At 41.3% G+C, this 121,477-nt stretch overlaps 2 protein-coding genes across 6 annotated transcripts; both read right to left on the reverse strand.

The window, feature by feature from the left end:
• Positions 1–6,078: 6,078 nt before the first annotated feature.
• LOC125899014 (dapper homolog 3-like) lies at positions 6,079–40,604 on the reverse strand. The gene is made up of 3 exons (XM_049593154.1): positions 40,008–40,604; positions 12,809–12,938; positions 6,079–9,948 (listed from the first exon to the last, which is right to left on the reverse strand). Exons 1-3 carry the CDS (start codon positions 40,296–40,298, stop codon positions 8,300–8,302), a joined length of 2,070 nt encoding a protein of 689 aa, XP_049449111.1. The 5' UTR covers positions 40,299–40,604; the 3' UTR covers positions 6,079–8,299.
• Positions 40,605–44,048: 3,444 nt separating this feature from the next.
• gramd1ba (GRAM domain containing 1Ba) lies at positions 44,049–95,039 on the reverse strand. 5 transcript variants are annotated; one of them, XM_049593144.1, is made up of 19 exons: positions 94,908–95,039; positions 78,620–78,869; positions 74,637–74,657; positions 63,791–63,875; positions 63,404–63,507; positions 63,146–63,241; positions 62,207–62,287; positions 61,805–61,920; positions 59,801–59,969; positions 59,384–59,579; positions 59,073–59,216; positions 57,451–57,569; positions 57,122–57,264; positions 56,529–56,632; positions 54,578–54,784; positions 54,277–54,364; positions 52,933–53,040; positions 50,927–51,044; positions 44,049–50,262 (listed from the first exon to the last, which is right to left on the reverse strand). In XM_049593144.1, the coding sequence occupies exons 1-19, from the start codon at positions 94,928–94,930 to the stop codon at positions 50,173–50,175; spliced, it is 2,262 nt and encodes a 753-aa protein (XP_049449101.1). In that variant the 5' UTR covers positions 94,931–95,039; the 3' UTR covers positions 44,049–50,172. The 5 variants fall into 5 exon arrangements, with proteins under 5 accessions (XP_049449101.1, XP_049449100.1, XP_049449102.1 ...); XM_049593143.1 differs by having other exon boundaries at positions 59,384–59,582; XM_049593145.1 differs by lacking the exon at positions 94,908–95,039 and adding an exon at positions 81,980–82,082 and having other exon boundaries at positions 59,384–59,582.
• Between the last annotated feature and the right edge of the window lie 26,438 nt (positions 95,040–121,477).

The following is a 121,477-nucleotide window of genomic DNA, read 5'->3' on the forward strand; positions in this document are numbered from 1 at the left end:
GGGCCCCTGGGGAGAAGCTATCAGAGGTTGCCTGACATTTCCCAGGCATTGGAGAAACAACGCTGATACTGAGCCACACTGAGCAGTCTCTTTTTTCGATCTTTGCTTGCCTGCTCTGATGGTTCCGTTGCTGTCTCCGCAAGACTTGTTTTTATATTAATTCTAGACTAAACATTAGACTCTGCTGTGGTCTATACAATGCAAGGCAATTGGAAGACTACTACTCAAACCCATGTGGGAAAGCCAGTATTTCAACAACAGATGTACTGGTAATTGATCTTGACTTTCAGGATACATGCCCACAAGCACTGAGATTAGATCTTTTTTCAGACTTTGGCCCTCAGATGTACTCAGTTGTAATGAATAGTTTCTGTTGGTCCAGAAAAGGCAGCACTGGCTGAAACATCTCCATGATGTACAAACTCTACCACAGTTACACATCTTTTACTAAAGAGAAAAAGTGTCATTCAAGAACATTTTTAAGTTTGTGACTTGATCTCTTAAATTTGAAGACATTAAAGGGACAGTACATCGACAAGACAAAAATATATATTGATCCTCATCCTTGTAGTAATAGTTTAGCAAACTAGGTCAAAACATTCTCACTCCAACCTCGTCACATATTGATGTTTGGTCATGGACTTTCCACGTCCAGATAAAACGTGCAAGGTACCCTGGGTGGGTTGGTTGCTGACGTTTTGAAACATTGTGTCAATTTCTGCCTGTTACATGCATTGTCTTCTTTCAAAATACACTTCTGCTTTCACAGGAAATTTATTGTTACATACAGTCTCTTTCAAAATAAACGCACTACATCGGTATAACGCAGTCCAAATTGGCATTTTTTTTCCTTCAACAACAAACACACGTGGTTAGGTTTAGGAAGTCAGTGTTTGTTGGACCCACCCACCCCATCTGGACTTTCGCCGACTTAACTTTCATTCTTGTCCCACCACGTTTCCCACTGACGCCGTCGGGCAAATGTTTAACCATAATGGTGGCCGTCAGCGTATCATGCCGACGTTAAAGGTCGCCTATTTTCATCAGTCTGACACCACCAGTCACTGCCCAAGCACTGGATTTCGATGACTTTGGAGTGAGACCAGGTTGTCTAGATTGGTCTGATGTGAGCTGCAGAGTGTTGGAGATATTGGCTGTAGAGATGTCTGCCTTTTCTCAAATATATTGGAACTAGACGGTACGCAGCTTGTGGTGCTTAAAGCATTGAAAAAATTAATTTGAAAAACTCAACAGCAATGTCTCTCTCCAGAAATCATGACCCGGTTACTCAAGACAATCCACAGACCTTGTTTTGAGCAGTGTTATGTGGGAAGTATTTTCTTTCTACTGAACAACACCCACCTGTAAGCTCACCTAGCACCACTGAGCTGGCAAACGTAAAGCCCAGTTCAGACCAAAGATTTATGACGAGACAAAACCATTTTAGAACATTGCAGAGAAAGGTTGCAGCGGCGTGAAGTGGCCATCTGAGCCCGACTCAAGCCGGGTGATGGTGTCACCTGCAACTCCGCTGGTCAAATCGCCAGCGGCTGGTTTTAGAATATAAAGCAAGTCACCTGTTTCAACAGCCGGTCAGGTTGTGGTGAAATCAAATCAAGATGATGTGTTCGCTTGCTGTGGCATTTACTCATACCCTTCCAAGCACTCTGTGTCTGTCCTCATGGTGTGCTGGTGTTGGGCGGTGTGTCCCTGCTGCTTGTGTTTCTTTTTCGCCATTTCATCACTACTAAAAGTGCAACTGTAGCCAGTATCTCACTATCACTATCCTCATTCATATTTTAAGAAGCTACAAATTATATTCAGCCACAAAATAAGCCTGAAAAACTGGAAATCAGAATGGAAGTACAGATAGTTGTTGCATAGAGGTGATACACTCTCATCTAGTTGCATTGGTGTGAACCGACATTGGTGTTTTTTTAGAACGTTGCAGAACAGTGCATTGCAAGTAGTTGCCTGTTTCACCTCGTCTCATCACACATATTTGGTCTGAACTGGGATTACAACTCAGCCGAGGTGGACACCGTTAATGTTTACATCTTGTGCTGTCATTGGCATGAGCCTCTTGTAGATGCACACATCCTTCTTTGTTGGGTGTAGTTCAGTAGAGGGAAAATATTTCCTACATCAGAGTTCTGTGGATTATGTTGAACAACCAGATCATAATTTCTGGAGAGGGACATTGCTGTTGAGTTTATCAAATGTATTGTTTTGGCGCTTTGAGCACCACAAGCTGAGTGCCATATAGTCCCATTATATTGGAGAGACGGCAGACATCTCTACAGCTGATATCTCCAACACTCTGCAGCACACACCAAAACAATCTAGACTGATAAATAGCACTATAGATAAGAGGGAAGTTTTGATTTTGGGGTGAGCTGTCCCTTTAAGAAAAATATCAAGTTTAGTAGCTGCGGTTCCTCTTCACTATCACTAATGTATCCCAGCAGACACGCTGAGACATTCACACATCAAGTGAATCCAGTTTGATGATCACTGTGTGGAAACTGTCATGCATTCTCCATTTAATTGGGTGATGACAGTTATATCGTTCCTAAACCAAATCAGTTTATTCCCCTTTGTTGCTAGGTAACAAATGGGACGTTGGCTAGCTTGTTGCTGTAGCAGTTTCATTGCACTAGCATAAACAAAACAGTGATTTGAGATCTCTGGAAAACAGTGTAAGAGGAAACCTGATTTTAATAGCCCACTTGTTTTGATAAACTCTTGTCCTTACTTATTGTACGGGCTAAAAATAAGGCAAAGACATGGTGTAATGAAGTTCTGATTTCAGGCTGATAATGTTTGAGGTTTGATAATCAACCCTGGGTAAAAATATGGCATCAGTAAAGGGACATATGGCACCGACAGACTGTGTGTGCAAACAGAGGTGAGTGGAGCAGAATTAAATAGGCTGCACCTTAAACTATCTTTGTGCTTCTTTTCCTTCAGAGATGGCAAACTTAAAAAAAAGTTGGTTCCAGATATCTGAAATGTGAATGAAGTGGGCAGAAGTAAGGAAAAATCAAAGAGGATGGAGGAGAAAAAATAGGTCAATCACTTTGTATCCCCAAAAGTGCCAAAAATAAAAGCCCCTCTGTCTCCTCTCTCTCACCATCACCCTCTCTGTCTGGCTAATCGAAGCCAGATGTATGCGCACGAGGCCTTCATTCAACCTCCTCCCCTTTCCCCCCCTTTCCTCCCTCTCTCACCGTCTCTCTGTTTCTTTTTCTCTGTGTGGGTTTCCTCCTCAGGCTCAGTGCCTCTCTGTTCTTCCCTCCTCCTCCTCTCTTGCTTCTCTCCCCCTCGGTCTCTGGCAAAGCAGGAAATACTACAGGTTCCTGGCCCTGAAGGGAGCATGTTTCTTCTAACCACTAACAGATGGAGGGATGAAGAGGGAAGGGATGGATATGAGAGTGAAAGGACTTCGGCTGGGAAAATGTCGGTAATGCTGTGATAGATTGTGAGAAGATAAAGAGCTTTAAATGTTGCAGAAGTGAGAGGTTTTGGTCTTTCCCTTCTGACCAGAGCTTACATGAGCTGCTTCACCTCTTTTTTCCTTTCCTCTATTTCTCTCCTTTCTCTCTAGCCCTCTTTTTTCCACTTTAATGAACTGAGGCAGCTGGAACTGAATCCTAATGTCATAAAACAGCCCAGCCCATTGAAATCCCCTTGCTCTCCTTCTCTCTGGAGCACACACACACACACACACACACACACACACACTATACGTGCTCAATTACTTTTACAGACAGAAAAAGGTTTATATAGTTTATTGGTAGTAGTACTAAACTGGTAGCCTTCTAATTAACTAGAAGAAGTAATCAGGTGGTTATACTTGTAAAAGTTGTTCACTGGTAATAGTGGCAGGATTACTAGTGCTGCTAGTGCTAGTAGTAGTGCGATAATAGAGGAAGTAGCAGTAGTAGTTCTAGTAGTAGTACTAATAGTTATAGTAGCATTAGCAGTTAAACTATACATGGTACGTAGTGCAAATATTATCAGTAGTACCATTATCAGTATATAGTAGTGATGGAGTTGCAGTAGTTGTAAAAACATCCTTGAAGTAGTTGTAGTAGCAAAAGAAGCACTACCAAATGTATAGAAATAGTATTAGAAATGGCAGTTTTCTCAGTGGTAGTAACAAAAAACAATCTAGTAATAACTGCAGTTGAAGTAGCAGAAGTAGCAGCAATAGTGGTTCTACCAAATGTATAGAAATAGTGGTAGAAATGATAGTTTTTGAAACAATCTAGTAGTCGTTGCAGTAATAGTAGTGGTTGTAGTAGTAGTAACAGTAGTAGTAGTTGGAATAGTAGCACTGAATGTATAGAAATAGTGGTAGAAAAGACAGTTTTATCTGTAGTAGTAGTAATAATAAAACATAGCAGTAGCAAAATAATAGAAGTAGCAGCAATAGTCGTACTACCAAATGAGTAGAAATAGTGATAGAAAGTAAAGTTCTAACAGGAGTAGTAATACTAAAACGTAGTAGCAGTCGTAAAACAATGTAGTAGTAGTAGTAGTTGCTGCTGTAGTAGTAAAAGTAGTAGTAGCATACTAAATGTATAAAAATAGTGTCAGAAACAACAATTTTATCAGTAGCTGTAATTACAAAAGCAACCTGTAAGTAGTTGCAGTTGTAGGAGTTGTTGTAGTCGTAGCAATAGTGGTGCTACCAAATGTGTAGAAACAGTGTTAGGAATGGTGGTTTTATCAATAGTAATAACAAGAAAGTTAGAAGCAGTAGTAAAACAATCTACTAGTAGCTGCAATTGTAGTAGTAATAGTAGAAGTAGCAGCAATAGTAGTACTACCAAGTGTATAGACATAGTGGTAGAGAGTAAAGTTTTGTCAGGAGTAGTAATACTAATAGGTAGTAGCAGTAGTAAAAAAGTTAGTAGTAGCAACAGTAGCAGCAATAGTAGCACTGCCAAATGTGGCAATGAAATAGTGGCAGAAACAACAATTTTATCAGTTGTTTTAATTACAGTACTAAAGGTAGTAGCAGAAGTAAAACAATCTAGTAGTAGCTGTAGTTGTAGAGGAAGTAATAATAGCTTCAGTAGTCACAACAATAGTAGCACTACCAAATGTATAGAAATAGTGATATAAGTGATAGTTTTATCAGCAGTAGTAATAATAAAAACTAGTAGATAGTAGTAAAGCATTTTGTAGTTGTAGTAATAGAGTTTTAGCACTACCAAATGTTTAGTAATAGTGTGCCATGATGCAAATCCAGGTGTGCCGTGAGATTTTGTGATAACCACACATTAATATTGCGATATTCAACCTACACAAAAAGTTATGAATGAATTTTTTATTGACTGTATCAGTATGTTGTGCACACTCATTTCCTAATGAAGGGGAAACACTACTTTAAATAATGTTATGTAGTTTAATTAAAAAAACAAAAAACAAAAAACAAAAAAAAACAAAAACACATTGAATCTACTTTTCATTGTTTGCACAACGGAATTGTGTGTGTAACATATCACATTATCTTACATTATTTCCCATTTAAATGGATGTGTCATTGGTGCTTTGATGTAATTTTAAAAAGTTTTAAATGAATTCTTGAATCATTTTGTCAATAAATATTTCATGAGTAACAATTGGTTGTCAATTGTTATTTGGTATTAGTAAATAAGAACAAGCATTTATGTTGTGATAAGTGTGCAGTATAAGGTTAGGGTTAGGGTTAGGGTAGGGCAGTAGCAGTAGTAGAACAGTAGTAGTAGTAGTAGTGGTGGCAGCAATAGTAGTGCTAAAATGGTAGAATGGTAAAATGGTAGAAGCAGTACAGAAACAATCCAGTAGAAGTTGCATCAGTATTTTTGCAAAAACAGCATGAACCCTGCAAAAGCAGTAAATCACAATGAAGTCTTTCACTACAGCTCCATCCAGTCTTCTTCTACTGTTAATAGTTAAGAGAGGAATATTGGCAGCATTACTCTTAAACAATCCAATCCTCCCGTTGAGCTCTTAACTTTCCACTTTAATCCCTCCCCTCTGTCACTTCCCCCACTCCCTCACTCCCATACATTTCAATCACTCAACATGCCACTAAACAAGATCACTAACACCAGGGCTGCTGACTGGTATGTGTGTGTGTGGGTACATGAGTGGTATTTCTTTTGGCCTTCATAATATGTTTATGGGCTTACCATTGGTAACACCTTGCTTGATGCACTGAACAAAAACCTCTGTTAATGAAACTACTGGTTGATGTAGCAATGTTTTCCTAGAACTAAAACAGTAAAAATCCACACACAAATGTATTGTTTTGGTAATTTTTAAACACTTTAATCTATATAGTACAGTTTTCAAACAAATTTCATACAAAAAGAAGCTAATAGTTAGTCCGCTAGTGCACTTTACATGGTAATACTGTCAAATGCTCAAAGTGACATTGTAACGTTACATTCTTTGGGCAGGCACATTTTTATTAGTCTGCAGGTAGCCTACTATTAACATTAAAACAGTACAAACTGACATTTGCTACTTTACATTTTAAACAAGGTCTTTCGAGAATACTTTGTAAGTGAGACACTTGATGTTTCCAAAACTTTTCAAACACAATTTAAATCTTGCTACTGCGGTATCTTGCTGGTTTGTGTCTGCTGCTACAGTAAAAGATTCACAGACTTCTTTTCAGCCAAAAGTTAGTTCTTTCTACAATGAAATTTACTATCTCAACCACAAATTCCAGACAAAATGTCTCACAAGCTCTTTGTAATGTACTAACAACCCACTCCTTCACAACTACTTTTTTATATTCTGTGGCCACATTTCCCCATGTCTGACATATAAATTTACTTCCACCCACGATATATTTAAAAGCTGTGCATTTATGAAGAAAAACATGCAGGAAGCCATTACTTTAAGTTGTTTGTCTTGAGTTATCCTCCTGTTTAATTACAGTATGACTTAACAATTGAATAATAACAGATATGCATCATTTCAGCAACATAAGAGGATTTCGCTGTCCAAATATGAGGAAACTGTGGCCTATCTTGTAGGCCACTATATTTTATTTTCAACAGTAAGTTTCCAGTGTGCACATGCGTAGCAGTTCAGGCTGTTCTCATGCACTGTTCATTCGTTTTCCTACCATAAGTAATGCACCAAAATTTGTACACATCCTATGTAATCATTAGCTAGCCATTTGTGTATAACCCATGGATATGGGAAGGCTGTGATCACATGACAAATGCGCTTAAGGAAGTAATGTGCAGATTGGGGTGGTAGATTGGTCACAAAACACAGGACTTTCCCACAGGAATTTCCCCAGAAGACTGGTTTTCAGAACTGTGTGAACTCTGAGTGAACTCTGAGTCATTTTAAAGTAAGTTGTCCCCATGTTTCTTTTCCTAAACCTAACCTCACCAACTTTATATTAAGTACATAACTTTGTGTTAAGTATTTAATGTCATTCTTGGGGCACTAATTCTAAGGATATCATACAAACTCTTTCTGTTGTATAGGGAAGTGTTAGAAGTGTTTGTTGAGGAATTTGCTTCGGAAAACAACATAGAAAACTTGGAGACAAACGCTCCTTCTTTTAAATGGAGGCTGACAACTTTGCAACGAAAACACATTTTTTGAAGAACAGGTATCTGTACATAGCAAAGTGTTGGTTGCTAAAATCTCACAAATACGCAGCTTCTCGTGAATTTGTCATGGTGAAACAAATTTTGTGTGGTTAGGACAGTTTGGTGAATCTGACTTGTAACACTGGTATCAACAAGCCACACACAAGTATGAGGAGTTAGGATAAGAATATGAAAATATTCTAACATGAGGTCCAATGTCCTTCATGATGGTGGATATACTGGGGATTAATCTGTGCCTGATCGGAAATTAAAATCTTGAAATATGGTTCATTGTGACCTCAAAGACAATGCCAGTATGGGCTATGATATACTTTATCGGTGGGTGTGTGCATGTTGATGGGTGGGGATATTTAAGAGCCAATGTGGCCAAATATGGTACCTTTTGACAAAACATCCACATCCACATGAGCACTTTTAGTAAAATGTAACACTTAATATATAATTATACATCCTATTTTTGAAACAAAAAGGCTGATATGGTGATGACTATTTCCTTCATTGCTTGTTAAGGCTGATCTAAAACCACTTGATTAATTCAGTCAGTCAAGTTCATAGAACTTCCATGTACACATTGAATTTTATATCCACTGTAGTTTGTGGTCCGTCGTTCTAGTTAGTCCAAAGCTCTGCAGCTCATGTTCTTTCAATTTGGCCGGTATTCCACCTCATACGGTGGTCATGACTTTCAGCGAACCAGTGCGGAAGCGCAAGATCTTCTTCTTAAGGGCATGTGAGGCCTTTATCTTGACAAAAGCCTTAGGCTGCAGAGGTGCCCCAGGTGGGGCAGGAGGCGATGGGAGGGAAAGTTGAGGGGGTAGTTGTTGGGGCCAAACCAGACCACCACTCTCATCTGAATCACTGGACAAGGAGCTGGAATCTGGAGAATCGGCCTCACTCATGCTGGACTCAGACTCACCCTGACGTGGGTGAGGGTAGTCCTCACTTGGTTGACACATTGGCACTTGGTCCCTCTCTAAATGGTACTCCATGTGCTGATGATGGTGGGAGTGGTGATGGTGTGGGTAGGCATATGATGCATGTGTAGGGCGAGATTTGCGTGTGCGCCTTGCACAATGGTCCCTTTGGTTTGAGGCTGAAGAGCCTTGCATGGGTGCCTGCACGGTTGGCTGGTCAGCTTCATCTTGGCTGAGCTCCAGGGTGGACTGCCAGCGGCGACAGCTACTACCTCCTTGCTGTTGTTTCTTGCTCTTGGATTGACTACTGCGGCTTCCCCTTCCACCGCTTCCACTTCCTCCACCATCCCTCTCTACTGTATTGTACTTGCGTTCTGGAGCCCTTTGAAGACTGTTCTCTGACTGAGACCTGCATGCCTTCTTCCCTGGCTTTCTGCTGGCACCATTTCGGTCTTCGTTCGAGCGACATTTCTTTGGGCCTCCTCGGGATCTGGAGGGTTGGATCTGAGATGCTGCGGGCTGCTGCTCCTGATGATGATGGCCTCTTTCTGGAGAATATGTGCTTCGGTTGAGTTTGGGCACCCCAGAGCCCTTGTTGGGGTTGGAGTGGTGATGGGCATAAGCTCTGGTGGAGGCTCGGCAAGGCTGAGCTGGAATATACTCTGCGTTGACCAGCTGCTCATCAGGTGGCAACTGTTGGTGAGGCTTTGACAGAGCTGGAGGGGATGGATAGTTGTGAAAATGTTGGGGTGAGTCAGGCTCACTATTGCTGGAGTCTGGGTGGGCTTGCAGCACTCTGCAAGATGGATAGTCCATCATGGCTGATCGGGGGTTGTTAATCATGGGGGCCTGCCTGGGTCTGTGATAAAGCCCTGATTGATGCTGGGTACTTTGCTGGAGATTGTGGTGGTAGGGCGGTGGGACATCTTCAGTAAACCCTGTCCCTAGGTAAGGCTCCTGATCAAGGTTATGGCAAGCTTGTGGAACAGTTCCCTCTGAACACTGGGGCGACATTGAGATCTCTTGAACAGACACTTGCTTTGGTGAATGTTGCTCCTCCTTGCGGCATAAACTACTCTGCCTCATCACGCTGACAGCTCGAGCATCATGTGCCAGGCTGGTGCGGGGCTTTGAGGGACGTGTGGGTAGAGCTCGACGTTGGATCAATCCAAATATATAAGTCTCTGCTTTTTGGGCTTGCTGATGATCCTCCTGGCTGGGGTCAACATCCCTCATCTCTCCCAAAACATCAGTAACTATGGTCCATCTTGTTGGGTCTGACAGCCATGTTTCTCCTGTCTCTGTCTCCACTGTTCCCTCAGGTGCTGAGAGGGAACGAGGGACCAAAGGGTGGTAACTTGCTTCAGGAGATCCAGTTTTCTTGGCTGCAAGGACCTCTCCTGACAAACAAAGCAAAGACAAAGAGAATGATCATAATCATTCTTACTGTTACCACTTGCTGTTACCATAATTGTTCTCCTTTTGATGTACAAAACACATCCTGAGCCTACAAATCTTCACCATACCAAATAGAAGACAAAGACTGTACATTAATGTGACACTGCTCATTGCACTGTATATTATCCAGCATGGTGTGGGTGCATGAACAGGGAAGTCATGTATCTGTAGATTAATGAGAAAGGTGTTTGTGCTGACAAATACTGAATCCCATTAACAAGCAAAGAAGTATGTGCTCTGCACAGCTAAAAGACCAACATCCTTGAAAAACACACTAACGCTGATTCTAATAATGTGAAAATCTGAGTCAGGGGAGTGTTTTCCATCTTCCAAAAGAGCTATGTCATTGCTCAGACTGTTTTCACTCAATGTTTGTGCCTACACCTATGAAAACGAATGCATTGAAATTCATATAACCCATTTAATCGTGAGCCATGAGGCATAGATCTCATGACTAATACGCGGTAGACTGTTTGCCATCAAAGTAGCGAAGGGGAAGTCAGGTCACAAGGTATAAAGAGCGACAAAGTCCACTCAGAGAGCAAGATTGGGGTGGTGGACAGGTCAAACAAACACAGCACTTTGAAATAGGAGACTGGGGTTCATGTCCCATGTGAAACCAAAAGTCTGTGTTGAGTTATTCAAAGTGGCATACCTACACTAGATGTTCTCATGCAGCGTTAGTATGCATACCTCCAAAAAGTAATGCATCACAATTCGTACATGACCCTCTTAATCATGGATGCTGCGATCAAGTGACCTTTCTTCTTTACCACTTATGGGAGTAAAGAAGAGAGTGAAGAGTGAAAGTCCACGTGGTTGGTTGGAGTAATGAATCGCTCCAAAAAACATAGAACTTTTCCCTTTGTGTCCCCAGTCACATGAACTTTGAGTTATTTTAAAGTACATTGTCATGTTACCTTAAGTTGAATACTTTACATTCAGTAAGTAACGAGTCGACGCCAAAGCATAATTCTTTTCTTAAACTCAACCTAACTAGTAGGGGCGCTAATTTGTAAGTTATCTTACAAACCCTGTGCATAACTTTTCAAAAGATATCAAACGAACCACTGTATGGGGATATGTTGAAATGCTATATAAGTCCCGAATTTCCAAAATGTAAACAGTTAGGTGACTACATACCAAGAATTTGTGGTAAATGTGATCGTAAGTAGGGTAGACCTCCATGAAGGATTGCAAAAGTAAAATCATGCTGTCAGTAAAAAATATAAAATAGAAATACATAAAAACACAATCTCAAAGTTATTTTAAAATGAAGCTGCTATTTTAAAATAAAATTATGGAGGGAGAAGCAAGTCACCTTTGAAATTTCACAACCCAATCTTGGAATCGAGAAGCTTCTGGGGGCAAATGCTAATATTTCAGGAGATCCAGTGTAGCCAGCGAATATCTGGGTCAGGACTTTCTCTTCTGTGCTCTGGTCATTTTGGCTAACATATATAAACAGATATCCACATATGAATGCAGGTTAAAAAAAAAAAAAAAAAGCTAACAAAAAGCTAATTTGTCATCAGATGATAGCCATTGGGTGCCAAGATTGCATTTCAGCCACGCAGACTGTTTACCTGCTGCTCAAACATGATTGGTCAATACTACTCAGACTCGGATGGACTATAAATGGAAACCAGAATGCTTCCTATACCAACTGTTGTCACACTGTTGTCAACTCTGCATACATAGGCAGATATAACAACACACCAGGGACAAATATGATAGAAGTGTATTTTTAATTTCTTGTATTACACTTACAGTAAAATGGAACCTTAACGTATTGTGTTTATTGACATGATTAAGTTCAATTTAATTTTATTTTTATAGCCCAACATCACAAACCTCAATTTGCCTCACATGGATATGACAGCCTCTGTTCTTACTCACATTTTAATTATGCTGTGTATATTACTATGCATAATTGCTCACACATAAAAATGGTCTTGGAGTCAGCGTTTAGATACAGTATATCTGTGATTAACATAGAAAAACATGCAACTCCAGTCTCTACAGGATTCTACACAAAAGTTGAAAAAAATCTCCAGTTTCATGAATGTTATGTCCCTGACATAATTCCCCCACACTACTCGCTACACAGAAGCCATTTATTTTCTTTCACCAAATTCAAACACACATTTCAAGCCATTTGTGGGCTTACCAGACACAAGTATAGTTTAATTATGGTCGTGTATAACCAACACCATGAGATTACGGCCTCTGTGGTGCAACAGACAGCACTGTTTGTCATTTGAAATCCCAACGTGCTCAGATTTGTGTCTCAGCTGCTTTATAAACATGAAGTACGGGGCTTAGATGTGGTGAGACTCCAGTGATGGAGGATGCTTAGTGACCGAAGACTTGTAATAGACTTGTCTGCTTGATGTGTGTTTGCCAGACACAAAACTGCGTCCTTAATGACCTCAGTGTCTACAGCGGGGAGAAAGAATCATTGCTCTTGATAATGACTGTGTGTCACAGGGTGCATGTTTGGGTGCAAATAAAGCACACAATAGCTATTGCAGCATGGAGCTCATCCAGACTTTTAAATTGAGTCAGTGTTCGACAAAATAATAATGAGTGTTTAATCCATCGAGGCGCTGGAGGAGATTTGTTCAGAATCTGTACTCTGCACCCAGAGAAAAAAGACTAAGCTAGGCACACAATCGAGATATAAAACATTTACAAAGTACTGAAACCTTTATGTTCTAAAAGAAGCTGGCATAGCGTCCATGTAAAAATTGCATGTGCTTTGCAGTGCCTGTTTGGGAGAAGCAGAGTTGATTATTTTACCTGCAGTAAGTTGCCTGTCCTCTAGATCAGTAGGGGGATCTGTTGATTGGACCTCAGTGTTCACCTTCAGCTCTGCCACCTGCTGTTCTAAAGATGCCTTTATACCCCAGGGCGTACACTGGAGACTGCTCTGAAATACACACAGAGAGACACAGTGAGAGTCAAGACATTGTACTTAAATGAGAATACTCTGAAAAGCATGATTAAGACACCCTACTGTGCATGCACATGAAAGAGAAACACATGACCTCTAATTTTCTGCATCCATTCCATTGCTCCATGCTTCAACGCTTCACCACGCACTCTGTGCAGTGGTATCACACCATTACTGTTATCCAAAGTGTGAAGAGCAACATTTCAACTTCCAGGGGAATAGTCATTTGTTCATCTGCTATGTAGTTGTGGCTGCACAAAGTCCACTCTCATCTATCATCTTCTCCTCCATGAAAGCAGGGAAAGCTGGTCCTTGTTCAGTTTAATTTTGGTATAACATTTTATGCAAATTTTACTTCCTGCACTCTTAGAAATAAGGGTTACAAAGGGGTTCTTCCTGGAGAGCTAAGGTTCTACCCAGAACCATTTGCTTCTGAGGAACCCTTTTTTGAAGAAATGGTTCAGCAAGTGTTCTTTATAAGACTAAAGCTGAAAACACACCGACACGGCGTGTCATGTGATGCGCATGAAGAGCCACCCCTAGCACACACTGGACGCATTGCGCTGCAGCTTGTCAACAGACCAACGTGCACACTTTTCCTGAGAGATCTGTATTTACTCCACCTCTGCATTAGCTTAAAATCATGTGTGGAGAGCCCCTAATTAAGGTTTCTCAGCTGAAGAGCCGATCTCCAGAGCTATGACTCACCAGGCAATATCTTTTTTGGCCATCATCTTTTAAACAACAAATCGTGGGTTGTTTAGCCTGGGATATTGCTTGACCTCAACACGGTGTCTCTGTTCATCCATTCTTTGTCACATACAAGACACAGCAACAGCATCAGAGTTCTCTTTGCGCCAGTGGTAAGGAAAGGAGTTGAACTGCCATAGGAGCAGGGAAAAAGAGCTGCTACAGGAGCTGGTATGAAAAAGCAGAGAGTGAGTAGGGGAGAAAATGCATTTAATTTTGGGGACGGCAAGGTTGAAAATAGGACAGTGGCGTTAAGTGCCACGGAGTGGTGTGTCCAAGAGCGCTGACATGCGTCTAGCCACCACTGGTGTGGGGTTGTACATTGAAAATAAAAGGGGAATTGTTTTTTGATGCACGGCGTTTACCATTGATATGTTTTGGCCTTAAGGGTCCATTAAGAACCCTTTTCAACCACAGAACCCTTGTTAGAGAAAGAGTTCTTTAAGGATTGTTGATAGCATCATCCGCCTCAAATATTCAAATGTTTAGCCATGTTTCAAATGGTATTTTAATTTCATTTTACTTGTGTTCTGCCACAGTTGATATCTTTACCATCATACATATGCCATTCATGCTATACAATACTTTCTCAGTATTGGTACTTGGTATTTTGCATTTGGCTCTAATTTGGAACCATGTTTCGTTTCCCATCATTAATAAAGTAAAGGCTGAAATCTTGGATTGTGAACGATGAGTGTTGCGCTGGAACACATCGGCGCTTTAGGAGACTTAGAGGAGAAGTATACTTACTGCAGACAACGCGTGCGTGTATGTACATCATGGCTGCCATGTGTATTTTGCGGTTGTTTAGCGCGTAGGCCACTCACTTTGATGCGAGGTAACGTGATGCGTGCGTGAGATGCAATATTGACATGAACACTAGAGGCGCTCGTGCAAAGTAGGCGGCGGAGACAACATCTTTTCCTCTGCCAAGATCTTAAAAGACATAAAATTATAATCTCCTCTTCATCGAGAGTATCCATGTTTGTGTATAGCCTACTACATCTGGAAATACAGTGTCACCGCCTTCTTCGCTTTTCACGACCTCTGTGTCTGAGTGCTGTGGTCTGCCCCTAGGGGAGACCACCAGTATCAGGCGTTTTGGCTGTGCTGACCGTGCTGCAGCAAGTATACACACAGGCGCAGCACAACTATGTACGCGTACATTTGGTCACGCAGCCAGTATACTTGTGCTCTTATGAAGCTAAAGGCAGCTGGATGTGGTTCCCCTGACCCCAGGCTAAACTGAAACCATGATTACTGGGAAAGAGATCTATGGGTAATGTATTCAATTACTATTTTAGAGCCCCCCTGGGTGGGTTTTAGTGGGTTTCATTAGGAATGTCAAGGAATTCTTGGTAGAACCTCCTGGGTGGGATTTTGTTGGCACCCTTAGACGGTGGAAAGGTTCTGGATTTAACCCCTAGAGAGAGTTCTGGGTGGAACCATTACACCGCTGAAAGGTTCAGTAGAACCTCTCATGGGGGGTTCTTGGTAAAACCTTTCACAGATGGTTGTAGGTATAACCCTTTGTGTTGAGTTCTTGGTCAAACCCTCTGAAAGGGATCCAGGTGAAACCTTTATAAAAGGTTTCACAAGAAACCAAAAAGGGTTAGCCTACTGGGACAAGCCGAAGTACCCTATGTAGTAAACACTATATAGTATGAATGTGATGGTGATTTTGCCACATTATCATGATTCATTTACAAGTAACTTCTAAGATCTTTGGATGCTGGATATTTCCAAAGATCAGCGCATTATTTCAACTCTTACACAAACCCTAACGCCAAACTCACCCAGTGACCCTATGAATCAAATGAGGGAACAATTTCTTTCACTTTTTGTCCTTATTCGTACATTTGGGTAAAGTTACACCCACACTCCAAACTGCAACATGACAAATATGTGAATAAACTTCAAACACACACTCATTTGGAATGTGCACATCACCTCCCTGCTCCTCTCCCAGGATGAGAGTTAGAGACATAGAGCAACAGCCTTCACATTCACAGACAGCTATGGCCACAAGCACTTATTATCAAAACACTGGAACAATAACATGCCGTCCACCCCACCCCAGACACACACGCACACACACTGAGTCTGAACCACCCAAATATAAGCCAAAGGATGGGAACAAAATCTGTTACGTAGGAGTTGAAGCTGTCTAAACAACAGCACAGAGAGACACAAGAGAAATCAACATCACTTAAGAGAAATAGTGGTACTGAGAGACTACTTATTATGCCTCTCACTGCATCAATCAAATGAAAATTTACCGTCCATTAAATAAAAACAAGTTGTGTCAACGTTGGAGAAAAAAAAGACGCCAGATAACTCCTGAGACACAGCAGTTGGTCAGCTGATTCACGTGTTTAACCAAACCCACATGTTTCAGATTTGAGATGCTTCTACAGATTCAAAAACCTGCTTACTGCAGAGACTCAATCAAAAGCTGCCCCCTGGATAATCATTACAGTCTTCTATTTAGCACTCAAAGTACCATTGTAAACCAATAATGATCAACAGAATACCACAGTGCAACTAGTGCAGTTAAACTTTTTTTATAGTGCAGATACTATTTGTCAAAAATGACAGACCTCGAGAATCCCTGTAGTGATACTGCGGGAAATACAAAGATCATAAACTGAAGGTTATATACTCAGAGGGGGAACTTCTGTAGCACTTCTGTTTTCCATAGAGAGGTCATCTATAAAACTCTGTCATGCAAACCAGAGCTATGAAGATGCCAGAACATGGAGACAATGAGAAGAAGTGTTCTTTCTTCTTCGTCTTTCCCCCACAGACCCACTTATAAGACAACAGCTGTATGTCAAGATATGAGAGGGAAACCAGCTGCAGTTAGTTATGACATTTTCATCATCTCTTCACCGCAATTTTAGTCAAAACAGAATATGAGCTTGTGCAGTTTGTTTTACCTCCTTTATTCGAAACAAGGGACCAGTATGCTAGACTTTCTTAAAAATATCCTACCAGCATGTGCCACACAGTCCATGTCCTCTGAGCTCACACAACTGACCTTTGGGCAGTGATGGGTATGTTTCAAATATCTTATTGAGGAAGATTGGCTAATGACATTTTTGGGTGAAGTGCTCTTTTTGACAGAACTATTAGATTCAGCATTTTACAAAACACATGAATCCAAGTATGTATACCTATTTTCTCATGTGCAACATCTTTGTATCAGTGAGGTAATTTTCCCTTGAATGATTTTGGTTATTTTTTAAATTTGCTTTATACTTTCTCTCCAACTTTCAATATAGCTTTACATATCAACAACAACAACGTATTATTCATGTTCCTGCTGTAAAGCAACTTAGCTAAAGGTGAAACTTATCTATGCTCTCTTCAAAGCCAGACCCCATTGACAAAAACACTACTGCTTCCTTGATTGCTCGTTTGTTTGTGTTATTGTGTGGTGAATCTGAACAAACCCTCAAAACACACAGGTCACTTCAATCAGGAGAGACAGAAGAATGAAGTAAAGTTAATATTTAATACAGAATATGAGTGTACAGATGAACAGATGGTTTGTACTGATTAAGATTTGACAGAAGTCTTTGGCGCTTGGACACCAGAGGGAGATATTCTGTGATCGAGGGACATCTGAGCGGCAGCAGGATAAATCTCCCCCAGAGTCCAGACACTGGTGGTGGTGGTGATGGTGGCTGATGACTCTGAGGCTGCTGACTCCTGAGGCGTATGTGGCTGATGAATCCGTAAAGATTAGGTCGTGATGGGAAGGTGGAGGGTGCACATGACTGCAGCAAGAAAGAACTACAGCAGAAAAAGAACCATATTTAAAATGAGTAATATGATGCTGGCAGAGAAGGTGTGTCGATGTGCTATTGGTTGATTGTGCATCAGCTGAAACGCAGCTGACGATATGCACGTAGTCAAGCTAAGCTCATAGCTAATCAGTCAAGTCGGACTTCTCGTCTTGTCTGAGCATACATGCAAAAGAGAAAATCAAATTTCTGACCAAGTACATCTGACTGCGCCTCCATAGGTGGTGCTGTGCCCCTTTTGATACAGTGCGTATTGAATTAGTTCCAGTTGACCTGAGGAGGAAGCGAATGACAAATGAAGATGACGGAGCATGAATGTAGTTTCCTCGTCCGTCCAGAAATGCGTCTTCTGCTTCTCGGTCACCACGGTGTTTGTTTGTTTTTCCAGGAGTTACTGCACTGCTATATACTGAACTGCTGCTACGTCATCTCCTTCTACATACACGCAGCAATAGTTCGATTTTCAATCAAATTATCCAGGTGTGTTCGTCGAGCTACGGAGAGTCCAATTTCAGTTGAACTAAGCTCTCTACATGCATTGAAAAGTCCGGTTTCAGTCAGACTAAGCCAATAATTTGATTTTCTCAAGCTACATGTAAACGCACTGCATGACGCCTAGAGATGGTCAGTGAGCATGTGTGCTATGAGTGAATGGCAGAGCAAGAACAAAAACTTACAGCCTGAGCATGAAAAGTTTTGTCTTCCTGAATGAACTTTTGCTAGAGCTTCATAAAATAATGCAAACTGATCGAGGCAGCGGTAGACCAGCAGCTCCCATATTCAGTAAGGTAAAATTACTGTTTTTGTCAATAGAGTCTGGCTTTGAAGAGAGCATAGGTAGGTTTCACTTTTATTTCAGTTCCCCGTTGGAAAGGGCTGTTTATGATGTACTGATCATATGACAGGATAAAAGAGACTTGGATTATACTGCAAGAGTTGTGTGAGAGTTTGTTAACATGTTTTGATACAGTTTTGCTAAATGTGGTCACCCATGGGTGAACAACCCCAGGACAAATTTCCCACTTGTGGAACAATAAAGTTCATCTTATCTTATCTTAGTTAAATATATCAGGAGTTTTCTTTGTTTTTGGATTCTTCGCTCATCGGAGGCATGTGAAAAAAATTCCCCTGAAAGAAATTCTTCATGAATTAATTGTACCACAGGGTGAATAATTGATATAAAGATGGTCATTTGGGGGGTGAAGTATTCCTCAAATATTTATGATTAATATTAAAGGTCTTCCCACTGTGTGTCTGATTTAACTAACCTGTTGCATCATCATCTTCAGCGTGTGAGAAAGAGGCAGAAAGAGACGACTAGCGCTTACTCACTGTGAAGTTATTGGAAAGTTTTGCACCACTCTTGAGATTGCAGGGCTAGTTTTTGGTGTTGTAATATAAGACATAATAATATCCTCTGGGAGGAAAATGTACCAGCTGAACTAAAAGAACCAAACACCACATATTAGCTGCCTTACACAAACAGAGTTTGGACTGTGCCTGCACATACTGTCCAGTTTCTCTCTCATAATGAATTTTGTGATGATTTCAGGCAGCTTCTCCAAACAGAGCAGGCAGGTATCACAAAATAACAGCCTCCATGATTTATCCACTGGGTTCCTTGCAGAAATAAATCTTATAAATGCGTATAGAGGTCTTGGCATTACGTCTGTCTTTCCGAACATACTGTAACTACATCTGGCAATTCACTTCAAATGGACAACTGTTGCTGAGGGAAAGTTTTAGTAAATAGTGTAGGCTGAGAAGCCACCCCAAATTTTAGATCTAATCCAATTTTCCAAACACCTTCGAGACCAGAAGAGAAATTGTTTGGCAGAAGCAAGTTGGAAGACTACGTAATAAGAATATACACACTGAGAGTCATACTTGTGCTCCTCTGATTCAAGGGCTCTTTCCACACACTTTTGCAAATACGCTTACAGTGTTGACTTATTGTTATAATAAGCCAACAGCATTTATCTTAAGAGTGAGAAAATAAGCTAAGTGGTAGGATCTTTAGCTTGGCCTAGTGGGACGTTCATAAAGGTTAACATTGGGTATTAGGTAAAATGATGTTTTTACTGACTGTAGCAAGGACAGATTTTACTGTTTTAGTGGAGATGAAGGTGATGGATGATCACTGCACAGCAGAGTCTGTCAGAACCAGTCTCAAATCAAGCCACAAGTCTTCATTAGTAAATGTCAAGTTAAGATGCAAGTCACTGACTGCTGATCATTAAAATTACATTGCATGAATGTTTTTCTTTCAAACATGCGCTTAGTCAAACCAGCTGGGGAATCTGGAGGGTTTAACTCTCTGGATTAAATCTGAAGTTACAAGTCTTGGTGTGATCCTAGATTCAGATCTAAGCTTCAAGGCCCCATTAACAAGGTGACGAAAACATCGTTTTTTCCACCTCAGAAACACAGTGAAGGTACGACCATTTCTAAATGAAAAAAATGCTGAGAAATTAATTCATGCCTTTATTTCAAGCTGACTTGACTACTGTAACACACTTTTACTGGCCTCTCAAAAAACACCACTGAGAGACTTCAGCTCATCCAAAACTCTGCAGCTCAGCTATTAACCAGAACCAAGACATTGCAAACTCCCATGTTAACTATTTGCCTCCAACAACACTGCGATCATCTGCTGCTGGTTTATTGGAGGTTCCCAGCAACAGCCGGAAGAAGATCGGGGTTACAGCTTTTGTTAATTACGCCCCAAAGCTATGGAACACACTACCTTTAGTTATCAGGACCAGCCAAATATTAAAAGAAAGCTAAAAATGTGTTCACTTGTTCACTTCACTTCAGCCTTTAACTAGCTCTGACTTTCTGGGCTTCACGCTGCTGCAGCTCTTAAAATCTTACTTGATTTCATGATTAATAGTTTTACAATGCCATAAATTTATGATGTGTGTTTTATGTCCATTATGTCTATTTTCATGTGAAGCACTCAGTGTTTGTACTGCCCTGATTGTAAAGCATTTTGTGCTGCATTTCTTGTATGAAAGGTGCTATATAAATAAAGTTAATTATTATTATTATTAGTAACTGAAGTCAAGCACATATAATAACAACCAATGTTGACCAAAGTGCTTTACAGATGACTTTTAAATATAATTAAATTTTTTAAATGAAAATAAATAGGTAAATAACAAAGGCAATCAAAGCAATCACGTTGTCAGATTAGTAACTATGGAAACACAAATGTTATAAAATGAAGACAGAATCTGAAGTAAAGAGAAACAGGGCAGAGCTGACAGTGAGAGTAAAGTGTTCCCAGTCTGGAAGCAGCAATGGAAAACACTCATTCACCATTTGACTTTGACTGGTCAGAAGACCTTGGGGAAATTTAAAGCAGAATCAAAGCTGACACCCAGATTACTGTCTGCAGTGGTCCAAGAAAATTGGCCACACCACTGGTGTAATTTGCGAGACCACTGATGAGGACCTCTGTCCTGCTCACATTAAGCTAGAGAAAATGTTTGGACATTCAGCATTTGACACTCTTGATGCAATTTAAAAATAAATTGAAGATCATGACCTCACTCCCTTTTTAAGGGGAAATATAGAGCTTTGTGTCATCAGCATAGTAATGATAAGGGATGTTGAATTTTCTATGGCTGTAATGCTTCATGTGTTCACACCAAACTGTCACAGCACAGTAGGGGTGTATTGGTACAGAACAGTCACAGTTTGGTGTGAGTTCAGTACAGTAGAAAATAATGTATAGATACATTTATTTTCATTTATTTTAAACTGACAGTAGTGCAAGTGTCAAAGACAGACATAATCCTTTTGCTGGGGACTAAGGTAACATTTTGGCCATTGGCAATTTTTTTTTTCACATTTCAAACATTCCTTTATAAGACTCTATGTACGCTGAATAAACACTTTCCCAAAAGGCAACAGATCACAACAAGCTATAAAACTTATGATTGAAACAGATCTAACTTACAAATAAACTCTTTCCAGGATTTCACCAGCTCAAATCTTGATCCTTGAATATATGTGCCTCCCATTCCATCCTTTCTTTAGGAAGCTCAGACTTGAGTCATGTCTTACGGCAGCCAAGGCTCAAGTCCTCATTTCTGAGCCGATGAGTCTGACTTGAGTCTATGCCTCAAGTTTCAAGCTCTGCTGCATATAATTCTTCACAGTTATAAAAGATAACACCATCTACTTTTAGTTTTATAAGGATCTACACAGCATTAAAATCTTCCTGGAGATCCCCCTACTGTATGGTTCCTTGTTGCCGACAGTCTACTAGAGTCACTCATGGGTAATTTTGGTGTTTATGTTCTGTCATTTTTATGGGTGAGTTCATCAATGGGCCAGTCTCCACATTCAGCCCACACACAATAAACTGAGTTGGAGAGATTACATCTGTGGTTTATCTAACAGTTACATTATCAAACATCAGAGCTGAAAAAAACAGTGATTGGATTAGAAATCAGAGCGCATCAAAACTATAAGCTAAGAGTGAAACAACATAGCCTTTTATCCAGGTGTGTGCTCATCATACTACCTGGATGAAGAGATGTTGTATCTCAGTGGGACCGTCCTTCCTAAATAAAGGATAGATAAAACAAATAAACTAAATCTTATGAATCTGAGAATAATTTGCCCCTTTTCTCAACATAATCAACTTTAAGATATAGAAATCTAATAAAAAATTCACTTACAGGGACAGTGTGTAAGATTTAGGGAGATTTCGTGGCATCTAGCAGGTGAAGATTGCAGATTGCAACCTGCTGACATTTCTACTGACATTTCTTCTGAATTATCCGCAAGGGTCTATTCCTCTCCAAAACAATCGCCCTCAGTAATTTTAATCTGCTAAAAACTCAGAATAAAGTAGTTTATGGTGCTTTCAGACCTAGAGTTGGCTTGCTTTGGTTCGAATTAAGGACTGATTTTGTTAAAAAGCTGGTTTGCGTTCTCACGGCAGCATTTACAAGCGGACCAGATAAAATGCTTATGTGAGAAAGCTGCTCTTGATTGGTCAAAAAATCCAGGAAGTAAAACAAAATGTTGAAGAAGAGTACAATGTAACACTGTTTAATGTCACAATGGAGGGACAACTACGCAGGTTGATTTTAGTGCTGCTCATCGTGGACTATATTGCTGTCATTGTTCATTTTAGTCGAACCATACAGTTTGAAAACGAGGCGCGGCTCCAACTAGAAAACAATGTTTTGATGCATTGGATGTGCTGAATGTGCATATTAAGGAAGTACAGAAGGAGGTGCACATTAATAATCCTCCAGGACTGTAACATTGTTGAGCTGAGCTGCAGGCCGCGCCCCTCTCTGCCTGAGTGCATCAGGTTTGGGTGTGTCTCCCAGCCTGAAGGCAGCAGACTGAGTGCACCAGGTGGAGATGATTTGGTGATCAGGGGGGTTGGAAGGCACTCACTCACAGGATAGTGAGAGGAATCAGTGTGAAAGAAATGTTTGGAGAGACTGGACTTGGAAAAGGAGACTGCAGGAGAAAGCTTGTTTCAAACAAAGAAGTAGGAGCCGGTGAGCTTGAATTTATGTCATGTGTTTGTAACTTTCATTGTGAACTGTGGACGGATGTAGACTTGAGCATTTGGAAAATCCGATGTGATTAAATTTAGGTTAAAATGTGAATTAAAAGATCATGTGATTAAAATGATTAAACTGTATTATGTTTAAAATCATGTGGGTTAAAAGTACAGTTAAGAAATGGTGTGTATTTTAAAAAAGTGTTCAAGCTAAAAGTAATTTAATAAATGTGATTTATGTGTATTTAAAGGAGTTAAAAAACTGCTAAAGATTGGTTAAATCATTATTGAACAGTGCTTTAGATTGTACTTAATTTATTTTGGGTGCTTAAATGTTATTTTCTACTTATTTTCAAAATTAATCTCTAGTAGGTTAAAATTTAAGTATTTAAGTTTAGGTTATGTTGGTTGGTTATGGTTTCTTGGGTTACATTTTCTTAAAGCTCTTTTTGTCTTTGTATTTAAGGTTTTTCACCTGTTATTGGCCTCGTCAACTTTCAAAAATAAAAGAAAGAAAAGAAAGCTGAATCTTGGTCATTGAGTGAATCCCTGTCCAAACTTCTGAAGCAAGTTGCCTTTTCAAGTGGGGGAATCTGCAGTTCAAACCTCACAAGAGTGAGGGTCACTTGACAAACATGCTCATGTTTAACCCAAACAATGTGTCATGTGACTGCAGCTGGTTCAGATCCAGGTTGGAACACGTTCTCACTACAAACGCACCAGAGTTTGTAACCGGACCGTGACCACAAAGAGGTTACGGTCCGGTTATTTTGGTGCGCACCCAAGTGCGATTGCTGTGTTCACACCTGCCCAAACGAAACGCACTTAGGGAGCAAACGAACAGAACCAAACAGGGCAGATGTGAAAGCACCCTATGAATCACCCTATGAATCATCATTTTTTATGATGCAGCTCATCACGGAGGTGCTTCCAATTACAGTGGCCAACGCAAAAACTTGACTGGCCCAGTCCAAAGCAAGTGCTTGGTTTGTCCAATCTGGGCTACTGTAGAAACATGGTGGTGCAACATGGCAATCTGACAAGCATGACGAGTACCCACTTCTTATGTTGATATAAACCACTCATTCTTAGGTAACAGAAAGATAATAATTTTCATTTTCAGGTGATTAAACACTATTATATTCCATTTCTGCCAATATCCCCTAAATCCTACAGACTGGACCTTTGAAGAAAATTAACTGCAACAGAACAAATTCCACAACATGCCGCCCTCTCTCCTTGAAGATTCAAATCATTAACTAACTTAGTCTGAGTGTCACAAGACTCTTCAACACATGCACTCTTAGGATTCTGTGTGTGTGTGTGTACATGCCTGTGCATGCAAAATTAAGCTGGACTTATGTCAGGCATGCACTGTATAAAAGGGGTTGTGTGTGGGTTTAAGCAGCTACTTATGTGAGACCACTGGCTCAATGGCAGCTTGTTTCCCTCATGTGAGTGCACGCTTACACACACTTTGCATAGACAGACACGCAGTCATGCATGAGTGCACGCACTCCTGCATACACACACGTACACACCTTCAGGGCGATATTGACGCCTTGAGCTGTAAAGTTGACAGTCGCACAATTAGTGGTTCTACAGGGGTCAAACTCTAAAGCACTGGTATGACTGCATCCCACACAATTAACACTGTCGTTTCGTTGACTTCAGTTACTTGCCTGCTTTAACAAAATCATACTTTTCAAGGTCCCAAATTTGTGTTTGCAATATTTTCTATTGCTCCTTCAATAAGCTTTTTTTTTCCTAAATATTTTCTCCAGGGTTAGTCTGATAAGTTGACAAGAGTAATATTTACTCTGGCTTGATGCTCCTGCAATAATATGCAGCCATGGCCTGAAATGAACAACACTTTATGCATTCATTACTTTGACACTGCTGACAAATAACACCTGAAACTACGACCGTCAGCTTCACACAGACACTGAACATTATGTGCATTCCACAAACACAAGCTCTCTTTTCACAGGAATGCATTTGTCAACAATGTACTCACACTGGCAACAAATTTGATTTGTTGTTTACTCTGCACAGTAACATGTGATTATGCACAGCTGCATGACGATGTTCAAAAAGCCTAACAAAGATAGAAGCACTTCAGGAATGAGTTCAGCCATGAAATTTAGATTCAACACGGGCCACTTTTAATTAGGAACTTAAGGGCGTGACAATTTTGCTGTAGTGGGTTTATTATTTTGCATGAAACCTGACTTTTCATTTACATAGACCAAAATTAAGGTGTGGCACAGAGATGTGCTCCACTGAACTCTCCTCAGACTTAAATTTGAAATGTAAATCGAGACATACGCCCGTCTGAAACATGAGCACAGTTGAATAGATAAACCGTGCGTGCGAGTGTGTGTGTGTGTGTGTGTGTGTGTGTTGGTGGGTGGCTGGGTGTGGGGGTAGGAATGCTTTTCGAGAAGGCTGTCTAAATGAAAGGTCATTTCACAGTGGCAGACTTGGAGTTATGTAGCATGTATTTGTGTTTGCGCTGATAAGCAGGCACCTTGAACATTAGACTTCAAATCTGAAAATATTTAAGAAATGTTTTAAAGCAACCGCTGTCACCATGACAACAAAGAGGCAAAGGATGGAGAGGCATGAAAAAGGAGACAGGCTCTCCTTTTTAAAGGTAAAGGGATTAGAGAAAGAGAGGAGGAGAAGGAGGAAAACATATGAGGTGGACAGAGACAGGAAACATGGATTAAGAGGAGTAATGTTTCCAAAGAGTAAAAACAAACAGACACAGACGGAAAATAAAGAGTCCCCTCACAGTCCCCTGAAACCTAAGATGTAGACGGCCTCTCCTTTAACCAAACCCGACCCTGCTACACTGTAAAAACACAAGATCTTCACATGTTGTCTGTCTGTCTACTAATCACACACACAGTGCACACGATTACTTTGAATGTCAAGATTAAGGTAATAAATTAGGTCTGTTTGTTTTTTTTAAGCCAACCACATAAACCATAGTTTGATGGTTGGCTGCGGCACCAAGGACTCGTCAGCAGGGTCCAGGCAGGAAGGGCAGGACTAGGGTGGGAAGAAGCGACGTTTATGGTCAAAGGCCAACCGAAAAAGAGAAAGGCGATGGTGATATCAAATGGAGACAAAGATGGAGAAGAGCGCCACAAGATCAAGGCCGTGTCGCAGGGCTGGCAAGGAAGCTGGATAACCTGGAATGGATTGTTGACTGGACAATCCATTTGTCAGACTTGTGGGAGATTTGCACTGGTCACGGTGTACCTGACTGGGTTCGGGGCGTGCCGCTGAATTCACGAAAATAGAGCCCACAGTATTTACACCCCATTGACTTTTGGAGGTAAAGAGATGAAAAACAAATGTTTTGTGCAGAGAAAGTGCTGACAGCTGCTGATTCTGAGGAAAAACAGGACAGACATCTGAAACATGAGACATCATAAACATGTGAATAAAACTCCACACAGTAAGTAGTGCTGATTTATGGGGCGGGTCCTGCCTTGCTGCAGTCTAGACCAAAAAAAAAAAAAAAACTATTAAAGAAACATTGTAATTCTGCAGTTCTGCAGGTCCAAAATAATGTAGCGAAATCAACCACATTGCACCATGCAGCTTAGTTACACAATGAAAGATAAATTTCCGTAATTAAAGTAAATCAAAATGTAATGAGTGAAGTCATGAAGGTCGCGTTTCCTTCACTCCCTCATCATCAACTAAATGAACACTGTGTGCTGGTCCTTGGATTTACTTTAAAGACCTGGGACTTTCAGATTTTTTGTAAAAATCTTTACATGTTCTATGACTTATTCTGCATTCTAGCAAGTAGATGCCTTTAACCTTGATATGAAGCAGGCCTGTGGATAACTAATTACCCATGTGTGTCACATTTACACAGTTCAAAAGAGGTTTCAAATGCAACACACCAAGCAAGCAGGATGGGAGAACAGAAAGCAAGCTTTAATAAAATACAGCTGATAACTAAAGCAGGCAACAAAACTGAGGGAGCAGGTAGAAAAGAACCAACATACTCATGGAAAAACTCAAATGATGTACTAGCAACAAGAAGCACAGAAACCACCCAAGGGCCAACACAGACAGACTGACAAAAGACAAAGTGGCGCACAGAGACTAAATACCCAAGGAGAGCAGGGAAATAACAAGGGACAGGTAACAGCAGGGCTGATGAGGAACAGGTGAAACAAATCAGGTCAAGGCAGGTAATCACTAAGGAGGGAAAACACACAAGAGCAGCAAGTGAAATCAGACATGACATATGTGGAATAAACCTAAAATAAAACAGGAGAGAAACTAAACATGAAACAAAGAAAAACACAAACAGAAATTAAGTCCTCAAGATAACAGACTACAAACACAAACCCAGGATCATGGCAATGTGGACCTGATCGGACAGTAAAACCTTTATCTTTCTGACCTGTGTACACCAAGATACACTTTATATGAACCAGCAAAGGTTAGCATCTTGGTTGCAACTTCCTATTCAACTTCAGTAAATACATGCTATGAGAATATTCAGTCTGTCTACTAATGTCTACTAAATTTTATTTTAGACACTTGTTGAAATTAAATCAAATATTAATGCTATACAATGTCATTCAACAGATCATTCTTTATTAAATCAGTGCTCAAAGTTCATGTTCAGACTCAACTTGTAATGTCTGCCATGGACTGCTGGCCAGTAAAGCTTTGTTTATACCAGATGTGAAGGAACCCTAACACTGGGCCAAATATGGTTCGCAGTTCCCTGTATTATATCATCAGACGACAAACAACCGTGAAAATTAAACATCCATGGGGCCAGCTCAGGTTTCACACCAAAGCTAAGGAGGCAGTTGGCAGCTGTTATTGTGCTCTATACAGTCAAAGGCACTTGAACTGGAAGTACTGCAGCACAGTCAGAGGACCTTTAGTTTAGTTTAGCTGCACATACATGTATAGAAAATACAGGAAAAAGAAAAACATTGTGCAGGAAGATACCTCCCATATGAAATAACGATGACTATACATTAAAAAAAATATATAAAAATGAAGACTGCATAACTGAATCCAAGTTCCAGACTAAGAAGTAAAATTACAGTCCTTTGAATAACGATAATGTAGATGATGATAGTAGAGATGGAAGTAGGTTGTTCCAAAGAGATGGTCCTCTGTATTTCAGTGAATATTTATTATGAGAAGTCCAGCAATATGGAAGATAAAGGTCCTTAGAGTGTCTTTTGGAACATGAGTGAATGTCTGAGGGAGACTTAAAAAAGTTCTGGAAAAAACTTGGCAATTTTTACAAAAAAAGTTCAATATGGTATTTCAGTTAGTTTTTCATCTACTATGACCTCTAGAAATTCAGACGGTGGCTTTATCTGTGTTATATTTTTTTATTTTTGTTACAAAATATCGTGAAGTTCCATTTTTCTATATTGAGAGAGAGAGTGTGTATTCATCTGAAACCATTTAGAAATAGATGATAGCTCTTCATTTGCTTCTCAAATAAGTGTGCTAAAATTTCCATGTGAAGATACCAGACATGTGTCATCAGCAAATAAAAAGGCAGAACATTTTTGCAGTTCTTAGATAGGGCATTTTTGTAAATCAAGAACAAAAGAGGTCCAAGAATGAAGCCCTGAGGTACTCCACAAAGTAGCTTAGCTCTGTCTGAATCAAACCCTATTAACAGAGGGTTCGCTGTCCTTTAAATAATCAAGCAGCCATTTTTGGAGGAAGTTGATCAACTGCGGTAAGCAGGCATTAGGCTGTGAACATGGCCACTGAAATCCAGACCCCTATATTTTTTCCAAGGTATATATAATAAAAATGTGAAATAGTTGCCTAAAAATTACTTTACTTTAGTGCGGTAAAAATATTGTTTAATGCTACCAACTTGTCATTACTTGTGTGTGGCAGGGTGTGTGGTGAAGCTGACCTTGTCATTACTACAGAAACTTTATGCAGGACTGTGGTTCTTTGATTATGTCAACAACTTAAAGGGACAGTGCACCCAAAAATGAAAATTCAGCCATTATCTACTCACCCATATGCCGAGAGAGACTCAGGTGAAGTTTTAGAGTCCTCACATCCCTTGTGGAGATCCAAGGGGAGAGTGGGTAGCAACACAACTCCACCTAATGGAGGCTGACGGCGCCCCACATTCAAATGTCAAAAAACACATAATTGAAACCACAAAATATCTCCATACTGCTCGTCCGTAGTGATCCAAGTGTCCTCAAGCCCCAACATAAAAAGGTGCTTGGAAAAACGTCATTTGAACTCTGTTTTTAGCCTCATTGTAGCCTGTAGTTCTGACTGCCACTCTGTGCACCATGCTCACGTGTGCACGCTTGCACGCGAGACCAAGCCTCCATTAGGTGGAGTTGTGTTGCTACCCCCTCTCTCTCTCTCCCCTGGGATCTCCGCAAGTGATGTGAGGGCTCTAAAACTTCACCTGAGTCTCCCTCAGCATATGGGTGAGTAGATAATGGCTGAATTTTCATTTTTGGGTGCACTATCCCTTTAAGGAAGAAGGACAGGCAGCTCAATCCATGCAAAGCACAATGCAGGTATTTATAGAATATTACTATTGGACTGCTTGGAGTTCAGTGCCATTCATCCCCAGACATCATCTAACCAATAGCTCCTCAATCATGATAGCTAGACTGATAAACTTTCAATGAAAGCTGAAATGCTTTTCTTCTAATTCAGTTTGTGTAAAGGCTTTGAATTCATTATTCTGGTGAAGGCCAGTAACATTTACATGTCAGACCAAAATATAAAGACTCCATTAATAAAAGCTCAGCTTTAAAAGGGGAAAAGAGACAAGATGAAAAGACTGAGAGAAAAATAAAGAGAGAAGGTCATGGAGATGTGAAAGGAAGTGCAGGTACTGCGCACTGTGCACAGACTAAGGTTAATATAATGTACCCGTGCTGTGCAACACAAACAAAAACTGACCTGATTCAATTCAAACAATATAATTATTAGTTACATATGTTCTTTGGTAACTACAGTGGAATGCATAGACTCAATCGAACAACAACACAAACACTGAGCATAGTCATAGTGTAATAATATAGTATTGTTGTATGAATATATCAATATATAACACACATTTTTCTTACATTCATGTTCTGTTTAAGACACATTTCTCTAATTCAAATGCTAAAATAAAGACGGTATATATAATTTTACATTATTTTTAATACACTTTGGCAGGAGAGACAAGTGAGAAGTCACAGAGAAAGGGACAGGCAGTGAATACAGTGGGTGAGGGAGAACAAAGAGCTGAGGATGGAAAGAGAAATGAACAGAAGGTATGTAATGCTGAATGCAGAGACACAGGAGTATATGAGAGATCGTTCATTCATTGCAACTTTTAACCTCATTATATGCCAGATGATTTTAAAGCAATGGTTATCCAATTTTTGTCCTCCAAATGTCCCCTTTAAAATGCACATACTGTAAAACTTCAATTAGTAGCCCGGGATATTATTTTCTTAAATCACTGAACTCAACAGGTCTATATTTGGGACGGGCATCCATATGGGACCTTTAACTGTCAAAGTATGTAGCTACACCAGGCTAGTGAAAGAGACTGTGAGTTTAACTGGGACTTTTAATTGAAGTTTTAGGGTATTTAGATCAGTGAAAAAAAAAATCCAGGGGAGTTTTGCCTTCAACCCCCTACCAAGCTCAGTTTTTGGACCTTGGTATTTCTAAAACCCTGTGTACGTCCCTGGCTGTGAAGGCAGGGTATCTGCTGCCAGCTGCAAAGCTCAGAACCAACCCTACCCAGGATGCAGTCAGTGACTGCTGTGAGTTTATTAGAGTCAGATGGAGCTGCTTAGGGAGATGGTTCCTTCCTCTGTCCTCTGAAATGAGTTGATCCCTTCTTGGAAGAAAATATTGATTACAACAGGAAATCTCCCTCAGTGTCCTGGAGAGATAATGGTCATTTGCTTTCACTTGATTAAAGCCAGACAGTGATTACACACTGGGGCTTACTGTCATATGTATTGATCCTGTGAGCATTTTCCTTGAGTTACACATGGATTGAATTATACTGTGGCAGATATTCTGCATTCTAGTAGATGCTCTATTATATGTGTTACTTTCTTACTGTTACTGGATGTTGTTGCTTACATTGTCCTCAGCATGTTTACATAGTTATCACACTCAGGGTAAACTGTACTCAGTGAAGAATGCGTCTGAGCAATAACATTGAGAGCTCTGCTTTACTCCTGGCAATGCAACTCAGTCTGACTCCCAACTCCTCAAATATCGGTGCTTGGTCAGCGGCCTGTCGCTGTCAGACACTGATGCACAAAGGCATCCTTTACTGACTGTATGAAATGCCCCGGGCAGCTTTATTTGTTGATGCTCCGGGCAACTGCCATAGTATAAATAGCAAGAGAGTCTGTATAGGGTGAGTGGGATGGGTCAAACAAACTCCAGACTTTCACCCAGGAGTCCGCTGTTTGTGTCCTGTGTAAAACCAAAAGTCATTCGAGTTATCTTAATAATAACATAGTGTGCTTGTATGTGTAGCATACTATGCTAAGGACATATGTAATGTGATGTTATATTACCTTAGTAACAAATATACTTATTTTAAGTCAAACATGTTGCTTTTTCTAAACATAACTTGCTTTTTAATTTGCCCCGCCCAAAATATAGAATTCAATGATTAAATTAATATCAAAAAGATTTGGATGACTAGTCAACTAATGGCCATGTACTGTATTTTTGATTTAGAGGTGAAGTGTCCTCTTAAACAGCAGAGCGGCTGACACTCTACCTTCCTGCTCCCTTCCTCAACAGCTGCTGTTGAATTGCCCTTGAGCAAGGCATCAATCTAACTGCCCCAGAAGCCAGCAGTTGAACACTGTGGTTTCCCTGGGCTGAGTGCATTTGGTATGGTGCAGTATGTGTTTACAGTGTGTGTGTTTGCACTGTCCTCCAACATACAGTAAGTCTCCAGTGGAGACCTTTGCAGCTGTGTGTGACCAACTTGACACCGAAGCCAACACAAACATTCTCAACTGTAATGGATGTGTTTTGCTTACGTTTCGCACCTTGCTGTGTTGTGCAAACACAGTAGTATGTCTGTAGCTGTTTAAGCTCCCGGTGGGGTAGAGAGATGGGGCCGGGGGGTTGTCACTGAGCTGGCTGCTCACTTGTGAGGTCTCCAAAACAAAAACTACCACTTGGTTACGTTCAGTCACAGCTGTGCAGCTCCAGGGGTGTCGAAGGAAAAAATGCATCACAGGCCAGGGCACAGTAACTAAGAGACTATCGTATGTCTATTCATTACCACCAAAATGTTTCTTTTGGAAAATAGGAAGTTTTCATGACAAACCATTCTTATACTGCTGTTAGAGGTAAAGATGGTAAAGGTAAAAGAAAGTCAGAAATTATGCAGCCCCAATATACAAATCAAACTGTTCAAGATAAAAACACAATAAAACTAAAAGCTGATTTTCTACAATGGTTCTAATCGTAAATGACAAATTCCCAAGTCGAGCTAGACGGATGAAATAGTCTGGGGAATAATTTACTCTTTTTCTCAAAGCTACAACAGCTTGCTATGGCTGGTCAATGGGGCTAAAATGAATGTAAAGAGAACTTAGGAAACTGAAACAGAGCAAACAGACTGCTTGCAAAAGGGTCAGCACACACCATCGTAGGGCCCCAGACTAAGAATTTTTCTAGTCAACCAATAGTCGTCATTTAGGGCCATCAGTCAACTAATCGCCTGCATTTTCTGACACTGATTTAATTATTAAATGATATATTTTGGGCGGGGCAACACAATGGTTTGAGTTGAAGGTGTGAGAAAGAATAGTATCAGTAACATTGTTATCCTGTATCTGTCCTTACAAATTAAATTCCCACGTGGTCCAGTCATATAGGTTTTTGACAAGATGCAGCTCCTAATAGAGTTTCATAGGGTTTTTTGTTGTTGTTTTTTCCCTGCAACTAAGCGACCAATGAAATCTTGCCAACTAATTGACCTTTCTGGTTGACTAATGTTTGGTCGACTATTAAGGGGCAGCCCTATTTCTTAATCAACCCACACCCACCAACTATATCAAGTCCAGTGCCATCTAGTTCCATTATACTGGAGAGAAGGCAGACATCTCTACGGCCGATATCTCCAACACTTGGCATCTCACACCAAAGCAATCTAGTTTGATAAACAGCACTACAGGTAAGAGGAAGAATGTGTATTTTTGAATTGGGGGGTGAACTGTCCCTTTAAAGAAGCAACTCTACACTCCTAATCCTGTTCCACTAATCCTGCCTCCATTATCACATCACTATTAACCAACACATCATTCTTGAATTCCTTTAGGATGTCAGGGTTTTCCTGATGCTGTAATTCAGATCACATTACTGTAGTATGATGATAAACTTCTCAATCAACATAACTTGGGGCTTTGATATGATTATCATTGTTTATATCTGACTATGCAGAGCACACAGACACACACACACACACACACATACACCACTCGTTTCGAGTTCACACTGAAGGTCGTGCTGCTTCCCCAGCTGCTGTCAGCTGTCACATGGCTGTCAGCAGCTCCTGCTGAGGAAAACATACACATACTCTCTCTCATACACACACAAACACGCATTCTTTCTCTGCTGCATCACAGACAGCAGGTTTTCCTCTTTGTCTCTTCACCTCTTTTTCCATTCACGCACACATGAATGCACATATACAGATCAACTAGTGCTGAATGAAGATTATCAAAGTTAACATATATGGACCTTTAGATAGAAGTTACCCGTCAACTGGTCTAATAGATGTTGAGTTATGTGTCACTTGAAACCTCGCGACAAGCAGTTGGAAGAACACGCCGACAAGGGGACAATAGCAACACGTCAGTACAGCTTGTATTCTGTATATACACAGTAATGTACAATGCCCACATACATGCCAAAAATGTGCTCCAAAAGAATCTCATTATTTACACTTGATGTCACACGCCCTCAGAACAACACTGATGAATACTAATTGTGGTCATTAGAATTCTTTCTTTAACGCCGGCATATTTTAGAGCAGATTTTGTTGGGACTGAAATGAGGAGACTAAAATAAACTCTGACACAAGGGCAGCACAGTGGTGAAGTGGTTAGCATTTTTGCCTCGCAGCAAGAGGGTTCCCAGTTTGAACCTCGGGGTGGGGGAGCCCTTCTGTAGGGAGTTTGCATGTTCTCCCTGTGTCAGCGTGGGTTTCCTCTGGGTACTCCGGCTTCCTCCCACAGTCCAAAGACATGCAGGTTAATTGGTGACTCTAAATTGTCCGTAGGTGTGAATGTGAGTGTGAAAGGTTGTCTGTCTCTATGTGTCAGCCCTGCGATAGTCTGGTGACCTGTCCAGGGTGTACCCTGCCTCTCGCCCAATGTCACCTGTGATAGGCTCCAGCCCCCCCGCGACCCTCAAGAGGATAAACAGTTACAGAAAATAAATGAATGAATGAGAATGTTTGGTATGTGCTTTTGGGAATAAAACAAAACGGGATTGATAAGTCTTCGTAATGAAGCTTCCTTTCTCAGAAACAAATGATGGAACAAGAGGAGATGAAGAGATTCACTTCTGGAAACACAACAGGTCCACTCATAACTTGCAAGGCTGTTGGAGGGACAGCAAGACCTTAAAGTAGGATGTAAGAAACACCAAGCATCCTGGTAAAAACATCCATCAACAGGCCTAAAGCAGAAGCCAGCCCTACAAATGAAATGATGAAGGATCTGCAGTCATGGCTGAGGATTTGAAGCTGGTCTCGGAGTGCCTTGGAAACCACCGAGGGTCTCAGAGGGATCATAACACCCTGATGACCGGACTCTGTTCCAGACTATCTGACTGTGGCTACTTATAGCGTTTATGATTTAAGTAGATGACTTTTGGCAGCTTTATGTTTTTTAAAAAGTCTGAATGATTTTTATCAGGGTGCAGTGAATTCCTTTAGTCTCCACTGGTTGCCTGGCAACCTCACGCTGACAACACAATGCTAGTCTTGTCATTGTGCCCAGCTGCTGGTCCCCAAAAAATAATTTCAGCAGATACTTTCTGTTTGTGTGATGATCACACAAACAAGATACAACATGTTTATCAGTGGGATTTAGAGGTGATGGGAGCTGAATTTTTCTCTTTGCACAAAGCCAGGCCAGCTGTTTTCCCTGCTTCCAGTCTTTATGCTAAACTAAGTACCTCCTGGCACTAGTTCCACAACTGTCAAACTATTTCTTTAAATCAGTATCTCATATAGATTTATAAATGACTTGCGTGAGTCTGTAAGCCTGTATACTATTTATGCAGTAGATGTATACACAAAGATTTTATTTGTAATTGGTGAAATTTGCCAGTTCTGTTTATTAAGTAGCTTGGCAACAACTGTTCACCATCTGAAAATGTTTACTGTAGCCTGGAGCAGTTCTAATCTTCAACAGATGATCAAAATAAATAAATAAATACCGTAAAAGAAAATAGATTTTCTATAGCTATTTGTCAGTGGTGTCCGTAGAGCTTTATATAAAACTGAACAAGTTGATGAGCACCACCTACTTGATCAAACCTGTATTAGGTAAGATATTAATGTCATGAATACACCCATGTGGGCTACAACAGGTGATAACCTTACATTTATTTGATTTCCAAACATAAAATGAGTGACCAATCCAACCCTAAATCATGGCAAAAAAAGCAAACAAGTGAAATTTCCAAATGTTAAACTTTTCTTCTATCTGGCTTACTGTTTACTTCTCAGTGACCCTGCCTGATTGAACAAGAGCTCCGTGTTCACCAAACTCTTTCAGTATGGTACCTTTGAAACCAAAAATAATCCCTCAGACATGGTACTTAGACCCTCAATCCGCTTAACGTTTCTCCCGCAAACAGTACTCTTTCATGTGGGCGTGGTTGTTGTCACTCACTGCTCCGTCCAGCATTCACTGTATGTCGTCCTTTACCTGTCTGCACCTTGTTTATCGTCCACAGAACAGGGTTGCACACCGACATTTTCACAACATAATAGAACAGGCTGGAGTGAGAGTCTCTCTCGGTGGGACTGTGCATTTAGTCCTTCTAGGGCAAAAGCTCTGGGGTTTAGTGTTGCCGAAGTTCACAGGAAAGACGCTCCGCAACACTTTTTTTTTTCTTTAAGTAAGGATTAGAGTATTAATAGTTTAGTTTAAATAATCTGGTCGAAATTAATCCACTCATTACTAAAAGTGTATGTCATCCAAGTGAGAAAATAAACGTCATCAACTCATGCACTGAGTAACATTACAAGTTAACATTCCACCTTAAAAGTTGCCGGCAGTCGGCCCAGTGAATTAAATTATCTTCTCCTCAGTCTACAGCTGCTGCAAAAAACATCAAAACATCCTTTCAAAACATCCTTTCATTTTATGGTTACAGTTGACTAAAATATGTAAAACATCTCCACAGTATGAACAATGGTTACATGAGCCTCAAAACCAGCCACAACTCAGCCCTGAGCAGAGTGACCATCTGCTATTGACCAATCAACAGACTGCAGTGTTCACAGCTCCACCTTTTAGTACCAGATCTGTGTGCTAGGTATCCCAACAGAGGGGGGACCAAAAGTGGGGACAGTACAGAACGGTTCCATTGGTACCATCCACAACTTTTCACAGTGGAAACAGAAAAAAGCGTACCAAACTGAACTGTACCGTATTATACTGCTTGGTGGATATGGCGCTAGAATGCAGGATGAGATCAAAGGCTCTATTAGTAAAAAGCACAGAGCTAAGAATCTAAATTTAAAGTCTGATCTAAGTGTTATTGTTAGAAATTATCCTCCCTAAACAAATAAGATGTCAATCCTGCGCTGATGCCTCTTAAATATGTTTGCTTTTCAGAATGTATGTCCATGAAATATGCTGCGTTTGACTGGTGGTGTCCTCACATGTGGAATTCCTGCCATTTAACCCTGCAGCCGCACAGATGATCTTAATGTCATGTCTTGTGTCATGGTTCAGGAATTACACAATGGTCTAGACATAAAAGGGTGGGGGATGATAAATGTGAGTGGGTAAATTACTCACAAGCACCCCTTTCCCGGAACAATATGGCAGTAATTGAATGACAGTATGAAAACTCCTCCTCTAGCTTACAGGACTTTCATATTGTAATACTCTGCACTCTGTTACACTCCACTGGGCATAAACTTTATGGTTGGGATGTTTTTTTCTTTGCACAGATGAAAAGTCCTGAAATAGATCCAGCTCCTTGTTTTTCCTCTACAGTAGGCCTCTGTATTGTTTCTATAGTTTCTATGTTTTGGAAGTCTTTGGCGTCTACGGGCCAATCCGAGAGCAGGGCTATGTCAAAATCTCAGTGAAAACAACCAGAGCGCCTGAAAAAATGTTGGCATTGTACATTTCTGCAGACCACGGCTACGTTACATTTGCATGTTATTATGTAGCAGATACATTGAATTGTATTGGCTTAAAATACCTGCATTTCATAGCACTATCCCCGTCGTAAACAAGCCATAGGTTGATGAAAACCACCCACTTTTGGTGTCCAAAAAGCCACTGGAAACACAAATTGCCTTGCTGAAAACCAACCAGTTTTGTTGTTTGATGGTCTCCAACAGTGGTCTGCACCTTAGCAGGCGTCTTACCTAGGTGATACACTATCCACTATCCCGAAATGTACAATGCCAATATTTTCTAAGGCGACTGACATGGTTAAAAATATCCACTTATGCTACACTTGTGACACTTGAAATTTCTCTTTCCAAGAGTCAGACAAAATCAGTCTGCTTTTAATGTGGACAGTCTTACATTCCTCACTGTCACAGGCAGGGTTCAGTTCATCTGCCTGGCCACTACATTACTTTTCAGGGACACATTTGTTTCACTTTACTGCACAAAGCTGATACTCTGCTTGAAGGTTTCTCACGGCCCTGACACACCAAGCTGACAGTCAGCTGTCTGTCAGTGTTGGATCGTCAGTGAGTGTTTGTCGCCCTTGTCTTTGCGATGTGTCCTGCACCGTTGACCCTTGTCATCCCTTGTCTGCCCTTGTTGGCTTTTTTCCCCACCGATGCAGCAAGTCAAATGACATCACTGGCAGTTCAGCTCAGTGCATGAGAAGAGAAATGAAAGTGAGGAACGTAAACAAACAGCTACAGTCAAGCAGAGTGAGACCGAAACAAACTTGTTATATAAGGTAAGATTGTTTTTCTTTAGCCATTGAGCTCTTCAGCAGAGACCCTTTGCGATGGTTTATGTTATTGTTCATTGGTGCACGGTAAATATGCTCTGTCCTTTCAGCATTGGATTATGCTAACTGGTAAGTAACATCATGACAATCTTCCAGTTTCCCTTTCTGAAAGACGATTACAGACTACCACCGCCTGCTTGTGTGGAGAGTTATTTCCTCTCACACATGCTGTTTGGCTGTTGGCTGTAGTCTTTGTGGTGTGTTCATGTGCAACTTGAGGCGATGCAACAATTGGCTTTGGTTAATGCTAGCTCTTTAATGTCAGTTTGGTGTGTCTGGGCCTTGAGATATTGGCAGCTTTTTGTCTTTCACACAGTTCATTTCAGAAAAAGCTGAAAACTGGGATCAAAATGGCAAGGACAGATCCCAAGAGGAAATATCATGGCTCTTTAAAATGTGAAATAAATGCCAGCACTGTGACACTGTCACAGAAGTCCCCTGTCCATTTGAAACACAAGCCTGTAGTGAACTTCCCTTTTTCTGTGCATGTATTTATCAAGGCTGCAACACAGTTTCATTAGCTGGTTATGACGTACATTGAGGCTGTAGCAGCAGACACAGAGTGATTAATACAAACTTTTGCTACATTTTCACTTTTGTAATTGAAAATCAAGCCAGAGGGCACCCACGCTTTTATGTCTCAAATTTGTTTTGTTGTCACAGACTACTAGTGTCAATTTTATTGATATTATCTTGCAATTTTGGCAACAATGTGACATAAAATGCTGTGTATTTGTCTGAAAATCCCGACTGTTGTTTCCTGAGGCCTGCCTTTTATATTCTGAAGCATCATCTGCTGAGGACATTAAGCAGATGCAGGTAATGTAGCTGCCATAAAAATAGTTTACTTTTTTGCTTTTTTCCTACCAAACATAAAAAAACAGTCTATCTGAAAACACTGATGTTGGTTTTGGAATCAGCTTCAAAGAGTTCCTGATAGTTTGACGCAATCTAGACCAAAGCTGGAGGAGTGAGGCAGTGAAAAGTAATGACCTCAGCTTTTATTTCGAGTGATAATTTATCCAAGAGATTGAAATGTCTGGATATTCCATTGTCTTCAGTGTGGAATGGGTAAAGTAATAAGGCTCCCCCCAAATTTGCCCTTAAATGGTAACGTGTGACTTGAGGGGCCCTCCTGACATTGCGTTTTCATATCTGCACACTGAGGTCAATGACAGGCTTAGAGGATTTTCTTTTCTTTTAATATTCACATATACTCAGTGCTTGGTAATCTAATCCATGGGTTACCACAGGAAGGTCCAGAGACCTCCAGGGTTCCAAGAAGAGACGCAAAAGAGGAAAATATTTCAAAGCCATGACACAGTTAATCCTTTAAAGTCAGCATATAAAGTAAATGTATATGATCCATGATTGCCAGTACTTCCCCCCACTGCACACACCTCTCTGACTACAGCAGACCTATGGGCCAGGTCTGACAACAAAAACCCCTCTGATAAGCCCGAACCTTATCAAGTTGTGTGTCTGTAATCATTGAAGGACCCCACTGCGGAGCCCTTTAGATGCAGAATGTTCCAACAGATCCCACGGCGCACACCACGCAACACTTGAGTCAACATAAAAGCTGCACTACAAAGTGTCCTTTACATCAGCAAACTATCATGATGTCGATTGTACAGCACTCAATCCAAAACAATCATCACCAGACAAACAACTTACAGTCTGGGGTCCGAGGCTGTAGTCATCCGACGCGTTGCCGTTTGGTGCGTCCAGGGCGCAACGTGCAGACCGCAGGGCTCCCCAAGGCGGACGGCCGGGAGCCGGAGAGTCCCCGAGGCAAAGAGCGCTCAGCACCCGGCATTCTTGCCTCTGTTTGAGCAGCTCCAGCTCACACAAGCCGGCCAGGCTGGCCTCCAGCCGCTCCTTATTCCGACTGCGCTCCGCTTTCATGGGCAGAGAGAACGCTGGGAACATGACTCCAAAAGAACCTGGGAGCTTTTGTACAGACATCCTCGCCTCCCGTTTTCCTCTGCACTGTTTCCCCCAACAAAGGGAGGTTAAATTAATCCACTGAAGTCTTGATTCACTCCTCCTCTTCTTCTCTGGATAGTCACAGAGGAGCGGCAGCGGCTGTAGGTTTCAGCTGATGAACTCGCCGCTGTCGGACTCGGACCCATTCCCCTCCTCTCTATCCGGAGCTCCGCTGTGTCGTCTCACTTGGACAGCTGTTGGTGGAGCCTATGAAGGCACGCAGCCTTTTGTTGGCTCTGCCAGACACCCACAACCGACTGAGGCCACTTCAGTCTACTCAAATGAATACTAAATTCAGTTTTAATAAAAATCAAGACATTTAAAATGAATAAAGAACACAACCTAACCTCCCATCACGTTAAAAAACGCATACACAGTGGCGTGTTTGTGAAAGTCACTGTGATTCATTCTGAGTATTTAAGTGTCAAAAATATCTATATTTTTGGATATAATGTTGTCAGTTTTGGCCACTGCCTCCACAGACCTAAGTGGAAACATTAGAGGCACAGGCCAATGGGATATACATAGCCCACTGTGCATACATAACATAGGCCTAAGATATTCTATACTTGCACTGTACATTCATATACAGCACAACCACAGTCCACTACCTGTGGCAAATGATTCCTTTACCACATGTGTACAGCGTCCAGGAAATCTACAGCAGGCTGTGCAGATTTAAAGCTAAGCATGCCACCCATTGGTTATGAGAGTGAACAGCTCTTATATACCATGTTTACTTGGACGAGCTGTTACATGTAGAAAGAATCGATAAAAATGGCTCATTTATAAATGCATTCTTGCTGAAAGCACAGTATATAACACACTAGTAGTCTGACCACTGTCTGGGTCTGACTGTTTCCCTCGATCTATCTACGTTGTTGCTACAGGGTAGAAAGTAATTTAGTGTATTTACTCAAGTACTGTTCTAAAGTATAAAGTTGAGGTTCTTGTACTTGACTTGAGTGTATCCACTTTATGCTGCTTGACACTTTGTACACCACTACTTTAATAACTTTAGGTACTTTGAAGATTCAAATTATTCTCATTCAATATTATTATTATTATTATTATTATTATTATTATCATTATTAGTGTCCCATAGTAAGTCTACATTTCAAAAATTCAAAAAGCAGCAACTGTTAACAGAAACAGAAAAATGCATATGTACATCATTTTTCCTGAAATTTATGAGTTTATACAGCAAGTATTAAGATGTCCACATGAGCCTACGTAGACACATTGACACACACTTTCACTCACAGGAAGCAATATTATAATACATATCTTATACTCGTAACAGTCACACTTCTTCTAGATTAATCTTGCATGTTGTCCAATGGAAACCACCCATTTCCAAACATGGGGGTCCTGAACCCCTTAATATGACTGAATGTGTGAGAAAATGAGTGTTTTGCCATAAGCTGAGACACATTTAACACTTCCCAAGCTGTACAACTAACAACAAAGCTACTAAACCATGTGAAAAAATACATTCCCACAAGGCTGCTAAAATGGGTGTAAAATGGAGGTGCATGGTTCTCATGGGACAAAGATGACATATCAACATACAACGAGCAGCCAAAACATTAAAACCACTGACAGGTGAAATGATAACATTGATTATCTTGTTACAATGCATTGTTCTGTTGGGAGACCTTGGGTGCCGGCATATATGTAGATGCTACTCACCCAAACACAGACCAAGCAAACCCACTCCCAGATGGCAGTGACCCCCCCCAGCAGGACAATGCACCACGCCACACCACAAAAACTGCCTTAAGAATGGCCCAAGGAACGTGACAAAGAGCTCAAGGTGTTTACCTGGCCTCCAAATTTCCCAATTACCAATCCAACTGAGCATCTTTGGGACATGCCAATACCCCAGATGTACTGCCCATCCACGGTGGGGCCGCCATGGATTGGACATAGCTCTGACATGTCAAGGTGTGGACACAGGAAGTCTGGGGATGCCCCATAGTGTCTGGTAACACGGTCTTCACGATTTGGATCTGGGGACTTTGGAGGCCAGGTCAAGGCCTTAAGCTCTTAGTCACGTCGTCATTCCATTCCTGAGCAGTTTTGGCAGTGTGGCATGGCACATTGTCCTGCTGGGGGGCTACTGCCACTGGGGAGTGATGTTGCCATGAGGGCATTTGCTTGGTCTGGGTGGTGCGTGTCAAGTGGCATCCACATGAATGCTAGGACCCCAAGTTTCCATGCAGAACATTGCATTGTAACAAGATGATCCATATTATTTACTTCACCTGTCAGTGGTTTTAATGTTTTGGCTGACTGGTGTATATTGTGAATAGTATTGAATATTGATATATTCATGTACTTCTGAAGCCCAATTTGTAGTTTGTCTACTATACTAATTAAGACTGGCTGCCAGGTGAGCAGGAATTGGACCATTTTGTTCTTATTTATTATGATAACCTTTCATGTGGAATTAGATTGAGGAGTTTTTCAAACCAGAGTAAAAAAACATCTGGAGATTCATCACCGATCCACCTTTGAAGAATACGCAACCTTGCTGCGTACCAACAGATTCATGCTTTCCACCCTCATCTAGTCCTAAAATACAAATGCCTGGGTTTAATATTGACCTACATCCCAGCATACCATCAATTTTCATTTGAACACTGTACCAAAATTCAACAATATTTGGGCTTACTCAGAAGACATGAAAATATGTAGCTTTGCCTGTATTACATTTTGGGCAGATTATAGTACAATCAGGATCGTACTTGGATCTGATAAACCGTGTAAAATGCAGTTCATGGATCATCTTAAATTGTGTTTCACGAAATGTACTGGAGCAACTCATCTTTTTGCATTTAATAATTTTCCCAATCATCCTTTTTTATTGTGGTCCCAAAATCCAATTGCCAGGAACATCTACTGACATCAGTATCAATTTTCTTACATTTAACAAGTTCCCTGTACAGAAAATGTAATGTCTTTTTATGTACTGAAACAGATTTGGATTATTAATAGAAAACATAATTAAGTGTTAAATTATGACATATTATAGATTAAACTGGGTGGTGCTATGGTTAGAATTGTCACCTCACAGCAACAGGGTTCCTGGTTTGAACCCTGGGGTGGGGGAGCCCTTCTGTTTGCATGTTCTCCCAGTGTCAGCATGGATTTCCTCTGTAATTATATTATTGAATTATAGGCCTAACAAATATTATTTTGAAATAAAATTTTCTTTTGCATAATGGTCACTTTGAATTTTAGTACTTTAAGTAGTACATTTTGATGCTATTACTTTTGTACTTTTACATTAGTAAGTTTAGATGCAGGACTTTTACCTTTAACAGAGTGTTTCTCCTCTGTGGTATCATGACTTTTACTTAGGTTAAAGTTCAGAGTACTTCTTTCACCCCAGCTGCTATATATTGCAATAAATGTGAAATGCATTTGTTTTCTCTTGTACTCTGTATAATGTTTGATTACTGACTTAATGTGGAGAGACATCTGGTGGTAAAAAAGGCAACCTGTATCAGAACATTGTCAGAAAAGGAAAATTGTTTGCTTTGTTGTTAGTTAATTGGGTGGGTTGAACTTGATCTGAACTTGATCAGCGACTACTGTCCGAGCTTCTTTGATAATCAGCACAGAGTGACTGCGGGGGCGAGTCAAAACCTGATCAACAAATGACACAAACTCACACATATTTCATGAATCGTTATGCACTTTTATTCATTCCTCTGTCTTGACTCACAGGCCGCTTACAAATAAAATTCTCATATAAGCACTTTTTTCTTCCTCAAATCCACTGCCAGCGTAGTTTGAGCCCTTATAATATGAACTATAACTCTACATAACAATATACATTACATTATCATATCTGTATAAATCAGTTTGGATTCACATATGCAGATCAAAATGGGTTTTCAAAGACAGGTCAGGGACTGTAAGCACACATAGGAGAATACGACGCTACGCCACCAAGTGAGCTGGATGAAGGCAAGATGGAAGAAATACTGCAGGTGTGTGTGTCTTTATGGACTGAGTGTTCGGAGTTGAACCTGAGGGTACATTTCGGGGATTGTCATGGAAACTGACTTTAAGTAAAACCAACACATCTTGTTACCTTCAACCAATCAATGACAGTTTCAGTCAACCTTTTATAAGCAACGGTTTCATTTTGACACCAGCTTATGTTTACATACACTTGTCACTTTTCACACATGGGCCACACTGTGACTGACACTTGGTGCTTAAAGTCTGACTACATTTAATTGACCTTCAGGATCTACAGTTTAGGGGCATCTATAATGTTTTCACACTCATGCTGAAATAAAACCTCTATTGTAGATGCATGAAAGTTTGACATGATACTAATTGCTAGCATTAATAGGATAGCCATGCATTTCATATACAGTAGAGGAGCCGCATGACTTCAGTGGTATTATACAAGAGATTCCATTAACGAGGACAAATTACATCAACTCAACATCTGCATTTGAACTGTTTTAAAAATGGCTTTTGAGTAAATTAGATTATTAGATCATTGTAGCACCTCACCCTCTGATTTGGACAGCAGCTTCAAGGTTGCAGTGTAGAAACCTATTGAGAGAAAATAGGGCAATTATCATGTGTTTTATAAGACTCGCAAAGTAAATAAGGTTGTGGAGGAACATTTTGCACGTGTATCTGAATATTGAATTCACATTTGTGCATTTTTGAGCAAAATTTCACACAGCTAGAGTAAGAAATGATCTCTTTTTATGATTTACGTATTTGATAGTCCCACCCAAGCGGCAACCTTCAGGGCTGAAAAATGAAGCCAAAACGAAACTGCCAAAAGATGCAGTTCCTTTAATGGCCACTTGAAGCTGGCTCCAGAAGCCAGTCAATCCCCACAGAACCCCCATGTTAAAATGTCCAACTTTACAGCAGAAATAAACATGTTTACATCCTGGTACAAAAGACAGTTTTGGTCTCTCTAACTTCTTTCAAAATTCATGACTATTGTAGAGGGGGAGGCTTCAAGTTACGTATGATTAAGGGTGTGTCTGCTTTGAGTGACAGGCTGTCTCCTGATCATGTGCTTGGCTTCTCAGTCAGATCCACCCCACACTCCTTCATGCCCAGATATGATCACCTTTGGCTCAAAAATACCAAGATGGCAAAGGCCGAAGTGCCAAACTCAAGGCTTTGAAACAGGGTCCACAAACCAATGGGTGAGGTCACGGTAGCTACATCAATAGTCCCACCCTTGAGACAGAAACCCACATGGACACACTGATTTTTTTTGCAATACAGTATGTTTCTGTGGAAAGGGGTGAAAAAATGTACACTCTCTCATGCCTAAATAACAGAATAGGTCAATTTCCACTGACTTCCAAAACCACTTTTATGACCAGCCTCAAAATGACAAACTTTACCGGTCTAAGGGCCACAGTTTGTCGTAGTGAATCGTCATGAGACGGTCGCAGTTCTGCCCCAAAACTACTTGGTTAGGGTTAGGCAGCAAAACTGTGTGGTTAGGTTCAGGAAGACAGATGCAAGTTTTGCATTAAATTAGTACTTTGGTCGCATATTTCACAAACGATATGTAACTTATGTCACTAGCATGGCGTGTTACACATACTAGCATACTAGGCTGAAAAAAATATACACTAGGCTACTTTGTTATTAAAAGAAGTCAATGTTGACTTTGGGACACGAACACCAGTCTCCTGGGTGAAAGTCCTGACCCATCCACCACCTCTCCCACCCATCCTGTAGGGGCTTCTTTGATATTTGTAGAACATTACGCAGACTAAATCGCATTATGTGCCACGTTATTTCCCCTTCTGCTGGAGTCATTATTACCACGGCCAATAGAGGGCACCACCTTACAATAAATGTAAGTATGGGTTGTACTACGCTGCTTGCACAGTTGACGTATGAGATCATTTTTTCGGTAACCACCAATCACATCATAGTTTTCTATGGGCAATTATTACAATTAATGTCATGGCTGCTGTGCAAGTAAGATTGTCTTTATCATTTGTGGTATGGATTTGTTCTCACAGCACAAATATTCAGATACACATGCACATTTTTTTCCACTTTACAAAGCCTTATTTACATTTGTGAATCCTATAAAACACGTCAATAATAGAATTTTTCTCTGTTGATCACTTCAATAATATACAAAGCCAAATTCATTTTGCATTGCACCTAATAATGTATTATTTCTGTGCACAGTCAATAACAGTGAAACCTTTTCACATTTCTGTAATAGCTTTATATGCCTTCTTCTCTCTTACACCATACACATAAAAATAAATCTCTGCCTTTTTTTCTTTTTGCAGCAATTTACAGTATATTAGACACTCAGCTCACCTACATTTCTCACACTGCAAGGATTTTGCTTAATACACAAAACTCAACAATGCTTTCCTGGGTAGTCTTTCATGAAACAGGACATTTTCGAGGATTAAAAATCAACTGTAAAACATATTCTGCATGCAACAGTGTAGCATAGAAACCTTGTGAGACCAAAAAGACAACGTTTTCATATCCCTTCTTTAAAATTTCAACATTTTTCACACATTTAAATAGTTTGACGTTCATCCTGAAATTAGAAAACATTTTCAAAGGTTGGACAAGTGTCAGTAAAAGAAAAAAAGAAAAGAAAAGGCAAACATGGCAACGCAGAGTTTCTGCAAGACATATGACACACTGATCCCAAACAGTTTCGTCAAGGGTTTGACATATAAATATACTCATGAAAGTATCAACAGACACATTCTTATAGCTGCTTCACTGGCATTGACTGATTACATTTCTGCACACACTGACAGAGACCAAGTCCTCCTACTGGGACATGGACACATTTTCTGGAAAATAGTATCAGCACTGGATAAACAGTGTGGTGTTTCATTAGACAAACATTCCTCTGAGGCAGAAACCGCTGGCGAGAGGTAAACCTCAGTAGATAGAGCCAAATATTCCTTGACATCTAAATGAAACTGAAGTCAAGGAGTTAGAGAGGACAGAGCTTATCTGATGAAGCATATATCTTGATGAAATAAGTTGGAGTTTTGTAAAGCTAATGCTATTCAGTTTTATTTATCATAGTCCAGTAGTCCATAACAGGCCAGATTTCGTTTTTTTCTATGCTAAAGTGGGGGATACTTACTTTATATTATCCTCTTTTTTTGGTTTGCATGGTTTGGTTCTTTTTGCAATCTAATCAGGAAATGTACTCAATGAGTGGGAGAGACAAGGCTTTGTGGACTTGCTTTGTGTGACCAACCTGTGTGTCTGTAATTGAGTGCAGGGGTGTGTCAGTGCTGCACATGAGGCTGGGTGTGGCCAAGACACAGCAGAAAGCAGAGACAGAGCTGGGTCTTTTGTACAGTGCTTATTGATTTCTTTTCATTTCAATAAAGAAACTTGTTTCTTGTCACAATTCCAGATGAATCAGTGAACTTGTTGGAGTCGGCAGATTCTAAGGTCTGGACCCAGGCTATACCAAAGCAAATTTCAGGAATGGACTCCTGGTTTGGATTCCACCAATTGCTGCACCCACTAAAATCTGAATTGATGCAGGTAGAGTTTGCGACAGTACAACCAAAACAATAAACTAAAAGAGCATAAAAATTTGGTGATTAATCTGTGTGGGTCCATCAGTGACCCTCATCAGACTGTAATAATTTGTGCAGTTTTAGAGTGGTCGGAAACCTGTGGGTGGTGCTTTATCAGACCCTTTTACCATCATCCACTGGCACAATTTTAAAGTGAATGATTTCTTGTTTGCCCTTGAGGCTGCCTGTTAGCTATTGCAAGGGCTCATTAATGCTCAACATTAGGTATGGAGATGGACACAGCCTTCTGTCCAAACCCTGCATTCTTTTTGTCCATATTTGTGCACGTTTTCTGAAAGTTTACGGGTACAGATGAAACAGAGCAGTACCACCTGTAAACAAGGAGGCAGTGTAGCATACTTCAAGCAAGATACGACTGTAGGAGATGACGACGAAATTTAAATAATGGCAGAACAGAATGAATGGCTAATATAGTAATATATATATATATAAAAGGGAAACTCTTTTAGGAGCTGCACCTTTTCAAAATAAATCAAAAGTGTTAACAATGGTACTGATACTATTCTTTCTCAGACCTGAATTAATATCATAAACACTCAGGCAACTAGTCGACTAACGGCCCTAAATGACAACTATTAGTCGACTAGGAAAATTCTTAGTTGGGGGCAGCCCTGGTGAAAAGAACTCTTCATCCACATGTTGGGATGTATTTAATGGCCTCACAGACCACCAACCATATCTAACACTGCCTCTTTTTAAAGGTACAGTATTACGACCTCCGCCACTGTCCCCTGATTTGTTGTGTGAATTGCTCAACTCTGCCATCTAGTGCCATCCAACAGCTGCCATCCATCATAAAGGATGCATGGAAGTATGAGGACAGTGACGTTTGCAATGCTCGAAATGGACATATCTATTTTCATGCATAAAGGGAGTATAAATGAGCCCTAAGCCGTATACTAATGAACCGTGGCTCTGTGTCTCTGCCTGCTGACCCCCAACTCAAACCAGTCAGCTTATATCTGATGCAGATCAGCTCTGCTCCTGAGAAATGTTTGTAAAATCACCAAAACATGATTGATATCTGCAGAACATACCTGCAGTGCAGAAACATAGCACATATTGAATTTCACTGCAACTCACATTGATCCTACTTCATGGCGGGACTGTGCGCCCACAGTACATTTTTACTTTTACATGACAATCACACATGAATCAATGCAATGCAATGAAATGGCTTAAACAGGGTAACAGGATAATAACGTTGACATGTGAGCCTTGGCAGTGATGGAGCAGCGGAGACGTGTCAGAGTAAATCATTAAAACACTGGAATGACACTGATGGTTGGCTGTGAACAAAACATTTCTTTATTACCTTGGCAACACGTTAGGAAACTTGGAGTTGTGCCACCTTCAGCTACGCATTCCTGCTTTCTTTCCATACATTCTCTCTGCTTGCAAATCAAACCCTCCTCTTCAACATGTCACTAACTCAGAACTGCAGAGCGATGCCCCAGCCAGAGTTCAGAATATTTATGCCATAGAAAACATAAACATAGAATCACAAAAGTATGGCATAAGCTCTCAGGGAAACCAGCCCTGATCTGCCTGATATGCCTGGTAAAAATAGCCCTGACTACCATATACGTCTTAAAAATCCCACACATACACACATGCACACATATGCACTCACCCAATCACACATGCACATGTATGCCGTTACATCTCGATTCTTCATAGTTCTGCTGAGCAAAAAAATAGGTTGAAATACTGCAGGCTGTGGATTTATTACAGTCTCTTATCGTGTTTCCCAGTTTCAAAGGTAAAAAAACGAAGAGATACAGCAGCTGTCGGAGTTCCTCGAAGGGGAAGAAAAATTTGTATGTATTTTTGCACCTCTGAAAGTGAATGCATATTTAATTCCAATATGGATTTTCACTTGGCAAAATATCAGAAGCCAGAAAAAGTTGCATGCTTTGGATCAGTCTAATCTTTGTCTGTATGTGACAAGAAGAAGAAAAAAGAAAGTGATACAGCTTCAGGTGGAGAATGTGGATGAACAAGACAGAAGTAAAGCTACAGACGAGGCCTGCCAATGATTTAGTCTCTCAGCAGGACACATTGTGGTGTGTTAGTGCGCTCTCATCTACTGCAGGCTGATGAGGTCACTTGAATTGTTGAAAAAGCTCTCTGACTGAACTCCAAGCACTGCCTTTAAAAGGCCACGCTCTCTCCACGGGCTCAGAAAAGGTAGGCTGAATATTGCACATCATGTCCACATGCCTTGATATTATCGATCAGTGATACTGGTTTCTCCTTTTGTCCGACTCGGAGTTGTAGTCCCTGAGGCCAATGCTTTTATGGAGATTGAGAAGGGAGTCTCTTAGCTGGATGAAAAGGCAGGAAAGACATAAGTCAGAGTTTGTACAAGAACACAAGTAATCAAATGTTTAGATCACAGAGTGGGTCTACAGACAAAACAATCCAATGCTCACTGACTGAGACTGACTACATCTACACTGCTCCAACATGTTTCTGATAGTGTCCACGAGTATGGACACACACGAGGTATCTGGGAAGTGATGCATGAGCTGAAACCATCTCTTAAATAGCAGTGAAAATATGCACTCTATTTCTTTGTTTAGTTGATCTGCACACACTTTGAGTGCATGGCCAGGGATGCCATCAAGTCCTGGTATCTGATATCTGTTCCGTCAGATGAGCTTAAGATGGACGACTGAGACCTTTCCTGTGTAGACATGTTGTGAGTAAAGGGCTCAGGCTGTGCTCTCCTACAGTCTTCCACACCATTCACTGCCTTAAGATCAGGCGTCTCACACAGCAACACTGTTTACGTCACTATCTTGCTCATCGAACCACTCGACTGCTCGAGTCTCTTTAAAAAGTTGTTTTGAGCATGATGAAGGTCTTCAGCTAAGTCGTTTGGAAACAAAGCGAAACAGAACTTTCTCAAAGAACTAAATTGACAACTCAGCCTATGACAGTATTTTGTGGTGCTGTACACTCCTTGTGTTTGACCGGCTCTCTCACCTTATCAAGCAGCAGCACTGATGATTTGATTATGTCTCTCCACTTCTGGAGCTCGTTGTCATGGTAACGCTGCTGGGAGTCCATGAGCTGCACCCATTCCAGCTGGGTCTGAGGTGGTCTGATAATGAGACACAGTTATATAGATGTAACACACACACACACACACACACACATTCTTGTTGTTCTTCTTAATGCGTTAACCGTATATAACTTTATACATGGCCCAGCCAAGACCTTGAATAAGACTGAATCATTCTGGCCAAACAAAGATCAGGTTTCTTCAAATTTAAACCCTAGGACCAGTTTGCGAAAGCAAAGCAAAAAATTAAAGTTAACTAGAGCCCCTTCTTCACACATGCACTGCAACCCTATACTTATCTAGACATTACCCAGGGGAGATGTATGTGACAAGGCACATGTCCGAATCAGTTAGATTGAACTTTAAATGGACTTTACCCAGCCAGCTCCTTAATACAACATCTTTATAATGTGTCATTGAACCCATGTGTGAATAGAGCAGGTAACTGTCTGGAGAAGTCACAGCGAGCAAGTTGGTGTGTTGACGAACTTTCTATGAAGATGAAGAGTCATTAACACAAAGGCCGCAACAAAAATGTAGAACGCAGGGGACAAGATTATGACACTTCTCTCTAAAAGGGCCGTTGCTGAGAGGGTGAAAATGCTTCTGACAAAGACAGTCTCCTGTTGTGGGCTACATGTGTGAAAGGGCAACTAATGACAATGTCCAGAGTTTCTATGAGAAACTGGCTTAGCATTTGGAGCACACAGAAAAAGCTGCAGTTCACCTCAACAAAACACAAAGAAGACATTACATCTGAGGAAGATTCAAGGCCAGGCTAAAGCAGGATTTATACTTATGCGTCAGAGTTTTTGTGATGTGCTGTAAAGTTTGGTTGATTCAAAACACACCTTAATAGCTACAATTTCAAACACTTCACTATAACTCACAGCATTCAGAGACAAACACTTGTCTTTTGCTGGACACATTTTCCCCCCAAATACATCATGCTAATGTTTTTAGCACAAGCCTAGGACAGTTTACATTGTATAAATTAGCTTAGGGGCTAGCAGACTTTTGCTCTACACATATGAAGCTAAAGCTTTGTTAAAACATTTAACAAAGATAACGTTACAAAATTCAGCTCCATTACAACTCACAAGGTTCACTGACAAAACAACTGTCTAAACACGTTTTCCAAACAAATACAACATGCTAACGTTATTGGCACAAGGCTATGACATTTTACATTGTATAAATTAGCCTAGCAATGAGCAGAGATTTCCTTTGCTCATATGAAGCCAGGATAAATCACACAAGACTGAAAATGCTATTTTTGTGGAGGCTCTATTGTCTTCAATTTATTGTTTCTGATCTATGAAATTAAAGTAAATAAAAGCTTCGTTTCCTCTGAGGGAAATGGTTTCAGCTTACAAATATAGACCGGAGGTCTGCATCGTCGCCAAGTGTAGTTACATTTCTGGGGAGGTGCAAGTCAGGCTATGGCGTAGGCTCTACATCGACGCAGAAGTATAAATCCTGCATACGTCTTTTGAGCCTGCTTTTAAGGCTCAGATTGTAACTTATAGTTTTATGGGTGATGATTTTTCTCAAGTGTCATTAAAAGGTAGTTGCTAGAGTAAATGTTTCCATAGATCACCACATTATCATTTATTTTTGTAGCTCCTACTGAGCTCTTCTTCACCAACACTGACGTCACTGAGTGCTTCAGTAAATCTGGTGCTGAATGCATGCAGATTGATTAAAAAAAAGAAAAGAAATAATGACTTCATGCAGTGTTCAGCACTTTAATGCTTTGATGATCATGTGAATGCAGTTTAAAGCTCCCAAGTGTCAATTTAACCAAGTGTGGTGCCACAGAGCTCTTTTCTGGGGGGATTTATCATCCATTGCAAAGGTCTGTACCAAACAGAAAGAAATACACACAGGCACAACCAAACACCATGATTTCTTTTTTCATATCTACCTTTCGTCTGGTCTCATTTCCTGCGATGCAGTGAGACTCTGTGTCGTGTACTCCAGCATCCACAGCTTGTAGAACAACATTACGTTTAGAACCACCACCAGTATCAGGCTACAAAGAGAGAAGGGGAACAAATGCAGAGAGACTTTACTACAGGGCCTCATCTACCACATCATTTAATGCCATTTACTGAAATGAATCAGGGCCATGGCAGAAATGAAAATACCTTATACAGATCCTATGGGATGCAATTGAAGACAAGGACAGAGAAAAAAAGGTAGATTACAGCAAATTGAAACAACACAAAAGAAAGGAAGATAGAGGAAGAAAGACAGAGTGCACATCCTGAAATATTCCCTAAGGACACTGTGAAATTGTATTAGATGTCTAAGAATGATAAAGCTGAAACAGCTAACCACAGGCACTGATAAGAAATAAAACTGACTGTATTGTTGTGAAAGGAAATTAACTGACATCAGTTCAAATAATCAAGCAATCATCATCAGTCATTTAGCAAGCAAAAATGCTAAATATTCTCTTGTTAATAATTGTGAGGATTTACTACTTTTTCTTTGTTTTATAACATCCATCAATTCAATTTCATCTGCTTATCCAGGTCGCGGGGGCAGCAGGCCAAGCAAAGCACCCCAAACGTCCCTCTCCCCCTCTTTCCAGCTCCTCCTGGGGGACCCCAAGGTGTTCCCAGGACAGATGAGATATGTAATCCCTCCAGCATGTCCTGAGTCTGCCCCGGGGCCTCCTACCAGTGGGATGTGCCAAGAGAACCTCTAACAGGAAGCGCCCAGGAGGCATCCTGATCAGATGCCCGAACCACCTCAACTGACCCCTTTCGACGTGAAGGAGCAGCGGTTCCACTACGAGAAAACTCCCAGTGTCTGTGCTCCTCACTGTATCACCATATCTAAGGCTGAGCCCAGCCACCCCATGGGGAAACTAATTTCAGCCGCTTGTATCCGCAATCTCATTCTTTCGGTCGCTACCCAGAACTTATGACCATAGGCGGGGGCTGGGACGTAGATGGACCAGTAAATCAAAAGATTCACGACAATAAACTGAATATTCTTGAGTTTTGGACTGTTGGTCAGACAAAACAAGACATTTGAAGATATCATCCCAGAAATTTTGATTGTCATTTAAAAGATAAAAAAAATAACAGATGACTGATCGCAGCCAGGATGTCGATCCTGCTTAACTCCCTGATGGGTCATGAGAGAAAACTGCTTGTGCTGAGTTTGAATTTTGCTGTTTGGGGTGTGTGAGGGAGGACTGATAAATCATTTGCCAAGCAGGGTGTGATAACAATATCCAAGTAATACAATAACTCACACAAGGCTGATGAGAAGCAGCAGTCTGGAGAAGTTGTAGAATGTGAGGCCTCCTGGAGCATCAGGTATGTGTCTGGTCTGTGTGGAACCTACAGGAGAACAAGACCCAGAGAGCGGGGACTGAGACAGAGTCTTAAAAATGATAAAGGTGCTATGTGTGTAGAGTTTTGTCTTTCACAAAGTTGCAGGGAAACTACATTTCCCATAAATCCTGTCCTGGTAAAAGAGGGTGTTGTTGCTCAGTGTCAGTCCTACAGTATCTCACTGACAACAGACCCGTTGGTGACCTCTGCTGGGCTGACCTGCCACATGTTTGATGTGGTGGATGCCCTCCTCATCCTCAGGCGTGGTGACAGGGCTCAAGGCCGCGTCCATATTCCCCGGCGTTCTCAGGTGATGGACAAGTGTTCGTTTCCTCCTCCGGCTAGTGCCCGTCCTCAGAGCCTTGTTCTTGGGCGACTGTCTGTGAGGATCCGCTAACAGCACATCCAGCTTATTCAGCTCCAATTCTGTAAACCAGAGAGATAATGGGAGGTTAGAGTGATGACAAGGTTGCAGTGGGAGTCAGTCAAGTGGTATGGTGTGGCTCCATTTACATTTGGTCACTTCGTAATCTCTATTACCATATTTCCAGCCTGGTCTCACTCCGAAGTTGTAAAATATCAGTGCTTGGGCACAGACTTCCGGCATCAGACACTGATGAAAAAAGCTGTCCTTTCATGTTGGTTGCTGTTATTGTAATAGTAATAGTGCCCGGCAGTGTCAGGGGGAAACACAACGTTAGTTAAAGGGGCGAAAAGTCCAAGTGGGGTGTGTGCGAGTGGTGGTGGATGGATCAACCACCACAACCACCGACCTGGGAGGCCATTTTTTTTCGCTTCCTGGAAGATGGTAAAGTCATACCATGTTCTTGTTTCCTAAACCCAACCACGTGCGTGTTGGCTAAACGTAACCGCATGTGTTTGTTGTTGAAAGAAAAAACTGTGACTGTATGCAAACTGTACATTTCCTGTAAATTTTGAAAACAGACAACGCATGTAACAGGCAGAACTTGACACAGCCTCCCAGAACGTCAACAACCAACACACCCAGGGTACCTTTCACATCATATGTTGACGTAGCCTGGTTCCAGACCATAGACCCCGCCCACTCAACTGAGTAGGCTTGCATCTCTGGTCTGGCATACTTCAATGAATTTGCGATTTATCTCGTCCAAACGATAGACGGACCAATGAATGCCGGGGGTGGGGGCGGGTCTAGCGATTAGCCAATCAGCGCCACGCTGATGGCAAGCTGTACACCGGTGGGTAACTGGTGAGGATAGCAACAATGGCGACCGCTACAGATCCTACAGACCACATTAACGATGCTATCGAGGTATTTCGCCACTATTCGCTTAATGGAGGACCAAATTAAGGAAGCTGCTAAACTGGATTTAACGGCGATGCAGCTGGGCGTGCATGACGATGGAGACAATGCTCGCTTGTTTTCGGCACCCCCGAGGCATGGATACTAATGACGTCAGATTCTGGGTGAGTCGTTGATATCTACTGATTGGTTAGGGAAAAAATCAAATTCCCTCCCCCTTGTAAATCGCCTTCAGTGGAAGCCATGTCAGACTGAAGGTTCTGGGAGCTTCAGTCTGACACTCAGGCTAATGTTGACGTAGAAAGTCCACGGTCAAACGTTGATAGGTGACGAAATCGATGTTTGTATTTCTTACCACTTTTCCATGATGGAGAGGTTACAGTTACCACAGACAGAGGCATGGACTTGAGTCACATGGAGTCTTGACAAAATCATAAAAGACTTGCAACTCAGCTTAGACTTTAACACCAGTGACTTAAACTTTAACCCTTTGAAATGACATCTTCCCAATGCCCAAACATTAAATTTACATTATAAAAAGTCAAGGCATCTGTCTAATTTTTGTCTTTTTAGTCAGTTTGAATAACACCACTTCTCAGATTGCAGATTATACCTTGCTTTTCCTCCAAATTACACAACAAAAAACAGCATTTGTCCATGCCCTCTAGAATGACACAGAAATGTCTTCTGATCTGACTCCTCTATCAGCAGGACGGCAGTTACAAATTTGCCCTGTGTAACATTGCTGCGTCACATATCGTGTTTCTCCTTCCCAAAATAAACTGGAAGAAAATGACCACAGAACGACCACAATTATGAGAATACGACCCAGGTTCAAAAATAGCAGACATTTCCATGAAGTGTTGTTTGTGTTGTAAGGCTAACCCAAGTGCCTGAAGTACTCATCTAGGCCGCTCCAGAAGTTCCTCTCAATAAAGCCCTTCACAAGCCCCCATGGCTGCTTCCTGTAACGAAGCTCTGTCGACACCCTGCAAGACACACATGTTTTATTTCACTCTCTATTTATCAAGTTAACATGTTGCTTGGCTGATGTTGCATCACAGTGAAAATGGTAACAATATGCAGCTTTTAGGGCAGTGGTTCCCTAATGGTGAATCACAGGTACATTCCAAATGACCGCAAGTGACTTGCAAACGTGTCAGGTTTGTAAAAAAACACACTTTATTTTGAAGTGCCGTTTCATGCTGTAGAGTGAGTGCATAATGGACGACTATTTAAACGAGACAGCAAACTAGCTCGACAACGTGGCCAAACACAAGTATGATGCTGAGTACGTTAAACTGTATGGACCTTGAACTAATGACTAAGATGAAATCTGGACCCTGTGGCTGGACCAGTAGGGAACCACTGCTTTAAGGGCTTCACTTGGCTCTAATGCAATTAACTCAACACCTGACTTTTAAATGAGGCACACAAGTCTTTGTTCTTGTCATGAAACCCACATGAGAGTCAGATACCTAAGTCGACACTTGTTCTTGGCTACTCTGGTGAGCATGTAGCGATTGAGAGTGTAGAAGTAGTCGTGGTAGGGCACGTCATGGGCGATCACCTCTGCGTCGATAATGTAGCACTCATTGTCCTGGCTGGCCTTGTACAGAGTCTGTAGTCACAGCAGCACACAGTCAGATACAATTTTCAACTAAGAAACAATTCAAGTGACAACTTCAGGAAATAGACGGCTAAACCATAACATTTCAAGCAGTTGTTTCAAGAAATACGTAAGAAATTCCAATGACATAATTTATTGAGACCATTTAGAGTCTCGGCTTGTGAAATGTCCACCTACCTGTGTCTCAGTGACTGTGGCTGTTTTGGGAGCCAGAGGATTATTCAGAGCGAGGGTGTACATGATCTCTCTTGTCTGGTTACCATCCTGCTCTTTCCTCCAGGGGTGATACACCACATCTGTAAGAGAAAACCAAACATAAAGGCACCCCGTGGAGTTTCTGATAACTGGTAACACTACGGAGCAATGTGCTTATAGGTCAGTGTTTTGTTTGTATCATGCATGTGCACAAGGCGCGGGCAGTGCCATGTGCATCCTACCATTCATTCCACACCATTTGGTTGATCAACAGTTAGTGGAAGTATCACACAAAGAAACATTACAATGTCATCTGTCATTGCATTTGCTGAAAATTCTGCATTCTCCGTCACTATCAAGTTAATGCCTTACATTGAATTTGGTCACCCGCCGTCACAACCTAAGTTCAACCAAATAACAATATCTAGGGAGGAGAGAAGGTGTGGAGTGAGTTTTACACAGCCCATTCACATCAGACCAATCAAATGAGCCCCTCTCCTCGCCCTTAAATGCGCCGCGCAAAGGCGTAATGAGGGTTTACTCAATTCGCTATGGTGGAAGAGAGCAGCAGCGTCAGACGGGCAAACTTCTCCCAGGAGGAAACTGATGTTTTGGTCCGGGAGGTCCAAGCTCGCAGTGTCCGAATATACGGAACTGCGAGCAGACCTCCATGGGCTGATGATGCAAAGGTAGCCTGGGAGGAGGTCACCACAATTGTAAATCAATGTTGTGTTTCTCTCGTGCGCGCGCTCTCGCTTTCTCTCTCACAGTCTCACTCTGTTTCTTTTCTTTTGACTTTTCTAAGATGACAGATGCTGAATATATACTCCCTATCTGATGCTGTGGCTGTTTGTGGTTGGCTGAGAGGGATGTGAACTCATTAGTTTGCAGCTGTGTTAATCAAATCAGGTTGGGTTTCCATTACGTGTGCCAAACGTGCCAAACAGTGCCAATCCCCTTTGATCTGACATCAGATGTGACGGGACAGTTGATATAGAGATACGTTTATGTGCTGATTGCAGATAGTTGCATTGAATAGTGGTTTTGTGGCTACTTATGGCATCATTAATGTGCCTGACATTCTGGAAACCTGCCTGTGAGGTTTTGGTGACGTGTGCGCACTGTCCGCTGGTCAGCCAAACTTCGGCTTACACCGGCTGCGCTCCCCCTGTGCTCACAGTAGACGTGGTTTCAGTTGGCGAGCTTTTAGCACACCTTTGGCGAAGCCTTTTGGCACGAAACTGTCGCTGCGCCAAACTGGATCTGTCGACACCTTCCCATGCTGCGCCGCCACACCCATCTCAGCGCACCTCGGTCTGCCAAACTACCAAACTGAGCGCGCCTCGGGTTGCGCTGCTCAAAACTAGCTCTGCGCGGGGTTCGCCACCCTGCACCACCCTGCACTGCGCCGGGAAACTAGAGCCCGTTGACTTTGATGATGAGTGATTATGTCTTCATGCAGTAGGGTGACACTTGTGAAGTTGGACCATGTTTGAAAATGATGGAATGCGTGAGGAAAACACAAAGTCATTGGGGAGAACAAGAAAGATCTATTTCATTGCAGCAGACACAGGAGACAGGATGTGTACATTCCACAGTTTTACCTGAGAATCTCCTCTGCTCCCGAAAGTCCCTCATAAACTCAGACTCAGTGAAAAGTAAGTCATACATCTTGTCCACACCAATCTTGTACACCTCATTGACGTATTGCCTGCCACTCAGGTCCTCGTGGAAAGCCTGCACCTCACCTGCACAAAGAGTATTTCTGTGTGTGAGTGTGTTGTGGAGTGAAAACTGAACGGATGAAGATCTGTACGCTTTAGGTTATATTGAGGGGGACAGCTGTATTTTGTGTTACATGATTAAAATACATTTTTGATTTCTTGGTTTAGGGCAGGGTGATATCATGACACACCTTCGTCATGCGTCTCAGATGAGTCACTGAGCTCAGTGGGCAGGTCCTCGTTGTCGTTGAGGTCCGGTGACGGTGAAGGGACGTGGGTGCTGTGTGGGCTGATCTGCTGGCTGCTGCGGTTCTCAAGCATGGGGAGGGTCAAGAGGTCTGTGTCTGGGAGAGGGCTGGATACGTCCTCCACAGGCGCCAGGTCATACTGCTGGACCAGAAAGATTGATAAAGGTCAACCAATAATAACGGAGAGTAAAAGCAGGGATCTCCATTATTTACACAGACGATCCAGTGATTTCTCTGCCTTGTAAAAGCACTCATCTTTCAAACTTCATGCCCTCAGTTTTTAAACACGGGAGCCCCCACACGACATAGTGTGCTATTTTCTGCAGTAGTATACACATTTAATGGTTCTCGTGTACTCACAGGAACTGAAGAGTCAGTGCTGGGCAGCTCTGGCGTAGCGTTGTTGGGGAAGGCTTTGTGGGGCAGGATGGGGCTGACATCAGGTTTGGCCTCAGTGTTCTTGGCAAGGGCGTTGCTGGTGTCGTTGCCCTGCTCATTGGTTTCCTCCACGGGCAGCTCTTCACAGTACCTGCACCACGGAGACGGACAGCAGCTGTAGGTCAAGGTTACCAGCTTGCTGTACACTGCCCGCACTGGGCTACACACATGCATGGGCATGGGTGTGATGGAGGTGGTCATGGTTTTTAGTTTTCTTTATGGATTCTCCTGCAAGGTGGACACCAAATATCTGGACTGTTTCGATCCCTGATTATGCAGTTTTAAGAACACATGCAGAAATATCTCTTACAGCGGACATATTTGTACTTCAGTTTTATTGTTGGAAGTTGAAATCCTTTCTTACATGGTATTTTTTTTAACCATCATCTTCTGGGTTCAGGGAAGGTACAGACCCACGTAACCTCAGTTCATCCGTTTTATTTGCAGAATATTTTAACAATTTTTAGCATATTATTCCTTAGAATTCCCTGTGGACATTGTTAAGGAGGAATTATCTGCCAAGGTCTCCTCCTCAGCAAAACAAACGGACCAGGTGAATAAAACCAGTAGAAACAATGAATAAAGCAGTTTCACGTTACAAATCAGTGTTTCTCTGATGTTGTTTGGCATATCAAAGACGGGCCGCTAGTCCAGCTCCTAGACGTGATGCTGTGCTCACCTTTTTTCTTTGGTTCCTCAAGATCCAAATGTTCAGGAGGTTTTTACTGGGAGCCAAATTATCTGCAGAGATCTCCTCCTCTCCAAAAAAAACTGGGCTAGGTGATTTCAACCAGTGAAGACACTGAATAAAGTAGTTTCACATTAAATGTCAGTGTTTTTCCAATGTGGTTTGGTTTGTTGCAGAGGTGCTGCTTACTATAGGCCCGTTTCCACTGAAGAAGTTCCTGGTACTATTTGGGGGCAGGAACTACTACAGGAACGTCCTCTCGCTCAGCCCTCTCAACTGCCGTGTCTCCACTGAGAGAGTGGAGTACGAGGAGGGTTCCTGTAAAGTTACCGGGCTCTGTATGTGACGTAATCGTTTGACCGGGGCGACGTAGGGGCGTAGGGACGCCGTTAGCCGTTAGCCGTTAGCGGTGTCTGTAATAACTCCAGTCACAGTCCATGAAAAAAATATTTTTTCCAGCGGATGTCTTAGTTACAACATGATTGAGCTAACTGGAGTAGTTTCATGTCGTATCCGACAACGGGAGGCTTTTAACAGATGACGTCCTGATGTTAGCTTTGCTGCTGTTGTTAGCTGTCCCTGTCAGCTGATGCTTTCTAGACATCGTGATTTCCAAAAACTGAATAAACACCACACATAGCAACACAAAACTGCTTTGCTAGCTCAATCGTGTTGTAACTAAGATATCCACTGGAAAAAATTATTTTTTCTCGGATCGTTTAATGAGTTATTACAGACACCGCTAACAGCTAACGGTTAGCCTAGCTAAACTACGATAACCATGTTGTTATTTACAAAACGTCACATCCCGCCTTGAGTATATCCAATCAGCACCAAGTAATCCCCAAGCCCCAGCCAGGAGTTTCTCGGGGCCATTCTGAGTACCTACCCCGAGGCAGGGACTTGTTTAACCCCTGTAAAAGTTCCGGAACTCTGTCCTTCGGGGGTGGTTCCTGTGGTGGAGACCAACGGCCCCGGCCCCGTAAATTACCCCGAAGTTCTTACGGTGGAAACGGGCCTTGACGCAAAAATGTAAGAATCCGAAAACACAGTTTCAGTGTTTGTCAGGGAAACAATTACTCAGTTGACAGGAAGGAAGCAGTCGTGTCAGACAGACAAGTTGTCATGTAACATAAAGAAAAACATGGTTAAACTATGAATATTTGTCACCATGAGGAAATGTATAATGGAACATATGATGGATCCAGGGGATTTTCATGGTGGTGTATAAAACTCACCCCATGGTGTTGAAGTCCTCATCAGGAGGGACGTAATCCTCATCATCACTGGTCAGGCCAAGTTCATTACCGTAACACTGATGGACAAAGTGCCACAGCTCTTTTGGACATAAAGGCTGAGAGAAGACAAATTGAGAGGAGGACAGAGTGATCGAATTTGCAGGAGAAAAACAGAAGCTTGTCATAACAGACCGTGGGTGGCCATCATTCTAATGGTTTGATACTTCTAACAAAAAAATCATCTTTTTACTTAAGTCGTTTGCTGTAACTGTTGTGAGTAATGCCTCATGTTCTCTTGTATGTTGTGTCCAGGAAGCATGATGATGGCAGGCCCAACCAGGTTCTGATATAGTGGGTGTAACTGACATCAACAATGAACAATGACAGTGTTGCCAGTCTTACCTTCTCTAGGAGGGCATTCTGCCACAGTCTGAACATCATCATGTATGTCCGGTCCCTCGCCCCAAATGAGGTGAAAAAGTGCTGAGAGAAGAGCATAGATAAGAATAAGATGAAGGATGAATTTATGAGTTTACTGGGAAAGTCATTTTTCACGTGCTTTATCCCAACTATACTGGGAAAACGAATATATTGAGTTGCTCTGAACACTTTCAACCTGCCAGATAAAAGGCTGCATCTGCATTATAACTTATCATCATCAAAAGTAGCCTTCAGTACTGTCTAATTATGTTAAGTTGCTAAATATTCAAGTATAAAAAGGTTGCCTATTTCAAATTGAATTTGAATTGAAAATTTAAAATGTCTCTAACATTTTAAATGAACTTGCTTGGATTGTGCAGTGGTATTCTGTATATGCAAGGTACAGCCCAGTCGCCTCAAGAAAATGTTGGCATTGTCCATTTCTGCAAATCAGGAATATGTTACACTGTATGGTACATACTTATCATGTCAACATTTCTAAATGTGTCAGATAACTGTTCGAGACCAACAAACAAAAAGTGAGATGCAGCATGTTATTGCTGTGTCTTCCAGTGACTTTGTAACCACCAAAGATGGTTGTTTTTTGGCAAATTGTCACTGCATTTCCTGCCCAGTAGTGCCACAAAAAGCAGTTGTCTTTTACTGAGACATCCCCACATTTCCAGGTGAGATTGTGCCATCACAGCCAGGTATTTTAAGCCAAAACATGATCTTTTTCTAACCATAACCAATTCGTTTTTGGGCCTAACCTGCTCACATGTTAACTAGTGTTGTTGAAACATAATTTTCAATGTTGAATAATAACATACAATTGTAATATATTCTTTGTTTTCAGAAATGTACAATGTCAACATTTATTCTGGTGATTAGGGTGCAAGTTAAGGATGTCGAGCTGCCTACCTTTTCATTGTCAGTGCAAAGCTGGATGGCGTTGGGGATGAGGCGGGCCGTCTTCTCCTTGGTCATAGAGCAGATGTCCTTCAGTCGTACCATCAGCTTGAAAGTAAAGAGCAGATGTTGTCACTGTGAAGGTTGATTACCTCTTAATTTAGTCAGTACGCCCTACTGCATGGTACAAAAATAAGTTCTTCACCCAAGCAAAAATGAACTATATAAGACTATAAGAAGTACACCGTTCTTCAGTTCCAGTGTCCTTACCAAGGTTTCCCATCGGAAGATGTTGCTGTAGAAACAAATCCAGTTCTCTGAGAGGTAGAGGCGTCCCTGCAGGAGGATGTCCCGCTGCAGGGCACAGGAATAATCTGGAAAGAGTTAGATGTCAAAAGTCAACTGTGCTTGGAAAGAGACCTCTAATATTTTGCAACACAGCTCCAGAGTGCAGAAAAATTCATGGGGTGTATCACCGTGAGTCCATAGCAAGGGACAATGGACAGCGTTATTTATAAACAGGTCATTTGGAGAGGATGAAAGCAGGATGTTAGCAGTTAGGGCCTACATGGGAGTCTTCGTCATGTTTGTTCTGCTGTTAAAGAATATTCAAACACTAAAATTGAGTGGATATACGTCTTAGTGGTTCAGACTCACCCACAATGAGGCGCTCAGTGTCGGGCAGCTGCTTGAAAAGCTTCCTGAAGTCCTCATTGCGCTGCTTATAGGTGGGACTCAGTACCTGCAGAGACAACAACAGAAAACAGATTTGTGCTTACATGCACCAAAAATACACATTTACCTTCACTTATTTTCCATGCAGGCCAGAGACACTCAACTTTGAGGACACAAAAAATTCACACCCAGAATGTACATATAGATGTTCTCACAGTGCCACAGTAATTAAATTATCAAATGTGGTATGGCTCCTCATAAGTCAGTAGGTCCATCTCTTTCGTACTCAGTGAAATTTCTCAACAATTGTTGAATGGATTGCTTTGAAACAGTCATGGTGTGCAGACAATATATCTTGCTGGCTTTGGACTTTCCATCTTGTTCCATTAGCAGGCTGACATTTGTGGTTCAGAGTGAAATGTTTTGACAGCTGTTAGATGGTTTGTCTGAAAGTTGGATTCATGGTCTTTAGGAACTTCTGTAATCCTCCTACTTTATGGATTGCCATCATTGGGTCAGTGTTTAAATTTGTGCATTACTTTGCAAAATACCTGCAAGATCAATTACAGCCCCAGCCGCCTCAACTGTACTCTGTGTTATGTTCCACATTGTATGTGATCAAATGCAACATGCCAAGATTTGAAATTTGCTAAATTTAATGATAAACACCACTTTAAAGGAGATGTATGTCACATTCAGAGCATGTGTATGATTCAGAGTCTGGGGTGGGTTTGTCTGCACAGAGGTGACTCAGGTGGTAGCTACGATACTAACTCGTTTAAACAGCATTAACAATCACAAGCCACACGTGCACGTGTGGCTGGACCCTCTACTGTAACATTCGACAAAGAAGTTGGGATTACAACCATACAGTGTATAAATAATGGATGTAGCTACCGTGACGTCACCCATTGGTTTGTGGACTGCCATTCTGAAGCCTCAAGTTTGGCATTTCATCCATCACCATCTTAGTTTTTGTAGCCAGAAATGACCATATTTGGATGTGTGGGTGGACCTTTGGAGGAGCGAGGGCTGGATCTGACTCACAGACAGCCTGTCACTCAAGCAGCCCCACCTTTAAATATGCGCAACTTTGGGCCTTAATAAAATGTAAACGAGTGAGTTATGAAAAAAATTCAACCCCCATACAGTTGTCATGAATGTTGAAATAACTAGAGTCCAAAACCGTTTTTTGTACCAGGCTAAAAACATGTTTATTTCTGCTGTAAAGTTGGCCTTTTTAACAAGGGGGTCAATGGGGATTTGCTCTGTTTTAGAGCCAGCCTCAAGTGGCCATTAGAGGAACTGCAATTTTTGGCACTTACGCACTGGCTTAATTATTTAGCCTTGGACGTTGATGCTTGGTTACAACACAAACAGAGGGAGTGTGACTTAATTCTCTGCTCAGGACGCCATTACTCAACTTTATCTTTACATAGCAAATAGCGGTTTGTGTTGTACTGATGCTCTTCTTTCAATAAATAATAATGGGAAAGTCTCATAAAGTGAAGTTAGTTTACCATTTCTGGAAAAAATAGTCCCAAATAAAATAATTTTTGCCTGATGCACTTACTTTGTCTTTGATAGACAACATGTTCTAATGTCAACATGCCGCAGAAATGAAGCAATGACACAAATAAATCATTGGGAAATTCATTTCAGATGAGTGAACACCTCTAGTTTCAATCAATCTGACTTGGCAGTGAGCGCACATGAAGGAAGTGAACCTGTTCCCTGAACTCAAATCATTTTGATGCACTCCAGAAACACCAGAATTTACCTATCTGCCATCCTCCTGCCTGACTGTGAATCTGAGAGAAAAAAATCTACACATTTCCTCAACAAGTCTGTTTTGCGCCAAGCCCCAACTGACGGTTTTTGATCGTTAAACTGCACTTGTCAGTTCGGAGAGGGCACACAGGGAGGTAAACAGACCGTCACAACTAAAGGCTAAAATATACAGATTAGCACACTGCATTCAAAATGTCACAAGATGCACTTTAAATACCAATAGCTTTAAATTGAGGCTGACAGTAGCTGATGTCACTGGTCAGGCTGTTCTCACAACTTCTCCACACATTCTCAAACCACGAAAAAAACTACTGAATTATAAATCTAGTTTTGTTGTTGTGTTGTGATCTGTTGCCCAGGTCGAGCGACTTACAGCAGGGACCTGCTCTGAGGCCCAGTCCCACTTGTACCACTGGGCCAGCTGCTCTGCTCCACGCTCCAAACCATGCTCCCAGTTTGTTTCAGCTTCTGAGTGCACAGCTGATAAACTCTGATTCTGTGCTGGCGTCATCTTTCTTCGTTTTATCCGCCTTTTGTCTTGTCCCGTGTTTTTGTCCTCGTATAAACTTGATTTATTTGAATCTGCCTTCCCGCCCTTCATTTTGTTTTGTTTCCAGGTGTGAAAAGCAGTGATTCAGGTCATCTCTGCACACACACACACACACACACACACACACTGGTCACACACTCATGTTCTGCCTGGTGAGACAGCAGCAACAAACTTGAGATATTCTAAATGTTTTATATGTATGTTTCTTGTTGCACAGAAATCCCAAATAGTTCCCCTCTGCTTGATATCCAAAATATTGCGAATGAAGAAGCAGACTTTAAGTACGATTAAGTTAATAAATTCCAAACAGTTTTGATGAGAGATCCTTTGTCTCAGTATCAGTGATGTCATCAGGCTGAGGCAGAAAGTGGTTTGTCCATGATATTCTGCTGGATGTCACAAGTTGCAGATCATCAGATCACATTTTCAAGGAACAGCCTGACTTCATGCAGCAGGAACTCATCACTCTCTCCTCTTTGCATCGGTCCGTCAGCACCATAACTCCACTACATGCAGCACACACTCCTGTTGTCCAACTACAAAATAACCTTGTTGAGTGAAGGATCACTGGAGCAACATGTGGACACATAATAGTGAGATTCCTCCTCAGACTGAGCTCTGTGACAGCGGAGAGTGTTTGGAAACAGGAGGAGCCAGTGTCAGTGTGTGAAAGAGGAGAAAGAGGGCAGAGAGGGGGGAGGAGGCCCAAGGAGAGTCTGGGTTTACTCAAGTTCATCGGGAGAGTGTGTTTGTGTGTGAAACGGGTGTTCATTTGAGTTGTTACTCACGTGCCCTGTCAGTGTGTTACAAAGACAGCCTATTATGAATAAATGGTCAGCTCCACTACTCTCCTGCTTTTTTCTCTTTTGTCTAAATCTTTCCTTTGGCCTGTCACTAAGGCAGACTGTGAACAACGGCAACCAAAACAACAGGAAGTGTAGGAACCAATCCACTTCCTGGAGAAGTGTGTGTGTATGTGTGTGCTTTTTGAGGTTTGGAATGAAACTTTAGCATATGGCAAAACATGTGATTTGAGTGACCAGTCAGATCAAAAAAAAGGTCTGATTATTCTTTAGTTGCTACGAGCAGATATTGTGTTGCAGATGCTGATATTGTAAGAAAATAAACAAATCATTTTTAATGAACATTTTGCTGATTTGTTCAGTATCAACACTATGCCACATCATCAGAAAAACATAATCCTTGGAGCATTTTCTTTCTTTTCTTTTGCAAATTAGTCACAGATAAATGTAATTTCAGGGAGATAGGGTTGAGCTAAAAAGCTCATAGGCCCTTTTAGTGTAGGGCGGGGCTTAACTGGAGGCAAAACAATTCTCTGCAGACATCAACTAGTGCTAGCTAGCGAGGTCCGTTGGCTTGATTTAGACGATGGAGGAAGATGATGTGAGTGGTGCATTCAGAAGTACTCATTCCTGGTGCCGATGTGCACTCTAGGACAAACCGGACCGTTTGTAAATTTAGAGCGCTGTCTGAATGTACCGTTAAGTTATTAAGAGCACCGCACTGTGGGCACACTGTCTGGGGAGACAGAGCCACAGAGCACCAGTCAGAGTGAATGTGTTTAACTAAACTGTTCTTAAACGCTACGTTCCTTCAATCAACAGGGCTCTCACTTTAGTGTAGAGCGTCAAACTGCATTTACGAATGCACCATGTCAGGTCAGTCACTCTCTGGGACTGTGAGTGTTACTTGAATAAGCAAACACTGACTGACAGGAACAGACTGGCCGACCCGTATGCTCTCACTCGGTGGATGGGTGATTTGACAGGATTGCTGAAGTTGGGATGGCCGGCTTTGTGGTAGATAACTATGCCAATCTTACAAAGGAGGACAACACTTGAATGGTTTCCTCCGTTTTGTTTTGCAATCAAAGCTAACGTTAGCTAATGTGAGAAAAAGTTAGCCTTATGGAGAAATCCAATATTCTTCTTAATACCTCCCCAGTTTCTGATGAGATGGACATGACAACCCTTGTTACACATAACGTTATTCATCCCTACAACAGGAAATACTTTTTCCCTAACCTGATATGAAGTGTGCGCTGCATATGTGAGCATTTTTGATGATGGCCTTGTTCCAGTCCTTTTGTCTTATCACATTTAACTCCAGCTGTCTTCATTTTTGTTGATGGGCAGTGGAGGCTGGTATGTGATAAAATTTAAGTTTTGAGTCATGACTCCTTCTATTCTAGCTCTCAATAACACAACAAGATGACATTTTAAGAGTCCTATCTAGCCTACAGCCCTGTGGTGGAGAGTCGTGTTTTGCCTCCAGCTAATAAAATGATGTCATTGTGACGTCAGCCCTAAAAGGGTCTATACATGCCAAAGTTCATTTGAAAGACGAACATTGAAGTTCATTTGTTAACTTAGGTTCGGGAGCAACCACACCTCTGATAACCTGCCAAGCCTTCTTATACCTGGTCAACCCATCCTGCTCTGTTTGTCTCAGATTTCTCAACCCACCCTCCCTTTCCCTTCCCTTCATTCATCATCCTACCAACATTCCTTCATCCTCACTTCCCTTCTCCCCTCATCTCTTCTTATTCAATCTGGTGCATACCTCTCCGACGTCTCATTTTGGGTACCATCTGGGGGGCCTGTAATCAGCTCCGGTGGAAAAACGCCTTTCACAGAACCCCCACACTGAGTCTCCCTCTGCCTGATCTCCAGTACATCCTCCCAGATCAACCCAACAGAAGACATCCCTATTCCACCTCCACCTCCTTTCCTCATCTGCGCTTCAGTTAGCTGACCTTTCCTCTCACCTGCTCACCTGCATCTTATTTTCTCATCAACCTTTTAGATTGTACACTGGCCCAGTTCCATTCATCTCCCACCGGACCATCAATGTTGCCATGAGCATTGAACCTTTCCAGAATTCCAACCTTACCACCACTGTCACTGAATGAATCCTTTTAGCAGTGGAGCTCCTCACTAGTCACTCATTATACACATCAGAGTCACGCCCTTATTAAAAGACAGTGAAAGCATCAGAAATAGTTCTAATGTGATAACTGTGGCCATGAGGAAGGTGATGGGTTCACTTCCTGGCATTTGAACAGTGATGTGACCATTTACTTCAGGAAAAAAAGTGCAATGTGTGTGTGCTTTTATGGGACAAATTGATTGTCAGATCTTATAAATGAGGACATATTTGAAAATATTTGGCTGGTCCTCATTTCTTCAAAGGGACGTTTTAGGGTTAGGACTTGGCTTTAGGGTTTTGGGATGTTTTCTTGGGGTGATTTTGGTTTTGGACTACACATAAAGCATTTTGATAACAGGAACTTCAGAAGTTTAAGAGTACATGTGTGGGTGTGTGTGGTGTGTGCCAAAGTGTTGACCATCTGAGAAAAATTTCACATCCATTGCAGGCTCCTCCATGAGAAAGACAAAGATGTGTATGAAGATACAGAGCAGCTCACAGAGAAAGCTGTTGTGTGTGTGTTTCTGATGTAAACAAGTTATCATTGCCAAGTGCTGTGCCCCCAACCCTTCCACCTCCATCTCTCTCTGTCAATCTTGTCAGTGCCTCGCTTTCCTCTCTCCTGCTCTTTTGTATTCCAGCTGCAGTGTCTCTCCTATTTTCCCTGTCTTCTTGGAAATCTCCATCCACTGAGCTTACTACGAAATCAGATTAGTGGGTGTCATACTGTTACACCCCTGAATGGGGGAAGACATAACTTGAGTTAAAAACAAAAGCGACTGTTCAGCTCTCAAGTCAGTATTTTTATTGACTGAGAGTCAGTCCAACAGCAAACCCCAACAAGTTCTATACCAGAAATTACATCACTAACTTAATTCTTCTGTCTGTCAAAATAAGACCACAGAATAGTAAGTAATATGAAAAACACAATAGTTTACACAACCTACAAATTAAGAGTGTGTTTCTTTACTTTATAGCAACCGCTACAATACCAGAGGGGAAGCTGTGACTGCAGATTCAGTCTTTCCCACAGTTTTGTAATGAAATCCTATGAGGTAAAAACAAGATGCAGAATATTTAAGCCATTGTCTATGAAATGCATGACACAGGACAAAACTGCAGCTAAACATACACCCACCATGAAAAGTGAGTCATTTCTCAGGGCCTTTGTGTGAACCCTGTTCGTCTTGTCAGCTTGTGCCGTCCAATTTTCATCATTTTCATTTCCCTCTTTTTGACAAAGTAACATTGTTTCTTTAAGCATAGCTATATTACAGCAGAAACGGAAAACCCATGTGAAAAGGACACATCCAATTTTCATGTTTTGTCAACAAAATGGAAGCCACAATAGTGCTGTATTGTCATACTTTCAAGCGTTTTGGTGGTATCTCAGCAGGCTCCATTGTCCATCAGATATACTGCATTCGACTGTTGCTGCGTGAGTAGGCCAATAACACATTGCATTAAATTGGAAAATCGCAAATAGCCTAAATAAGTCAAATAGTCTTTCATTCTAGATCTGGGTATGAAAAGGACTGAATGCAGGTATTGTTTGACTGGAGAATGATCATACCTTATATCGTCATATGGTCAATACCTTAAAAGTATTGAGTACTGATACCCAGCCCTAACTCTCGCACTTCCAAGTTCAGCCTCCACAAAACCTCCCAAATCCTATCTGTCCAGCTCATTCTCATTCCGAACTCATCAGATACCAACACGCAATAGTACCTTTTGCGGGGATATGATATGCCGCCAGGTGGTGTCTGCTTGTAACACCACTGGCGACAATGTAATATAAAGAGCTAGAAAGTCCCTATAGGGCAGGTGGGTCCAACAAACCCCCGACTTTCACCCACGAGGCAGCTGTTCACTTCCTGTGCAGGTTTTAAGCCAAACCATTATGTGTTTTTTCTAAACCTAACCATGTGCTTTAGTTACAAGAGTAAATACGAACAAACAGACAAGGTGTTTTACTGATGCTGTAAGCCTATTTTAAAAAAGACTCTATACATCTGATGAGCAGAAACTGAACATTTCCTGTGAACACAGAAGTGTACTACGAAAAAACACAATACTTGTAACACACAGGAAGGAAGGTACCTTGCGCATCATATTTAGACGTGAAAGTCCACTGACAAAGCGGCGGTATTTGACAAGTTGGGATGTATTGGTTTTCAACAACAGTTTGGGTTTCAAATAAACACATTTGACTGGATTTTCTCATCCTTATGTTTGTTCTTATGTCTAGCCATCCTGATGATGGACAAATACTCTTTTTCCGCCAAAAATAATTCATATATGCTGTTCTTTTAAATGTGGGAAAACCAGTTAAAAATAGGTGATAGTCTTCTTTACCATTGCCAGCAGACCAGAGCTGTGTAGATGGCTCTGAAGTATACGAGTACGCCTTGTACTAGTGTGTCTCATTTGACATCATAGACGCGATGAAGAACAGGTTAGTAAACAATAGAAAGCGGCATGGAGGCCAGTGAAAATATTACAGTGGTTACTTCTTTTTTTGTATCTTTTACTATTCAGTGTCCCTTTCAAGCTTAGTGCCGACTACTCTTATTGCTTTTGTTTGATGGCGTAGGGTTGGTGTCGGGGGTGAGGAGGGAGAGTGTGGGTGGCATGCAGCGGGGCGCTGGGGGTCGGAATCGGGCCCGCGGCCGCTGCGACAACTAAGGCAAATATTAGTGTGTCCACCTGGATGTCATCTTTCTTTCATTGCTGACTGGCAACTAAAGCTGATAAATACCCCTGACCACTAAAGAGTCATTTGTCCCAGGAATGAATGGCGACCAAAAAAGACAGATGTTAGTGAGTTTTTTTTGTGCGGGAGAGGGGCTTAACGATGCACTTATTATCCTCCCTGCCATTAAACTTGAAACTTGTCTTCAATTTTATCACCACTGCAAAATTCTGCTTCTCTTTTTTTGGGTCCTATAATGCTTTGTATTTTCTTCTGCCATTTATTGTTGTTATTGTGCCTTTTAAAATTAACTACTATTTGCCATGCGCTTTGGGGCAACAGTAGCTCAGTCCACAGGGACTTGGGTTGGGAACCCTGTTCGGACCAAATATGGAGTATGGACTGGTAGCTGGAGAGGTGCCAGTTCACCTCCTGGGCACTGCTGAGGTGCCCTTGAGCAAGGCACCAAACCCCCAACTGCTCGGGGTGCCTGTCCAAGGCAGCCCCCTCGCTCTGACATCTCTCCATTTAATGCATGTATAGGCCCTGTTTGTGTGTGTGTGTATTTCAGGCCTGTGTGTATATGACTACAGAGTTGTTATTCTTCTTCTTAATTTTTACAAGACTTTATTCAACATGTTTTTAAACTTGCGAAATTAATACACTTGATAAGACTTGATTCAAACATACTCATTTAGCCTGGGCCTCACTGAACACTGGACATTCAGAAACCTCATACAGTAGCAGGCATTAGGATTGTGATAATAGGGGCATTTAATTCCATTCGCGACATTCATAACAAGACCAGACCCCAAATCCAAGTTCTGCCAGAACTGTGCTCATCCCAGATTCTGAACTAATCTCTCAGTGGCCCAGCACCAGAACTACAAACAATCGCACCACACCACCAGACACACTATGGTGTTTGGATGATGACTGGGTGCTTTTATGCATGAATACAGGATCCTATATGTATCATCTATAGCCATGTGTCCTAAAGACTCTGACCCTGCGCCTCACCACACTGTAGGTCACAATCAATAACCGCATTTGAAACTGTGACTAATGGTTAAAGGAGAGGGCAAAGAGGGGAACTGTAATAAAAAAGACCAAACACGTCCCACATCCTGCACTGAATTGCACTGTGAGACGCAGCTCATTGGGTCTCTCACTCAGCCGCTGTTTGACTCTGGTCAGCTGTACAATGTCTCTTTTTGTTTGTTCCCCTGCTTTTCTGCAGAAGCCAAACACAAGCTGGGTGAACTATGACACAGACAATGAATGGAAGCCCGAGGAAATCTCCACCCACACATGATTACAGTATGAACTGTCATAGACACACACATGAACAAAGATTCACACACAGATTAGAGCTGCCCTCAACTCTTCTTTTCCAGTGGGAAAAATACCAACTAATAAATACTGGGATAATAAAGTAAATGAATCTGTTGGCTGGATGCAATCTTGCCATAGTTTTGTGTGACTATTTTAAAAACAAAGGATGCACAACAGCTTGTCTCTGTTTCACACTGCTGGTTCTGTTTCTTATCACGTGAGATACTTCCTGTCACAAGTACTCACTCCTTGAAAAGTTTCTCTCTGTATATTTTTCTCTTTTGCTGGACTAAAGACAATAGACAACACTTCACAGTCTCCCACTGCCAGACACTCTAAAGGCTTTGGCTCTGGTCACTCTGGAAGAACAGGGCCCTCTCGCTGTTTTGTGGATTGAAACATTCCAGAAAACCACCTCTCGTGTGTCGAGGGTGAAACAATGATTCTCTTGTGGTCTCATTTGTATACAGTAATCATCTAAGGTTTCAAAGACACTGTGGTAAAGATGTATTGTTGTTTAAATGGAATGCAGAGTTACAAAAACAGTCACAGAAACACTGTTAAGGCTGGGGGAGGCAAACGTCTAGAAAAGGACTCTCTGTCTCTGTCCTCTCTGTCCCTAAGCTCCTCCCACCAAACAACCACCAGGATATGCACATGGTTCATACAGTAACACAGTATTTCCCATACACTGATGTATTTAGTCTTAAAGGAGACGTCTGGTATTTTGCACTTTGAGCCCCATTTCTGGGTTGTTTATGATGAAATAGAGTGGTTAAGACCAGAATTGTGACAATTGCTCCTTTTTGGAGAATTTGGCTTTCCCCTGCCTGGCTCAACACTGCTGCCTATGGCCATGTGTGAACCTGTCCTAAAACCACCCTAAATGTTCATTTTCAAAGCCATGAAACTCACCGAGTGGTCAGTAGTGTTCGTTGATTTTCTGACATAAAAATCGTGGCAAACTGTGGTGTGGCCTTCAAGTGGGCGGGCGGTTCCTGTGCGCACTAGGTAATATAATCCTGCCAGCGCCATTGGCTGGAAAAATGACTTTTTCTCTGCCATTAAATCAGGCTTTCACTGGAGGGACATGCGCACACATCTGCATTTGTAGAACAGCCAATAGGAACGCCCTCTCTCTGAAATGACCTGTGATTGGCCAAAGTCTCCCATCACAGATTTTCTAAAGCCTGAAATCAGAGCCAAGAGGAGGTGCAGAAGTCTAGTTTTCTGTCAGTCCACTTGAATTACAATACCTTTATTGTGGGATTTTCGCCCAGTGACACAAAAATAAAACTGCCTACCCCAGCTTTAAAAATTAACTTTGGTCTACTCCACAGCTACTGAAAGAAAACATGCACAGTTCTTCATACAAACAGCCAGTTTGGCATTTAACATAAACAACATGAAATGACTGAAGCTGACAAACACAGTCAAAATACATAAATCATATTTAGGTATTAAAACATCACATAAAGTTAGCCAGTAGATAAAACAAATGAACTTACATTGTACCAGCTCTGACTTTTCTGTTGGCACATGGAAGCGTTGGTGTGTTGGTCAGGGCAGAGAGGAGAGCAAAAGAGAAAAAGAAATAATTTAATTGATTAAAAAAAAAATCTAGTAATAACAGTTATAACAGTGCACTTTAATGCATAGCACTGTCAGGGCAGGTTATACTCTCCTGAAGACAGATGACAGTTGGAGACACAAATTTGAGCTCATGCTTTCATAGAAACATCTGATTGTTGTCAGTGAGACTGTGCCTTTAAACAACATCACAAATTTCTCACACTTGCCACAAAGTGGCAGCATTACGTTGGAGAAATAAATTCCAGTGTTTGCTTTTTTTTTTTTTTTAAATCTCAGGCTCCTTTCATTTCTCTATTTTGTGCCTCTTTGTCACATCCGTCCTCCTACCTGTGACCCTGAAATTGATCTCAGTGCACAATCCTAAAGGATATCTGATTTCCTAAACTGCATGTCAAGGAGAGAGGAGCGAGGAAAGAGGAGGCTGGCCAGGGGAGCTATGAGCAAGAAAGCACAGGTGTATCTTTTGTCAAAGACTTTTTGGCTCCTGTAACGTAAAAAAGAGGCGTGACACATAGCTGCCAAATTGTGAATTGAATTAAAGTTAATATATAAGTTGTCATGAACACTGTTGTGCTCATCTGATGGAGCTCATTAAATACAGCGGTCAGCTATAATGAAACAATATGCAGATGATGCAGCGCACGTCATGTTTAATTGACGTTGCTTTAAAGATGTCTTGTTTTGTTTAGTCAGTTGCCTCGAGTCCTCTCTCCTCGTGCCTCTGTTCACATCTCATCTCAGGTGGGAGGAGCTAATACCTGAGGAGAGGAGGCGAGGAAGGGAATCAGTGATGTACAGACTGAGAAGTTAGAAGAGGGCAGGGGTCTGCTATTACAGTCAGGGAAGAAAAGGACATTAAAAACACACATTTATCCCAATACAGGACTTGCATACACCAAGTGATTAAGTCAAATTGTCAAGCAAAACTACGCAGTATTTAGCAAGTCGATGAAGTATGTCTTTGTCTGTTTATAATGACACAGACTGCATGAATGAATTTTGTTTTGAGGCGGATTTTCTTGAGCTCTGCACAAACAATTTGGCTATGAGAACAACTCTTCCTTTTCCTGCTCTTATATTGCTGGGAGTACATGCTTACAAAGAACAAGAGGAGGAGATGCAGTCATCATAATATAGATTGTTTAACTATTAAACCAGTTTCACGCCATTAGTTTTTCCTCTGTGAATTAAAAAAGTGATAATAATGACCATCAGAGAAACATGTATTGCAAATCCAATGTGCTGTACAGATGCAGATTTGGAGAGAAAACACATGAAGACGTTAATAATCTGAATGACTGAGATGGGCGTTTTGGAGAAGGTCTGACAACTATAAATGTATACACTGAACAACACTAACTGAATCAATCCGTATTAAGTGACACTAGAATAACTCAGTGCAGCAAAATGGTGACAGAAACTATAGCTCTTATTGAACTCAGCATCGGAACATCAGCTACATGTGAAGCTTGTTTGATAAGCACAGCACAGTTTACAGGCAGATGCTTGAACAGGGAGTCACAGGTCAGATTGGAGAGCTTTAATTAACAGGTAGTTGGGGGGTCAAGTGAAGTGAAGCTCAGTTGTTGAGATTGTTTATGGATTTATTTGTACTGTTTACTATTAAATACAGATTTGTAGCTTTAGAGAAACGCTGAAAAATCAAGATCTAGCTGTGACAATATTACTCATAGAGACCATGGAAGGTGGACTAAGACTGATACTTTGTGGTGTGATCCTTCACTGCAATATAATGTAGCTTGTTAGTGTACAGCTGAGGTCAGAACATAGTGCAGCATGGCCATTTGATCTACTGCTCTTTTTAATGGTCTTTAGTTTAAACCTGTGAGAAAAATAATAAAATCATCATGACCTGTTCAGATTCAAAATGCAGTCTGAGAACTAAACAGACCTTTTCAAGTAGTTCAGCTTATCGTCCAGCAGAGGGCGGTCTTAAAATTCACCATCAGCTTGACCTATTGCATGTTGAATTGACCAATCAGAAAGCTCAGTAAAATAACAAATAAAAATGGTGGAGGACACCAAAGCAGGGCTTTGAATCATCATCATTAAAATTAGAGGAAGAAATCACACAATATTCAAACAGGTTGAGGCAACTCTGAACAGTAGGATGAATAGTTTAGTAGGTGCGCTCCAAGAGAGAGAAAGGAATGATGCTTACTTTAGTTTGCCACTTGTGAGACTATTGCATGCATGAGAAGGAAAGAAAGAAATAGATTCAAAAACAAAGACAAGGCAAAAGGATGAAACAGTCCATGACTCTGAGTGGTCAGCAGAACCTACTGTATATAACCATGGTCAGTAAGAGATGATTTAGAAAACAATAGAGAGGAAATGAGCAGAAAGGTCAAGGTGATGTCTTGTGATAGGAAAGCAATGATGTTATAACAGTGAGAAAGCTATGATCAGTAATAATGTTGGTATCTTCTGATATGACAGCAACAAGTTTCTAGCTGCATTGTTTTATTTCACTACTGACAGAATCACCATTACAGGACTGCTGGACTCAGGAACAATTGGTCACCTTCAAAAATCATCTAATCTCAGGCAGGTGATTAGCTTTGTCTGTTGTGTACACAGTGCAATATGTTAAAGGGACACTTCGCCCTCAAAATGACCATTTGTATTTTAGTTACTCACCTCATGTAATGTTAAATTCATGCAGACATTTTTTTTCGTCAAGCATGCATTAACAGTAAAAGAAAAACTGACTGTGGTCATAAAGGGATGGACACGGTCAGCAACAATACTCAGGTAGGCTGTGGTGTTTAAACCATGCTCAGTTGGTACTAAGGGGCCCAAAGTGTGCCAAGAAAATATCCCCCACACTATTACACCACCAGCAGCAGCCTGAACCGTTGACACAAGGCAGGATCGATCCATGCTTTCATGTTGTTTATGCCAAATTCTGACCCTACCATCTGAATGTGGCAGCAGAAATCTAGACTCATCAGACCAGGCAACGTTTTTCCAATCTTCTATTGTCCAGTTTTGGTGAGCCTGTGTGAACTGTAGCCTCAGTTTCTGTTGTTAGCTGACAGGAGTGGCACCTGGTGTGGTCTCCTGCTGCTGTAGCCCATCTGCTTCAAGGTTGGATGTGTTGTTGGTTCAGAGATGGTCTTCTGCAGACCTTGGTTGTAACCAGTGGTTATTTGACTTCCTGTTGCCTTTCTATCATCTTGAACCAGTCTGGCCATTGTCCTCTGACCTCTGGCATCAACAAGCCATTTTCACCCAGAGAACTGCCGCGCACTGGATATTTTCTCTTTTTGGGACCAGCCTCTGTGAACTCTAGTGAGTGCATATCAAAACATCCGATTGCAAACAAATGGAGCAGTATAATCCAATTCTCATTTATCCTCAGTACCTCCCAAACAGACAGATAATTCATTGAAAATTGTCTCCATTGTTGGATTTGTTGTTCAGCAGAGACGTGAGGAAAAGGAGAAGAGTTTTCTTGATGAAATCAGTGCAGCATGGGGTAAATAATCGATGTACAAATGGTCATTTCAGGGATGAAGTATTAAATCATGGATCCTGGTGAACCTTAACCAGCCATGTAGTATATCTTTAACAACGAACAGTCACAGCTGAATATAGTTAAATGAGTGACACCTCTTGTAAGAAACCTTGATGGATAGTGTGTAAATAAGATGATTATGAGTTGCATTTTATGACATCAATTCAAAATGACACTGCAGCAACAACTTAATTACTTTGTTGCTTCAGCAGAGAAGTTCTATCGTCCGCTGAAATAGTCATGGCAATGTTATCATAACCAGTAATGTGACCAAACTCTACTCAGCTTGGTGTATTGTCTTGTGTCACCAATAAAAGCACATATGTGTTAAGCTAACGCCTGCTTCGGTTTGCTCACCTTGGAGTTTTTGCCACCACTGCGGGTGTTAGCGTTGGTGGGGTGTAGAGACTGAGAGCAGGTGCGTTGGTGCTGGGAGGTCTGCTGCTGTTCAGGGGTGGTTGGGGAGCGGTCCGAGGCCTGGTCTGATGAACCTTTCTCCACCATGGTGCCGTCAGCCTCGGGGCTCAGTTGTGGCGTGGATGCGCGGGAACGTTTTCGCAGGACAGGTGAGCAAGCAGGGGTGCTCCGATTTGAGTTAGTGGCAGTACTGAAAAGAAAAGACAGACCTTGAAGCTTTTGTTGTAGACACTCTGGGACATCAGTGAGGGTCACAACTACTCCTGTAATGTTTATAACTTTAGACTGATATTCAATATCAATGCCATCAACAGGTTTCAAGCAACAAGTCCTCAAAACTTCAGGCAAGGAATTGAAACATGACATAAAGAAACCGTAGTGCTGAGTATGACAACCGTACAAATGCTCTTCAGTTACCACCAATTCTTTGAAGATGCTAATAATTTGACTGTCTGTGAAATGGGTGGGGCAGTTTCTATTTAAGCTCAGTGTTGAAAACAATGGTGTAGAACACTCTTGATGAAGGTCCAGGAGGAGTCCAACAAAATGTTAGTGTTATTAATCATTTGTGCAGCTTAGCAAGAGCAGTGTGCGGGATTCACTTTCGTAACAGTAAAACAATGATAATTCACAAAAGGATTGCGTGGCGTTTGTGGCTGCTAAACCTGCACAAATAAGACAAAAAGGAACCTTGCAATTCTCAAAGCATCCACAAATGGTGAAATGCGCCCTTAACTGTGCTGCAAGGCAAATAGTGTCTCAGTGCTCCTGTGCTATTTGCATGTATTTAAATGAGGTAATATGCATACATTTGGTGTAAAATTTGCCTTTCATTTATTCAAATAAGCCTCATTCCCAAAATAGCCCAATTCACAAAGATAATAGCTGATAGCCACATGCAGATACAGTGAAATTATTAGCATCCTTAAAGAATTGGTGGTAACTGGTAATTGTGAAGCTGTTCAAAGATTCAAGTGATATTTTCCAACGCACCGGCATCTGAGACAGTTGGATGTGCAAAAACTTTTCTGCAGTGAATCAAACTGAAAACATGTTACACTTTGTCACATCATAAAGTTATTACACCCTGCAACCCTGCAGACACATAGCAACATTAGCATTAATTTGCAACAGTCATGCGTGTGTCCACCTGATGGATGTAACTCCAACATTCAGTCTCCTTTTAGCTATGTTTTGGTCTCCACCAGCTCCTAAGAAAAAAAATCTGGCTTTTTAGCTACACTGTGTTCATTGTGATGGTCTGGCAAGCTGTCAGAGAAAACACAGAGCCCACACTGTAACTAACTGCACTCCCTGAAGAAATATTATCATAGTTTTGTAAAAATGAAAGAGTGATTCCAGAGAGAAGCAGACAGAGGGGTCTACAGTCTGTGTTTGAAGGATATATCCAGGATGTCAAACTGACTCAGCAGCAACAACAGGTTAAAAGGACAAAGATAGTTAGAAGCTAAAGCCCAACTATAGGCTACAGATCACAGTGTAAAAGTGAACCACCACATCACTGCTGATCGCCACACAAGACAATGAATATGAAGGGGAACTTTGCTGATATTGAACCAGCTGTGTGGCATCACAGTGTGTGCAGATGAACGGTGTTTGGCTTCGGTGTTCTCCAGGGGAAGTCAAACAACGTTCATCTATGACACAGAGCTGGTTGAATATCAGCAAAGTCTCCCAGCTTCCCTTCACTGGTTCCTGTACAGCAGGGTTGCTCTTTGTTTCACTGTTATAATCATTAGAAAGCAAAAGCAGCATGTGGATACATTCAGTAGGCTATATCTTCAGTAGCTAGCTAACCCTACACTTATCAGGGTCTGATTTTGGTTTTGGAACAGGGAAGAAACGTATATCTTTTTCCAACCTCTCCAGGTAACGAGTATCATTAATACACAACGTGCCCCAGGCACAACATTTAGCTCCACATCCACAAAACCAGCCTGAAAATGAAGGAAATCTGAAACGACTGCATTAGAGTCAATGGAGCACAGCTGTGTTGTTGTCGGACCCTGGTCTGAGCAGGTCTGATGCTACGTTATGATTGGCCAGTCTGCATCCAGCGAAGGCTATTCCATTGAAACAGCTTTCCCGGCCCTCGCCGTTACATGTTAAGTGGTGCAATGACCCGCTATCGCTTGCCTGCCGGTAAACAGGAGGGAAAACAAATGAAAATAGACAGAACAGAAACTACAAAATCAAGACTACATATATAAACTTAATATGACATAACCTGAAAACCCATGGTGGTCATGTGGTAATAAAGTGGTAAAAGGTGTCTATTACAAGTGTCAAAACATTTACAGGCAGATGCCACTGAGGCTTAATTATGTGAACAGGCACAAAAGTGTTGTTGAGTATGTATGGATTTCCTGTGCAACCAGCGGACAGAGGTATGCATACTGTTACTTTACTGCAGGTCTTTAACAGTGACACTAATATACCGCTTAGCGTCACATACTGAAACCCACATAAGAAGACTAGAAATCGCAAAGTCAGTTATCAGAATAGCAAGATCAAATATTCTTCTGTGCCTCAGCTCTCATCCATTCCTAGAGCTTCTCATTTAACATCAGGAACTACAGCCCTGTCCCACTGCTTCACTTTCTGGCAAGGCATCTTACCCAGAGAGCTGAGACTGACGGACATGCACAGTTAAGCTGGATGCCACCTCCCCCTGCATTGCAGCCCTCAGCCAAAGGTCAAATTACATACAGGACCAGAATGCAGAGGTCAGTCTAGTCTTCCTGTTCATCCAGACATTATTACATCAATAGTTTTTATTATCCACTAAAAAAAGCACGCAGTTTGATGCCAGTATTGAGGAGTGTCGGCATTTACTTGACACGGAACACTGACTGACTCCATAGTCACTCCTCTGAGCACCACAGCTGTGTAATGCTCGATTGCTCTACATTATATATGTGCAGATTACGTGTACAGAAGCCTCCAAGCAGAGTCAGTCTTCCATTTTTAAACATCATGCTTTACACATTGCTCTGTGCAGATGTCACAGCAAAACATCACACAGTCTTCTGTCTGCAGACACAAACACAGTGATCATGGTGGGGTGGGGTAGAAAAAGACCTGATGTGGCTTGTGCCTCAATAAGCCACATCAAGTCCACGCTAAATCATCTGATGCAGCAGACATGGTGGGATGTAAAATGGTGCAAGGTGACACATCCTCCCTCAGTAACACACAAACACACCACTGCATGCACAGAGCGACAGCGACACGGGGATGGAGGGGGACGAGGCGTTATTAGGAGAGACACTGACCAACCTGGCAGCCATGGAAGACCTCAGCCCACAGCATCAGACTCTACCTGCTTCATTCATCCACTCATTCAGACAGCAACATCAGCAGAAGAGGAGGAGACAAGGAAGCAGAGGGAAGAGAGGAGGAGGCGGAGGAGGGGGAGGAGGATGGGGCTGCTTCTGAGAATCCTTGCCAAAGAGTCCATGCATGGGGGTTGGTAAACAGACAACACTGCCCCCTTCAAGATATACAGTGTTGAAGACACCAGTGCTATATGCTTCTTTTCTGTCCCCCTCTTTTATTCTTTCCCATCCTTTTTCTTTCTGCAGGGTGATTCACATGCTCATCCTGCCGCCGCTGCTGCTGCAAAGCCCCTCTTTCTCTAAGCCCGCCCTCTTTCAGCCTCCCTCTGACCCACCATGCTGTGATTGGATGCCAAATCAGAGCGCTGGAGACTGCTCCTGTTGCCGCTCTGCACAGTGGGCTTCAGCATCGTACGCACAGGGCGACTCCCACTCCTCACTAATTCATGAGTGTCATGAATGAAAGCTGCTGACGTGGATTAACCCTCACTGTCACACCATGCTGCTGGCCCCTCCCCGTTAAACAGACACACATGCTCACTCTCTCTCTCATATAAACGTGCACACACACTTCTGCCATCTCATGCTCAGCACACACACTCTCACGTCTCATCAAGTGTGTCTTTTTTCCTCCTTTCTGTTCTCTGACTTTCCTTATTGCCTCCTTTACTGTATTGTTTGGGCTGCATATACAAAAAGGAATTACTCTTTTCTAATTTATTCTTTCTGTTCATAATATTGGCATGGGCAGTATGACTTACAGTGACATGCACTCACTTGAAATGTCCAGCTGCTCCCTCTGTGACAGCAAATCTGTCAGGCCTGTAAAGCCTGAGAAGGTATTGCCTGCCCTCATTGACGCTGACAGATATCATAGGATATGCAGAAGACTGCATTAACACACAAAAAAACACACGCATTTTTCTAATGCAGAAATCAAAAAGATTTGGCTCATAAATCAGTAAGGCCACCTGGCAGTGGCCCAACCTTTAGAAATGAAACAAGTTGAATTTCTTTCCTCTAGACAGTCATTGTAACGTCTCCTTTGAGCACTCTGCACCCTGCAGTAGCTGCCGTTGGCTGCTTGAATTCAATTTAAGACCTTGATACTTGCCTATAATGCTGGATGTAGATGTAACATCTACATCCAGGACATGGTCAAACCGTACATACACCACAGCCCACTACAGTCTGTTACTGCAATCAGCTTGCTGCTCCCTCACTGTGAGGGGCCCCTGCTACTGCTCTGGTTCCACAATGTACATGCTTCCACTTGGGTCCATACTACAGCAGTATAATATTTCACTTCAATCATATGCCGATGACACACAGTTATACATATTCCACCAATAACCTTAGCCCAGTAAATGACCTCATCCAATGCATCCCAGCTATCAGACTTTGAGTGAGATTTTTGACGCTGATCTTAACTTCCAGAAGCACATCTCTGATATTTCTAAGACTGCCTTTTATCACCTCAGAAATATATCAAAAGTTAGATGCTTCTTGTCTCAGTCAGACTCTGAAAAGCTGGTTCACGCTTTTATTTCCAGTAGGCTGGATGACTGTAATGCACATTTTGCTGGACTGACAAAGCAGACATTAAATAAACTCCAGCTTATTTTAACCAAAACGTCTGACCGTATAACTCCTATTTCATCTTCTCTTTACTGGCTCCCAACAAAGCAAAAAACTGATTTTAAAATACTTCTTATTGTTTTTAAAAGCTCCTTGCTATGTTGCTGACATGCTCACAGAGTACACACCAGAGAGATCTTTTAGATCATCAAATAAAGGTCGACTCTCAATCAGCTCATGATGCTTTTAGTCATTATGGTCCTTCTCTCTGGAGTTCTCTTCTCCACATGAAGTACCATCTGCTACAGCAATGTTGTCTTTTAAAAGCAAACTAAAAACACATCTTTTTTTCACAAGCTTTTTTTTTTGTTGTGATGTTTGTTTTAGGAATTAGTGTTATTATCGTCCCTTTTTTACAATAATGATAATAATACCTTCTTATTTTGTTTTGTCCTACTTGTTTTTATATATGTAATACTTTATTATCTTAAATGATATTCTATGTTTGTCATGTATGATGTATCTTCAGCACATTGAGTTTACACTTTCCGCATGAAATGAGCTACATACAATACAATACAAATTTATTTATATAGCATATTTAAAAACAACAGCATTGACAAAAAATAAGCATGACAAAAATGCAAGACACGAAAAGTTTGTTAACACAAATTAAGAACACAAAATTCAGATCACAAAGCAACCCGCTATCACACAGAGACTGAGAAGGCCAGAGAAAACAAATGGGTTTTTAAACGAGACTTAAAAACAGGCAGGGTAGGGGCAAGTCTCATCTGGAGGGGCAGCTCGTTCCAAAATTTGGGGGCCACAACGGCAAAGGCTCTGTCACCCCTCTGCTTTAGCCGTGTTTTCGGGACAGCCAGGAGCAATCTGTCAGCAGACCTCAATATAAATAAAGCTGACTTGACTTGACAATGGTGGAACAAGCTTCCCTCTTTGACAACAGAAACTCTAGACATCTTGTGTCACAAACTGAATACACATCTGTTCAGACTGCACTTTGGCCCCTGCATGACTCTTGTAATTTGGGGTTGTATCCACATGTTTGAATGCACTGACTATAAGTCGCTTTGGATAAAAGCGTCAGCTAAATCTTCCACTCTTTCACAGTGTCCACAGAGGGACATTGAGACCATAAAAACTCAGAGAACAGGAAAAGCAGTTAGCATGACAAGGGGTGAAATGTGACAAACTTTTTACATTCAGCTGTTTTCACATTTCAGCAATCAGTGACAGTCAAATTATTCATATGGCCAATTAGCCTCTTTGGGGTCTTAACACTGGGGCTGATATTATGGTTTGATAGCTAAATATGCAAATTCAGTAATACATCATCACTGTGTTGTTTACATATACATTCATTAATTCAGCAGACTGAACAGTAATGCAGTCAGCAGGCCAGTTGGTTTTAGTTTTACAAGTTCTGTTAGTATGTATTCTTACTGGGTAGTAATTCTTTCCTGTTCTGGTTAATTTTGCATTGCCTGTTGGGATTGATGGAAGACACTGACCTCTGTCTGACCCACAGTTTAACTTCAAATGACTTTTACCAGCTTTCGGTCTGGATTAGCTCTGCTGCCAGTAAATATGGTGATCTTTTTATTCTAGTAGCTTGACTTTATTCTAACTTAGTAATGTAATGGTGCCATAGTTAATAGGCAAATACTGTAACAACTGACGAACGCACGACTCTGGAGACATTCGAGTAAATAACATAGTCTTTACTGGTCAAGGCAGGTTTGGTGCAGAGAAGGACATTCAGTGGAGACAAACAAATCTTAAAGGAATAAGGCAGAGACAGATGCAATCAACAGATTAAATCCAATAAACCAAGAAAATGACACAAACAAAAGCCTGGAACACTAGACACACAAGGAGCTGAGACAAACTGGCACATAGTGAAAACAAGACACACTAAATACTCTGGTGAGGGGAAGGATAACGAGACACAGGTGAGGCTTATCAGGGCGGGACAGACAGTCAGACACAGGTGAAGTTATCAAAAGAGAGGGAAGAACAGGAAGAGAAGTGCTCTGAAATGACAGGAGATGTGAGTTTCAAAGTAAAACAACATGAATGAATGAATGAAATGAAACATAACCTAAGAAACTTGAGCTGTGACAAATATTAGAAAACTGCAACTTGCTATGACTTCTTTTTGTTTCTTTTCTTTCAAATTTTCATGAAATGTTACATCGTAGACACAAGGAATTTTCACCAATGATTGGAAGTTGTGTGCAAATGCTGCTTAAGAAATATGATACCAGTTTGAGGGCACTATAAATAAGGCTCAAAAATTCGATTTTGAAAGGACACGCCCCTCACACTTTAAATCTGATTGACTTCCAATTTGACACACAAATGCAGCTCAATGTGCTCTAAGAAAACGCCTCAAAAACCATGATGAGACCACTGGAAAAACTCCAACTCCACTACCATTTACCAATCATCACAAAAGTTGTAGGATTTATCCAATATCCATGTAAGTACCTGAATTATAACCTGAAAGTTTCATTCAAATCAACTACTAGGTGTGCTACAAATGCAAAGAGTTCATATCTCTTAATCAGCTACATACATTTGTTTGAAATTTGTTTTGCACCATCTAGGGTCATGTCTCAGTCGAAACATAAAATTTGGAAATGATTGCTTGAAGAGGGTGTGGCTTAATAGAATTAATCTAAATTTCAAGATGTGGCACATGTTCTATTTCATTGTATTTTTAACCAAATGTCACCAAAATATTTGACAATATGCATGAAATCAGCAGAATGATGTGAAATTTTTAACAGAATTGTATCACCAGCGCTTTAACTGTTATTGATTTCTCATTGTGTTTTGAAGATATTGACCAATTAAATTTAAAGGGGGCGTGGCTCAGCACATAAATGGACCTAACAACACAAACTTAGGGCACAACATAAATTAGACTCTAAATAAAAAATCATCTGTCTAATTATTTCAAAACTTACAGGATATGTTAAATAATATTGATGAACCACATGCGTTAAATTATATAAAAATCTTTCAACAGGGGGCACCACAACCGATTTTAATTTTGTTGAAAAACACATTTTTGACATCTAAATTTTCTGGGGATCATCACTGGACCACCCTCATCAAAATTTGGCGAAAGTTTTTTATCTCATTGTGTTTTGATGATATTGACCAATTAACTTTTGAATGGGCCATGGTTCAGCACATAAATAGACCTAACTCCAAAAAACGTTGAGCCAATTATCACAAAATTTGCAACAATTGTCTACATACGTGCTAGCAATATATGCAGAAAGTGTCATTCAAATCTACCACTAGAGGGTGCAACACATGTAAAAAATGGATGTGGCATAACACAAATCAGACTATGAATGAGAAATTGTTTGTCCAGTCATCACAAAACTTCAGTGTTGGGCAGTAGTGTCACTACAGGAGCGGACGTTTGTAGTTTAACTACATTTCTCAGTAGCTTGGTGGTAGCGTCGTTGTTTTCTGAATCAAGGAACTTCTCAGTAGTTAAGTTCTTTTACTGATCACTTAGCGCGGTAGCGTCCACACAAGCTACATTTCCAAAATCATTTCTGAAGCTCAAATGAGGCGGGAATTTCTGTTATGGACTGAAATAAAACCGTCACCGCTACCACACACAGAGTCACTTCCACATGAAGCTGACGGGGGACAGCCCTCCATTCCGAAACCCTGCCGTTCCGAATGACCCCCACTCCGAAATTGATTTTCAAGTCCATATCGAGTTTCCTGCATCAAACACTGCTGCCCGCTCTCCGGCCGCACTCGTACAATTCTGAAACTCGTTGTACTACAAAAGCTTGAAATGAACGTTCAACTCATTGTTTTTTATTGAAAATATGTCACTGTCTTAATTTATTATGTATAATTTCACTAGCAGCAAACACATTTAAAGGAAACGCTTGTCAAGTCTTTTTACGTGCGCCGTCCGTGGTGCTGAAATCCTCGCTGCAGCCGCCGCTCCTGCTGACAGCAGACCGGGGGAGAAAAAAAAGACATTTCTTTGCTCTGTGCCTTCAGAAAATAACCAGGGTTAGGGTAAGAAAGACAAACGGTCTGTACAGCAGTCCCACTGTGTCTGCCAGGGCATATCAGGCTGTGTGATTATTAAGTTTGGTTTAAGGTATTGGAGCAATTTCATACAATTTCGGACATTTAACGTGATAGACTAATTTCATTTCAACATGGTCATTTGCTTAGAGGATTCAGCTGAAGCATAATGAGTGTTATATGTGATTAAGATGAAGTATTTGCTTGTTTTGTGGTTAATTATACACATAATCCATTTGACCCCATCATGAATGGGATTTATATTCGTTCCTGCAGACAGAGGCAAAAGGATCAATGCGCAGCCTCCGTTTTCTTTGCGTCCGTCTCGTTCATTCAAACTTTGTAAACACGGTTGGGATTTGTAGGGGACATACATGTGTATGCAGCTCACTATAAAATGTGTTTGCTTTAAATTTTCACTTGAAATAAGTATGAAAATCTGCCCATGGAGCAAGTTTTTTTTTTTTTGCTTGCAATAAGAAAAAAAACTTGCTCCATGGACAGATTTTTTTTCTACTTATTTCAAGTGAAAATTGCCTAAAAACAAGTTACTTTTTAGGTGATGAGTCTTATTTCAATTGTAATGAGATTTGTTTTGACTAGAAATAAATATTCTTGGTAAGATTTTGAGTTTTTGCAGTGTACATACACATACATACACGCATGTACGTTTTTGACATGTTGTGACTGTTTGAAGCAGGTCTTCATTCTTGCTGTTGTGGTTTGAGTCGTGTTGGGAGTTAGTGCAGCTCACTGTTCAATAAACAATTGAACTTAACTTTTTTACCTGCCTATCTGTTTGACTGACAGTTCTATTGATCAGTAAGATAACACTGACTTGGCACAAAGTTGGTTCAGTTTAGTAAAAAGCTTGGATGTAGTTGCACTAGTTACTTTCATTTTGCTGTAGCTTAGCTTGCTACATTTCTGAGGGTGATAGCTTTGATGTAGTGAAGCTTCATCTAATATTAGAGTAACTAGTAGCTTAGCTCACTACACTTTCCAAGTAGCTTGCCCAACACTGCAAAACTTAAAGAATATGTTAAATTCTAAAGCTTAACCATGTGTATAAAATTGTTTTGAAATCAGTCAGAGGCAGTGCCACCAGTTCCAAAAAAGTGCAATGCCCTGTCGCATGATTTAACCATAAATCAATGAGGGTTGGTTCAAACATCACCAAACTCAGTGGACTTTTTTAACTAAGCCATCAAAGCATGTCACCAAAATGTTTCTGCAGTTGACCAATAGGAAGTGACAGTGTTTCCAAAGAAGACTGTGGCTCAGTATAGATTTGAACATAAATGAATGAGCATCTGTCTGATTATCAAAATACCTGCTGGTAATCTTTAATGCAGGTGTCCTAAATTGTCAAAGGTCTTGATCTTACCCAGCTTTCAAGTTTTCCATGCTGGCTTGAACCCTGGAATTGCCATTTGTGGCTGTATTTATTTTGTTTTTTCTATCTTTTTTGTGTAATCCTTGTGTGAGCACTACCCACCAGCTCATACTAGTTACCTGACAACTTGTGTACACATATGCAATGTATTTAAATCAAAAGCCTGACACAAGTATCCTTTGCTGCTCCGTCCTGGCTGAATCAGATCTACTGAATATTAGAGAGGATGCAATGGATTAATACTCTCCTCCTTCCAAACACTGAACATTTTTCACAGCGCTCTTCCTCCTGTGCAGTGCTCCATCCTTTGCATACATTCAATCCCATTCTGTCGAGTAACCCAGATTCTTAATGTCCCTCGGGACAGATCCCTATGATGTGGCCTGAGACAGAAGCAGCCAATTGCTACCCTGAGTACAGCCCACTGAGCAGTGTAGCAGCCAATCACAGAGCGCGCCGCTGCTGAGTTATTTGACATGCAGCCAATGGAGGTTACAGTAGAAATGATGAAAATGTAAGGTAATTTTAGTGTATACAGGCAGCAGAAGCTATAAATGTCACACAGAACTAAATGGCTGTATCTATTTTCAGTGGTACAATAGATGTAAGGAGCAAGAGATTGGCTTGTATGGCACAGTATATAATGACCAGAAAGGATGGTGAGCATTTGTCATCATGAAACTAGGTCACACATGCAGAATTACTTTTTCTCAACACATGGTGATATATATTGAAACAAAATGTGACCTTTCACTGCAATAGGCTGTTTTTTGTTTTGTTTTTTTTTACAGAAAAAATGCTCAGGCAAGACATTGATGATTGTCATGGTTAAGGTTATATGATAACATCTTAGATAATACTAAAAATTATTATTAATAATACTAATAAAACATAGAAGTTGCAGAGTTAAAACTACTTGTATATGATCCATAATTTTCCTTAAAATATATGACCTGCAGTAGAAACAACACATGCACATGTGAAAGATATAAAATAAAAAAAAAATCAAAATTAAATCAATAATAAAAATAAATAAATAAAATATATAAAATAAATACAATATAATAAATTAGATTAAATTATAAAAAAAACAAATAAATAAATATATAAAGGATTTTATTTTTTTTTTTTTTTGGTATGTTCAGCCCATCAGTGTATAAAGAGAACTGGATACAGTGTTGGCCTGAAAGTTGCTCAGTGGCGTATGAAGCCAAAAGAATGAGATGTGTATTGCTGCAACCATATTCAGTTTGGAGCCTACACAACATGCCCACAGAACTCGCACATCAGAAGAAGACAAACCCGCTGCCATGATTATATGAACCCTGCTACAAAGCGACATTGTTGGGGAAAAAAAAATGAGGCCAAATGTAGCATTAATCCACTTTATAATTCATTATATATCAAGACATTATTCACCTTGTGAGTAATGAGTAACCCTGACTCTAACCCCAAAACTAACCTTAAGGTTAACCTTAACTTTTTAACCTAACACTTCATGCCAAATGCTGACTCAGTTAAGGTTAACCTTAACTTTTTAACCTGACTCTGGACCAAGGGGTGATGCAGTGCATGCAGTACCGTGAACCCTCTGCATCGTGGGGCCCATAGAGCAAGCGCACGTTAGACTTCAGATGGCTAACTTCTTGTTAATAATTAGGGATAAAATGATTTCATTGTGTGGCTCTTCTAGACTTTGGCAATATTATCAGACTGAACAGAACACATCATGATCGTGAAATGAATTATTTTGTAGGGATAGTGATGCTCAACAGAATGTATCCACTGATTTACAGACGTCTCTCTACGATTTAAGTCTATGAGAAAAGTCTTTTTGGTCCCCATGGCATCATGTAGTGGACCTGGAAGCTGTAATTCCATGGTTTTGCCAATATGTCAGTTTGGCTCCTGAGGGCTTCAGCCATGACTGGTGAGTGAGGCTTTCTCTGTCAGGAGCACAACTTTTATGTTGTTAAGAAGACATTGTTGTTATGTACTCCCAGTTTTTGATTTCTTACTTCCTGTGCATAGACAAGACTATTTTTAATGTTGATAAGACAGATTTTTTCTTGTCACTAATGTCTCAGGGAGCTTTTTAATGTTCCCTTGGCTACAACAAAGGTCTTCCTGGATTAATCCAACATGCAGTCAGCAAGTGTGTTAGATATCCATTAGTTGTACTAGCTGTAGATAGATGTACATTTTGGTTCATTCATGCATTCATTCATTTCACTTCAGTTTCATGTGCTCCAGTTGCCATCCTGACAGACAGGGTCATGGCCATAGCTACTGTATGTACAGTATGATTATAGCCTGTAGCCATAATCAAGATGTAGGTCACATGCATCCATACATCCATCAGCACGCTGCCCTGGTTCCCAGACAGTTTTGACTGGCTAACCTTTCTGGGGCCCTTTGAGCCAAATCTGCAACTCGCAAGCTGCAACATGAAATCATTTCCTCTTGGTCATTTTTCACAAGTCAAAACAAAGATCATACTTGTGGGAGCATGGAACCCATGGAACCCTGCTTCCTCTGCAACCCGCTTTGCAACCCGCCTCCACCCCAGCTCCTCCTTTTCGTGTTGTGTCTGACCTATCAGTGTCATTTCTGTTTGTCACTGATGCTGCTCTGTTCTGTTCCCAGAGGGTCTTTGCTGCTGCTTTCCCTGCCTTAGGCTTTCTATGTATGCACATGGAAGGGCAGGGAGGTTTTCTCTCTCTGCCTCAGGCTTTCCTCGTTTGTGAGTGGAAGGGCAGAGAGGTGTGCTCTTTGCCTTTCGTAGGCCTACGCAAAAAGCCTAAAGCAGAGAGGCCCCAGAACAGAGCCATACTGCCAAATAATATAATATAATACTGCAAATGTAAATAAAGTTTTCTTTGACTTAAGTGGTCCTGACTGACATAATATTAAAGAGATAAAAACGCAAATACTTGTGCAATGGCCCAACCGTATGGGGAATGTTTAATTTTATGTATTTTACCCATAGGGTCAAATCCTATTTTTAACAAGCATGGAGGTGTTTACTCCACTTTTACAGTTTTGTTTCATTTCAGGAATCCTAACATTGTTCTCCACGCTGAATCTCATTGTCAGTGCATCTTTTTATAACTGTATAACACTCCCCTCTGTGCGGCTCATGCATTAGACATCCTGTGGCCACTGTTCTTAATGTGCATGTATTCTTGGGTAACTAAGCTCTACTTTTACGCTGTGTTAATGAGCAGTGGCAGAGGTATAATGATGGCCAGCTGTCCCAAAAGATGCTTCCTTAATTAGAAAGCACGGGAATGCAGCCATTTTAATTTGTGCATCCTTTTTGCATCGCACACACACATTCTAATGTTACCAGCCTCCCAGCAGCTGTTGGCAGTACTCCCCGCTATGGGGTTACTACTTGTGATCTTTTAAAGTAATTTCGAGGCCAAAGCTATAAATATTGCAACAACTCTTTTTTTTTATCAGTTGACCAGTCACTTTGCCAACTCCATTATGTAGTCACCCAGTACATCCATTATCCTGCATTATCCAACCTGTGAGAAGCTGTACTTTTTCTGATTTCAGAGGACACACATGGTTTGTGTAACCTCAGCAAAAACTGTAATAATTCTTAAATAGGTGCACTTAATCAGAGAATTCTTTATTTTGAAACTGATAACTTATTTTTACATATAAGCCAGATATAAAATGATGGTAAGGATGAAAAAAATAAAGTCACCCAAAGATCACAATGACATTACAAGAGCATGCAGTTATTGAATTCAGTCTGTGCAACTCAATAGCCATAATAAACGTTGGCATTATATTGTCTGCAGAACAGGGATACAATACATTTGCACGTTGTTATGGAGCAGATACACTGATACTTTATGTTTCAACCACGCTGTTGTTTTCATGTGGTCAGGTTTAGGCACCAAAAACAACTTGGTTATGGTACGGAGAAGATAATGTTTTGATTAAAATGCCTGGTTTTGGTGGCACTACCCCCTCTGGAAACATAGCAATGTCTCTTTTAAAACAACTGCTTTTTATGGCACTATCCCTGGTGCAAACAGCCACGGGTCGCTTAGAAGCAACCACATTTGGTAGCTAAAAAGCCACTGGAAACACAGCTATGAGTCACTGAAAAAACAATCATGTTTGGGGGCTAAAAAGCCACAGAAAATGCAGCGATGACTCACTAAAAAACAACTGGTTCTGTTGTTTTTTCTGTCACAAATACTCGTCTACAGCTCGGCAGGTATCTCCCCTAGATCTCACGTCATCCAGTAGCCACTCCACCTCGTAAGTGACAAAGTCAGCTAATACACTACGCCACAACTGTAATGTATCTGTGGTTTACAGTAACATCAATGTCAACATTTTCGTCAAGTAATTGGGCAAATGTAAACTTTCTTTCATTGCAAATCCACGTTGTGTGACTTTGGTTTTTATTGTAGAATTACATTCTAGATGAAAAAACAAGAACGCTTGCTAACAGTGCAAAACGGAGATAAATGAAGGCAAATGAATATATACTCCATACTATTTCAAAGTCAAACTACAGGCACTACAGTTGGGTCTCTGTCATGTAAATTTGGTGCAAAAAAGTGCTTCCCGTTTTACTTTATTTTCATAATATTGTGTGAGTCTAGACTTATGCCACAATGACTTTGTGTGGGTTCACTCTCACTGCACAGTACATGTCTATGGATTATTAAGCTTTTGCAGGAATGCCAAGAACAACAGGGTTAGAGTTGTCTACATTGGAGTTAACAGGGCATCTGTAAGCTGCTGGTATCAAACGTGTCCATGTCATTGGTCCAACAGCCCATTGGTCAGACATCCCATTAGTCCAATGGTCCGCGGTGCTGAACGGCTCCCGGCGGGTGTATTTCTGCCTTGATGGTGCGCCGCGACCGGCTCTGGGTCAGCTGGGAATGGCTTGAGGCAAAACAGGCTCACGGCTTATGTGTTTGTCACTTTCTTTTTCATTTTAACCCACACCATGATCTTTTCCTGACCCTAACCAAGTGGTTTTTGTGCCTAAACCTAACCAGACCTTAACCACAGGGCATCATGATGATTTCGGAACAATGGGACTTCAGAACAATGGGTTTAGTATGGTCGGAACAATGAGATGTCGGACCAATGGGCAGTTCCCGTATCAAACCAGCACACAAAATATTTTCATTACAACCTCCACTGACGAAGTATACAGAAAATAAAAGTTACTTGAAAACTATACAAGTAAAGTTCCGGACCAAGCAGGAATTCTGTAGTGGGAAATAACAACTATGACCTAAATGCTTACATGCTGGGAGAAATATGGATGGTGTTGGCAAACCTTCAGTGACCTCAGATACCTGATTAAATACCATCAGCATGCGTTGTACAGAATAAATAATAAACACTTCTTATCCTAAAAGTTGTACATTAGCTACAGAGTGTTGTCATGCCACTGTATTGTAGCTGCAATGAATGAATGAATGAATGAATAAAGCCAATGTGCAAACTGAGAATGCAAACAGCATTTTGCAAACCAAAATGGATGGAGATAATTTTGCACCTAATTGGCCATTCTTTAACTATACATCCCCTGCAAACAGTCACACACTTGCGCATGTATACTCTAATGCTGGGTGTTTCTGTTATACAGGCAGTAAAGAAGAAAGGTTAAGATATTAGTAAATCATTCATATAAGAAAATGTAATCCCTATTCTTTTGCGTTTGCGTTCCACTTCCACTTCATCATCTTGCAACTTCAAGATAGCCCATATGTGTGCATGCATCTTGAAAAGAGAATATCAGCAGTCTTACCAGGTGAGCTTGAAGCCTTTCATCAGTGCAGAAAGCGTTGTCCATAAGCCATCGCCTGTTCTCCACACTCAGTCTGTCAGTCACTCCATACCATGCTGTATTGTTGATGTTGTTGTTGTGTGGAGCTGGCAGAGGGGGTTCAGTGTGAAATCCTGGGGCTCGAGGCCTTGCAGCATCGCCCAGGTTGAATACAAAAAACAGCTAAAGCACAGTCCTGCTGTAACTTCAGCGAGCAGCCTCATCCTGCTGCTTTCACCCTCATCTGCGAGTGTGAATTGAGCACGGATGTGTGTGAGGTGTTTGCGCATGTCTTTGTGCCCTAGGTAAGTGTGTGTGTGTGTGTGTGTGTGTGTGTGTGTGTGTGTGAGGCTACAGCAGCTGTAGCAGCAGCAACTGCTCACGTGTGCTCTCTCCTATATGCAGCAGACTCTCTGTCTCTGCAGATGAAGGCATTTGCCAGGCAGACAGAAAGAAATGACCAACTGAGCATGCTTTGTCGCTCCCTCATCCATACACTCACCCCATTCCCTTCAGCTGTAACACCTCCTCCTCCTTAACAGAGCACGGCTGCCACTCTGCCGAGCTCTCTCCATCTTTCCGTGTCCCTCTCTCTATTTCATTTGGAGGCAGTGATAAGGGTGCACACCATACTCTGGATGCTCTGACAGGGATTACTGTCTGTGTTGTGTTGGTCAGTTCTGGCAGCTGGCCTTCTAATCTCCTAATACATGTAGGTGTGTGTCTGTGTTTGTGTGACTCAAGTCAGAACATAGGAGTGTGTGTTTGTGAAACAGGAAAAATATGTTATGCTATAAATATAATAAGTACTGTTATAATTACTGTTTTTTTCCCTGTAGGTCTGTGTTATGTTGAGTGGATTTATACATGCAAACACACGGAAGACTAATGTTATTTTTTCCGTTCACATATGGGGGGAGATGGAGAGAAAAAGCGACAAATAGTGCTGCCCCACTCATTTGTCCTCCACGCATCTGGTCCTCAGGACAACTGAAATTTAAGTCACATAGCCACAAAATGCATTGCATTAAGGGAGGCCAACTGATGATGCACTTCTCAAGCGGAATTTATACCTGTGTGTGTGGTGGTGTGTTTGTGTCACTCTGCAGTTACACCTCCAAAACACCAGTTGGCGGGTTTCTGTGAAGTGCTGTAAAGTTTAGCTGATTGAAGACACACCCAAAACACACATTAAACATGGCTTAATAGCAACAATTTCAAATGCAGGTACACACATCGGCTTCACTATAACTCGCAGCATTCACAGACAAAGCACTTGTCTTTTGCTGGACACATTTTCCACACAAATACAACATGCTAATGTTTTTAGCACAAACCTATGGCATTTCACATTGTATAAATTAGCCTAGCGGCTAGCGGACTTTTCCTCTACTCATATGAAGCCAGGGACAACAACGACATTTAACAAAGGTAACGTTACAAAATTCAGCCCCATTACAGCTCACAAGGTTCACCGACAATACTGTTATACTAAACATGTTTTCCAAACAAATACAACATGCTAATGTTATTAGCACAAGCCTATGGCAATTTACATTGTATAAATTAGCCTAGTGATAAGAGATTTCCTCCGCTCATATGAAGCCAGGATAAATCCCAAAGTATAAATCCCTGAAGGATAAATCACACACAAGACTTTATTGTTTCTTATCTGTGAAATTAAAGTAAATAAAAGCTTCATTTCCACTGAGGGAAAATGGTTTCAGCTTACAAAAATAGACAGGAGGTCTGCGTCACCAAGAAGTGTGGTTACATTTCTGGGGAGGTGCACATCAGGCCACAGCGTAGGCTCTGCTCGTAAGTACAGCGTCGATTCATTGCAGAAGTATAAATCCAGCATTAGCACGGAAGTCTGTTAAAAGGCACAGCATCTAGGGCAGTGAGTTTGCAGACTGCAACCAACCGAGGTTCTCCTGTGTGCCAAGCATGTAGGAGAACGATGGTGGCTGATGCAAAAATAGGAATGGTCCTATCTAGAGCCAGTGTTTGGTTTGTCTTATCTGGGCTACTGTAGAACAGCATGGTAGACTCCCTGGAAGAGGTCCCGCTCCCTTTGTAGATATACCAAGCCTATCTAAGGTAATAAAAACACACAATTTCTGAACTAATGAAACTATGAATACTGTGTTCCACTTCTGCCAATATATCCCCCTTAATCCTACACACTGGGCCTTTAAGTGTCAGGGACACCATGCAGAAGAAGCCCACAGTGCTCTGAAATCCACTGATTATCTCCTCTCTCCGAAAGTGTGTCAGTCACTGAAACTGCAGAGGAGTGCACACAAAGCCTGCATGACTCTTCTATCCTTTATCTCACATTATCAATCCTGAGAAAATTTTAGGTCAAACACAGCATTTAAAGTAACATGAGGTTGTGTTATGTGGACACCATCATGTTACTTATAGCCCACTTTTCAGCTACTCACCTGGTGTCTCATCTATAAAGCAGTGTGCAGGATCCATACTAAAGATGTACATAGGGACAAAAGCCAAAAATGGTGTGCGCCAAAAAAATATTGGACAATTTCTACAATCAGGCTTCCACCTCACCATCTGTGTCAATAATTTGCCATCTCCAAAATATTCGTAAGCATGGGTCAAAGTTTCTCCCATCAAGTCTGTTTTTATAGATTGCAACTTTTCCGTGGGAAGTGGCGTATGCTTCTTTCAAGCCTTGTTTTGTGTGTATGCAATGTTAGTAAATGAGACCCCTGGACATTACAAATTCAGGTTCCAGTGGGTCAGAAAGAGAGCTACGCATCAGAGGAGCCCATAAGAGGCAGAAGAGGTTGCTCCTCCTCCTTTATTTTCAAAAGGCTAGCAGGGGAGAACAAAATATATCATCCATAAAATATTTTTTCTCTCTTCTCTGGAGGAATACCATTATTGAAACTGATTAAAATGCTTCCACAGTGACATCTGCAGGGCAGACGAGAGGGGAAAGTCTGGCTCCTGTTATCCTTGTTAGGGCTCAATTTCTTCTATCCATTTAATGCACTTCTTTTTTTTCATACATATTTGTTATTGGGCCAAAATTCTGCTGCATGGCAGAGGCAGAGTCTAAATGCTGTGTGCCTCTATGATATGAACCCTACCCCTAAAATCAATAGAGCAGTTTCTATTTCCTGGGAGATACTGAGCACACCAGCCACAGTATTCCCTTTGAAAGGGAAAAGGGGGTTAAGTTGCATTACTGCAGCCTCAGATCAATCACATACAAGCCTCTGAGGTGGAAACAGAATGGCAAGAGCATAGTGTCTGGCAAGGTCATTGGTATCATGATACCACTAATAGCTGTGTGATCATAGTATTTGTAGCTTGGATGCTAATGGGTATATCCCACTGAGATCTCAGGCTCAGCTCATACTCTGCACACATACATATGTATTATACACACACACATACACACAGAGAGACTGACCAACTTTTGCAAAGATATTCTGACAGAAACTCAATCTACAATCCAAATTTTTACCGTCTCTACTGAATGAATCCATAGTAAATGCATGCTAGGATAACTGTTGGTCTTGTTCAGGACATTGGCTCACCTGAAACCATACACTGAAATACGTCTCCTCACATTTCACATTTCACATTTTTGAGAGTATCACTGACCTCCCAACATTCTACGACCCCATTTGATATTTTTAGGCGCAAAATAATGACCTTATCAATGGGTAGTGAGAGGAAGGTCACAGGCTATCAGGGTTCCAGAGCTTTCAAGCTGCCTTGTTCGTGTTATATTCACATACACAAAATTGTTAATTATCGACTGTTATACCATGGTCTGGGTGAATACTCAATTCTGATTGGCTGCAGGGTGTCCGTTAAAAGGTGTTATAGGACAGCTAAAAAGACGTTCCGGTCAAATTGCCTGATGACAGGTTCTAAATTATTGCGCTGGCTCAACTGCTAGCAGTATAGCAGTAGCTATAACACACTACATTCTAATAATAATGTAGGCCTCTACTCCTCTTCTGACCTCAAGCCTAATTATGTTTATTATTTTACCTCTCAGGTTGGATCATTTGGTAAAGGTCAATTATCAGTTTACTTTTTGCTTTAAGAGTAATCAGTCTGCATCTGTGGAAACATTCTCCCCCTGCCCTAGCAATTAAACCCCTTTAGAAATTGTTTTAGCACCACGAGCTGTTCTGAGGGGCAGCACGGTGGTGTGGTGGTTAGCACTCTCGCCTCACAGCAAGAGGGTTGCCGGTTCGATCCCGGGCGTGGGAGCCCTTCTGTGCGGAGTTTGCATGTTCTCTCCGGGCACTCCGGCTTCCTCCCACAGTCCAAAGACATGCAGATTTGGGGACTAGGTTAATTGGAGACTCTCCAGCCCCCCCGCGACCCTCAAGAGGATGAAGCGGTTAGAAGATGAATGAATGAATGAATGAGCTGTTCTGACCCCGCTAACAGTGCTATTAGGACTAACAGTGTAGTGTAGGTAACAAAGCTAAAGGGTTATTGCATGAAATGAAGCCACTTACTCAGCAGGGAAACCTGGGGGAAGAACGGAGGGTGGGAACAGTGATTCCACAGCAACTCCATCCCACCATCACTTAAAAATGGATCCAAATTTCCATGCATTTCCATCTGTGGTCACTGGTTTCACTGGGGCCACAGCAGCCCACAAATGTATTATCTAGAGGAAAAGCTGTGACAGACAACGTAAGCCACAGCACAAATTTATTGTGCTGGCAAAGGTCCACCAAATATGCCATCACAATAAACTGCAACCATCCACCAATACCTACTGTCTCGTATCCAAGGCAACCATATAGCTGTAGCTGGTGTGTTGCAAATGTGCAGACTCAGTTTTTACCTTCAAACTTATCGCCATAGCATAGTAAAGTGTGGGCTTGGAACCTAAATGATGTCTTTTGCGGTAATCCATGGTTTCATCTGTAGTGTGACATATTAGACAACACCCGATGCTGTATCTGGGACGCCTCACGACGTTCCCACAGAAAGTCTAACATGTTTGATTTTCTTTATGTCGTTGACGACTTCTCCAATCACAGCCATCACTTTGACCCATAGACACACAGAGCGATCTGCTGCCGTGGACAACTGTATGACAACAGTTGTAGTGTGCTGATTAAAATGAAAAACCCATGATAATTTCAGTTGAAAGAATCCCTTCATTTCATCATGATCAACATTAATAGGCTATGCGATTAACAATTACAGAGAGCAGGAGATAGAACAAGTGTTGGGAGAGTGAAGGATTATTGACTGTAGAAGCAGGATTTGATTACACAGTCTGTGACTGCTGTATGTCTTTTTTTTGTAATAACTCCATGATGTGTGAGATGACCAGCAGAGGGCACCAGATGTTTTAGAGTCCTGTCATCAAACACTAACATCTAAGTTCAAACAGGGGGAAACAGTCATCACCTTTACATGAAAGATGTTATGGGAGCTGGAGTCCTGCCTTTGAGTTGGTGTAGTCTAACTCTTGAGAGGGTGTGTCCCTGGTTAAATTATTGTGGTACACAAAGCCAACAGTGTTGCATTGACTCACCTCAGTTAGATGCAAAGTTGCTCTTACAATGAAAGCCTCTCAGTTAGCTCAGTGCTCAGGCTCAGTTTGTCATAAGCAGAACTGCACCTGGACTGAAGAAAATATCCCAAAACAACCATCTCAACAAAACCAGACAGCTGCCTCATCAACAGTACGGGGAGTAAGTGTTGGAAAAGCTAAAGCAGTTGCTTTTCAGCACCTCAGAGAAGCAAAAACGGCCTGATTTAGGAAACTTTTGTGCCTCATCAGCAGTGTTGATGAATATTTCTCACCTCAGCTCTCCTGTCCTGCTGTCAGCCCGAGGGGGTGGGGGGTGGGGTGGGGTGAAAATATTAACTCTAATGAGAGAAAAAAAACATGAACATGTTCTTAATAAATTATCAATTAACAGGAATGCTGTGTACAAAGAGCGCCATTAATTTTGATCCCATGCAGTGTCTCTCGATGCTTTTGGTTCATACAATGAGACTATGAACAATAAACTGCTTTAATTTTCCAAGCTCCTTTCAGCCATATCTCAAAACAAAACAATGACCAATACATTTGAGGCAATGTTGGCATGTACTCTTGTCAGACCTATTTACATACAAAAACTTGTATTCACTAGTATTCCTCTGCAACTACACGGTCTACATGAATAAATCAATAAAGGTAACACTTTGGAGATTTACTGCCGAGGTATGAGCATCAGTATAGATGTTACTGGGTTAGAGTAAATGAAGAAATCAGACAGAACAAATGAAACATTTTATCTCCCCCTGACAAAACTTTACACTTTAAGAGTGAATATCCCTTTGGAATTAGACAGTTGCAGCCCAAAACCCTCCAGGAAACCATATCACAACATCTTGAAATTACCTGTGCATAAACAGATGCTATTATAGTGAAGTATAGAGTGAATTTAGAGAGGTTTTAGTGGACGCATGTGAAGGTGGAACTGCTAAATTGGCCATTTAGGTACATTTTTGTACCGTGTGTGCCTCTCAGGTAACTGTAAAACTCATTTAATGTCGCTTTCATGTCACTGTAGGTTTTAACTCCATCTAAAAACAACTGTTTTTAGCTTTATTTTTGCAAAATCAACCAATCAGACCTCTCCACGTGTTCCCATTCATAGAAAACCGAAATAAATTGATTGAATAAGTCATACGTTTATAAGCCTGCAGGACTGTTTAAAATGGAAAGCACAAAATCATGCAGCAACTGAAAAAAGACAGTCTATTAATACTTTTATTTAAATGCTAATAAACAAAATGCAAAAGTAAAACTTTCTAAAAGTCAGCTGCAGCAATCAATGACCGCAAGCTTTGCTCTTAATGTTGTCAACACTCAAGAAGCACAGCACATACATATACGCAGGCAGTGTTGAGAATAAACTCACTTACTTGACCCTGTGGAAGGCCAGCCTCCTCCTGAGAGAAGACACACGCAGATGACAGCCCTGCTTGACACCCATGCGACCCTGGACCACCATCATGACCCATTCATTAACTACAGTTTCACTGTCCCAAATTCCACTGGACGGAAAACTGAAGGAGCAGCAGAGGACGACGCCGGACAAACATACATCCTCTTCTTCTGCTTCTTAAACTCTCAGCGATAGAACCTTTTGTTTTTCCTGTTTCTCTTTTGTGCCTCCACCAACTTAATTTGCCTTTCTCCGCACCTCCCTCCTTTCCCTTTCCTCGAACTACACCAACACCTCTCCACCTCCTACTTCTACCCCCTCCCTCCTTGGTACACTTTGCTCTTTCCAAGTGACCCATTTCTTCTAGGCCGTCTATTTTACTCCGGTCCACACCTGCTCACATTCTGCACACTTGCAGGTACACTGTTTTTGCGTCATCCTGCGGCCCACAGGGAAACACTGCATGCTTACACAGTGCTAGCACATTCATCATGTGCTGTCTACCTGTGTTATGAGCTGGTTTGCATGTGCGTGTGTGCATATATGCCTGTCTCTGCATCTATGTAAATACTGTAGTTTGTCCATGAGCATAAATCCTTTGCTCCTATTATGTTTGCTTGGTAACATGCTTTGCTGTCTCTTTTACTGATTTAATACATCAAAGTGAAAAGGTTTGTGTAAAATATCATGACAAATGGTGCAATATGTATCATTAATGTTGACTGGATTAAATATGCATACTAAAACATAGAAATGCATTGCAAATTAAGGGACTTGCTAAATATCAACCGATAATCACCAGTTCTGAGACCACTCTCGTGTTGCAAGTCCCATCCTTCTTTACACACGCACATGCATATACAAGCAAAAAAATGTGGCTTTACTACATACACACCTCATGGGTGCACAAACACACTTTAAGACACAAACAACAGCAGCCGTAAACACATTTGCATAGTCATAAATCATTAAGCGGCTTTCATTTCCACCAGAGGAGACCTTGAGGGCTGCCTTCCCATGAATAAATGCATTGGGCCTCTAGGTGACTGCATTGCACATTCGGTACGACTTAGTAGTACCAGATAAAAACAAAGTCTAAATGAAGCATTGGATTCACAAGCTTTTCCCTCATTTTTCAATTCACTATTGCATATTAATGGCCAACTTTGAGCCCAAACCAAGTAATTAAAAACAATTAAAACTGAACATTATTATTTTTGTAAAGGTCGAATTTATGGCTGAGCTGTAATGGATTTTATTAGCAGATTTCCCAACATGCCTCAATGAGAAGAGTATCTCTACTTCTTGTTTTTTCTTATGTTTATGATTTTACGTCTTATGTAGAATACTGAGGACAGGTCCCTGTAAATCTATTTGCGCTCCGGATTACTGTAAAGCTTACAATTTACAGTACATTTACAAGACATATGAAGCTCCAGCGAAAGTTCAGTCAGAAAGACAATACTTCTCATCCTCAGGCCGCAAGTTTCTTTCTCACCCTGCCATTCACTCCTTGCACATATGCTCACTCACTATCTGTAGGCGTCATTGTCTGGGTAGGTCAATGGAGTCATCAGCTGATTCACAATCAACCAATAGCACAGTGACACACCTTCTCTGTCAGCCTGTCATCTTACTGCTCCTCATTTTAAATATGGTTCTTTCTCTGCCGTAGCTCTATCTTGCTGCTGTCATGCATACCCTCGATCTCCCCATCCAACCCGGTCTCATTTCAAAGTTGTCGAAATCCGATGCTTGGGCAGTGACTTGCGGCATTAGACACTGACGAAAAAAGCCATCCTCAAACACTGACATGATAGGTGGCTGGTTGCCGTTATACTTTAACGGTGCTCGGCAGTGTCAGGGAGAAACGCGGTGGGACAAGAACAAAAGTTAGGGTGGCAAAAGTCCGAGTAGGTTAGTTGGGCGGGAGCTCAACCTACCTACCTCACCCGAGATTGCAGTGTTCACATCTCGTAAGATTATAAAAGCCAAATCCTGTTTGTTGCCTAAACCCAACCACATGCTTTAGTTAAGACAGTATGTAAACAGTAAATTTCCTGCAGAAACGGAAGAGTATTTTGAAAGAAGACAATCCCTGTAACAGGCAGAACTTGACACGGCATCCCAGAACATCAACGGTCAGTGCACCTGGGGTGGGCTACCTTTTACGTTGTATCTGGACGTGGAAGGTCCATGACCAAACGTTTATATGTGACAAGGTCAGAGAGAGAATGTGTTGCCCCATCACCACCAAGTCTTTACGGATTCATCAGCCTCATACACCTCAGCAGTCAGCAGCCTCAGAGTCGGCAGCCGCCATCGCCACCAGTGTCTGGACTCCATGGGGGGGATTTATTCTGTGTTAAATATGATCTTTACTTCATTCTTCTGTCTCTCCTGATTAAACTGTCTTCAGCAAGGTACAAATGAGGTACAACCCAAGCCACAGCAGATCAAGGAGAAGCCTTGCATGCACTCAAGCTCCACCTGATCGATGTATTCAAAATGCTTTGCCCAAGTCATTACTGATCCCTGACTGCAGTTTGGAAACACACAGTTCTCAATACTGAGGTCACTCCTTCAAACCTAGTCACACAGTCAGCGCAACAGAAGTCAATGAGGACTAAACTGCTTTCCACATTTCCCCTAAACTTTGCTTCATCATCATGATACATCATTTACCAGCAACTCTTAACGGCATAAGCTCTGTTAGCAACACCCTCTTCCTGTTTTGTGCCATAAATCAACGGCCTTGCTGTACATTTTCATTAACCCAGTGTCACGTGCAATAAAACGCAGAGTAGACGGCTGAATGCTTGTGTTAGCGTTGGCCTCACTTATCAGCCCTGTCTCCCAGAAATTATACTTATGCTCATTTGGAACGGGAAATACATTTACGGGAAACGTTATACAGAGCACATTATGTTTTCTATCAACATTATGAGGAAATGTGGCTAATTAACGTACGTGGCAAAATGTTGATACTGAAAAATGACAAAATGTTCACTGACAATGTATTTCAGTTGTTGTACAATATCCACTCACAGTGACTACAGCATTATTTTTTATGAACTTTTTAAATAAAAAGCTTCACTGGCATCATTAGGTGGGTGCCCTCCTTCACTGGTGTTTCAAAGATAGGCCCACAACACCTCCAAAGGGCTCATCGGCCACACCTAGCATCCCAGGTGCGCCCCCCTCTGCCTTTACTCCCTTAAACCCTGCTGTTGTGAGTGGCATTGTAGGGTCCAGGTAGTGTATCTCCTCTTAATTCATAGCCACTGGCTTGCCTATCTGGCTGCACAGGAAAGGGCTTTGATGGCCTGACATTGGGCTTGACTTTGAATTCCCATTTCTTTAAGCAGCCTTTAACCAAAACCCTCATCTTTCCCTAGTCTTAACCAAAGTGCATTTGTTATTTAAACCTGAGACAAGAGGCTTTGTTATTATTATTATTTTTTTATTAAAATGTAATAATTATCACAATCTTTCATTCACAGTTTTCTGTTTGGTGCACATGCACACCAGCTTCTACGGCCCTGCCCAGCTCTCCTCGTGACAATCGGTGTCCTGGTATCTCCTCCATGCCCCTGACACTGTGCTGGGAGACACAGCAAACCTTCTTGTGACTGCATGTATGGATATGCCATCCTGGAGGAGCTGGACTACCTGTGCAACCTGACTGATAGCAACTTGATAGTTACAAGGACACTGGCAGAATGAAAAACTATAGAGGACTCAGTCAGGAAGGATAAGGAGAGAGGATCTGTCTGTGGCCACCACATGTAAAACCTTTCCTTTTGGAGGGCTGTCTTGCTTTTGCCTCTCTATTGCACCTGTTGTCACTTTGATTTGCACCGAAGCAGCTGAAACTGATTCACAGTCACTTGTGCTTCCTGAATGGACATTAAGTGTTCCCTTATTTTTTTGAGTAGTGTAGTTTAACATCACACAGAGAGGATGTTATTTTCATCAGCACATCAATATCTCAGGGTACTTTTCAACTTTGCTAACACAAAACAAATGTCACTTTGTCAGATGGAAGACTCATATCTCCACTGTCAACTTTTCAGTGAGTGAAACTGTTGGGAGTGATTTCCACATGCTAACAATTAAACATAAAGGCTTCATTTGAAGATTGTGTCATGGTCTTGACTCAGGTGATATGCACAGTGGCATTATGTCTACACTGGCATGGTTTATTCTGTTATGGTTTCAGTTTAAATGTGGACACAAATGCAGTCCAGCAGGCAGCAAAACTGAAGAAGCAGGGAAATGTACCTCAAAGCACAAAAGAAAGAAACACCAAAGCTAAACTGAGGGAAAAAAACAGGAACACGGAATGACACCACAAATACAGACAAAAGAAAGACACAGGTATATATATACACAAAGCGCTAATCACAAGAACAAGACACAGCTGGAGTAGGTGGGCACGGTAAAAGGAGGGAAACACAGGGATTGGCTAACAGTGAAGACAACAAAGGTGTGGTAGGTAACATTAGGGCAGAGTAAAGAGGACTAACACAAGACAGGTGTGCAGGGAAAACTCTGGAAAAGGGAAGGACTAACGAGACTGACACAAAGCAGGAGTGTATGAAAAGAGGCAGGAAACAGGAGGAAAGTAGGAAGTAAAACCAGGCATGACACATGAGGAGAGTGCCTTCAAAACAAAACAGGAAACAAATTACAACAACCCCTCAGACAATGGCATAGGTAACAGGGTCAATTATACAGCAGTAAAACGTACCCCACCTATAAAGACGTGTCTCCCGCCTTACCTCTCCCCATTTGCTATTGTACTCCATGGGAGAGGAAAGAGACATTGCTCTCGTACTCATTTCCATGTTTTAGCGCTGTTAAGTTGTTTATAAGTTCATTTTATGCTTACATAATTCTGTGTCACTTAATTTGAGTAGGTGCTCGAGTTAATATGGTTGTATATGACAGAGTATTTTTTGTTTTCACCTCTTGCTGTCAGGTATGATTTCTGTGTATTATTGTACTTAATTGAATGGAACATGGCCGCCATTTTGCTGTTGTACTCCATGGGAGAGGGACTCGAGTTTATATGGTCGTAACTGATGGATGATGATGAACTTATCCTGTTCCAGTCAGAGCCAAGAGCCTTGAGGAGCCATGATGTGACACACTAATGTTTGTTTATTGGTCCAAAGCCTTCAACTGCAGAACACCGACTTTCTGTCTGATAACACTCTTACTTTTGTCTTTTTTATACTGTGATTTCCCAGTCTTCTACGGGCATTTGTTCACTTAAAACTGGTTTTGGCAGTGTCGCACGGATGCTGCTGGGCTTCACAGCGTGGCAATTTAATAATTATCCTGTACCGTGTAAGCAATTCACCAATGATTTCTTTTTTTTAATGAGCATTTCTACTGAAGTGGAAGTCGTAATCCTGCGCAGTGAAAGAGTCATTCATGGTTTTATCAAGCTGCTAACAGCCATGTAGCTCTGCACTGTGGGAAGGGACTGTCCTGAGACTGTGATTCATGAGCACTGTTGAACGACCATGGCGAAATCCAGAAGTCCAATCACTGCTGCACTCCATGCTGACACGTTTGTGCTCTGTTAAATGTCAAAAGGTGACTAGCATTTAAATCCACAGTGTGCAGACTCCTTTATTAATAATGAACTTTTGTCTGTGGTTTTATATCATACAGCCATATTCATAAGTTAGTCTCTTGTGTCTGATCTGACCTGGTTTATTTTAGACAGATTTTCTGTTTCTATTTAGTCAAAGGATATTCTGGCATTTGAAACACTTGTGTTGTCATCGGTTATTGTATTCTTTTATTTTGTATTACTCTAATTGTTTGATTTGCTGTACCTCAGTGCAATCTACAGGGCAATTAGCTGCCAGTTTTGCTTATCTGCTTCAGTCATGGTATTTTATCTTTGTATCTTCTTAAAATTGCCTCATTTTATTTACTTGAATCCTTCAGATTTAAATCAGGGATCAACCATGTAAAGCACTTTGTAGCTTTGTTTTAACTTTCATGTTTTTTCTACCTCTTAACATTATAATAATTTACTGCAGTCTACTTGTCATTACCATTGTGTACTAACACTCTCAAAATGCTGCTTCCTAGTTTAAAGACACTTATTTCAACCTCTCATCCTTCTCAGATGCAGGATGCACTAGCAGCCCCTCACCACTAGAGAGCAACATTGACTGCCCAATGGATTGTAAAACTTGTTCTCTGGCCAATGAAAATGAATCATTTCAACAAGCCATGGCTGAGAGACAAGCAGATGGCTGAAATATCAACAAGTTGGACAGTGTTTATAGAAGCTTTGCAAATAGTTTCTCTGCTGGCTTCTGCTTTAAACACTGAGTGTCCTGCTCCCTTCGCCACTTATCAATGCTGGGGTCAACTGTCAAGCTGTCAAGCAGTTACCTTGGTTACGCTTCATGTGGCTGAGTTACGGCCACCTTTGACCTTAAACCTCATGAGTTTGACATATAAGGTCCTAATGTTGCTTTGCCATGTGGGAACGATTTTATTTCTAATTAGATTTCCAATCTGCGGTGATTTACAGTTAACGTCAGCTGCTCATTCAAAACTCTGCAGCTCAACTATTAACCAGAACCAAGAGGAGAGAGCACATCAGGCCAGCTGTGGCTGCTCTGCACTGACTTCCTGTTACATTTAGAATTGATTTTAAGCTCCTCCTCCTTGTATACAAACCCCTACATGGGCTGGGACCGAGCTACATTGCTAACTCCTTTGTTAACTGTTTGCCTCTGAGAACACTGCAATCATCTGCTGCTGGTTTATTGGAGGTTCTCAGCAACAGCTAAGTTATTATTATTATTATTATTAAGTTTATAACTGACATTTCCTTTAGATGCATCTTCGGGCACAGTTAGTCATCTGTCCAGCTATTTTTTGATAGGAAAAGGAAAGTTTTAACAAACTGACCTTTAGGCAGTTTTCCACCAAATAAATATTTGTAATTTTCTCGTCTTGCAAAACTTTATGTTCTGTTGTTTCTGTTATCCTTCAAATTGTGTTATTCCAATTTTTTCCCATTAGGAGCACTTTGGTCTGCATGTTTGTATGAAAGGTGCTATATAAATAAAGTTGGGTTGAGTTAGGAAAGAAACACTCATTGCAACAACAAACTTCCTGCGTATATCAACGTATATCTTGCACAGATATAGGAATATTACCTCTAATAAATACATTTTGAGGGATGAGCTTATAAACATTTCAATCTTATAACACTGTCTGACTCATAATGGACAGTTAACAAGAAAAAAAAAGATAAAATCGATGCCTTTTTTTTATTCCATACATTGTTCTTCCTTGTCAAAAACCTGGTGCCTTACATGACCCACGATGATCGACTTACTAGCTGACCGATCAGAGATTTGGGTGTGTTATGCTTGTGCAGGGGTGTTAAACATACGGCCCGTGGACCAGAACCGGCCTGCCAAAGGGTTCAGTCCAGCCCACTAGATGACTAGACACAGAGGTGCCAGGTTTCAGGAGCATGTGAAACAATTTGTTGCCCACTTTCTGTAAAAGTCTGCTTCAGAGGCTGTTCCACGCTGACCAGAATACAGTTCTCTGATATAACAATCAATACTTACTGTGACCATGTTTAAAGATATTGAACATTGTGCAAAATATTGTCAATCAGCAGCTTCACTTCAAAATAATCTGTATCAGGAAGTGTGTGGATAAATGTACATGTAATGACAGTGAGAAGTAGACTGACTGAGCCTTGGAAAAACTGAGACGTACTGTTGAAATTACACTTATTTCTCTGAAGATATCTCAGGCTGTTCATCTGTTTTGTAAAAAGGATGAATGTCTACAGAATGTACTTGTAATTCTTTACACACACACACACAAAAAAAAAACGGAAAATATTGGAGGTTATGGTACTCATAGGTTATTGTGCGATGGTTTTATTGCTCCGGCCCATCTGAGATCAAATTGGGCTGTATGTGGCTCATGAACTAAAATTAGTTTGACGCCCCTGTGATAGTAGACTCACAAGTCAGTCTTTAGACGCTTTGCTTAACTAAAGACTGATGTCTTTCTCCCTGATTTTGTGTTTAGATGGGCGGATACAATTTCAGAGTTTAAAAAAACTCCCTACGTTGCAGAACCAGTAGTAAATCTGCAGGGCGGTCCTTCGGTGGCTCGCTGAACTCTTGTGCTTGTAAACATGGTCCCACTAGAAACACGTGTAGCGGTACAAAATGGCTCAGCCATGCTCGCAGAAAACGCCGTCAAAGTTAGCGGATGTTTGTCGCGTTTGCGGCGACACATTCTCACCAACTAAAAGAAACAAACATAATCTTTTACAAGGCTATGACTCATACGTCTGGCCGGACTATAGAGGGAATTGCCTTGTTGTTTACAAATACTTCCGGATAGAAAACCAGCAGAGCTTGTTTGTAAAGTTTATAAATACAATGATTGAACAAACATTACTATTTCTGTGTGCACGTTTAGCTGGGCTAACCGTTAGCTGTTTGCCCTGTTAGCCGTTAGCGGTGTCTGTAATAGGTAATAACTCATTAAACGGTCCGTGAAAAAAATATCTTTTCCAGCGGATATCTTAGTTACAACATGATTGAGCTAGCAAAGCAGTTTTGTGTTGCTATGTGTGGTATTTATTCAGTTTTGGGAAATCACGATGTCTAGAAAGCATCAGCTGACAGGGACAGCTAACACTAGCAGCAAAGCTAACATCAGGACGTCATCTGTTAAAAGCCTCCTGTTGTCGGATACGACATGAAACTACTCCAGTTAGCTCAATCATGTTGTAACTAAGACATCCGCTGGAAAAAATATTTTCGTCACAGATGAGCACACATTTGATAAAACGGAGTTTAATCTCTCTGCATCCATTTTCAAGCTCTCCGTGTGTTTGTTTCCTTGCGGACGAAAAAAGGGGGAGCGCACGTTTCCGAGAAGGCGTGTCCTTATCAAAAATGCAAGAGGCGTTGCTTTGTTGCCGGCCGTTTTCGCCGGTGTGTTAAATACACTTTAGAAAGGAGTGTCCCCAGACTATCAGAAGGCGGAGATGTCTAATTGTCTGGTGGCGAGACTACTGTGATAGTGGCTCAAGACTCTATCCTGCAGCAGAGATGAGGAGCAGCATGTCTGGTAAGCTCACTTCTTTCAGATTATTTTCATTTTAAACTTGTAGTCTTCAGCCCCAACTGACACTGACTCAAGTGACATCACTTGAGTACATGGACTTCACACTGCCCCATCTGGAGACACTAAAAGTTCACATATATGCTGTAATACCCATCAATCAATCAATCAATCAATCAATCAATCAATTTTATTTATAAAGCCCAATATCACAAATCACAGTTTGCCTCACAGGGCTTTACAGCATACGACATCCCTCTGTCCTTAGGACCCTCACAGCGGATAAGGAAAAACTTCCCCCAAAAAACCCTTTAACGGGGGAACCCAACCTGTGTAATAAGGGTGGAGTTCCCCTTTAAATCAAAACAGTAGAAAGTCTGGCAGTTTATGCATGTAGCTAGGAACTCATGAAAATGCAATTACAAGAAAAAAGCAAAAACAAAAACCTGCAAATTACTTTTGTCTAGGTTTGATGATGACTGTGAGATGCAGCTGAGAACTCTGGACAAAGCTCTTAATTGGACCTGGAGCTAAGGATGTACTTTTGTCAAACTCTAACTGCTGTCATATGAATGTGTATTAACCTGTAAACTTTAAGATTAAAGATTTACTGTACATGTATGGTAATCCCATTTTCCAGCCGCCTTTCAGCCGTTTATTCTGCAGTAATATGCAGTCATATTAGCAACTCCTAATGGAGCAGAGCTGCACGGCTGCAGCTTGATGAAACAATGACAGATTCCTTCACTGCACAGGACTGTTGCATCCACTTCACTAGAAATGGTCATTAAAAAAACAAACAAATCATTGGGGAACTGCTTACCGCCACAGCAGCCTGTCATGCTGAGAAACCCTGTCGCATAAATGATGCTGCTACATCAAACTAGTCCACATCTATCATTACCAGAACGCTGAATAACAGACAAAATATATTTTATTTCTTTCTGCCTGTTCTTGTCAGATACACAAAGCAGGTTCATTTGTTTCAAAGTAACCGTTTAAACCTACAAACTGGGCAGAATGTAAATGAATAAATTGATAAATGAATAAAATTCCTGTACCAGGAATAAAGACAGTGCTCTCTGTGTATCTCCATTCAAAGTTTTATTTTTAAAAAAGAACAAAAGAAAAAAAAATGCACCGAGTTTCTGTACAAATATCACTCTTTCACTCAAGCAGAGGTCTATATACACGGCCTTTTTTGGTTGAGCCCACATCAAAGTAAAAGCCTGACACTGATGTCATGAGAGAGAACAGGCAAGTAGTCCCTTTCTGGCACTGAGTTGTTGCCAAACTGTACAGTGAGCTATAGAAAGCCTTTCTTATTTACATAAAGACATTTCAAGAGGGCACATAGTTCTTAGTAGTGAATGCATACAATAAAGAAATCCAGAATCAAATGGAAACCCCCAAAAATATAGAATATTTATGAATTTACAGTTTGATTTCTATGACCTTTATCTATAGGAGTATCATTTCTATACTATATAAGCTTTGAGGCAAAAAATAACATAATTCTTCCCATAGTTTAGTATCTGTAACATGCATATAACCATCATTCCTCGGCTTTTATTGGATGATTTCACCCCATAAATTTCTTTTAACTTTACACTGTATGCATGGTAGGAGCTGAGGAGGCTCCATTACATTGATAATGGTGCTTGTTTCCAGTTGGAATGGATGTGAATGAGACATGAGCCTGTTTTTATACAAAAGGAAAGACTATCAGTGAAAACATGACTCAGCCTTCTTTGGTGATAATGCCAAACACATATATAAAAAAAAAAGAGAACTGAGAGAGACGTTCAAACCCATTTTACTTTCTCACCTCTGCATGGCTGGGTGTGATTGTTGGATTGTCTGTTTTGGAGAGTTACAGAAATGGTCAGACACAGCCTCCCCCCTCCCCCCCCACTTTATTCGACATTGTAAAGGTGTGGGGTGACTGGGTTTCTGCTGCTACTCAACCATCTGATGAGCAGTTCCAATGGAGTGTACTAGTCGTTAAGATAAGTTGTGGACAAGCTAAAAAAAAAACCTCAAGAGATTGGCTGTTTTTGTTACCTAGCAGGCGTGGCAATCAATCAATCAAACTTTATTTGTATAGCACTTTTCATACATTAAAAATGCAGCACAAAGTGCTTCACAGAATAAAAACAAACAAAAATAATACATACATATTGAAAACCCGCCCCTCCCACCCCCACATATAAACACACACACACACACACACACACACACACACACACACACACACACACACAGTCAATATAGTCAATAACATGGCTGGGCACTGAGGAACCAGGTGAGGAAAGAACCACCTATGGGGAGCCATCCACACTGAGAGGTGCTACAGCCCACGGCCACAGGGAGCGCCGCCACAGAAACCACCCCAACCCAGACAGACCGGGGTGGACTCCACACATGGTGTGGAGATGAGGAAAAATTAAAGGGTTAAAGATTAAAATAATATTAATAATAATAGTAAATAAATAAATAAATGAAGATTTAGAAACTAAAATGCATAAAGATTTAAAAATAAATCATTTAAAAGCATTAAAAAGTAAAAAGAACATATAATAGAAGAATTAAAAGAGTAAAAGAAATCAGTTAAAAGCTAAATTAAAAAGGTGAGTCTTGAGCCTCCTCTTAAAAACATCAACAGTCTCTGCAGTCCTGATGCTCTCTGGCAGGCTGTTCCATAAGTGAGGGCCATAATGGCTGAATGCAGCCTCCCCGTGGGTTTTTGTTCTAACTCTTGGAACAATTAAAAGGCCGGTGCCGGAGGACCTCAGGATCCGCGAGGGTTGATATGATAAAAACAGGTCAGATAAATAAGATGGCCCAAGGCCATTAAGACATTTAAAAACTAATAAAAGAACCTTAAAATCGATCCTGAAACACACGGGGAGCCAATGCAGCGATTGTAAAACTGGTGAAATGTGCTCCCGCCCTCTGGTCCTCGTCAGCACTCGTGTGGCTGAGTTTTGGAGTAGCTGCAGGTTAGAGATGGTCTTTTTGGGAAGACCAGACAGCAGGGCATTACAGTAATCTAAACGACAAGAGATAAAAGCATGCATCAGCACCTCCGTGTTAGCCTGAGAGAGAAACGGGCGGACTCTGGCTATATTCTTAAGATGATAAAAACCTGTCTTTGTTACATTTTTGATGTGTGGAATAAAACTAAGCTCAGAGTCAAAAATGACGCCCAGGTTCTTTACACATTGTGAAGGTTTAAAATCTTGTAGTTTTGGTAAAAGTTTCTCTCTCTGGCCTTCAGGACCAATAATTAAAACCTCTGTTTTGTCCTGGTTGAGCTGTAGGAAATTCACTGCTATCCATGACTTAATATCTAAAATGCAGTTAAAAAGGGTATCAATTGGCACTGTGTCAACAGGAGACACGGCGATGTACAGCTGTGTGTCATCTGCGTAACTGTGGAAGCTGATGCCGTGCCTCCTGATGACGTCCCCAAGGGGAAGCATGTAGAGATTAAAAAGAATTGGACCTAAAATTGACTCTTGGGGCACCCCACACCTAATTTCATGCGTTCTGGAGGAACATGTATCCATACTTACATAGAAACAACAATCTGTGAGATAAGAGCTGAACCAGTTAAAAACAGTACCAGAGAGGGTCACCAGGTTTCCGAGTCTGTTTAATAAAATGTGGTGATCTACTGTATCAAAGGCGGCGCTTAGATCCAGTAGTACCAAGACTGTGAGTTTTTGTGAATCAACATTCAACCTGATAACATTTAAAATCTTTAAAAGGGCTGTCTCGGTACTGTGGTTCATCCTAAAACCAGATTGATATTTCTCTAAAATATTGTTTCTTTTTAAAAAATCATTTACTTGGTTAAAAACCAGTTTTTCTAAAATCTTACTTAAAAACGGTAAGTTGGATACAGGTCGGTAATTATTAAAAATGTTGGGATCTAAATTACTCTTCTTCAGAAGAGGCTTCACCACCGCCGTTTTGAAGGCAGCGGGGAAGACACCCGTCTGAAGAGAGTAATTCACTATATTTAAAATCTGTTCCTCAAAGAATCCATGAAATGTCTTTAAAAGTGATGTGGGAATGGGATCTAAAAGGCAAGTTGTTGGGTTTCCCTGGGAGAAAACTCAACCAAGTGTCCTTGCATCAACCAGGACAAAACTCTCCAGTGTTTCCTCAGGTAAAAGCAATGATCCAGGTGTGTTAAAAATTACATTCTGTTGGGATAAAAGACTGGACCTGATATCATCGATTTTACTTCTGAAGTGGTCTGCAAAGTCCTCACAGAGGGCATCTGTTGATATGTTGGATGGTTTATTAAAATTGGTGCTGGTTAAAAGATCGAAGGTGGAGAAAAGAAATTTGGGGTTGTTTTTATGATCGGAAATGAGTTTTGAAAAGTGGGATATTCTTGCCTGTTTGACTGTTTTACTGTAGGTTTTGAGTTGTTTGCGTAATATTTCAAAATATAAATTTGGTTTTTCTCCACCTCCTTTCTGCACTCCTGCATTTTCTTTTAAGTCTTTTGATGTTATCATTTCTCCACGGGGGTGTAGGTTTTGTTTTTATGATTTTGGTTAAAAGTGGAGCCACTGAGTCAAGTGTTGACTTTAATTTACTGTTAAAATTGTCCACAATAAAATCACAGGGTGCAGGTAAAATTTCAGCAGGAGTGCTCTGTAAAATCTCGATAAAATTTGCAGCCACTTCAGAAGTTAGGTAGTGTTTCCCTCACCGTTCTCACCGGGGCCTCCTGATGGCTAAAACTGGTGATGTTAAAATACACACAGTAGTGGTCAGACACAGCCAGGTCAACAACAGAGGACACACCAGTGGACAGGCCATAGGTTATGACCAGGTCCAGGGTGTGTCCTCTGTTGTGAGTTGGCTGTGTGACGTGCTGTTTAAAATCCATGCAGGTTAAAAGGTTTAAAAATTCTCTGGACATTGGATCCGAGTTATTATCAACATGTAAATTAAAATCACCAGTTATTAAAATTCTGTTATAGGTGGTGTGTATGATTGTTAGTAGTTCTGAAAAATCAGTGATAAAAGAGGTGGAATGGTGGGGTGGCCTGTAAACTGTGATACAAAGAATAGGAGGACTGCTAAAAACAAAGGCATGATACTCAAATGATGAGTAGCTGTTAAAAGAAACTTCAGTAGAGTGCAGTGTACTTTTGGTTATAGATGCAGTTCCGCCTCCTTTCTTACCCCCCCTAATAGAGAATAAAAAGTTAAAATTTGATGGGCAGGCCTCGTAGAGAACAACTGGTGCGTCAGTGCCAAGCCATGTCTCTGTTAAGAGAATACAACTTGTTATCTCAAATCAGGTCGTTTATAATTAAAGTTTTATTTAAAAGAGAGCGCACGTTCAGCACGGCCAAGTTAATGTTCGTGCTGAGCGTGCGCTCATCATCACAATGTGGTGAGTGTGGAGCAGGTGTGAGGGGAACTAAGTTTTTTGCTATTGGTCCATGGTGAAGTTGTTCTGTTAAATCTGTTTGAAATTCTGACTGGGATGGATGTGGATATGGGAGTGGGTTGGGGATGAACCAAAGAGGAAAGCAGGGGGGCGTGTGCTTCCAATGTACGTCAGTCACATGGGGCACACTGAACAGCTTGCTGAATGTTAGCTGCTAACATGCAGCTGCCCAGCCTGCTCGGGTGAAGCCCGTCAGCCCTGCAAAAAGAGGACCGGTTCCAAAATAAGTTAAAATTGTCGATAAAAGTGAAACCATAGGTGCTACAGGCAACCTGGACCCATGAATTGAGGGAGAGTAGCCGACTGAAGTGTTCTGCCCCGCGGGACAGTGTTGGCAGGGGATCGCTGATAAAGACCGACTTACCACAGTTTTTTAAAAGGTTAAAAAGAGCAACAAAATCCATTTTTGTCGGCTTTGAAAAAATGAATATTCCTGATGATACTGTCTCCAAACAACACGGTGGAAGGAGGGAAAAGAGGACGAAGAGTAACACGATGGGGTTAGGAGCGGCGGTGACTCGGCGGTCCCAGTCCCAGTCGATGGTCGGGTCCTGCAGCCGCAGCACTCCGGTCCACAGGTGCCAGTGAGGAAGACACGGATCCATCCGTGCAGGGCGCTGCAGGTGTACCACTGGCTGGCGGAGAGGGAGCCACAGCACCGTTAGACGCCGAGGCCGACTCCTCCAAGCGGGGAGCGGCTGGAACAGCACCGATCGGCGGGGAAGGAGCCGCAGCGGCAGCATCTGCAGTGCCAGCATCTGGATCTCCGTCCGATGCCAGGGCGCTGTAGCGGTTTGACAGGCTGAGGCGCAGAGGTGAGGCAGCACAGCCAGGGCCTCTTTTACCCCTGCCGACCACCTCCACCCAAGACCACCGGCGACTCGGTGTTGAGCTGGAGGACGGTGGAGGCCAAGTGCTGGGATCCCAGTGCACCGTGTCCTGGAGGGCTGCTGTGAGTGAGGCGATCTGGAGCGACTGTTCATGAGCCACCTCCTGGAGGGCGGTCAGCATGGAGGATTTGATGTTTAGCTCACCAGAGAGCCGACGAATGTCCTCTTTCAGGTCAGAAATCTTTTTGTCTGCTTTTACAAGCTGGGGGTCCACATCGCCATGCAAAGATGTAGCCATATATAGGCTATGCTGGCGGAAGTTTTCCCACTTGTCAAGCAGGCTGTGTCTGGCTGTTAAAACCCCTAATGCTTGGACATCCAGTGATTAAAATAACGTCCAATTAAATGAGATAAATAAAAACAAAAATAAAAACAACTGATGTCCAAGCAGATAGCTTAAAAGTCACTCCAAAGCTACAATAAATCAGTTTAAAATCACGGGTTAGGGAGAGCACAGACAGGCAGCTACAGACGCCGACACATGCGCAAAGGAATCCCAATCCCAATCCCAATAGCCAATGACAGTTGAGTTGGATTATGTCTAGTTGTGATGATGACACATCTAATCCTTTTACGGTTTGATCCAATTTGGTGCTCCCAGCTTGTCTTCACTTAATGTGTAGTGATGGGGAAAGAGGAAAATAATAACTGTCTCTGAAGGTCTATGGAAAGTATGGTTAAAGTAGTACTGATTATTGGAAGAATATACTGCACACTTACAGAAAATCATACAGAGGCTCTAGGTAATGTAAGTTTAGGTGCTCTTTTTTTTTTTTAAATAACAGGGTCAGTTCAGCCACGTTACAAAAAAATGAATATATTATCATATTTTCTTACTGTCTCTGAGAATTGACCCACTGCTATGTCCCACCCCTGGATGCAGACTGGCCAATCATAACGTAGCATCAGGCCGGCTCAGACCAGGGTCCGACAACAACACAGCTGTGCTCCATTGACTCTAATGCAATCGTCTCAGATTTCCTTCATTTTCAGGCTGGTTTTGTGGATTTGGAGCTAAATGTTGTGCCTGGGGCACGTCGTGTATTAATGATACTCGTTACCTGGAGAAGTTGGAAAAAGATATACGTTTCTTCCCTGCTCCAAAACCAAAATCAAACCCTGAAAAGTGTAGGGTTAGCTAGCTAGCTACTGAAGATGTAGCCTACTGAATGTATACACATGCTGCTTGTGCTTTCTAATGATTATAACAGTGAAACAAAGAGCGACCCTGCTGTACAGGAACCAGTGAAGGGAAGCAGGGAAACTTGCCGATATTGAACCAGCTGTGTGTCATCACATTGTGCACAGATGAACATTGGTTGACTTTTCCTAGAGATCCCTGCCTGTCCAGGTGCTGGCAGCGGCATGAGGGCGAAGCCAAACACAGTTCATCTGCACACACTGTGATGCCACACAGCTGGTTCAATATCGGCAAAGTTTCCCTCTATATTCATTGTCATCTGTGGCGATCAGCAGTGATGTGGTGGTTCACTTTTACACTGTGATCTGTAGTCTATAGTTGGGCTTTAGCTTCTAACTATCTTTGTCTTTTTAACCTGTTGTTGCTGCTGAGTCAGTTTGACATCCTGGATATATCCTTCAAACACAGACTGTAGACCCCTCTGTCTGCTTCTCTCTGTAATCACTGTTTAATTTTTCCAAAAATATGATAATATTTCTTCAGGGAGTGCAGTTAGTTACAGTGTGGGCTCCATGTTTACTCTGACAACTTGTTGGACCATCACAAGGGGCGGGGCTTAGTGAAAGGTCAATTCCCACCATACAGTGGAGGTAAATGCAATCTTGTTTGTGGTGCTTCTCAAATCATAAAAACATCTTTTTCTGCAACTGAAGCGAACTGACCATTTCAATAAATATATCCACTGTTGACAAGTTTGTCAGCTTGTCACTTTAGCCAATTATTAATTAAAACCCAGTACCTTCCGTAAATGTCCTGCAGTTCTCTATGCTGAGACGCTAAAGCTAAATGAAGAGTAATCTCAAATTATGCACGAGTAAATTAGTTTATTAAAAATTCTACACGACATTCTGTGAAATGGAACTAAAATATGTTTCTAAAACTAAAAAAGAACTAAAAAAGTTTCATTACAATAATATATCTAGCTTATCTGAGATAAGGGCACCTTGTCTACTGCTGTCAGTTTAGTTCAGTCCATGCATCGTTTTGCCTTTTTTTTTTTTTTTTTAGTTTTATTGGCTATGGGAAAAGCTGTTTAGGTCGCCGGCTGGACAGCTCTAAATCACAGGAGGAGGTTATGTAAAATCTAAATTTCAGCTAATGTAGTGGAATGTTGTAACATTGGTGGCAAATGCTTTCTGACTAATCAGTGATTACACGCACGTGTGCACATAGTTTGTAAAAGCAGGAGATGTCACTTACAGCAACTAACGAGTTTTTTAAGTGACCTAGGTATTGCTATGTTCATCAGTCTCCAGGTGGGCAAGGTGAAAGTTTCACTTTCCAGTCAGAGAGGTGTGTTCGCTGGTGTTTTAAGTCACGCCAAGATTAACTAACGATAGTGACATCTTTATTGTACACATCTAAGTAATTGTACAGTCAGTTTGGCTTTGAACGCAACAGTGACAAAGCTCCGTCCTTGGATCAAGGTTATGTATAACTTCCCCCACCATGAAAATAAGTAGAATACAGCATCATGGGAGAAGAGCGAGTAGGTGGTGAGACTCACAAGACAAGTTGAAAGAGGAAAAGGGATAAAAGGCAGATTATGTATTGAAGGGAAGGAATGTGATTGAAGAATGAGGAATGGAGAAGGATCAGGTTTGTCCTCTCTGCTGAATGGGAGATGAGGCACAAGGGCAGGATTCATTCTGTCCTGTGCATCTGTCTGTCTGTTGGCTATGGCTGGTATGCAGTAGGTCAGATATAAATGGAGCTCTCACTCCATACCTACACTGACTGTTATTAGTGTCATGCCTCTTGTGAAGGACGACTAATTTGCAATGTGTTGTACTGTCAATAGTACTGTATATGTTTGATCATTACAATGAGCATGAATGACAAAAGGCACTCTTTAGAAATCCATATCTAAGTTGTATTAAGAGCGCAGAAAGTAATTTTCTCTCTATAGAAATGAGTCAATGAGTCATGTAAAACTCATTAAAATTCAGAAAACCATTTTAACATGGGAGAGTTCTTAGTAACTTACTGCTGAGAAAAAAATACTACCTAACACATCTCATTTAGCAACACATTCATACAGTCTTGCATTCGTAGTTAACAAAAAGGTATACTACACACAAAATGAGAAAAAAAGAAACAATCACAATGTGGCATTTCTTAGCAGGGCCTCGACTTAACCCTTTGACAATCCTCAAAATTATAAGTGCTCCATTATCCTGAAAATTACCCCCCTTGGAAAAAAACAAAACAAAAAGAAAACTCAGAATTCTCTTTTGCCATGTCAGGTATGAATAGATGAACAGTATGAACATGAAATGTCTTGTATGAATCCACACTTAAACTACTGAAAATGGTGCACATCTATGTGGTTTTTCAGTCGGCACAGAGGAAGCAGTGACAAAAGGGATTCACCTATGTCCATATTACAGCGTGTCATATGTATCAATGTTTATATGAAGTGTCCACATAAAGTCTGTTTATACAATCAGAGCCATTCATCTCGTTTATATACTGTAACAACCTACAGTTAAACTACTTTCATCAATCAGTTCAGTCACGTGTGCAGGGCATTTTCATTAGCAACAGGTGTAAAGTGGGGTACTGTATGCAAGAAGGTGTTCAAGTTTGTTCCTTTTTTCCCCATTCCCTTACACTAACCTCTTCAGCTGTATCTATGAGCCATCTGTTGTCTTCTGCAAAAAGAATGAAGTTGCTATGTAATGTAATCACTTTATCAAATTTCAGTCTGGCTCACGCTTTCGACCTCACCTCATTACATTACCTCATCCCATTCACTCCCTGCTGCGTGCAATCCTCTCCTTCCATAAGAAACCAACTGCTGCTTCAGTTTCGACACCTCCTTGTCTTTTAAAATCACAGCCCATACAACAGTATCTTCATCACAGATGTTGCTC

The sequence above is a fragment of the Epinephelus fuscoguttatus genome, linkage group LG12 (assembly GCF_011397635.1).
Source record: "Epinephelus fuscoguttatus linkage group LG12, E.fuscoguttatus.final_Chr_v1".
Taxonomy (NCBI): Eukaryota; Metazoa; Chordata; class Actinopteri; order Perciformes; family Serranidae; genus Epinephelus; species Epinephelus fuscoguttatus.

Coding starts and splice junctions, on each gene's coding strand:
- LOC125899014 (XM_049593154.1), bottom strand. CDS start 40,298: ATGTCTGTACAAAAGCTCCCAGGTTCTTTTGGAGTCATGTTCCCAGCG. Junction 12,939..40,007: donor ACAGCCTCGGACCCCAGACT/GTAAGTTGTTTG, acceptor TGTGTATTTCAG/AGCAGTCTCCAGTGTACGCC. Junction 9,949..12,808: donor GGACAGGCAACTTACTGCAG/GTAAAATAATCA, acceptor TTTGTTTGTCAG/GAGAGGTCCTTGCAGCCAAG.
- gramd1ba (XM_049593143.1), bottom strand. CDS start 94,930: ATGAAAGGCTTCAAGCTCACCTG. Junction 57,570..59,072: donor GGAGCAGAGGAGATTCTCAG/GTAAAACTGTGG, acceptor TTTCTCTTACAG/ATGTGGTGTATCACCCCTGG. Junction 54,365..54,577: donor CCACATCAAACATGTGGCAG/GTCAGCCCAGCA, acceptor GTTCTCCTGTAG/GTTCCACACAGACCAGACAC.